Source organism: Dama dama, chromosome 19 (genome assembly GCF_033118175.1).
Source record: "Dama dama isolate Ldn47 chromosome 19, ASM3311817v1, whole genome shotgun sequence".
Classification (NCBI taxonomy): Eukaryota; Metazoa; Chordata; class Mammalia; order Artiodactyla; family Cervidae; genus Dama; species Dama dama.
In genome coordinates, this window is record NC_083699.1 from 55,990,639 (window position 1) to 56,134,817 (window position 144,179).

The following is a 144,179-nucleotide window of genomic DNA, read 5'->3' on the forward strand; positions in this document are numbered from 1 at the left end:
AAAAAAGTATAAGAAAACATATGCTTACCTTAGGGTATATTCTTATTCCAACTCTGCTATTATAATATTCAAGACATCTCCAGAAATCTTTGCAGAATCACTTCTAGACACACTTATTTTAAATGTGTTCAGCAGTGTTGAAGCTCTGTTTATGGGGGATAAAGTTAATATTTGAAAATGATTGTCAAAGTCGAAGACACTATTAACTGACAAAACAGGCATTTCCATCAGGGTGTTCTAAAAATGTGTTTGATCGTGGAAGATAATATTCAAAATAAAGATATACCTTCATAAACTATCTGTTTTGTCTGTCAGAAAAAAAGTCACAGTAGCTGTTGGTCATATGATACTTCAACCCTCCCAAATTGTTCCTAGCGAAGACTCTTCTTATCTCATGAACAGAGTCCCAGGTGACCTCAGAATGGTTAGGTTCTTCCTCGCTAGCAGGGCGTCAAGATAAGCAGGGTTAACATTCCTGCCTGCACTCTCAGGTGACCTCTCTACATTGATGGGAAATCTCAGTGGGTGCAAAATTCACTCCTATAAAGAAAGACTACACAGTAAGCACAATTTTCTTTAGTCTGTTTGCTAATGATGCATAAACCTGACCTGATGGAACCACTCATCTTGATTGCAGTAACTAGAGGTCTGGAGCAACTGCATCATTTAACATCTCCATTCCTTTTCTCTCAAACGTTGGATAAGAAATAAAGTTTTCCATGGTATTTTAGAGGGAATTGTAACAGTTGGTGTGAATTGTATATCCCCAAACATAAACTGTTCCCAGGTCATCACCAACACTATGAATATGAGTTTGAGCATACTCCAGGAGATAGTGAAGGACCGGGAAGCTTGGTGTGCCTCAATCAGTAAGTTGCAAAGAGCTGGATATGATGCGTGCATGCATGCTTGCTCAAACGTTTCAGTCATGTCTGGTTCTTTGCAACCCTATGGACTGTAGCCTGCCAGGCTCCTCTGTCCATGGCTTCTCTAGGCAAGAATGCTGGAGGGGGTTCCCATGCTCTTCTCCTGGGGATCTTCCCAATCCAGCGATTGAAGCTGTATCTCTTTACATCTGTCTCTTGCATTAGCAGATGTGTGCTTTATGACTAGCACCACCTGGGAAGCCCCAGACACAACTTGGCAACTAAATAACAACAGCAACAACAAACACAAACTCATAAACATCCCTATAAGGCAGATAAACAACCAGATCTTTCCATTCTGGTCACTGAGGCTCAGAGCGGTGAATTGACACTTTTAATAAAGACACACAGGAAGTAAATATCAGAACAGGAAACAGAAGTCAGCATTAAGTTGTTATTCAGGCAGTGGATATGATTGAACACCTTTTAAATCAAAAGGTGGAGTACAAATAGGATCACTAGACACTTTCGGTAGAACCTGTGTGAATCACCACATGCAAATATGGCCCCATCAGAAAACCTCCATCACTTGTTGCTTGGTGATGGAAGATGAAAATTAATCATGTGTTCTCAGAAGAGAGGACCCTGGGAATAAGGTCCCAACCAGTTATTTTCAGGCTGATTTGAAATTACTGATGGGGAGTCAGAGGACAGGGAAATCTTTAATTCAGAGAGAGTAGGGTCAACTTGTTTCTGGACTGAGATGAGGAATCATTTTTCACCCTCACCTGTGACACAGACCACTCATTTTTACTAGCTGCTGGTTTCCCCTCTCTGTATTCTGTCTGCATAGTAGCACTAGCTGACACATAGAAGAGAAAGGAAGAGAAAGAGAACAAGTTGGCAGGGAGTCGATATATTTCTGTGTTTTATTACTACGAGATTCTAGTAGCATTTAGTTGGTGAGTCTGAGCAGAGAATGAGTGTTTCTAAAGTGACTCAGTTATCAGTGGAATGATTGAAGGCATAACAACCAAATCTATGGATTAATTAGCAGGTTGGTGGTAGTTGAGTAACTATTATTAAATTGCATGGTTTGCATGCAAAAGAAAAGATTCAACTTTGATGTTTTCCAGTTTGGGTGACAGATGTGTTAGAATTCCAGGTCAGTGAGAAGAGATTCCCATTGATTGGAGGATGGGTGATGAGATCAGAGGAGATTATATTTGGATTTCCTTCAATTCTACACATTAAAGACTTAATCTTATTTTCGATCAGGAATACATCCTTCTTGCTACAGTTACTGACAGTGAGATTTGAAGACTTGATTAATAATAAAGTAGAGCCAATAATACTATATAAGAGAAAGAAAATTAAGGTCAGCAAAATAAGATAAGTGCTGGGTGCCAGCAGGGACAGCAAGTTCTAGGAGAGGGAAGGACAAGTGATAATCTATTCTTTGGAAGGCTTACAAGTTTCAAGAAGAAGGGGAACAATAGATTCACTAAGAGGCCCATGTTTCGTTGATTCACTTAACATATTTCTGGAGACATGCATATACACACACTATCTGCATATGTGTGTACTTTATATATAAATAATTTTTACAAATATACCTTTTATATGGATAAACATACCATGTACGGCCTTTCATATGTATTTATAAAGTTCTACTGGGAGAGGCAGAAACACATAAATAACTAACGGTTTAATAAGTGAAAAGTAGAATACAAGAAAAAGTGGCTGCCTGTGTGTTTGAGTAAACTCCGGGAGTTTGTGATGGACAGGGAGTCCTGGAGAGCTGCAATTCATGGGGTCGCAAAGAGTCGGACACGACTGAGCGACTGAACTGAACTGACTGAGGGACTGGGCATTTAAAACAGTGGCTGGGGCCAGGTGTCAGGATCAAATTGGGGTGGTCCGGGTATGCCTTTTTGGAAAGTTAATGTTTTAGCAGAGACTTGGAGGAGATGAAAGAGTTTACTTATGCAACTTCCTCAGGGAAGACTGGTCTATCCAATTAGAGTGAACAGCTAGTGTGAGTATCCTGTAGAGTTACATGGCCAGGGAGTCAGTGTGGAGTAAGGATGCTGGTGTGGTTGACAGGTGTGGTAGTGGAAATAGTAGAAAATAAGGTCAGAAAGAAAACAGGGATTAGGTAGTATATGTGTTGACAGGACTCAATTTGGAGGACTGAGCCATAGATCTGAGTCTCCCTATCTCCAACTGAGGTACAAAGAAAAAGCAAGACATCCATGATTGTGCTAACGAGAGACAGTGCTGCAGTAACATGATGAGTGGGATTAATCAGAGGGAAAGAATAACCCTTACAGCTTTCCCCATAAATGCAAAGAAAGGCAAACAATCAGGAGAGACATGTATGCAAATAGGGAACTCCACTCTAGAAATCAGAAGCAACTAGAGGGCACTAATGTGCAGAATAATCAGACTGTCAGCTTTTGCTTTTAGGGCCGCATCTAGGCAGGCAGCGCCTAGAACATTTTACTTCATTTCCAAGTGACTTTTGTGCCCATTAAAATGTTTTCATTTCAATTAATAATTCAGTCAGTAATACAATTATGATGTAGAACTTTTGCTATTACCTATTTCTAGAAGGCAGAGTGAAAGGACTTAGGAAGTGGAAAGGAAAAAGAGGAGGTTTTCCTGGCTAGAACTCTATATGGCATAAGCAGATATTTGAAGATATCAGTAATAAACCCTGTGACATAATCTCCTTCACTCCCATTTTGACTGAAAGGAAGTGTGATTAGAGTATGGGGGGGTTCCGACTGGAGCTGTCCCTTGAACCCCTCTAAGACTGCAGCACTTGGTTGAGGTAAGCTGCCTTCGGGGCTCCTTTGGATCACATTCGCATTCTTTCCTAGAACTTCTGTTCAGAGAGAGTGTGAGAGAGCAGCCAGAGCCTCTTTTGACTATGAAGACCACATATACTGGCGGTTTTATTTCATTTAAGCATAAATACTATTCTAGTGAATGTTTCCGGGCTGTATATGTCCATTCCAAAGATAGATACGCTGCTTGATTATAGTCAGTTTTACCAAGAATGACTTCTCATCTTGAATAGCTGTAGTTCCAGAAATAACTTGGACCCTCTACCATAGCTGTAACTTTAGGTCAGTGCTTCCCATTTCATATTTCTGACACTGTTGATTTTTTTTTTTTGGATGGAACTTAGAGGTTTATAAACTTTCTCTTTGAACCTCTTTGAACTCAGGTAGGATCTTTAATGTACCATTCTAGATAAGAGAAATGGTGATGTTTCCCACTGAAACTCTTCAGATTGACTAATCAGCAACCATCAGTCAGATGACCCTAAAAGCTACTTCCTTCAGTCAGCTGACTTTTTTGATGCTACAGCCAATAATTGCTTACACTCTATGACCCATCCAGTGGGGTACCGCTGAAAAGAAAAGAGTAAACACTACATAAGGATACTTGATTTTTCCTTTCCTGTTATAACCGGATTCTTCTCCCTTTAGGATATGAGGCCACTTAATAAAAGTTCCAGACTAATTTTAGGAAAAGGATTCTCTTTCTTACTATCAGACAGCTGTACCTAATAATGACAGAGATTGCATACATGTGTTGTTCCATTTGTGTCTGAATCTTTGTGACCCTGTGGACTGTAACCCGCCAGGCTTCTCTGTCCATGGGATTCTCTAGGCAAGAATACTGGAGTGGGTTGCATGGCAATCCCCAATCCCTAGATGGGGATCTTCCCCATCTGGGGATCAAACCCACATCTCTTACATCTCCTGCATTTGCAGGTGGGTTCTTTACCACTAGCTCCAGCACTGACAGAGAGATTATTGCACTACAGATATCTTCTTGACATTTCCTAAGGTTGAAAACTAGCTCCGTCTTTCAGCCTTGAAATCTTATTCTCTTATTTGGTTGCTCAAATGAAAAATATTAAAGGTGTCAAATGAAATAGATAAGACAAAAGTGGTTTCTTTTAGTGCGCTGAGTCTTGGGAGCTTCTCTGCAGAGCCATTTTTAAAAACTTGTTTTGAAGTATAGCGGATGTACAGTGTTGTGTTAATTTCAGGTGTACAGGAAAGTGATTCAGTTATATATATATACATACATACATACATACATATTTGTGGGTATATATGTTCTTCTACAGTTTCTTTTTCCTTACAGATTATTATGAAATATTGAGTAGAATTTCCCGTGCTATATAGTAGGCTCTTGTTAGTTATCTATTTTGTTAATAAATATAGCAGTGTGTATATATTAATCTCAAACTCCTAATTTATTCCTCCCCACTTTCCCCTTTGGTAGCCCTAAGTTTGTTTTCTATGTCTGTGGGTCTGTTTCTGTTTTGTACACAAGTTCATTTTTATCAGTTTTTAGATTCCACCTATAAATGATATCCTGTATTGTTTGTTGTTGTCTGGCTGACTTACTTCAGTTAGTATGATGATCTCTAACTCTGTCCATGTTACTCTGCAGGGCCATGTTGAATCATGTAGGCATGAGTTATTCCTAGAACTGGGATATTACCCTCATCCCTAAATGCTATTGACTCCCTAAAGCAACCAGGTTAATCAAGTGAGGCAGTGATCTCATAAACTTGCCAGACTTGCTTGTGAAATGCGGGGAACTGGGTGGGAGGTGTCCCTGTAGTACCTGTCAGTACCTGGAGAGAAAACTGCTCAGTAACAATCCAAACTCAATGAGTTTTCTGCAGAAGTTTGTATAAGCTTAGCCTTCTTCACATGGTGATATTGTTGCAGGAAGGGGGACCTCTTCCAGGGCCCGAAACTGGGCTCTTGTCCAACACTCAGAAATGAATTGTCCGAGGAGACACATGTGCTGACAAAGCAAGATATTTTATTGGGAAAGGGCACCTCAGTGGCGAGCAGTAGGATAAGGGAACCGAGGAGAACTGCTCTGCGCCTGGCTCACAGTCTCGGGTTTTATGGTGATGGGATTAGTTTCCTGGTTGTCCTTAGCCAATCATTCTGACTCAGAGTCCTTCCTGGTGGTGCACGCCTTGTTTAGCCAAGATGGATGCCAGAGAGAAGGATTCTGGGAGGTGGTCAGACAGGTGGTGTCTCCTTTTGACCTTTCCCGAACTCTTCTGGTTGGTGGAGGCTTATTAGTTCCCTGTTCCTTACCAGGACCTCCTGTCTTAAAACAACTCATGCAGATGGTTACTATGGTGCCTGGCCAGCGTGGGCGGTTTCAATCAGCGTGCTTCCCCTAACAATATCTTGGCAGTTCCTCATAATTTTTCCCTTCCTATCACCATAAAAGACCTCTATAGAGTGTGAAGCAGCTGGAGTAGGGTTATTCTCTGAAGACATGAGAGAGATTAACCTGATTTAATTACAATTTCCCCTACTCCACTGTCCCCAGCGACTCAGTTGGTAAAATATCTGCCTGCATGTGTTCCCCATCTTGAACTCCAACTAATAAAAATAAATGGAAAAAAAAAAAAAATCTGCCTGCAATACAGGAGACCTGGGATTGATCCCTGGGTCAGGAAGATCCCCTGGCGAAGGAAATGGCAACTCACTCCAGTATTCTTGCCTGGGAAACCCCAGGGAGAGAGGAGCCTGGTGGGCTATAGTCCGTGGGGTCCCGAAGAGTTGGACACAACTGAGCAACTAAACCATTAACCCACTACTCCAGTTGCATTTGTTTCCAGGTTTTTATTTTAATCAGACAGTATGTGAACTTGTAATGAACTTAGCTAAGATGCACTTACCAATCCACATCTGAGCGACTTTTTCTGGGTCAGAGCCTCCTGACTTCCTGGTGTGAAAAATATTGGTGGGCACCTCAGGTGTTCTCTCCCACCCAAAAAAGCAAGGAATTGTAATGCTGAATAATTAGCTGGGTCCTGTTCATACAAACAGATTGTAATTTGTTCAAAGATCAGGGGATTTGTAGGATGTCATCAGGATATACAACACATTTTGCAAAACAACACAAAATGCAGACCATGTGGGTTTATAAGAGACAGTGCCCCTGCCACTTCTGCTGTTTCCTTCAAAGCTTTTTCAGCACCAACAGGTCAGCAGCATGTCTGTATTAATTGCAGGGCTGTGATCCTCTGCCTTGCTCTTCCAGCTGTTAGGTTTTGGGAATGTCATCTCAGAAAACCAGTGAGCTGTAAAGTGGAGGTGAAAGCAAAACAGTCATATCGACTCCTCAGTCTCTACTGATAAGAAATTGTTTAAAATGCTATGCACTTGAGAGAGGGCGAGACTTTCATCTCAAGGTCCTTTGAAATCTCGCTGGACTAAAATGGAGGAAGCATGAAAATCATTTGCTAGTTAGGTCAAGTGAGGAGTAGAGGGTTTACCCATGGAGAATGATGGAAGTTAATAATAATAATGTGGTATTGCTAGCTGTGATTTCCTCCACACATTTTCCTCCCCCAAATTTGTCTCATTAACAATTTGCTGTGAGTTAAAAAGGGGATTGGCAATCAAAAATAACACAGTGGTGTGAATGTTTCTGAGATTTTGTTAGGCATATTATATGAATTAGTAATATAATAAGCCTATTACTTCAAAGAAATTCATTTCTTGGAATTTATTCAAAGCGACCCCTTTCTCTCCTTACTTCCCTCTGATAAATTAATTACCTTTTGTTGACTTAAGAGAAAGGGGTTTTACTGAAAAGTTGACAAAGTACCTTACCAATACTAGCACTCTCTTAAAGTAATCGCCAACAGTACTATTAGGTTGAAAATAAATGATTTTGTGTAACTGGGCACATTTCATTTCTGATGAAGTTCCAAAATTGCAGCAATATTCCTGAGTGCCTATTTCATGCAAGGCATTCTGCTATGCCTTCTGGGGAATTCAAAGGTAAGCAAGATATGTCCCCTTATCTCAAACAATGCATCAGGCAGTAGTGGGGATCAGACAGTACACAAATCACAAATCATCTTAATGAAAAATAATAGGCTAGTTGATCTCTGGCACCTTCAGACTGACATATCACTAATTTCATTTAAGTCACAAAACAATGGCAGAGTGGAGGGTCTGTTGGTTGATATTTATTTAGATGATATGCTGAGAAGTAATAAGTGTTATGGCCTATTTAATTACCAATCTCCTGAGCAATTTTTCCTTTTCATTTTGTATTACTTTCCATTCTTGAATGAAAAATGCCTCTCTACTACAGTTTTCTTGAATGTATTCTTCAGATGCTTCAGCAAGTTTAATTCTGCCCTAGTTTGGGGGTGTGTGTGTGTGTGTGTGTGTGTGTGTGTGTTTATTAGAGCATGCTCTAATGTAATGGAAACACCTGCTTGTTTTTGATTCTCTTAATGAATTGTCTTGGCATTACTAAATGGCACCACAAACCAATTATGAAATGCTGTGTAGGAGCCATGCACTGACATTGCTTTCTAAAAGTAGGCCACTTCTTTTCTAATCATTTTGAGACTTATGTATGCATATATTATGCATACTCTGGATATAGGTAAATACAGTGAGCCCTCCAGATCCAACAGTTCCAGATGTACAGATTCAACCAACTGCAAATTGAAAATACTTGGAAAAAAATTCAGGAAAATTCCAAAAAGCAAAATTTGAACCTGTCATGCAGTGGCAATTATTTACATAGCACTTGCATCATATTTACAACTCTATGTAGCATTTTCATTGCATTAGTATTATAAATAATCTAGAGATAATTTAAAGAATGTGCAAAGGTAATATGCAAATACTCTCCCGTCCTAAACAGGGAGCTCAAGCATCCATGAACCTTGGTATCCACAGATGTCCTGGAACCAACCCCATAGAAACATAGGAAAAGCTGTATTTACATTTTAATAGCACTTTACACTTTACAAAGTACTTTCACTATCCTGCCTCACCTAAAGCTGTCCTCCCACTTGAATTGATCAGTGCTATCATGTGTTAATCAAGCTAGAAACATGGGCATCTCCTTTATTATCACCTTCCTTTTACACCTAAATCCAGCTTATCTCCAAATGAAGTCAGTTCTGTCATGAAGCAATTCTCCCTCTTCTATCTCTCCCCTTGTCCACTGTCTTGGCTAAATGAGCTGTAATGTCTTGCCCTCCTTAATGCTACGACTTCTAATTGCTCTCCCTGCCTCCACCTCTACACGTGCCCATCATATCCATTTCTCTCTAAGCATTCAGGGTATGCCAATTTGATTGTAATGCTTCACTGTTTAAAACACATCCCTGGATCCCAATTGCTCTTAAAATATATTCCTAAATCCTTATCCCAGCCTTCCAAACCCTGTTTTATCTACCTTCCTTTTTTCTAGGTTTATCTCTTCACTGTGACATTTGTACAGTCATGCAGATTTATGATTTTGAATCATAACACTGCCATACTACAAGTATGATAGTTGTTCAAACTAAAATATGCCAGATGTTTTCCCTTCTTTTTGCCTTTCATATACTCTTCCTTCCACCTGTTTATACTTCCTCTGCTTCATTTCAACTCATCATTCAGAGTCTAGACTGGAAAATTTACCTTGGGAAGCCTTATCTGAATATAACATTCTTCTTTCTAGTCTGAATTAGATATCCTGCTTTTAGATACTTATGCAAATTAAACTTCACAGGCTTTTAATCATCTAATCTTTCTGTTTTCTCCCATTCTATATAAACTCCATTAAGACATGGAACAAGCGTCTTTTGATCACAAATGTATCTCAAGTGTACAGTGCAGTACGTAGCATATAGTAAGACTTTAATAATAACAGTTGAATAAGGAATGTTTTCGTTGTGTTGCTAAGTCCTGTCTGACTCTTTTGTGACCCCATGGACTATAACCCTCCAGGCTCCTCTGTCTGTGGGGTTTCCCAGGCAAGTATACGGAAGTGGGTTGCCATTTCCTTCTCCCAGGGGTCTTCCCGAACCAGGGATCCAACTCACAACTCCTGCACTGGCAGCTGGATTTTTTATCACTGACCCACCAGTAAGACCTGAATAAGGAATAGTTAACCTTTGAAAAGAATACAATGAATTAAATGTTTATTTCCATCATCTCATTTGGTTCTCTCAACAAATGGTGACCTTCCCCTGTTTTTGATATCTACTATATATATGATGTCATTCTTGAAGGAGCTTGGAAGAAGGATTCACAAGGCTCTGTGTGTACTCATTTGTAATTTTCTGTGTGCCTACAGTTATTTCAAAATAAAAAGTTTTAAAAGGTAATGTCGATAGGCCAAAATGGCAATTTCCATTTCCATTTGAGAAAAGTAAGGGTTGGAGACTAAGGTCATTTGTGTAAGGTCATAAACACAAGAGACAGGCAGTTTCAAGTACAGTCACTCAGAGATTTTGTGTCCTCTGGATCCTCAAGTGGGCCTAGCACCAAGTACCTACCGTGTTTAGTCCTTGACATACGTATATTCTAGCCCAGAGCTTCTGTGTTTATTTGTGATTGTTTTCGTAACCTCAAGTTGAGCAGTAGGAAACAGGGTAACATTCTTAGGTCTCTCCCATAAAACCTAGATTTTCGAGTCGCATTCCCTAGGCACTCAACTCCCTCTGTCTTTCTTTTATTCTTACTTGGTTTCCTTTTACTTATTAATTAGTTAATTGTTTTATTCTCCAATGTTTATTGAAATTGGCCACAACCTAGTTTATGCTTTGTTAACAATGGTAAAAACAAGGAGTCCATTGCAGACTCTACTCTCTGGAGCTCATGTAGTAGGTGCATACAAGTGAAGGATTAACTATAGGACGATGCTGTAACTTCTGTTTTGTCAGTAAGCACAGGGAGCTGGGCACATAGAAGAAGCACTTCACGTGGGCTTGAAAGATGTATCAGTGCTTCTTAAAGGAGGTGGTTCCTAAACAGAACACTCAAGATTGAACATCCAGAGAGAACTGTGTCCATAGCAGGACTGGACTGATAAGATTGAGTGGGGTGGGGTGAGAGCAGTTGAAAGAAGGGGGATCGTGTGCAACATCCTGAGACAAGGGAGAGCAGGATTGGGAAGAAACACCCAAGGAGTAGGATACCTGTAATCAAAGGTCACTGACCCATGCCTTTCAGCTTTGTAAACAAGATAGTCTCTCATTCTCCCACCTGAGACACCTGCAGAGCAAGACACGCAGAGAGGGTGGACCTCGCTGTTGTCCATTGCCAAAGATCAGCATCCTCTTCACTGTGTCTATGCGGTCTTTGACACCAGTTCTGAGGCACTGATAAGGAAATGTCTTCACTTTTCTTTCCTGGAAAGTGAAGAGACTATGAAAATTTGAGAGGAGGAGGGTGGCAAGGAACAAACACAATCTTTCAATTTCAAAGAAATCTATTAAACTTTTTCTCTTATTTTCTGTTTTTATTATGTTTAGGTAAGTGAAACCGATTTTTGCAACACAACTGTGATTACCAGACTGCCTCGTGTATGGTGACTGTCTCTGTTGAACATTCCACAGAGTGATATCTTCCATCACCTCTGATTCGTGAGTCTTAACTCTGAAGACTTAACTTATAAATAATCTAGGATTGAGTAATATTTAAATGGCTGTATCTATATCACCATATAATGCTTAATTGTACCCTTCTTTCAGGTAAGTGAACCTAATTCAGATCTCGATTTTATGCAGAGAAGCACTGAGGGAAATATTATTTTCTTTCTAGCCATCTTTAGTGGCTTTATTAAAGAACATTCTTCTCTCAAGAATTTTTCTTCGTTTGATTCACATTAAAAATTTGGGGGTGTCTCTCTTATCATTTGAGGCATAGCTCTCCGTATTGTTGATACTTCTGTTTTGTCACTTTCCTCCATAAAAGATAGTCTCAAAAGTATGGAATTGGTATGATTTTTGGTATACTCTGGTGTCTAAAGTATTAAAATTCATGGCTTCTTTTCCATTGCATTATCCAAATCTGCTTGGAGGTTAGGGGTTTTAGGCTGGAAGAAAATGAGTTCTTAGCAGTGCAGTGTAGAGTAGGATTTAGTTGGCAAGATGGGAGATAAATAGTAAAAAGAGAGAAAAGAATAGTTGGGATTTATTAAATATTTGAACAGTGACTGCTCCTGGAAAATTGGCTGTGACTTCTCTTGGCCTCTGGCCTGGGCTTGTCCATTTTCTTGACTTTTTATACTTAGCGGTTCTTCAATTTCTTATTCTGCTTTCCAATTCAGTTTTCATTTTCTGCATTAGTCATGTTGTGTTTGACTATTTGCATTTACTGAGGATATCTCCAATGTACCAATGGACTGAATTGTGTGTATCTGGTGTGTAATTCGGTACAGGCACCCCTACCTCTGCAGAGAGGCAACACACCTCCTTATTCATAACAATTATCCTAGCTGATGGAGCTTGGCAAGCCAGCCCCTCTGCTCACTTGATGGGGACAGATTTTCTGAGGGGCTGCTGATTGCCTGTTTGAGTCCTGTCATCAATATCCAGGTGTGAAATTATTAATTACAAAGCACAATGGAATGGTCTTACAGGAAAAGACTGAACAGCTTTCCTTGAAGGTCACTGTTGGAATTGGCCCTCTGTGATACATTATTATGAACTAAACATTTCATTTTGTTCCATTGTTAGCTGAGTGCTTCATTCAGTGTTTTATTATTGTGTGTCAAAATGGGCCTTGCTATATATGGAAAATGTAGGATGGTAGTATTGCTGTGCTTTATGTAGCTTTTAATTTCAGAAGTGGAAAGGACCAACGCACCTCTGTCATAAGAGTGAAAAAAAAAGATAGATTAAATGAGCATAGTGGTAGTTACTTTCTGAAGTCAAAGTGAGTATGTTAAGAAAAAATTTCATAGATAATAAGTGGTAGCGGATATAAAGAAATGATGATGATGCTGATAACAATACTGGCGGCAGTGGTGATGTTAATGATGTTCTGAACCTGGAAATATCAATGCCAGAGCTTCTTTTAGGTACTTTTGTGTGTGTGTCTGTACCATTTCCTAGTACGTGTAGACGACCACCTAACAGATAGTTTTCACTTCCAAACTTGGTTTTGTTTTTGAAAGTATTATGCATAGTAATGATGGTTATATTATTAGGTTATTAGTCATAGGTTCTCAGTGGAAAAGATTCAGTTGTGATTTTATAATGATCAGACCTGCCATGTCCTAATGAAACAACTTCTGAAGTATGACTACTGGGATCTCAGCTGGGCTCCTGTGGTTGCCACCTGGGCAGGTGAACCAATGAATGGGAAAAGGACATGTCCAGAATGAAAATGATGAGGCCCTTCTAGCATTTCCTTCTCCCCATTCTTCTAGAAAACAGTGACTTTCATGTCAAGATTTATCTCCATGTCTTTGCCATATTCTTACCTCCTCTGTTGGCAAGGATACTAATAAATAATAGCTAACATGTATCTTGTGCTTCTTCTGTGTCAAGCGCCATTCTAAGTTTTTTACATATGTTACTTCATTTCATCTTTACAACTAGTATATCATTAAGGTACTGTTATCAATCTCATTTTTTAGATGAGAAACTTAATCATGGGAAATTTTTCATTTGTTCAAAATACTTGGTTTCCAGGTCTGTGTTCTGAAACACTATAAATGTTGATCACAAGACTGAGTGACTTAGAATTTCCTTACTTCTCAACTCGCTTACTTTGCTGATACCAGTGTTATTATCAGCATAATCATTTCACTATCATTTTAAACCTCCTCCTAAGCTTTATATCCCAGGTAATATAAACACCTTATCTCATTCAACTTTAACAAAAAAATAAAGACTCTATTGTTTTTTCCATTTTATAGTTGAAGAAACCAGCGTGACACAAGTCTGTATGTACAGCTGGAGAGTGGCAGTACCGTTTGAAGGCAGGAAGGCCACACCCTTACCCTCTGTGGCACGCTAGTCCTGAAACAACATTGCGTAGAATATCCTTCGTATGCTGTGACTACCGTGGTGGCGTAGGAGGATGCAGTGGGGATTTCTGTATTTCAGGGATGTGTTCTCTTTGTGGTCTCCCAGCTTGGTATGATATGTATCCCTTTGTCGAATAGCTCTGTGAGAGAGCCTTGGTCCATGTATAGAGGACCATAATGACAATAGGCAGTCAGTAGATTTTATGTAATTGCTGATCGTTCGATTATGCTGAAGAAGCTTCTTTTGAGTGACTGGATAGTGCTATTCATTTCATTATGTAATTCAGCATTGTGTAGGTCTGTGCTAGGATGTATCTGTCATTTGGGTGCATCTCCAGCATCTTCTGGTTTCACTTCAGTTGTCTCTCCTCTGACAATCCAGAATGGGAGAGAAGCAAAGACCGCGTGAAAAAAGATTCCCTTTTTCAGTATCACCCAAGAGAACTTATAAATCCTCGTTACTTCCTTTCTTTTGATTATTTTTTTCTATGTGGAAACTTTCAAAGTGACTGAATTTGGATTCAGAAGATACACTTCCACAAGATACTATTCTTTAGTTAATGTCTGCACACCTCTGAACTGAGTCCTTTGAGTAGAAGGCTTTGATACTTCCTAAAAACAAAAACAAAACAAAACAAAAAAAACCTCTGCTGGTTAATTTACACATTTGTTGGAATGAATTTATAAAATCATTTCTCAAAGTGGTTTATGTCAGGTCATAGAGAGTAAGATCATGAAGGTCTGGTTTCTGGGGAAGTTTGGGAGGCAGGGCTCCTTCTGTTGGAAAGGAAAGGAGGAAAGAGGACTAAATGGTGAGATAAGAGGCATTTGCCTACTACACCATTTCCCTGGGGTCAAGTCTGTGTGTATTGTTTTTGTCATGCTTTCTGTCTTTTTGAGTAAGGGAAAAGGTTTCTGGTAATAATGATCTGCTCTCAGAAAGTGTATGTATGATGAAATTGCCTGCCTCAGGCTACCTGTATTGATTGTTTTCGGGAAAATGTGTGATGAGCTGGGAATGCATCTTGGCATTACATTATGCTGTTTTTTCCAAACTCAGTTTATTTTTCTCAGTTCTCCTGGCTTTCTAGAGGTCAGGGTGGAGGTGGAAGTATAGTAGAACTGATAGTAAGATAGATGGATGTATGTGTTTTCACAGTTTTAAGACTGAAAATAAAATCCTCCAACCAATAATGTAAAAGTACTTTTAAAACTTCATAGTAGTACACACATATTGGTTACTTCTATGGGTTTTATCATTTCCTCTCACACTAGAGACTGAAGGAAGTCTGTAGAAACCATACTTATAGTCATGTGTAGAAATGTTCCACCTATGTCTGGAGATGTTTGATATGTAACAGTTTTAAGGACTGGAAGAGAAAGGGATTCTTATTTGTCTTGTATTTTTATGAAGTGGAATAATGATAAAGTGATGACACATAGATACATCTTTTGGAAAACTAACGCACTGATCTAAACATAGTCACTGATTTTTTTTTTGAAGGACTCATTACGCACAAGCACTTGAATTTTCCCCTAATACCAAAGTGATTAATATCTGATATTCTGTTAAGGGATTATAAATTTTCTTTAATCTTCACTTATAAAATGTGTTGTGTGTTCTCCAGTTAGTCAGTATCCTTCAAGTTGAGATGGAGAATTGAACCTAGAGTTTCAGATGTTGTCTGGCCAGGGCAACTCAAATTTACACAATGAAAAACTGTCTGCTCCAGAAACAAATAACAGGTATTGTGTCTGATCCCTAGAGGAAGATACTTTTATAACCATACCTCAAGTTAGGCTGTAGAAGATAGTCGTCACGGTTGATGTGTACTTGTACACTGCGGTCAGATGGTCTCTATGAGTATACTGCTCCTCCACTTACCAACTCAGTGACTTGGGGGAAAAAACACTTTATCTCTTTACTGTGGAGATTAAGAAAATATTTCATAGAAATCACTCAGAATAGTCTCTGGTCAGTAGTAAGTGCTCAAGAAATACTCTTGTAATTAAGATCCAAGCAGGATTCTAGAAGAGATTCTCACATCCCTTTTAGGGTCTTTTTCATCATCACTGTTAGCACCAATGCCATCATCATTCTATAAGAAAAGTAGCTCCTCCGGGGCCTTTCTGCTTCTGACAGTGGAGATGGCTCTACAGATTAATTATGGAGCTCTGCTTCTGCCAGGCGCCACATTTTTAACATTCATATTTCTTCCTGAAGGAAAAAGAAATATTTTTGACTTGAGTTTTTAAACTATAATATTTAACTGCTGGTTGGCACAATTAATCAAGTGTTTTCATAATCTGGTTACTCTCTTGGACTTGTAGAATTTCAAATTAGGGAGGCTAGAATTGTAAATTACTTTTGCCTATCCAAGCTGGTCCATATGTGTTAAGGGAAGTAGAAAAAAAGTAGAGGAATAACTTAGACTGTGAAAGGGAAAAAATACCACAGTTCAGAATTTCTTCAGTTATTTGGTTACTTTGAATTTAAGACTGAACGTGAGTGATTTACCTTCACAAACGCATATCGCACAATACAGAATCGAATTTATGAGGATCACAGGTCACTTGAACTCAAATTTAAGTCTTGTTGAGCCCTGTGTGGAATCTTCATCTAGTGATCATCTAACCTGTGTTGGGATACCTCCCTCCTTCCCAAGAGAATCTTCATTCTTTCTTTGGATGAGTCCATTAGAAAGCACTTCTTCTTGAGACCCATGTTCTCTCTTCTGGTAGTGTTCATCTTTAGTTCTTCTCTTCCTTCACAGGGCCATCAACTCAGGCTTTAAAGTTATATTTTAAAACATCAAATGTATGTATCTCTGTCATTCTTACTATGATGTATTTCATATTCACCAAATGATTTAACTAATTTCACCAGTTCTTAATGTATCATGTGATTAACCCCTTGGAGTTTTACCTGTTAATCCTAAACAGCTAAAGAGCTGAGGGACCCTACTCCTCAGAGAACGCAGTCTTAGCATTTTCATGGGGGGCATAGGGCAGACGTGTTGCTTCAAGTCCCCAGTAGCTTTCTGATTCAATTTTGATAGGACAAAGTTATCACAGGACAAATAACTACAGATGTTGCCTTTTTCAGAAAAGTATCACAGGACTGTACTTCTTTGGAAATCAGTTTTATTTCTTGACTTAAAGTAGTTATCCTTTATTTTCTTGAGAAAGCTTTTCCCTGAAGAGCCTCTGGTTTGAACATTGACTTCAGATTACAAAAACAAAAAACTAAGGAGAAAAAGAGAGAGGCAAGTGAATAAGGGAGCAGAGGGGAAGAAGTAATTCAAACTTCTGTGGTGGAGAACTGACCTAAATCTGTAACTCAGAGAGTAAAACGATTTAAGCAAAAGGACCTCCTTGATGTTCAGTAGTAACTTGGGCACTTTATGCATGGTGAATATTTTCTAAGGGCTTTATATAAATTCACTTTCCTAGTCCTCCCTAAAACCATTTGAAGTAGGTTAATCATCGTCATTGCTGTAACTGAGGCAACTGAGATACACATAAGTCAAATAAGTCACTTTAAAATCTCTCAGCTACAAAATGATGGAGTTGGGAGTTCATCCCAGGGAGTGTTGTTCCAAAGACTATAGTTTTTAACATCACCCCCACCAACAAGAATGACTAATATTTTTTGATCACTACCTACATATCAGCCACTCTTCTAAATATTTTGCCTCACAAAAGCTCCCCGAAGCTGAGCATTATTATTATTGCCTACAGATAAAGAAACAGAGAAACACGTATGTTAACTCATTTCCCACACTGACACATCTAGTTATTGGTGGACCTAGGATTTGAATCCAGCCTTGGCACACTATGTTGGAGAGAGAAATCTGAGCCAAGACCCTCAGGATGAGTGTGTTCTATGGATCAAAAGACTCACACATAAGCAGTCAGCATATACAGTACTCAGAAATGGTTTAAGAATACCCAGTGATATAGTCATGAGTAGAACTTATTGTAGTGCAATCTGGTTACATAAGTGCAGACAGGATGCTGAGTAGCATGTCTGATAAAGGAGGGGGTGAGTGTTCTCTTAGTTAAGTTTACATGGAAGACACATGTAGCAAGCAATTGAACAAAATTAAGGAAGGTAGAGAAGGTTTGAAGAGCGATCACTTACCTAGTCAAGCTGCCTTAAGAAGATGATGATAGTAATGGAACTGGGGCAGTGCAGAAGTATCTAATTCAACTTGAACTTGAATCAGTACAGGATCAGAAATCCTGAGAAACTGTCTGCCCAGACATTCTCAGAGTGTTCATTCTTCCCCTTACATCTTTCTTTACTCTGACAATTTTTGGTGTTATTTTTATCCCACGTTGATCTTGGGAATTTTAGTCAGACACTCAGCAACAGTGTAGAAGGAAGTCTTTTCTTTTCTCCATCTCCCTCAATCCTAGTCTTTTTTTTTTTTTACTGACATGACTCCATGGTTACCCAAATACTCAGTCTCTCAGATTTCCCCAAAGAAAGAGGGGATTTACTATGTCCAAGTCTTTGCTTAGTCAATTTTGCATTGGACCTGTTGTTTATAATGTAACTTCTGCATCAGTTGCCCTTCCACTTTCTTTTAACCACTTCTGTCCTTCATCTTTGAACACGCTCCCCCTGTGAAACTCAAGCCAAACTTCTCCTTCTTTAGGTCCCCTCTTCATTTAATTAGCTGTGCCTTAAGTTCTCATACCTTTTTAAGAATGGATTTCACAAAAATAAAATTGATGTAATAATCTCAAAGGGAAGCCCTTTACATTGAAAGAAAATTACCTTTGTGAAAATATGTCAAAGTTGTTCTTTGTCATGCTAGAATTTGGGAAATGCTGAATTGATATCCCTATAGGTGTGCTGAAATGCCTGTAAACTTTTACAATCATTATAAAATAACCTGTTAGCAAAAACAGTTTCTTAAGGATTTGTGGTTGTACCTGTCCTAGTCATATCATTGTTTCTACAGCTTAAAGCAAAGAGGTCATAGTCTCATAGATTATGAGTGTTTGGGAGCTGTTGAGATCATTAAGTCTTCATTTTCTTTTCACATGACTTGAGGGCCATGTGCTATCTGACATAGATTACTTAAAGCTAGTTAGTTCTCATTTTTATTTAACAACTGTTTATCCATACTATATGTCAGCTCCTGTATTAGGTCTAGGGTTTACAAAGAAGATTAAAGTGGCATCTTTGCCCTTAGGTATTTGCTAGCTCAACTTGACTCCTACTGCCTGCCTGCCTCTTGGATATTATTGTTCACTGCATCTCATTGCCTCTCATACCTGATCCAAGACTTACTAACAAGGTGAGGCCCAGAGAACCCACGCATCAGAGGAAAGGGTAATGAAAAATTACTGAGTGCCTATTATATGCAGGCTTTTTACATACTGTATCAGTTTTTATTATCAGGGAAACCTTTTGAGTAGATATGGTTTTCAATAATTTACAGTGAGACAGCTACCCAAGAGAGGTTTGTCTGAGGTTTCTCCTAGGCAGCCTTAGGACTGTTCCCAAGATTTGTTTGTCCTGATATTTTGTTACATCTAGATGCCTTGAAAAGAGGATAATACAAAGATCCAATTTATAAACCTCGTAGAGGCTGAGCCAACTTGGTTCACATTATGTATAATCTTTATATTTACGTAATTATCCTTTGCCTTAACCTCCTTATCTTTCACTTGTTGCTCTACCTAAGTCTTTACAAAGGTTTTTTTTTTTGTTTTACATCAGTAGATAGGCAGATGGGTTTCAGTTCACATTTTACTCTTTAGCAAAAAACAATGTGAACCATTCTCCCTGCATAGTTAGCTCCTTCCTTATCACTCTGTCTTATTTCCATGTTGTAATGTTTAGCGCACTCACTGCAATCTGAAATTATCTCATATAATTGTTTGTCTATTTTCCCCCCAAAAATGTAAGTTCTTGAAAGCAGAGTACTTGACTGATATGAACAGATGCATTCCCAACACGACGCGTAATATCTCACAGAGACTGCCCTCAGTGAAATTGTTGGAGAAATAAATGTATTTTCAGATAAAATTAACATTATTACTCATTCTTTATTAGAATATCACATTATCTTTGAAAATTCTTGACATTCTTGTTCTCATATTATTAGGGGTATGTTTCTCAAGAGTTGTACAGTGTTTGATAGTTTTTAGAAATAAACCAAAATAGTAGTTTTATATTGTGAAGACATAGTTATTTAGGAGACATATAAGCCTGAAGCAGAATAAAAATTCCTGTGTGTAGCAGATTGCCACCTTATAAGAATTCACCTTTATACATTTATCTTATGATGATGAATCTTCCATGTTTGAGAAATGGCATTTACTTAAGGTGACCAGACTAATCAGAAATATTATGTATTCAGTTTCTGGTAAGTAAATGGTAACCTGGGTGCAATTCTCCTTTGTGGTCAGTAGGGGTCTCAAAAACCTTTTTACCCACCAAATGTCTTTTAGAAGATATTTATGGATAGATACTTTGTTATTGTTAACAAAATGGCACACACATACTCTAAAATATATTAAATAAGTGTAATTGGAAAAGTCTCTATTTTAAAATGATACATTGTGGGCTTTTTTCTTATTGGCATCAATAACTTATGTTGTGTTTCCCTAGCTCTAAGTTGGTAAGTCTATCTTAACAAACATCATCAGAAATCATCATGTGGGAATAGTGCTGATTTATTTGTGTTTCTAATTAGATTCACAATTTCTAAGTTCTTAATATATTTCCTGTCTTTAAACATGTCCGAGGAATTGCGTGAAATGACTAGGATTGGTATAAAAAGAGCCTGCAACTATACAGTCAATTCACTGACTGTATGAGTCAATTCAGTGACGTGTTTGGGAGCAGCTATTGTGCTTTTCTTTTAGAAAATGTCCTCTGCTTAGCTGAGCTAAGATTTGTCAGGCACAGTACCAGCGTCCCTGCCACCCATAATTGCAGTCCTGATTTCAGCAAGGGTAGCAGAGGCTCCAGAAGCATATGAACCTCTCCTCCACTGTATCCTGCTAGTTTGTGCATTTCCAATCTTTTCTCCATTCCATAGCAAGTAAGAAAGAAAAATCTGCCCTACAGACCATTCCTTTCTAAGATTTATTTCTCCTAAAGCATCCATATATGTTTGCTTGTCATTCACAGTGCTTGACACCCTTTCTTCAAGTCGCTTGACTTTCACCCCTATAACCAATAGGCATCCAATGATCATTATAAACATTAGCATCTCCAACGCACATTTATACATTTACTTCCACAAGTTTTGTGATAATACATTGTCCCAAATGAAGTGTTGATTGTTGATGTATCCCTATTGCACTACACTTATCTCTGTATTGTTGGGTGGAAAGATGGATAGACGTTTGCATTGATGTAGGTAGAAACCAGCATAAAATTATAAAGCAACTTTCCTCTAATTAAATAATAAATTTAAAAAATTAATAAAACCAATTAGATTTAAGATGAAAAAAGATGGATAGATGAATAGATGGATAAGTGGATGTATGGATAAATATATATATATATATAATATGTTTATAATGTATGAGAGACATATATGCATACTATATATATAGTATATATTATATACACACATATACTACATGTAACTATATATACACACACATATATATTAATACAAATGCATGCTATATATACTCTATATTTCTATATTTATCAATTTGTCTACTGATACGATAAAATCTAGGGATACTATGAATTGATTATTAACCAGGGAGACAGTGTCTCCCTCTATGTTGACCACTAAACTAAATGAGGAAGGTTAAAAAAAACCTACCTTTAACCCTTATCATTTAAGGAAGTTTATAGATGAGAATCAAGTAAGCACTTAAAAATGACATAATAAATTCGGACACTGTATAAAGCACATATGGGCTAAGAGAAAAGAAATGACAGCTCCATAGTACTAAGGTGGGATTGCTAATGGAAGATACCCCAATAAAAGAGTGCTATGAGCCTTAGAAGGAGAATGTTCCTGTTGAGGAAGAAAGAAAATGTAGCAGGATCTGCAGAGGAAGAGGTTGGAAGCAAGCCCGAAGGATGTGAGAGAGCCTTGGCTTGCATTCTTATCTTCGGTCTCCTAACCTTTCTCATCCTTGACAGGATATGGGTTCAGACTGTGACTTAGACTCTCCTGAAGAATGAATGAGTCAAGAAGCACTGATTGAAAAATCATTGTCAATTCATTCATTCGTTTCTGCGTTTACCCAGCTGCTCTCTCCCTTGCCCACTACACTTTAGGTATACCTCAGACTCTTTTCCTCCCTCAGGCTCTTACACATGCTCTTCTTTTCATGTAAATATTTCTGCATGTTTCTTCACATGATGGATGCACTTTTCTTTCTCAGGTCTTAATTGTTTTAATTCCTCAAAGTGACTTTTTGTCACCACATTTTATCACTACACCCTAAATATTTCTCAGAACACTCATAATTTACAATTATTTTATGCATTTGTCCACCTACTTATTGTTTATCTTTTCTAGGAGTTTGCAAATCTATGAAAGCTGGAATAACATCTGTTCCCCTCACCAATGTGTGCTCATGGCCCAAGACGGTGCCTGGCACATACTATGTACTCAATAAATATTGCTGTGGATGAGTATGTGTCTGGATGGGAAAAAACATTGAGAGTAAATATGAAGAAATACAGATTAGAAAAGTATTTTTGCAAGAGTCCAAAATGAAAATTGAATCTAGATTTACTGTAACTATGACTTGAAAAATAACAGTTTCAAGTGCTTATATATTTAGAAACTTGGTTCTATATTGAAGATATATATGGTTTGTAGATAAATATTTTAAGTATAAACTTATACAGGTATTTACTGGGGCATGACTCCATATTTCCCAGAAGTGTAACCACCAAAAACAAAAAAAGATATATGCTATGGTATTTAAAGGCTCTTGGGGATATTGGAACCAATGTTAGAATGCCTTTGTCTTACAAGATTAATATCCTCATCTTTATAATGCTCTTTCTAACGTACAAGATTTGTCATCATTGGCAGCAATATCAGCATCATGAATATTTATTAATTACTCTACAAGGAGTTGTATAGTATGGTTTAGAAGTAATCCCTGCCTGTGTGGAACCTTGCAAGCTATAACAAATGACGTTTGTATGGGTGACAAGGTGAATTTCTATGAACCAGCAAATGTCCATCAACAACTAACGTACTAGTAGATTATGCCTGTGTTGACACTTCCAGTCTCAATAGATGTTTTCCCTCATTATCCAATGGTTGTTATTGAGTGATTAGTGCTATCCTGTGCATCAGAGTAGTTTGTTGAGGCAAGTAAAGTTGTAAATTAAGTATGTGCTTCCTTCCTTCTTTGTTCCCAAGAATAATTTCTGTTTTTTATTCCTGTGCTGAAGAGAATGTGAGTCCCATTAGGACAGGGAATTGGTTTATTGGGTTTATAGCTCCATCTCCATCTTGCAGCACTGTTCTCATAACAAGTTAGGGTTCAAAATGTATGTGTTAAATGATGAAAAACATTCATATTTTTCCACTAAATAAGAGTGCCTACCATGTGCAGACTAGCATGCTAGACATTTTACATATATAGTTGACTCTTGAACAACATGGATTTGAAGTGTGTAGATCCACTAAAATGTGATTTTTTTTTCCCATGAATACTACTATACTACTACATGATCTGAGGTTGGTTGAATTCATGGATAAGAACTGTAGATATGGAAGGACCATGGATAAAGTTAAAAGTGGATTTTCAATGCCCTTAACACGTTATTCAAGGGTTCATCATATTGTCTTATTTAATCCTCACCTCACATCTACAGTTTTGTGATGTTACTGTCCCATCTTACAAATAAGTAGACTGAGTTTTAGGAAGTTCATCTTGCCTGTGAGTAAACACCTAGTCAATGATGGAGAGAATGTTAAGCCTCAGGATACTTTTTACCATCCTACTGACAGTATTAGAACAAGAGACATTTAGAAGTTGATACAATACAGATTCAATACAATACATGATAGAGGCTTACTTTGTTGATATTCTATAGTAAGTAAGAGAAAGATAAAGTTCAATAATATCTCCTAAAACTGTCCAGAAAGGCAAAATGAACCATTTTATAAGTCAAATCCTAGACCTTGTGGATTACAAATAAACTGCATCATGTAATTCCAAATGAACTTGTATTGGAGAAGAGCAGCATGGTGCTTGACAGAGCATTAGCTCTGAAGATACAAGACTAAATGGATTCCCAGTTCTGTTTCTTCAAAAATGTATAGCTTGGTTTCTCTGTGTCTTGGTTTCCTCACCTATAAAATGGAGATTAACTGTGACTGATAAACACTTCATATTCAGTGTATTATTTATCACAGAGGCTGGCATACATTAAATGCTAAGTATATGTTAAATACTATCTTGATTCATTCTATTTCCAAAATAAGGAAGACATGACAAATGTCCTCCAATTTCCATGAATAAAAATCTATTTCAAACCTCACAGGATGTTTTTTGAAGATGCTGTGTCTCTCTCTATGTCTCTGTCTATGACGATGTGGATAGCCTGGAGTTATAACAGACTTTCAGTGATGAATACTTTAGTTAGACCAATAAAATTGCCTTTCCCTTCTTATGTTGAAAGTACTTGATTGTGTGCCTTTTGCAGAGAATGTGTTATACATTCCGTTCACAATAAATTAGTCAGGAGGTTTAGAGCTGCCAGTTGGTCCAGCAAAGAACAGTTTATTACTTCAGGAAAAAAAGCCCACAAAAATATTTCAATCACTGTCTATAAACAGCCTAGAACTCTGCCCTCCTTTGTCACAAGTGATACCAGCACACCAGGGGCATTTCCAGCAAAGTTTTAATTACAATAAAATCTCCTTTAATGAAAACCCAGTATGCATATTTCACTCATATAAAATTGTCACAGCATCATGCATTTTAAGATGGAGAACAGAATCCTACCATTTTAATAAATGGAATCTTCTCTATCTATATGTTCTTCCAAGATTGATCATATTTATTCTTCTACTCTGCCTTTTTGACTAACATTAAATCATAAGCATTTTTTTCATGTAGTTACTTCTTCATAAAGACTCTTGCAGTTGGTTATGTGTTGATAATTTGCTTATTTAATCAATCCCCTTTGAAAGACAGACATATTACTTCTCTTTTTTATTAATTCTATTATTAAAAATTTCCCTTGTAAGCATATTTATATTTACTTATATATGTATATATATGTGTATATATGCATATATATATGTGTATATATATGTATATTCTTCACACACACACACACACACACACATATATCCTTCTTATAGGATGAATTTCTGAATGTGGTCTAACTTGATGAAAGTTTGAAAACTTTTATAACACCTGAACTATGAAGCCAAACCTTCTAAAGAGTTGTCCCAGTTTGTCTGCTACAGTTTATGAATATACCATATTTAAAATTGTTTTCTGTAATTGAGTTATTATCCTCTCATAAATATCAGCTGATATCAGTGTGGTTTGGGCTCTATAATACACATGCACTGAGATGTCGGGTTCATCATGTTCAATAATTCAACTGTAACTCTTCTTGTATGAAAGAATTTTTCCAATTAGCCTTTGCTCCTTTAGCTATTGATATCTTTTTTATTTATATGAATGGAACATTTACATAATATAAACCTTAAAAATTTAATATTTTATGTTAATTTTCCTATCTTCCATTTTATATAGCAATTTTCCTTTATTGGAAGTTATTTTTTATGAATAAAAATAGATTGACTTCTTCCTTTTTGATTTCTTTTAAAATCTTACAAATTTCAATTTCTCTACAAACCTGCTAAGTACTATATGTATATTCTGCTACATTTTTTTACCTAAAGAAATTATTGGGGTATATGGTATAAAATGAGTATCTTACTTTTCAAATGAAGTGCTAAACCCTTTTTGTAGCATCATTTATTTAATTACATTTCCCTAAACATTGTTTCATGATGCTTACTTTGTCATATATCATATGCTTGTATATAATTGGATCTCTTTACAGGCCTTCTAAAAACAGGATTTGACCTATATAAAATTATGATGACCAGACATAGCTCTGAGATGTTGATTGAATGCTTCTATATTGTATCTTCTCTATGGCAGGTTGTTAACATTTGAATGCTTTATAGAAGTGAATTCTTAAAAAAGATGTTGGTGAGTGCATTGGAAACCTTTTAAAATGGCTGTAATTAGCTACTCTGGGAGAATATTATAGGTTTTGATGGGCCCCTCAGTGGCAGTTCCACTGGCCTATCCTATTGACTGACAAAAGATTGTAGGGGAATATTTAATGTTGTTTTAATTAACAACTCCTAAAAGAAAATGTCAATTATCTTTCATTAGCCTGAGGCCTTATCTTTCCAAAATTTTCCCTCACCCCCTTTCAGATGGTACATAGAAAATTATTTCTTTTATTCCCCCACACATATCCATCATCTTTTGGAAGTGAAATGAATGTTTAGTTTTTGCATCGTCAGTTAATGATGATTTTGATTCTAGGCAAAAAGAAAAAAAAAAAAAAAGAAAGAAATTATACTGCCCTCAAAATACCTACCTGGCAGTGATAGGAATTTAATTTTGGATATCTGTTCTCAGAAGATGAAACAGAATAGTATGATAATCACAGAACATTATTAAATGTGTATAAATTTGTTTGCCTTGGAAAGGAATTATGACTAAAGTTATCCACAGGAGAAACCAACAGGAAGTGATCTTTTAGATGCAGGATGTCATACCTGAGATTGGAGAAAGGTAGGGTTCTAGATGCTATTTCCTGAATACCTGGAAACTTGGAGAGAAACAGACTTTGGCTCTTATTCTTATTTCTGGACTTACTATGAGTGGCTTTGGGCAAATAATCTAACTTCTCTTAGCCTCATTTCATGTAACAACAGTAGGACTCACCTCATAGAATTATCATGATTAAAATCAGAGCTTTTGACTAATTATCTGTCACATAACTCAGTGAATGGTGATTTTAGTCATCGCTGGCCACATCATTTTAAGGTCTAAATGCAGAGAAAATCAGGATATTTCAAATAGAGACATCATTATCTCTGGACTTTTGCTCTTGCTGATATCCCTGCTTATAATGGGGAAATTATTTAGGCATTGCAGAGTTTTTAAAAAAAAAGTTCTTAAGTTGAGGAACTTTAAAATTTAATGCAGCATTTATAAACACATTTTTCTGTTTTCTTATTATCAGAGAGTATGTCACTTGTTAAGAGGAAAATGCCAGCCTACAAGTTATCAGACTCATTTATGTAACAAGGCCATTCAGATACTATAGTTGCCTGGGTTGGCCCATGGCTTGTCTTTGAGAGCTGTCACCTTCCTACTTTTCTTAAACTTCTGGAACTTCAAATGCTTATCAGCTGACAAAGGATTCCTCAGTATGGAAAACAAATAATTTTTTATTTAAAAGTCAGAAAGAGGTTAGATGCTTAGGAACCTCAAACAGTCACTTTAAGAGGTCTGTTTTAAGAAGGCTTTTTAGCAAGAGGAAAAGCAAAAATTTTAATTGGGCAAATGAGCAACTAGAGAATGTGAGGGAAATTATTTAGTCCATTTTAGAAATGCAAATAAATTGCATCCCTCTAATAACAGTTAACACTGTATTACGGTGTTATAATAATAACAATAAGCATTTACTGTACCTCAGTACTGATGGAAGAACTTTATATATTAACACCTTATATATCGAAACTGGGAGGTAGACACTATCTTTAACTCTTCCTTACTGACAAGGTGTTTGCCAAGGGGAAACCTGAATTTGATCTCAGCAATCTGGCCTCAGAATAACTGCTCTTAACCCATAAACTTCCTGTCTCTCTACATTAATGTAGGCTCCACTCTTAGTAAACAAGGCCCTTGGGTCTAAACAAACTTGAGGCAGTTAGGCTGCTGTCTTGCCCAGATTTCTCCACATCTTTTACTGGGATTATTCTGCCCCTTCTGACGGGCAGAACAGGTTTGTTCATTTCCAGATTTATAAAGTAGACACCGTTGTCTGTTCTTGAATTTCACATGTGTCTTTACACCATTCCATGTTACCCAATGGCTCAGTGGTAAAAAATCTGCCTGCAATGCAGGAGATGCAGGTTCAATACCTGGGTTGAGGAGATCCCCTGGAGGAGAAAATGGCAACCCACTCCAGTATTCTTGCCTGAAAAATCCCATAGACATAGAAGCCTGGCAGGCTACAGTCCATGGGGTCACAAACAGTCAGACTTGACTCAGTGATTGAACACATTATCCTGGCCTTCCTGAACATTTCCCAGCATGTCCTCAAAAAACTTGCAGGAACTATTCTGTTTGGTTACGGATTTTTTGAATGTCACTCTTCTTTATTCTTAAGACTTTGGAGTGGGCCACCCCCGCCATGGGAGCTGGGGGTGCTGATAGGATCTCGGCTGCCCTTCCGCTCCTTTTGTTGTTTGCTTGTCTGTTTGGTGTCTCAGCTGGTTTACTGTGACCAGTGTTTTGTGAGAGCAATGCCTTCCACGTATCACAACTGCTCTTGAGGTCATCTTTAGAAGTTGTTTGGCACAGGCTGTGAAAGAGAAAAGAGAGGCCTGAAGGGCGAACCAAAAGGAGAAAGGAGGTAAGGGACATGGAGGAGAGAAGGCAGGTGAGGAGGGAGGAACCAGCAAAGGCACAGGGTGGCATCCAGTCTGCTCTGCAGATCACGTGTCCCAGGGAGTTTTCTCTGGAACACATAGCTTGGCTGACTTTTGAAGAGAGAAATGATAGGAAGTGAAAGGGAGAAATGTAGATGGGAAAGTGAGTGTGATGAGCTGAAAGTGACTGTGTTGAATAAATAGCTTTTTTAAAAATTGACTTGATTTCACACGAGGATCTGAAGTTGAAAGCTCCTTTTGCTTTCTCCTTCCCTGCACCAGGCCGATTTTGTAACAAGACCAGATAAAAAGTTGCTATTTGCAAAGTGTCTTTGAGCCTCTCCCCCTCTGATAGGGACTTAATGAGGTGTTGGGTTTAAGGGACTGACCCCAAAGCATCAGTCTCATTATGCCCTGCTTTGTTCAGATCCCGGGCAGCTCACCTCTCTCCTCGAGCCTCGGTGAGGTGAGTGATGCCAAGCTTTTTGTATAACTCCATGCTCAGAATCTTGTTAGGTTAAAGAACTAACTTCTAAGAATTTTTGGTAAATGCTTAAGGAAAAAAAAAAAAAAAAAAGCTGTGCTTACAGTACCATAGTACAGATTGTTTTTCTCCAGACCACTTTCATTATAACTGGTAAAGAATCTTTGAGTGATAGAGAAATTGCTCTCTAACCATTTTTAAGCAGTTGCTAGGACACTCAGAGACTAGTGACACTATAATTAGGTCCATGGGTGATATAGTCTCAGACTGGATTGTAAATGATAACCAAATGCCTGCCTATGCTATGATAAAGGAAAAGTATTGTAAAGAGAGGAAGGGGTGTATATAGTCATCAGTACAATCATGTTAGTAATAAAAACATATTACAAAAGAATAGAAGGAGCATAGTAGTAGTCATACTAGTAGCAGCACCATTTTTTGAGAGCTTACCAGAAGCCAGACACAAGAGTAGGCTTTTAACTGTCACTTTAATTAAAACAAGAAAATTGAGAATCAGAAATTTGAGTAACTTGCCTTAGTTCATTCTATCTTTTAATTAGCAAGCAAAGATTTTACACTATTTATGCCTGACACCAAAATCCATTTACACCCTGCCTCTTCCTCAGAAAGTCTACGTGGTTCACATAAAAGGTTCAGTAGCATAGTAAAGAAGGAAGGAAGGGATGACCTGACTGATATTTGGAGAGTGTGTGTCCTCAAAGGCCTTAGCTGCTTCCCTGTTGGCTCAGACAGTGAAGAATCTGCCTACAATGCGGGAAACCCAGGTTCAATCCCTGGATCTGGAAGATATACTGGAGAAGGGAATGGCTACCCACTCCAGTATTCTTGCCTGGGAAATCCAATAAACAGAGGAGCCCAGTGGGCTACAGTCATGGGGTAACAAAAAGTCGGACATGACAGAACGACTAACACTTTCACTTTTCACTGTCTATGTAAATTGTAGTCATTCTTGTCCAAAGGTGTACAGACCTCAGAGAGCCCATCTTATCCTTCTGACTCTGGATGCAGCTGTAGTGTTTGCAAAGAAGCCTGAGTAGGCATGGTACATAGGTACATCTAAGAAATAGTGTGGCCAACCAAGGCATCCCTTGACAAAAAGAAAAAAGTAATTCTTTCATGCGAAAAAAAAAAAAAATCTAAACATGCCTCAGTTCTTTCTGAAGCCTTTCCAGCCCTCGAGGGGAAACAGTGTTTAGTCTTGTATTGAAATAAGGAAATATTCGGCCTTCAGTGGTTTATATTTCTCATTATCTGCTATAATGTAGAGTGTAAGGGACAAAGGCAGGAGGATCCCCAGCAGACAGTAACTAAGCTCACCCCTCTGCTAATATTTCCTGAATTATAATAACGAACCAATTGTTATGTAATTTTAGAGATACCCTAGGGCCGATATTTTAACTAAGAACATTTTAAATATTTTATATACTTTTAGTATAAAGCTTTGGAGTGACTGCTTTACTTCCAGCAGTTTCTCAGTAGTAATCAAGTAGCACACCAGATAATAAAAGTGTACTCTCTGCAATTTTCTATACATACATGTGCCCACACACACACTCACACTCTTTCCTCCCGAATCTCATGTATAACTATATTAAAAATTAGGTTCAGTTGATTTTTGTAACTTTATATTGCCACCTTCAGTCATGCAAGCTTTCAGTGTTCATCAGCGCTCAGAGTGTACTTTTGAAAGGAAGGGATGAGAGAAAAGCCTAGTCATACTCATGGCATGTTAGATCACCTTTAAAAGTACTTGTAGGTAAGAAAGGTCATTTATGAGAAGGATCTTAATGCTTAGCAAAGTAGACACGTCCCCTGTGTTTATTTCTTAAGGGAGAATGAGAATGTGACTGCCTTTCCCCAGTCCTTCTGGCAAGAAGGCATGGATGTGGGGTGCCAGGTTTCTTTGTGGCTGTAGTCCCCTAAAGGAACTGTAAAATCAGAAACTTGGGGGAATATTCATGAATAAATCCCCTAACTAAAATCAGGAAGCCACTTGATTGTGAGTTAAGATATAAAAGATTGTAGGATTTGGGGTAATTTAAGTGCCCCTCGGTCACCACCCACACAGTTACTTGGACTGGTATCAGTAATTCCTCTGGATTGAAAAATAGGAGTAAGTAATAAAGGAAAGCATAAAATATTCAAATTGTCTTAATACATGAATCTGGGGGTACCATATTGTTATAGTGATCAGATATAAAGTGGTACAAAAATTCAGGTGACACAATTAGTGATTTCTCTCCTGCCCAATGGAAGAAGGCACTCACCAAGACAAATATGAAAAAGAGTCTGTCTAGATTCATTCATTCTTTCACCAATTTAATCATGATGGTTGATTTTTGCCAATTTTCAGTTATCAAATATATACTGAACTGTGTTGTTAATGCCTTCTTTCCCCAAAATAAAGAGAAAATGAGCTACAAAATGTAATCTGGTACCTAATGGACTTGGAGGGATTCTAGGAGCTTAGTCTTGTCAATCAGCATTTGAAAATAAGGCAATTTATGGTCAAGACAGGAAGCCATGTATTTTCAATTTCTGTAAGCTCAGAGCCCAAATTATAGAAAGATTTATTTTTTTCCCCAAAGGTTGGAAGTGATCATTAACTCAGGATGTTTGAATGAATACAGAAAAACAAAGCCTTGATTTAACAATTTTCTAAATGGTTGACTTAAGAAGAAAACATTGTAAGCCCTAGATTTTCCAATAGAAATGTAATTTTGTAGGAAGGCTAGGTCACAGGTCAATGGCAGTGAGTTTTGCAGCTCCTTGCTGGCGGGCCCTGCACCTATACAGTGTAGAGGGAGAAATCATGCAAACTCGTGTGGAATGCTCAGGGGACACCTAAATTCATGGTGCCTATGAAGAATTACCCAGCAGTGAGTGAGAGGATTTTGTTTGAGAAAGTTGTGCTAAGATAAAGCACTTAAAACAGACTTTTGAACAGCAGTATTCATAGAATACTTTGTAGTCAATCCAAGTCTTATAACTAAATGTTTTCACATTTTTCTTTACAATACATTTACGATATACATACTAGTTTTTATCTCTTGTAGCAGTTTAGGAATGAGAGTTTTTAGAGACTAAGTAATTCAATAGAGGGAACTGAGACTCAAGCCTGGCTGTTGGTCTCCAGGCCTCAAGCTTTTTCTAGGACATCACACTGACTCTTGGAACATCTGGTTTCAGTTATCTCAGCCCACGAGAACTCAGCTGACAATTCACTGTGTTTCCAGTTGGGTCTAGAGTTGCTGATTCACCTGAGTATGATCCCAGTGGTTCATTGCCAACCTGTTAGCCCCACTCAGCACATTAGTGTGTTTAGAATGATGTCATGGAGGCAAAGGTGAATAATGATTAAGAAAAAAACATGGACTTAGGAGGCAGACTCCCAGGGTCTAACAGCCCCAGCCCTGACACCTTTTGGCTGTGTGGCCAAGGGTATTTTTCCTTAACCTTTCAATTTCTCACTTTCTATATAATAACAGTAGTACAGCAGTATCCCACAATGCTTGTTGTAAGGATGAAATGAGTTAATTGCCATAAAGTTTTAATATAGCACCTGACAAATGGTAACCACTAAGGCTTGGCTATTATTTTTATACCCTCCCTGTGCTTCTTGGAAACATGCAATGGAAAACATTTGGTTTCATCCCCCTCAAGTGTCTCTTCCTTTATGTATAACTTTTAAATTTATCTTTAATAAAATTAAGAGAATATAGTTTATAAAAATGCAACTTTCTTATAATGACATATTCTTTTCTGAGTATTAAAATACAAATGATCCCAACATTCTGACCTTGGTTCATCTTAGGAAAGAAATGATTTTCTGGTAGTTCATTTTATCTATTGGATTCTATTTGTAATTTTGTAGGGACTTTTTAAAGGTGTTGTGGAATGGGAACACATTTTCCATAACTGCACTTAGTAGCCTATGCCCTTTGCAATGAAGATGTTAATTCAGATGAACACACCGGCGTGAAGAGACCCTTCCACGCTTCCATTGAAGAGACCTGTCCATGTACCTCATGTGCAGTGGATGAGGGCCTCACCAGCTTCCTGTCAGCCTCCCAACTGAATCCTTCAATCTCTTCTAATTCTGTGTTCCCAGCTGAACAGTAGTCTTCATTTACTGAACCCAAGGCTCAGAAAAGACAGTTTTAATTTTGGCCCTGGATAACGATGTGTTCTCAGCTGCTCATTCGTTGATGTCTAGCCAAATAAAGAGTAAAATTTTCCTCTCTGTCTACATATTGTCACCCTCTATGCAGCACAGAAAGCACAGATTGTATTTCTTTAACCTCTTTCATTATGTCACTCCCTAGCTTACAAACTTTCCATGATAGCTTACTATATATGGGATAAAGTATGAACTCTTTAGTTCAGGGTCACCTCCAGACTCTACTTAGATGCACTTAGTTTGTTCTAAGCAAACCAGTGTTCTAACTCTCATTTGCACCTTGAGCTTTTCCGTCTCAAACTTTGAATGGTCCTCTTCCTTTATCTATGTCTATCTTCATAAATTTTCACCATCATTAAAAAGCACCCTTATCCATGAAGCTTCCTGTATCCATCTTTACTATGGGTCAGTAGGTTGGAAGACTTTTCTGCTGTACCACTTCCATTTAGTGTAGCTGTGGTCACATTGTTTAAAACATCTCTAGGTCTCACTTCTTCTGAAAGTTAGAGTGAATCTTATGCAGTGTTCATTGTCATCACAAGGACTTAATGAGATAATACAGGTAAAAATTATAGATACAGTGCTAAAAACATGGTAGTTGGTTAATAACTATTCCTTCCCATTTCCACATCATGAGTTATTAATGCTACTGATTTGATACATGCATTTCTGGCCAATTATAGCATCTATGTGTTATGTTCTATCTTTCCAAAGACATCCAAGTTCTTTAATAGCTAGAATTATGTCTCATGCAGCTTGGCACTCTCCACACATCCTAGCAAAGGGCTATACACATTAGAGGCTGAGTTCAGTAGTTGCAAGATTAACCATAGAAACAGTTTTCCCTCAGCTCCTATGACCATAAAATCAACGGAGCAGATAATGTGTTGTTGTCCCTGAGAGGGAAGAAAGTTCAGGAACCTGAAACAGTGGTCTTGCATGAGCCTGTGTTTGGAGGAGAGAGGGCACATGTTAAGTCTTAGAAGTGTTGGTGCCCCCCCAGGACAGGAGCTTCTTGTCCAGTGGCCACCTTTGTATAAGTTTGATTGGCATTGCAAACAGTAACAGATTCCTACCTCAAGAATAAAATATCTAAATTACTCATAAACATGTCTTCCTATTTGATCATATCTCTATTCATGTATTCAAGATATTTTCCTCAATACCTCGTATATTCCAAATTGTGGGCTGGGTGTTGTAAATGCCTGCATGAAAACTAGCTTTAAGGAACTGAGAGTCAATAAAAAAATATATCTTATATACTGTATGATGATCATATTCAGAAGAAATTATTAAAATTATAAATTTCTATAAGGGAAGCATGGGTTTCCCTTGTGGTTCAGCTGGTAAAAGAATCTGCCTGCAGTGCAGGAGACCTGGGTTCAATCCCTGGGTTGGGAAGATCCCCTGAAGAAGGAAACAACAGCCCACTCCATTACTCTTGCCTGGAAAATCCCATGGACAGAGGAGCCAGGTTAGGCTGCAGTCCATGTGGTCATAAAGAGTCAGACACAACTGAGTGACTTGACTTTCACTTTCATAAGGGAAGCATAAGGGAAGTTCTAAAGCATTAGTTAACAACCCCTTGCTGATCTTTTTGCAAAATTTCAGTAAATAACCGATTTGCTTTTTCTGTTTTACAGCTTGAAATTATGCACGTGCAGGTGCGTGCGGGTGCGCGCACACTACACACACACACACACACACACACACACACACACACACACAGAGTTTCTCTTCTGAGGGACCTTGAGAGTAAGTGATCTTAATGCTTCCCCTTGCAGACAGGAAAATTCTGAGGGGGTTGGGGGGGGGTGTTGTCCATGGTGCTGAAGTTGTCAGGGGCAGAACTAGAAATAATCTCTTGACTGCTGCTGCTATATCACTTCAGTCGTGTCCGACTCCATGCAACCCCATAGATGGCAGCCCACCAGGCTCCCCCATCCCTGGGATTTTCCAGGCAAGAGTACTGGAGTGGGGTGCCATTGCCTTCTCCGCTCTTTTGACTGCAGTTCATTTCTTTTCCATATGATTATGTTGCCTCATCCTGTATATTGGGGGTCAGACTCAATCTGTTGTCCCTTTTGCTCTGAAATTCTATTAGGGTGCATCTTCATGCTAACCAGCAGCTGCTTTCTGGAAGGAGCATTTGAATGCAACTGTGAATCTTGAGGAGGAAATGGTTTTCACTGTGGTTTGAAATCTTTTCTATACTCTCTCCACCCACATATATTTACATCTCCTGCATTCTTAACTGAATTACAGTCAAATGCTTCATTACAGAGGCTCAGCCAAGAGGACAAGCCCTGGGGAATTTATTCACAGACAAATGTATTATTCACAAGCTTGATCTGATCATACAGAATTTGCACCATAACCACACGCCCTGAGGAAATTCCTTTCATAAACCTAAATGATTAGACTTAAAAGAATGGTGTGGAAGAAAAGAAAGGAAAGTATAGAGAGAGCTGGAAGGGGGTGGAGTTCTTGCCAGTTTGCATTTAGGAAGCTCATAGAGGAACTTGTTCTGAGTCTCCTCCCCCACTCACTGCCTCTGCTAAGACACGATTTCCTTCTCTTTACAGACCCCCTTTTGACAGTTTTGAAGGGAGGAGGGGATGATGAATTAAGTAGAGTTGGTGAATTATTTTAATGATGGTTTCTATGACAACGAGACAAATACTTTCCACATACTTTTGTGTTTCAAGCAAAGAGACATTAGGCAAATAATTTTACTGAATCGTGAATGTGGTAAAAAAAATAAAATAAAATAAACCCAATAGTCAGTTGCTTACCATCAAGTGTGAAAGATTTGTACAGTATTATTCCACCTACAGATAATAGTAGTTCTACTTAGAATCAAAGTCAGTGTCTTAATAGCATGAAAGTCTCTAGCATCCTTGATCCAGAGAATTTCACCTTAACTTGTACATTTAATTTCTTCAGACTTAGGCCTCCCTAGTTTCCTCCTGAGGTAGGTTATAACCTTGCCCATAGTAGCTAAGAAGAAGGTTTGATTTCTGTTTTTCCTTACAGTTCTTATCTATGCAGGGTTTCCTATGGTCATTCTGAAAGTCCAGCTCTGTCTCTCAATGGCCGGCTTTGACTGACAGACCAACTGCATTCATGTCACATTTTTGCTTTGAGTGTTGGTCAGCAGAATGCTGTGCAATTGATACTTCTGCTACTTCCAACTCCAACTCTGCAGAGACAAACCCATCTATTATTTAAAACGCTATTAGTACTGGTAAGATCGCACTGTTCTCTCTGACGGTAGCTGCTGAGTGTTATCTAATTGGCTTTTATTACTTCAAAAACCTTGGGAGCGTGGCACTCACATGCACATTTGCTAACAATTGTATTCTTTCCTCTTGTACTCATTGGAGATGCTTTTAGATCATTTAGATTTTGTCAGTAGTCAAGGGGGAATGTTTAAGAGAGAATTTTGGAGAATACCTGGCAAATGACTGCAGAGCCCAGGATAACTTTGGCTGTGGCTACTCTCAGATTCAAGGACACAAATGCGTGTCACATATATGGCTTTTCCCGTTATCATCTGCATTGCAGAGAGTATGTTTGATTCCATCTTGGTGGCATTATAAATTTTTCATGTGAATGCTATGGTCCATTTTGATAGATTTGATCTTATTTGCATTTTTAGACTGGTAACTCATAAACTCTGTTTTCTATTCCTATAGATGTATTCACTTAAATGGAACAGTTTATTGTGTTGTAGCCACGGGTTCTGGGAAACAAACTCATTCAGAAGGACAATGCAGATAGTGGAGTGCAGTTTATTACACAGGTGGGCCCAAGGCAGAGTCTCCTCTTAGCCAAGGACTCTGACCAGTTTTTCTGAAAACCTTATATACCCTAAGTGTACGTGCCCAAACCCACCTCCCCAAATTCCCTAAAACTAGTCTGAACAAAGGGAAAGAAAGATACAATCAAAGTTAACCTGTGATTCATATGCCTTAAACCTAGGTAGTTAACAGTGGACAATTATCAATAGGCCCCCAATAAGCATGATAGAATGCATGATTCTATTTGGATACACAGATAATTAGGGTATTCTTTTAGGCAACAGAGAGTCTAGGTACGAGCCCTGGGGCTCTTCCATCCATGGGGCCTGGTTTTCCAGTTGGTATGTCATTTCCATAGATACTGGGCATATAGCTCAAAGTCCACAGTCAGGCCCTAGATGGAGTCCTGCTTTCAAGATGGAGCCTGTTCTGTCTGTTTCCTCCCTCAATTGATGCTCTTATATCCTTATACTTGCCATGTATAGGATGTCTTCTTCAGAATCATGTGATATCAGAAAAGATGCATCCTTTGCCCACTTCAGTGATGACTGTCTTCTTCACATTTATTTTTGCTTGAGCAGTACTGTGGTTTTGCTTGAAATAATAATTACTAGTAATAGTGATAATAATATTAACAACAGTAGTGTTAGTACTTTCTCTGTTGATTGTTTTGTTTTGTTTTTAAAGAACTTTGCTGCTTTTCTTTATATATTAATACTTTGAGCTATTGTAAGCATTCCCAACCTGTCTGTTGTAAATCCTGTCCTGTGCTTCAAGGCCTTAATTGTGACTGTTCTCTTTAATGTTCGATTTAGTTTACTGTCTCCTTCCCTCTGAACTCCAGGAAATAGGCTTCCATTTTCCCTGCTCATAGAAATGGTTTTCTCTAAAATGGTATTCAGAGCTTGTACTCAGCATGCATTTTCCCCGGTCTCTACCTTGCCTTAAACAACATGCTTCTCAGTGAGTGATAATAACAGGGGAACATTGTGAACACTTCCTATGTACCACCAGCTCTTCTAATCACTTTATGTATAGTCAAGTCACTGATGTATTTCATTAGTTCACTGAATACTCCCAGTATTGCATACAGTGAAGAGTGCTATGCTTTCCACTTAACAGGCAAGGATATTGAGAGCGAACGAGGTGGTCATTTATCCTAAATGTCCTACTTCCTAGGGGAGCTCAGACTCCACCCAAGACAGTCTCACAGGTCCACAGCTCTGTGTTTGGCCACATTGCCAAGCTGCTCTCAGAGTGCCCTCTGGCTTGTCCTCTGGGATGTCTTTGCTCTCACACCTCTCAGACCACATTTTCCTGCACACACATGGATTGAGTGCCCGACAGGGGCCAGCTCCCGTTCTCCTTTTGTCTCCTCTTGTCCCCTTGCCCATCAATTGTATTCAGGAGGGATAGATTAAGGCCAGAATTACACTGCAGCTTTTAAGGTCTAGGGGCCCTTTTCCAGACGGGGCGAAGGGCCATCCACCAAGAAGCAGCACTGACAGTCCTTCCCCATCTCCTAATTAGTAATGATTCACTGTGATCCTCTCAATGCCCCCGCCTCGTCATCATAAATTTATGCAATGGCTTCCTTTTCTTTGACCTCCAAATCTAATCAGTTACTAAATGTTACTGATCTCCCCCTTTACAATTCATTTCCACAGCCATAACTCTACCCTAGGCTCTAATCACTTCATTTCTGAATTACAGTAATGGGTTTAAGTGGCCTTCGTTCCCCCAGGCTCTGTCCATTCCCAGCCAGTTACCCACGGTCCCACACACTGGCCCCCAGAGCACTTCCAGTCATCTTCTGTGACCTGAATCAAATGCAGCCTCCTCTCTGAAGTCTTCACAGATCCCTCCAAGTTGCTCACTCCTCACTCCTGCATTTTGGTGCCAGTCAGATCATATCCTATAAAGGTCTGCACTCCACTCCACCGTAAACTCCTATGGTCTGGTCTGTCTGTTACTTCTCTTTGTAGACACACCATCCAACAGTGTTCTGGTACATAATAATGGCTATTTCACCTAAGAATGAGTTTACAGTTGAGTGTGGAAGTGAACAAATGGGTGAATAGATAAATGAAGGACAAGTGAATGAGTCTGCAGGGGCTTTCATTTGCCTAACTTACCAAGTCCAAAGGTCTGAGTCCAAACAAGGAGACCCAGTGCCCTGCCCCTCCTTCCACTAAACTTAGCTCTAAGAACTACTGATTTGGTCCAGTTTGCTTAAGGAAGTGTGTTCACTGTTTTCTTCACATAACATTTTTTTTTTTCTTCTTGTATTACTAAGTCAAGGCTTTTCCTTCTCTACAAAGTCTGTACCAGTCATCTCCACTTTGACCACTCATCATTTCTTTGCTCTCATAACTAATGATCCCTGGAGCTATCCACCAAAGAGTTGGTGTGATTTCATTTAACGTATTTAGCATCAGGTATCCAATGAAAAGGATTGCAGTCTCAAATCTAAAATGTGACCTTGGTGTGTGTATTACCTACTCTTGTTGTTGTTTATCCCCTGCAGAGTCATGTCCAACTCTTGCAAGCCCATGGACTGTAGCCTGTCAGGCTCCTCTGTCCATGTAATTTCCTAGGCAAGAAAACTGGAGTGGGTAGCCATTCTCTTCTCCAGGGCTCTTCTTAACCCACGGATCAAACCCTCATCTCCTTCATCTCCTGCATTGCCAAACAGATTCTTTACCACTGAGCCAGCAGGGAAACCCCCAGCCTTAGTTTACTGATTGGATGAATGGAGATAACAGCTATTGGCTACTTCACAAATTTGTTGTCATGTGGATGTTCTCCAACACCAACAACCAATTCTCTGATTCTCCAGACAGTCATTCAGTGTCCCAAAATTCAATCACATTCAAACACTATTTGCCTGTGAGTTAGATTTACTATTTACTTGTGAATTAGATCTCACAAGTTAAAGGGTTCAGTCTGATAAGACTGTCCTGCCCTCTTCAGACACCAGTCACAAGTCCTGGACCTCTCATACTTCTCACTGGATAGCTATCAGTTAGAGTTCCCATGGCTACCTTCTAGGGTTAAAAGTTGGCTAATGGCTCACAGAACTCAGGAAGTCCTTTTACTTAGGTTTACTTGTTTATCTTGAAAGATACAATGAACAGTCAGATGATGAAGTCCATAGGGTGAGATCCAGAAGGGTCCCAAGTGTAAGAGCTTATGTCTCCACGGAGTTTGGGTACTCCACCCTCTGGACACATGGCTATGTTCACCAATTCAGAAGCCTTTAGCTTTCCTTATGCAAGAGATTTAACTCTGCATACCCCGCCCCCAGCACTCCCCAGAGGTCAGTGGGAGGGTCTGAAAGTTCCAATCCTCTAATCACTTGGTGTTTTCAGTGATAAGCCTCATCATGAAGCCAGCTGGGGTTCTACCCTAGGTCAGCTCATTAGAATAAACTAAAATGTAATTGAAAGGGGTTCATTATGAATTAAAAAAGACAACGCTCTTATCATTCAGAAAATTCTGAGGGTTTTAGGATCTCTGTGCCAGGAACCACCACCAGGGACAAAAACTGAATATGTTTCTTATAATACCACATGATGATTAAATGAAACTCTCTGTGTAAACTGTAATTTAGTAAAATATATAGAAAATAATTTCATCTACTATAAAGTATAACATAAATGTGGTTTTAAAAAGTGCTCATAACTGCCCTTCTTCTCAAGACTCAAAACAAAGGACAAAACACCCTTCACATCATCATGTATCACTTAACTCTATATTTTCCATGTCTCTGAAAAGCTTTCTTTTAAAATATCTCAACTAAGTTAACCTTCCCAACAAATAGCCCTTAGTTTGTTAACAAATATGCCATTTATGGAGAAACATCCTGATCTGTAGACCTTACAGCAATCCTAGCTGGTCAACACATTCCACCCCCAGAGAGGAATAAACTGAGGTTCAGGCTAGTACCCTGAACTTGAACATGGCAACAGGGCTAGTAAGTTTGGGGCCAGGATTCAAATCCAAGGTCATCTCCCAAACAAGTCCCCATCCTACGCATGGCACCATGACACCTCTGTGACAGAGGGTCAGGATTTCACATTATTATTTCACCAGTAGCCCCATTTTCCAGTAAAGGCAGCATTCCTGCAGTTGGCTCATGGGATTTGAAAGGGGACAAAAGAATCACATGCCGACGTGGCTGTGTGTGTGGAGCACTGTCCTGTTGGGGTCAGCAAGTTGGCTTCTTGCCATCCAGGGATGATGCCTTTTATAATGAGGAAGTTAAAAAGATAATTATGGAAATTAATTCCTGATCTGCTATGGCCTGTGAACTCTCCCAAGCAGAACTTTGAATGTGAAGGGCAGAGCTGCAATGCAGAGCTGAACAGGAAAACCTTATCTTCACAGTCTCTTGGGGATGAGCTGAACAATATTCAGATAACCCACAGTTGTCCTTAACAAGAGTTTTGTGTGTGTGGCGGGGGGGAGCAGGTGTGTGTGTGTGTATGCTGGGGTCTGATTACATGCCTGTGAGCATTCCTGTCACCTGACGCATACAGATGTTCTATTAACCAATTAATTGATTGAGCTAAATAGGCTAAATCAAACTAAATGACATCAACTTGCTCTACAAGGATAGAAATAAATTAGGGTAAGTGTGTTGTAAATGTCAGAATGAACGGGTGAAAAAAGGAAAGAAGGAAAGAAAAGAGAAAATAGAATCTAATCCCTAATTTACTCATTTCTTCCCTTTCCCAGAAACTGCCTAATATACTTTCGCAGATAATTAGAAAATACCCCAGCTTGCAAAAGCTTGTCAGCACCCCACCACATTTGTGTGTTAAAGCCAATGCCAAGCTCAAGGCATGAAGAAATTCAAGATCAATGCTGAGAAATACATTTCCTAGGTTTTTAAATAGTCTTTGGTTATAATCTGATTTCTTTTCAACCAATGCAAACTCTTTCCAGCTCCGTGCTTCAGCTACTGTGAAGGGCAATAGGCATGCGCCAAATGTGGGTTCTGAGAAGTCACTGCAGAAACATTCTTCCTGGAATTCTATGCAGCTTACACGGGAACGTGCACCAGTAATATCCACGTATTACTAAAAATGGAAGGAGGAAGGACCACAGATTTCTATTTCCTGATACTGCCAAGGTGCACACCTCCTATAATTTTCAGAGACCCACACTGTAATTCACTCTATCCTATGATCTGCCTCTTTTCTCTCTCTCATTAGATTTAATTCTGTAATCACACCCTACAGGTCATTCAGGCAGAAATACCCTTGCTGATTGCAACTTTCACCAACTAGTCTGTGAATATTGCTGTAATCTGTGTATCTGTGTGTATGTTTCTGCATGTGAGAGAAAGAGTATTGTCTTCAGCAGCGTCTGCCTTCTCTGTTTTAGTCTGGTCTACTTTACCCCTTCCCGCACTTTGTGTCCATGGAAGTCAGCATTCCATCCACCCCACAGTGGCAGGGGACAAATCCTCCATCCTCCCCAGTCACCACTGAGCATGAAAGTCCTGATCTTCTCTCATTTTTTTTCCTGTGTTTTTAATGACCTCATCCTTGTGGTGATCACAAGCCATCTTTCTTCTGAAAGATGACTATTTCGGTGACCCTGTTATGCTTTTTACAACTAAGGTTTCTCTCGAGGCCTTTTCCTCTTACACTCTGATGTCAAGTGATGCCTGTTTTTTGTCTGTCTTGCTTTTTGCATCTTACTCACCCCTCAATTTGTTTCCTGTGTGTGATGATCTCTTGCTTATCCCCAAGTGAACTTGTGAACATGGTTTCTTTTTGCTCCCCTTACATCTTGTGTGGCATGTATATGTCAATTGCCTTTTCTTCTGGGAGAGGTGTAAGGAGTGGTAGTTGCTGGATGCTGTGTGCATTTCAGTTCAGAAGATGTATCTATGTCTCTCCACTGCCTTGTTTCATGTCTTTATGCATGAGCAGCATCACTCAAGCCGAACTAAAGCTTAACAGCCTGGAACTGCACAATGCATATTCCATAAAAAAATGTTTCAGGTTCCCAGATGAATATGAAGCATTGATTTGCATGGTAGGGAAGTTAGAGGGTCTAAGGAGGCCAAGATTTTGGATTTCTAATAGTTTTATGTTATGCAGGGACCTGAAGAGTTGCTGATTTACACTTTAAGGGATCAAATAGAAGCCATAGTATTTTGTCCCTTCATATTGAGTGATAAGACCGATCATTTGAAATGCATGTTCTAAGACAGGAGTAGAATAAGGCACTGCATCTCAAAGGTGGTGATGATGGCATGAGGGGCAAGGGCAGGGCCACCTATATGACACCAATTTGCCTCATCTGTCCCCCTGTGACTCTGTGTATGGTCTCCAGTCATGGTCATATTTCCCATTTTCTCTTGCCCAGCATTAAGTGCATTTGTTCTCTTTTTGTGGTTAGAATGATAACAACATGGTAAGAGAGGAGAGAGAGAAACAGAAAAGACAAAACTGTATAGGAAACCATGCTGGGATGTTCTAGTCTCAGTGTACAATACGTAATTTTTAATTTGGACAAATTTGTCAGTGTGTACCTTTATCTTCCATTTACATTTCTATATATTTAAGTAAGGGAGAGCTAGACAAAAGGAGACAAGAATAAGTATATGGCAATAAACACAGAAAATTATTTTTCCTTAATGGAAAAATTAATTACATAGATACAAAATGTGTTCTGTCAGCCCTCAAGAATCTTAGGAAGAAAAAAATATATTTTTATCACTTAATTAGGACTTTCTAGGAAATGTAACTTAAGAAAATATAGTGAGGGGAGGGAAGGGGAACTGAATATTTCTTAAGCATCTACTATGTATTCAAGCACAGGAGTAGCTGTGTTTGTACAGAATAGCTAATCTAATCCTCCCAACAGACAGAAATAAATAGTGTCAGCCCTCATTTTTATAGCTATGGAAACTGGAACTCCAATAAATTAAGTTGTTTACCTAAAACCATACAAGAAAATAGTGAACAGCAGATTTGATGTCAGGGTACTCTATTTAAAAAAATATATATTTTCCTAGATTTTTTTGGGGGGAAATTCTATTCATGATTACATGTCTCCTCTGTTAAGTTATTATCTGTGGCTAAGAAGAATAGGATCCATGATATGTGGCGCTCTGTCTTATCAACCTAGGACATAAATGTAAAGTTCTGTTTCATGTTTATACAAGTTCAGGAATTTCTTAGCTGAGCAGTTTTCTGATTGTGGGCCTAAACTGGTTGCCTGAGGTAGGGTAGCAATCTTATTAATTCTTTCCTAGACCTAGGGAAGAGGAACCCTATGCTGGGTTCCACACTCTGCCTGGTCCTTCCAAGGTCACATGTCTCCTTAGAGGGTGAAGAATACCCTCTATGACCCAAAGGCATCTGGTATCCTAGAACTCCCTGCCCAGAGAATCTTAGACCCATTCCCTAGGTCTGCACTGGTCTCTCTTCTGGGCCATTAAAGAGCGTGAATGTGAGGATAAGGGGCCCTCCCAAATGCACACTAGAGCTGAAGCCAGGACAGGATGAGAAGCAGAGAAATCAGTAGTCAGAGCAGCTCTTCCATCCCCGCCTGCCTCGGACACACAGCTTCAAGGAGCTGAGGATTCTGTGTAGACCTGGGCTTCTGGGGGCATATGATGGTATTATTCTTTTGATATTTAGCACAGAAGTCTCTTTATTGTATCATCCTGTGCTGCGCTAAGTCATTTCAGTCGTGTCTGACTCTGTGCAGCGTTATGGACTACAGCCCGCCAGGCTCCTTTGTCCATGGGATTCTCCAGGCAAGAATACTGGAGTGGGTTGCCATTTCCTTCTCCATGTATTGCCCTAGACCTAATATATAATAGACACAGGCCTGAATATCAGCACACTCTGATTATATTTTACTAAGGAAAAGAGGATCCACTCTGATACTTTCTTAAAAAAAAAAAAAAAAAAAAAAAAGATTATTTGTTTTTTTTTGACTGTGCTGGGTCTTTGTTGCTGTGCAGGCTTTTCTGCCGTTGCGGGGAGCAGGAGTTTCTCTCAGTTGTGGTGGGCATGCTTCTCTGCTATGGCGTCTATTTGTGTGGAGCACAGGCTCTAGGGTGCTCAGGCTTCAGTAGCTGTGGCTCCCAGGCTTTAGAGCACAGGTTTGGTAGTTTGGAGAAGGAAATGGCAACCCACTCCAGTACTCTTGCCTGGAAAATCCCATGGATGGAGGAGCCTGGTAGGCTACAGTCCTTGGGGTCGCAAAGAGTCGGACACGACTGAACGACTTCACTTCACTTCACTTGGTAGTTTTGGCACACGGGTTAGTTGTTCCACCGCATGTAGGATCAGGGACCAAACCTGTGTCTCCTGCATTGGCAGGGGGATTGTTAGCCACTGGACCACAAGGAAGCCCCACTCTGGTAGTTTCAACTGCAATTATAATTTTAAACAAATTTCACATAACACTTGTTTCTCCAGCTTCCTGTATCCTTGGGGAATGGGGAAACACAAGTAGCTCTTTGATCCTGACCTCCTAGAAGCAGTCTTCCTTGAACACCAGCATCCCCACACATGTTTCCTTCCCTCAGCAGCCATACAGGCACCTCTTTGCTTCTCCTTGGATCCCATAAAAGTGTGACTGCTTATGATGGTGGATCTCAGGGGCTTCTCTTAATGCTGACCTATTAGAGTTGTGGTAAAAGTTAACTAAAATAAATGTAAAATGGCAGAAAGTGCAGGGTATGACAGAAGAACACACAGTTTCACAGATAAACAAGAAATTGTAGTTTCCTTCTTGTCTCTTCCCTTCTGTAGTCCTTTTATATTAGCTGGAGACATGAGGATTCCATGACTGCTGAAGTCCCTCCATCACATACTTTTACCACCCTCCATTGATTCATAAATGAAAGAGGCTAATGAAGCCTTAGGTGCTCTTTTATCAGGTCCCTCACCATCAAATGCCAGTTCAACTCAACAGCTACCTGCCATGCCCCCTCCTGCTTTTTGTTGTCCTTACCCTTGGTTTTACTCTTAGATTCACCCCCACTCCAATGCACTCATTTCCCCGAAGTACAGCCACTTCATCTCTGTCATTGGGCTTTTAGTCAGATGAACATAAAGCATTTATCCAGGAGAACTGGCCTGAGTTGGTACAAAATGTCACAACCCATTTGCTTAAAAAAGTAAAAATAAAGTCATCTGTGCTGTTTATCTTCAGCTTTCCACAGAGAAACAGCAGTTGCTGATTCTAATCTCTTGTGATATAGTGTCACTTATCCTAAAACCCACTGCTTTTCTCACACATGGATGCAGAACTGAAAACCACCACAGCAGCCTGGCTGATGGCTTGAACTTGAGGTGCATGAGCTTGTCTTCCCATAGCGAGTTTCCCATTTCTCATTTTCTGCTTCTTATGCTCTTAGCATATTGAGAAGGACTGAGAGTCAGAATTGCAGCTCTTCCTTTTCCTGCATTAAATCAGCATGCAGTGTATGGTACATTTCAGATTTAAATATGCAGCGGCTTTGTATGAGGCAAAATGGGAAGAAAAGTATGCCCTGTGGTCCTGACTGTGTTTTGAAACTAAAGTGATGAGAGGAGAGTATTACCAGAGGCAAGTCTTCTGAAGATACTATTTTTAGGGGCATTTCTCTGTTGATTTCTTAAGCAGCCTCTGCATTAACAAGAGTTTTAGTATTAGGATAGCTTAATGAGGTGCTAATTAGTGAAGAAGAACTGAGCCCTCTGTTAAGTCCCCCCAAACTGCATTGTTTACAAGGGGTCAGATGCTCTCTGCATATTTCTACATGAGCAAAATAATTACAGTGCTTTCTAATCTCATTTCAAATAACATTCAGCCAACTTCTTCTTAGACTACAAATGTGTGCGCACACACACACACACACACACACACATATATACATACACCTCAATTTAAGTCAATACAAGCAAAGTAGACTCAAAGTGGATTATAGAAAATGGAAGGAAGTTGATGCCCTCATCTCTATTCATTTCTCCTGGAGTTAACTGCTAACTTATTGACAATGAATTTGGGCTCAGCTTGAGCCAATCACATATTTCATTTGGAACTGACACGTTACAGTCTACCTACTGGCATCCTGCTGGTATTACACGTGACAGACTTGTGATGACTGCTGCATGCAGACATGTTTAAGATGAGCATGCTCAGAAGAGCTTTGCCCAAAAACTATTAAACTAGAAACAGCACTTCCCTTAAGCCCAAGAGAAAGAAACTAGGGTGAATTTAGCAACATGGAAGAAGCCCCTTTGCAGACTAAAAACAGCTAGGCAGTAACAGAGAATAACTTTGCAACCCACTTCATAAAGTCCCACTTATTTAATAAAGGACTGCTGGCCCTTTGCCTGATTAGAATGCAGGCTTCAGCGTAAATATCACTGAAAGATATGTTCAACCCAGTCATGGAGATTTATTTCTGGAGAAAATTAATTAAATACAATTCAACAAAATATTCAGTGTTTTTTGAGAACCCATTTATTTGTCACATGCTATGAAATGTACAAAAGTCATACTTTATAAGCTGTTTTTTTTTTTTTTAAGCAAAACTATGACAATTCCTCATGTGAGTATGGTTATATTTTTTCACTTTCATGTCTGTCAATTCAAAGTCATGAGGAACCACACAAATATTTCAGTAGTTCAGAAGAGGAATCCTATTGAATTTTGAAGTTATAGAAACACTATGATGACAAAACTGGTATGTAGCTTGGCCCAGAATGATGAAAATCAGTTTGTTAAGTGGACTTGGGAGCAGTTTCTTAGGTATTCATAATAACAAGAAAGCCACTGAGATTAAGAAAATGTTAGGTTTTTCTTTTTTTTTTTTTCTCTTTTTTGGAAAGAGTCTATCGTTTTATTTAGCTGGAATTTTTGGCCATACTGCTTCAGTTCTATGTCATGTGGGTCTCAAGTGTCAGGTAAAGTAATTAGGTTATAATTGAAAGTAGTGAGTGGCTAATGATGGTTTTTAAGCATAAGATAATAAGATGATAGCTGTACTCTAAGAAGATTAATCTGTCAGCAGTGTGTAGAAATAAGAAGACCAAGTATTTCAGGTAAGAGACAAAATGTGCCTCAATTACAGTGATTCTAATGTGGGAAGAAACCTGTTTTACAGATCTCTGCTGAGACTGTGGTGGGATGTGGAATGTGGCGACATAGGGGGGAAAGGAAGCATCTGAGATTAAAAGCTGTGTAGTTTAGAACTGATGTCTGAAATGGTGATGGGAAAATGAATAGCAGGAGACAATAAGAGAAGAAGTAATAAAGTTTAGCTTAGAGTGTTTGGTGAATGGATTGGGTACCAAGGTAATTTTTTTTTTTTTTTTTTTGCAAAAGATATTACAAACCATGGATAGACGTGTGCAGATGAGTTAGGGTAGATATACAGATTTCATGCCCATATTCAAAAAGATAATACTTAAGTAGGGGAATTGATAAATCATTAGGGGAAAAAATGTATATAATGAAGAGTGGGACACATGACATGCTTTACGGGGTGCATTTAGGAAGTAAAGAGAAATGCAGTTTGGTGAGCCGGTGACAGAGGAAGCGAGTCTCAGGGGCAAAAACAAGAGCACTAAAGACAAAGCAAGTAATGAATGCTCAAGAGAGGTTAGAGGCAGCCTCCCAAAGGGAACTGTTGGAGGCCTCTCAGAGTCTTTCAAGAGCACAGCTTTGAAAAGAAGTAGACTTCAGCAGGGAAAGTGTTAAGGAATAAACAGTAGGAGGAAGGAAAGGCAGTGTTGGCAGAATATGGTTTCCAGAGCTTGCACAGGGGGGTTGAATAAAAGAGTGGTCATTTCTGGGTTGAGGAAATCAGGGGCCCTATGCTTGTGTTCGTGTTATATTGTTTGGTTGCTCATAGGTTTGACCGGGGATTTCCCTGGTGGCTCAATGGTAAAGAATCCACCTACCAATGCAGGAGATAGAGCTTGGATCCCTGGGTTGAGAAGATCTCCTGGAGAAGGACATGTCAACCCACTCTAGTATTATTACTTGGGAAATCTCATGGACAGAGGAGCCTGGTGGGCTACAGTTCAAGGGATCACAAAAGAGTCAGACACTACTGATGACTAAACAACAGCAGGATCGATAGGATAAGGAACATGTCTCTGAAAAGTGAACAAAGCAAATGGAGGAGGTGGGTATTGAAGATTGAGAGGGGGAGGGGGAGTAGAGGGAGGGAGGGAGAGACGCTCATGGATGGAGATTTCTTAAAAAAAAAAAAAATTCAAGATTCCAAGTGAAGGTCTTAATTAGCTCTGAAAAGAAAATCAGCTGTTATTTTTCATGCATGAGTGAAGAGACTAAGGATTGTTGTAGGAGAGGAAACCTACTGGTTCTCTCTTCGATGAGTTTTTGGTTTAGGAGAAGAGATCATCACCAGGATCACAGTTCCTAAGAAGGAAGTGGGGGGTGGGGCAGGGGGAGACCCGGAAGAAAAACGGAAAAAGAGGTCTCCTCTTACTGAGCACCAAACAAACCTTTCCTGTTTTTTGATTTTGCCTCAGGCTAGCTATACTCAGAAATCTTTCAGACCTAGTGTTCTTATTAACTCAGCTGGCAAAATCAATGGACTGTATCATATTGACAGCCCTGTATATAGCAGATTGCTCCTGCCCACTTCAGCTGCCATAGCCTTAGGCCCACCCAGGGACCGTCTTCTCACTCCAACCATGAAAAATATAATTACAAGTAAAACTGAACAAAACTTAGTAGTATTTTATTTTTTCAGAGGAACAAATGTACCTGCTCTATACAAATAAGGACAAGGGACATAAACTCTCATTCAGAAAAGAAAAAAAAAAAAAAAAAAAGATTAAAAGGTGAGATTGACCTAGGAAGAGAATCTGAGGCAGAAAGGAGATAGAGTGAAGATGATTCCTTCAAACTTTAAGAAAATTATACACACACACACACACACACACACACACATGCACACACACATATATGTTGCCTATATGCCTATATATATATAGGCAAAGAGGCTAAAGCATTACTACCATTGAGTTTTAAGCTAATTAATTTAGAGAGTTGTCCACTTCCATCTGATGTAGAAATGGAAGTTGTCGATGGCAAGAATGTCTGTGCTTTAATCTGGAAATTTTATTCACAAATATACTGGGATGAAGCTGGTTTTGATGTTCCTAATGGATACTGGAGGTGGTAAAATAGATTTATCATAGCCGGAATGATCTGAACAAGTGTGACCAACTTTGAGGTTAGTATAGAACTCTTTACAAATATTAGCTGTCTTAAAGGTGCCTGACTTAGGGCTGTGTGCTCAGTAGCCTGTCCTTGAGTGCTTATGTCAAAGGCAGCCTTCTCCAAGATGTGAAAATACCATTTAGTCCATAGGTTAAATGGACAGAATCCAGTAAACATTAGAGAAGTAAATCTAAAGAGTGAAAACACTTCATCTTTTGAAAGCAGATCATAATCAGTCAATTCACCAGAAGTACAGGGAAATGTTTGTATGTTATTACCCCAGAGGGGATTTGATTCCCTTCACCTAGTAAATAGGAAAGTGATAATGCTTAATCAACAGAGTGGTGAGAAATAAGACAGTTGTGCTCTGATTTAGAACTTCAAAAATTGTGAGTACCCATTCTTCCCTTCTGTAATCTTGTCTTCAAAACAAGGAGTTTAAAAAGAAAAGAAATTGGACCCACTTATCTATATTATCATAGCACTAATTGCTATGTCCCAGTAATGTAGCAGCTGAATCTATTGCCCCCATCAATAAGTTCACATACCCCCATCAGGGTATGTGGAGCTAGCTGGAGAGATCCACTGAAGTAGGTCTCTGTGGAGAGTCCCCTTTCCTCTATCTTCTGTTCTAGCCAGTTCTCAGGAATGGAGACTTGGATGTTGCATGTATTAGATACATTTGCTGACATTGTCTAACTCCAAAGGGTTGACAGAGTGGTCTCATTTGGCATCACCTCTTTCCAATCTCTTGCTGATCACTTAAAAAAAAAAAAAATCAATGTGCTTAGATTAGACTAGAAATTTCATGTATTGGCTTCTTATTGACAGTATTACCCTAGGAATCCTGATTTGGCTCAAGTAACTACCTGTTAGACAAGAGCAAAAGAGTCCTTGAAGTTGACTTGGGAATCTCGAAATAGATAAATGAATGAAATGTGAGGCCAAGAGAGTGCATCAACTCAACTAAGGTTGCGTTATGATCAGCCTTGCTGTACCTCTCTGACTGGTCAAGCTGTGAAAGGAAAGGTCAAGCAACCCCGAAGGATCATACAGCATCATTTTTTAGGTCCAAGATAATACACACATCCGGCAAAGGGAAGATACCAGGCCGAAAATGATAATGACAGCATTCTATTCTCTTTAGCGGCTACCTGGTTGCTCGGATGGTAAAGAATCTGCCTGCAATGCAGGAGACCTGGATTGGGAAGATCCCCTGGAGGAGGGCATGGCAACCTCCTCTCGTATTCTTGCCTGGAGAACCTCATATAATACAGAGGAGTCTGGCGGACTACAGTCCATGCAGTTTCAAACAGTCAGACATGACTGAACGACTAGTGCTTTCACTTTCACATTCTCTTTAGAATCTTGGAAGATTCAAAGTGGTTTTTTTTTTCCCCCCCCTTTTTCTGATTTTAGTCAAGCAGAAACAGTTTGTGAGCCAGTCTGGTTAGGGATGGCTGCCTACGTACAGTGATTTGAGAGAGCGCTGGCCCAGGACTCTGCCTCCAAAGTAGCAGTGTCTGCATTCTTCCCATGGCAACAGCAACATCTTTCTATTGGTTTTTGGCTCGTCTGCTTAAATTGAGAGCACAGTATCACAGAGAGAACACAACCCATGGATTCAAAGTCCCCTGATGGCAGAAAACCTTATAATGTAAGATATGTGTTTGACAGAAAGATTGTTGGTGGATTTCTAAGTCCCTAATGCCATGCATTGTATTTTATGAGTATAATATCACATATTGTATTTGGGTTTTGGGTTGTATAAAGCCCTGAAACTTCAGTGAGTCCAGCATATTATAGTTCAATATAGTAAGCGCAAAGTAAAGATAGATTATGATAAAAGGATTCTACCTCTTTAAACATTAGTTTAATTAACTAGGAAACAGTGTGGCAGGATATTGACAAGGCATGGTGAGGAAGCATATATTGATTCAAATGATACGAGGATGGAAGTATTATCTATTTAAAGTTGGTTGGTAAATAAAGCATATTCAAATACCCTGGCAGGACTGAAAAATGTTTTTTTTATTAAGGTTAGTGAAAATTAGGATTTCTTTTTTTAAAAGCATATTAACGAGAGAGAGGAGCCAAGATGGCGGAGGAGTAGGACGGGGAGATCACTTTCTCTCCTACAAATTCATCAAAAGAATAACTGAACGCAGAGCAAACTTCGCAAAACAACTTCTGATCGCTAGCTGAGGTCATCAGGCGCCCAGAAAAGCAGCCCATTGTCTTCGAAAGGAGGTAGGACAAAATATAAAAGATAAAAAGTGAGACAAAAGAGCTAAGGACGGAGATCCATCCCGGGAAGGGAGTCTTAGGCGGCATTGCTTGGGGTGCGGTCCGGGCCGGAGTGCCCTGAGGACAATCGGAGGGAGCTTCTGTGAGTTGCCAACATGAACTGTGGGAGACCAAAAGAGAGAGAGTAAATTAACCGGCCCGAACACACTGCCGGCCGTTCGCAGAACAAAGAGACCGAGAGGGTCCAGAGAGGAGCTCGCAGGCTGCGGACCGGCCCAGCCCCGCCGGAGGCAGGAGGCAGGGGGGAGGGGAAGGTCGCGGCGAGACACAGGGCGCAGGCACCCGACCGGCGCGGGCGGGGACTGGGGCTGGGGACGCGGAGGGCGGAAGGCGCGCGCACCCGACTGGCGCCAGCAGAAACTGAGACTGGGTCCGCGGAAGGGAGGGGCGCGCCACACCTGGGGAGAGTGCGCCCACCAAGCCCCTGGCTGCCTGGACCGCTCTGACGGGGAAGGCACAGAGAGCAGGCGCAGCTTTTCCTTTCGCGCTTTTGTGGAACACCCGAGGGCTGGAACCTCGCGCAGCGCCGGGCGCGCTCCATATAGAACAGCCAGGAGCCTGAGCAGCGCAGACGGAGAGGGCAGCGTCGGCCCCTCCCGGCAGCGCCAGCCTGTCCCCGCAGCGCAAGCCCGTCACCACAGCGACAACCCCTCCCGGCAGCGCAAGCCCCTCCCCGTGGAGCGACGGAACTAGCTACCTGAATAAGAGTCCACCTCCGCCCGCCTGTGTCAGGGCGGAAATGAGGCTCTGAAGAGACCGGCAAACAGAAGCCAAATAAACAAAGGGAACCGCTTCAGAAGGGACTGGTGCAACAGATTAAAATCCCTCTAGGAAACATTGACTACACCGGAGGAGCCTGTAGATATCGAGAAGCGTAAGCTGGAACGAGGAGCTATCTGAAACTGAGCCGAACCCACACTGACCGCAACAGCTCCAGAGAAACTCCTAGATATAATTTTACTTTTTTCTCTTTTTTTATTTTTTTTTAATTTTTTTCTTTTTTTTTTTCTTTTTTCTTTTTTAGTTTTTCTCTTTTATTTTCCTTTAAAATCCCCTATTACTCCCCCATTACTCCTTAACTTTCATTTCCATAGACTTTTACGATTTTTTAATTAGGGGGGAAAAAAAATTTTTTTTTTCTTTTTTCTTTTCTTTTTTTTCTTTTTCTTTCTTTTTTTTTCTCTTCTATTTTCTATTTTTCTTTTTCTCTTATTTCTTTTAAAGTCCTCTAGTACTCCTCTACTACTCCTTAATTTTCATTTTCAATACACTATAACCTTACAAAAAAAAAAAAAAAAGAAGAGAAGCCCTATTTTTAAACCGAAGATTATTCTCTCCCAATCTTGACTCTCTGTTTTCTACCTCAGAACACCTCTATTTCCTCCTTTCCCCTTCTCTTCCCAATCCAATTCTGTGAATCTTTGTAGGTGACTGGGCTACGGAGAACATTCTGGGAACAGACAGCTGCGTAGATCTGTCTCTCTCCTCTTGAGTCCCCCTTTTTTTCTCCTCCTGTTCATCTCTATCTCCCTCCTCCCTCTCCTCTTCTTCATGTGACTCTGTGAACCTCTCTGGGTGTCCCTAATGGGGGAGAATCTTTTAGCCACTAACCTAGAAGTTTTCTTATCAGGCCTGTATAGTTGGAGAAGTCCTGAGACTACAGGAAGAATAAAACTGAAATCCAGAGGCAGGAGACTTAAGCCCAAAACCTGAGAACACCAGAAAACTCCTGACTACAAGGAACTTTAAGTAATAAGTGACTGTCCAAAAGCCTCCATACCTACACTGAAACCAACCACCACACAAGAGCCAATAAGTTTTAGAGCAAGACATACCACGCAAATTCTCCAGCAACGCAGGAACATAGCCCTGAACATCAATATACAGGCTGCTCAAGGTCACACCTAACACACAGACCCATCTCAAAACTCATTACTGGGCACTCCATTGCTCTCCAAAGAGAAGACATCAAGTTCCACGCACCAGAACACTGACGCAAGCTTCCCTAACCAGGAAATCTCGACAAGCCAATCGTCAAACCCCACCCACTGGGTTAATCTTCCACAACAAAAAGGAACCACAGACCTCCAGAATACAGAAAGCCCACTCCAGATACAGCAATCTAAACAAGATGAAAAGGCAAAGAAATACCCAACAGGTAAAGGAACATGAAAAATGCCCACCAAGTCAAACAAAAGAGGAGGAGATAGGGAATCTACCTGAAAAAGAATTTAGAATAATGATAATAAAAATGATCCAAAATCTTGAAAACAAAATGGAGTTACAGATAAATAGCCTGGAAACAAAGATTGAAAAGATTCAAGAACTGTTTAATAAAGACCTAGAAGAAATAAAAAAGAGTCAATTACAAATGAATAATGCAATGAATGAGATCAAAAACACTTTGGAGGGAACCAAGAGTAGAATAACGGAGGCAGAAGATAGGATAAGTGAGGTAGAAGATAAAATGGTGGAAATAAATGAAGCAGAGAGGAAAAAAGAAAAAAGGATCAAAAGAAATGAGGACAACCTCAGGGACCTCTGGGACACTGTGAAACGCCCCAACATTCGAATCATAGGAGTTCCAGAAGAAGAAGACAAAAAGAAAGGCCATGAGAAAATACTGGAGGAGATAATAGCTGAAAAGTTCCCTAAAATGGGGAAGGAAATAGCCACCCAAGTCCAAGAAACCCAGAGAGTCCCAAACAGGATAAACCCAAGGCGAAACACCCCAAGACACATATTAATCAAATTAACAAAGATCAAACACAAAGAACAAATATTAAAAGCAGCAAGGGAAAAACAACAAATAACACACAAAGGGATTCCCATAAGGATAACAGCTGATCTATCAATAGAAACCCTCCAGCCCAGAAGGGAATGGCAGGACGTACTGAAAGTAATGAAAGAGAATGACCTACAACCTAGATTACTGTATCCAGCAAGGATCTCATTCAGATATGAAGGAGAATTCAAAAGCTTTACAGATAAGCAAAAGCTGAGAGAATTCAGCACCACCAAACCAGCTCTTCAACAAATGCTAAAGGATCTTCTCTAGACAGGAAATGCAGAAAGGTTGTACAAACGTGAACCCAAAACAACAAAGTAAATGGCAACGGGACCACACTTATCAATAATTACCCTAAATGTAAATGGGTTGAATGCCCCAACCAAAAGACAAAGATTGGCTGAATGGATACAAAAACAAGACCCCTATATATGCTGTCTACAAGAGACCCACCTCAAAACAAGAGACACATACAGACTAAAAGTGAAGGGCTGGAAAAAAATATTTCATGCAAACGGAGACCAAAAGAAAGCAGGAGTCGCAATACTCATATCAGATAAAATAGACTTTCAAATAAAGGAAGTGAAAAGAGACAAAGAAGGACACTACATAATGATCAAAGGATCAATCAAAAAAGAAGATATAACAATTATAAATATATATGCACCCAGCATAGGAGCACCGCAATATGTACGGCAAACGCTAACGAGTATGAAAGAGGAAATTAATAGTAACACAATAATAGTGGGAGACTTTAATACCCCACTCACAACTATGGATAGATCAACTAAACAGAAAATTAACAAGGAAACACAAACCTTAAATGACACAATGGACCAGCTAGACCTAATTGATATCTATAAGACATTTCACCCCAAAACAATCAACTTCACCTTTTTCTCAAGTGCACACGGAACATTCTCCAGAATAGATCACATCCTGGGCCATAAATCTGGTCTTGGAAAATTCAAAAAAATTGAAATCATTCCAGTCATCTTTTCTGACCACAGTGCAGTAAGATTAGATCTCAATTACAGGGAAAAAATTGTTAAAACTTCAAACATATGGAGGCTAAATAACACGCTTCTGAATAACCAACAAATCATAGAAGAAATCAAAAAAGAAATCAAAATATGTATAGAAATGAATGAAAATGAAAACACAACAACCCAAAACCTATGGGACACTGTAAAAGCAGTGCTAAGGGGAAGGTTCATAGCATTACAGGCTTACATCAAGAAACAGGAAAAAAACCAATTAAATAACCTAACTCTACACCTAAAGCAATTAGAGAAGGAAGAAATGAAGAACCCCAGAGTTAGCAGAAGGAAAGAAATCTTAAAAATCAGGGCAGAAATAAATGCAAAAGAAACTAAAGAGACCATAGCAAAAATCAACAAAGCTAAAAGCTGGTTTTTTGAAAAAATAAACAAAATTGACAAACCATTAGCAAGACTTATTAAGAAACAAAGAGAGAAAAACCAAATTAACAAAATTAGAAATGAAAATGGAGAGATCACAACAGACAACACTGAAATACAAAGGATCATAAGAGACTACTACCAGCAGCTCTATGCCAATAAAATGGACAACTTGGATGAAATGGACAAATTCTTAGAAAAGTATAACTTTCCAAAACTGAACCAGGAAGAAATAGAAGATCTTAACAGACCCATCACAAGCAAGGAAATCGAAACTGTCATCAAAAATCTTCCAGCAAACAAAAGCCCAGGACCAGATGGCTTCACAGCTGAATTCTACCAAAAATTTAGAGAAGAGCTAACACCTATCTTACTCAAACTCTTCCAGAAAATTGCAGAAGAAGGTAAGCTTCCAAACTCATTCTATGAGGCCACCATCACCCTAATTCCAAAACCAGACAAAGATGCCACAAAAAAAGAAAACTACAGGCCAATATCACTGATGAACATAGATGCAAAAATCCTTAACAAAATTCTAGCAAACAGAATCCAACAACATATTAAAAAAATCATACACCATGACCAAGTGGGCTTTATCCCAGGAATGCAAGGATTCTTTAATATCCGCAAATCAATCAATGTAATACACCACATTAACAAATTGAAAGATAAAAACCATATGATTATCTCAATAGATGCAGAGAAAGCCTTTGACAAAATTCAACACTCATTTATGATTAAAACTCTCCAAAAAGCAGGAATAGAAGGAACATACCTCAACATAATAAAAGCTATATATGACAAACCCACAGCAAGCATCACCCTCAATGGTGAAAAATTGAAGGCATTTCCCCTGAAATCAGGAACAAGACAAGGGTGCCCACTCTCACCACTACTATTCAACATAGTGTTGGAAGTTCTGGCCACAGCAATCAGAGCAGAAAAAGAAGTAAAAGGAATCCAGATAGGAAAAGAAGAAGTAAAACTCTCACTGTTTGCAGATGACATGATCCTCTACATAGAAAACCCTAAAGACTCTACCAGAAAATTACTAGAGCTAATCAATGAATATAGTAAAGTTGCAGGATATAAAATTAACACACAGAAATCCCTTGCATTCCTATATACTAACAATGAAAAAACAGACAGAGAAATTAAGGAAACAATACCATTCACCATTGCAACAAAAAGAATAAAATACTTAGGAGTATATCTACTTAAAGAAACAAAGGACCTATACATAGAAAACTATAAAACACTGATGAAAGAAATCAAAGAGGACACAAACAGATGGAGAAACATACCGTGTTCATGGATTGGAAGAATTAATATTGTCAAAATGGCTATTCTACCCAAAGCAGTCTATAGATTCAATGCAATCCCTATCAAGCTACCAACGGTATTTTTCACAGAACTAGACCAAAGAATTTCACAATTTGTATGGAAATACAAAAAACCTCGAATAGCCAAAGTAATCTTGAGAAAGAAGAATGGAGCTGGAGGAATCAACCTGCCTGACTTCAGACTCTACTACAAAGCCACAGTCATCAAGACAGTATGGTACTGGCACAAAGACAGAAATATAGATCAATGGAACAGAATAGAAAGCCCAGAGATAAATCCACGAACCTATGGACACCTTGTCTTTGACAAAGGAGGCAAGGATATACAATGGAAAAAAGACAACCTCTTTAACAAGTGGTGCTGGGAAAACTGGTCAACCACTTGTAAAAGAATGAAACTAGAACACTTTCTAACACCATACACCAAAATAAACTCAAAATGGATTAAAGATCTAAATGTAAGACCAGAAACTATAAAACTCCTAGAGGAGAACATAGGCAAAACACTCTCCGACATAAATCAAAGCAAGATCCTCTATGACCCACCTCCCAGAATATTGGAAATAAAAGCAAAACTAAACAAATGGGACCTAATGAAACTTAAAAGCTTTTGCACTACAAAGGAAACTATAAGTAAGGTGAAAAGACAGCCCTCAGATTGGGAGAAAATAATAGCAAATGAAGAAACAGACAAAGGATTAATCTCAAAAATATACAAGCAACTCCTGAAGCTCAATTCCAGAAAAATAAATGACCCAATCAAAAAATGGGCCAAAGAACTAAACAGACATTTCTCCAAAGAAGACATACGGATGGCTAACAAACACATGAAAAGATGCTCAACATCACTCATTATTAGAGAAATGCAAATCAAAACCACAATGAGGTACCATTACACGCCAGTCAGGATGGCTGCTATCCAAAAGTCTACAAGCAATAAATGCTGGAGAGGGTGTGGAAAAAAGGGAACCCTCTTACACTGTTGGTGGGAATGCAAACTAGTACAGCCACTATGGAGAACAGTGTGGAGATTTCTTAAAAACTGGACATAGAACTGCCATATGACCCAGCAATCCCACTTCTGGGCATACACACTGAGGAAACCAGATCTGAAAGAGACACGTGCACCCCAATGTTCATCGCAGCACTGTTTATAATAGCCAGGACATGGAAGCAACCTAGATGCCCATCAGCAGATGAATGGATAAGGAAGCTGTGGTACATATACACCATGGAATATTACTCAGCCATTAAAAAGAATTCATTTGAACCAGTCCTAATGAGATGGATGAAGCTGGAGCCCATTATACAGAGTGAAGTAAGCCAGAAAGATAAAGAACATTACAGCATACTGACACATGTATATGGAATTTAGAAAGGTGATAACGATAACCCTATATGCAGAACAGAAAAAGAGACACAGAAATACAGAACAGACTTTTGAACTCTGTGGGAGAATGTGAGGGTGGGATATTTCAAAAGAACAGCATGTATGCTATCTATGGTGAAACAGATCACCAGCCCAGGTGGGATGCACGAGACAAGTGCTCCGGCCTGGTGCACTGGGAAGACCCAGAGGAATCGGGTGGAGAGGGAGGTGGGAGGGGGGATCGGGATTGGGAATACATGTAAATCCATGGCTGATTCATATCAATGTATGACAAAACCCACTGGGAAAAAAAAAAAAAAAGCATATTAACATAAACCTCATTTTAAAAAGAAAAAAAAATCTTTACTAAAGTAACATTCAAATTTTAGTTGTGAAGTTAAAGAATGGAGTTTAGACTTCAGTTAACCAAAATAGAGTATATGACTCTACTATGTTGAGTTTTGTCTTCCTAATAAGGAAGAACTATCTCTTGAACAAGAAATTTATTCATTTTTGGCCTCCATGTAAGCTGTTATTAAAGCCATAACATTATTAAACATATAGATTATTTTCTATCCTGTGCTGTGACAAATTTTGTGAAAATTAGTTAATTTAACAAAATTTAATAGAGTACTAAAACATATGCAGAATTAACCTTATATACTTTTATTTCATCCTGACACTTTGAATCAAATTATGATTAACTTTTTTTCCTCCAATGGAATAATCTCTTGCTTAGTTAAGTAATGTCACAAAACTTGGACTACAGATATACTATCATATTTATGAAAACATAAATGCTTTTTAGAATAGACCATTTAATAGTTTTGTGAGACATCTCATTGAATAGTTGAGATCAGAAGTTTTTGCAAGTATAAAGACATTTATTAACATTCTTGCAAGTCAACTGTGATGAGAATTCATAAACTTAATCTCAGTATGCTTTTAAAAGAAGAGTAAGTGCAACTCATTCTATTTTTTAGCTCCAGAGCCACTGATCCTCAGTTATACAAACACTGTGTGGTTCAAGGCAAAAATTCAGAGACCTGTTGCAGGAGTGAAAATTGCATAATTGGCTTATATGATCCTATCTTTCATTTTTTTAAAATAAAAATGCTGCTCTACCTAGGCCAGGGCCTTTGACACCATAGCATTGTAGGAGGCAGGCATTAAACTGCAAAATTCCAGCACCATCCTTATGATTTAAATCCTAAGAGATATATTGACTGTGCTGCCAAGGCCAGAGTCAAGCTCAGCAACCAAATGCTAGACTGAAGGAGGAATGTAAACAGCTTGATGGAGGGGTGGTTTCTGGTGCACCTGTGGTTTTGACAGCTTTTGCTGCTGCTCAAGGAGGAAACAGGTTGCCTGTTTGTTCTTCAAGAGCACTTCTGGCATCCAGGCATTACGCAGGCATGCATTGCCAGCTGTGAGAGATGCTGCTTCCTTGTCACTTCAGAGAAAGATGCTTCTTACAGGAAGATCCCTCTTGCTATTTCATTCAGGGAGCATGAGAAAGGAAGACTGAAAGGATCAAATGCGAAGCACAGATCACTAGAGGGGCAGGGTTTTGAAATAAGCTGGGTCAAATTTTGCTTTCAAGCTAGAAATAAGTCTAATAGATAAGAAAACCTTAATTGTAACTTTTAAAAGCTGTGAGTTCACTAGTGGATGAGTTAAAGAAGGGAATGGCAAGTAAGTGTGTATCTACCTGCACAGTCTTTGTCTTTATACATTGTGCTCCATCATGATGAAGAGGAGTGAGTGGAATAACCTATGTCAAGATATCATAAGTGCAGAAAGATAAACTATTAAATCATTAGTTCAGCTTCTTAATTGAATGTGTTTAACCGAAATGATTCACAAATAATCTAGCACAGTTGCATATATTATCTCAGGATTAAATCAAGCACACATGCCTTAAGACAGATTTTAAAAATTAAAGGAAAATTAAAGCGTGTATTTTTATTATCAATTTTAAAATCTATTATAAAATTTCAATACTTAAAGCAATGTGGTTTAATTGATGTGATGAGTCTGTAGAACAGAGAATCTAAGACAAACTCAGAAGTAAAAGAGTGTCATGTATGACAAAAAGGGCTTTTCAAATGAGTCTGGAAAAGGTATGTCATTCAGTAAATTGTGTGACACATCTGGCTAGCTATTAGGAAGACAGGAAAGCTAGATTCCCTTTCTTATTTTAGACTAAAGGCCTTGTATTAGACTGAAGATAAAGATGAATAAAAGACTGAAATGTAAAAATTAAATATATTCAGGAAAAAAATCAAGACAAAATACAAAGAAAGCCCATTTTAATAACATCTTAAGAATCAGAGGTAATAAAAAAGATGTATAAATGTAACTGTATACCCTATAAAACTTTTTAATGAATAATGACAAAAGAGCAACATATGGTAATTTTTAAATTAAAAAAATAATGAAGAATATTTGTGACAATATTATGAATAAAACATATGTATCCTTAATTTATAAAAGCTCTTACCAATGTGTAATGTGTAATCTCTGGTGTCTCAGATATTTAAAAAATCAGTCTGGCTTTGGTTCCTGGAATGGGCAGATCACCTGGAGAAGGGAATGGCTATCCACTTCAGCATTCTTGCCTGGAGAATTCTATGGACAGAGGAGCCTGGTGGGCTACATACAGTCCGTGGGGTCACAAAGAGTTGGATACCACTGAACAACTGTTTTCTTTTTCTTTTTTACCCTTAATATATAAAAGCTCTTACCAGTGTGTAAGGGTAAAAATCATAATCTCATTAGAAAAATTGGCAAAGACTCTGAATAGGCTACAGACATAAGATAAAATGTGAATGACTAATACAGATAGATAGGAAGGGAGGGAAGAGGGTGGAGTGGGAGATGAGGGGTGGAGAGGGGAGAGCAGATTAGAGAAGGCAAAGGAAGACCAGTTGTCTTAACCAGTTGGACAAAGATTTGGAGAATGGACTGTTCTTGTGCACTAATTACAATATATTCCAATGCTAATTGTGTATAGATTTGATCCAGCAGTCTCAGTTCTGGAAAGTTACTGTAGCTAATATTATAGCTATAAAGATATTCATAGCAGAATGCTTTATACTAGGAATTATAATAAAGAAAACAACCTAAATATTCATCAAGTATTATTTAATTGAATGATAGCTCATTTTATAATTGGATTTTGTAGTTCCATTGAAATAATGATGTAGAATTAATTTGCTTGAAAAGATGCCCAGAACATATTGTTGAATGAGAGGGAAGAAAAAGGATTACAGAACAGTATATAAGACATTTCCCTAGTTAGGTATCCTTGTGTATTTATATTAGTATGTATATATGGATAAATACCTAAAAGAGATACTATGAAACAGCATCAATAGTGGTAATTTCTAGGTGGTGGCAGTTGAAGTAATACATCATTTTACATTTCTTTATATTATGTGACCTTTTTCTATGAAAGTATATCATTGTTACAAAATGAATAATATTTTCAAAAGTTGAAAAGTGCTTTAGTAATTTTACTAATCTGACTTTTTACTATTGTTTTAATAACCTCTCCTTTTTACCTGGAGTAAAGCAAGATGAGTATCTATGCATTTCTATCCAAATAGTATTTTATCTGGAATCATGTTGCCCAAAGAATTAATCAGGAAAAGCTTCCTGCTGATATCTTTCTGTATTTACAGGTTGTTCTCTCTTGGTGTATTTGGCATTTTGTTTAATCTGTGATTCAGATATACTCAGCATATCTCATAAGATTTGATCATCTAGTTTATAATTACTTCCATTATTGTAAAATCTTGAAATTTGCTAGGTCAATAAATAGGGTTATAAATAAATGATTTTCAACCTCTTCCTTACAACAACTCAAAATGCTTCCATTTAGTTTTGAACATGTCTCAATATATCCACAAAAAGCCTCTAAACAAAATTAAGTTTAATTCACTCTAAAGGAAAGCACTTCTACAGACCATTTTATGGAAGGGGGGAGCCAATTTAAATAAATTATCAGATACTCATTTTATACAGATGAGTGCTGCTAATTACAATCAGTCTCATCTATTCATTAAAACTAGTCCAGCAGGCTTGGATAAACTTTGTCAGCAGTTAGTCACTGTGTTTCTTTGAAAGCCTTAAAACAAGATTTCTTTAAATATATTATGTATTTTAGACTTTTTACTTATTTAGATAATTTTTCAGGCATTCCCAAATAGCAGAGTTTTACAGATTCTGATTTGTTCATGTTCCTTCTTATTTGGTGCATTTCGTCTTTAAGTATTTTTGGTACTCTCCTGTTAGTATTCTTTGTTTTCTCTCTCAGTACTCTACATGAAGTCCTCAGTTGTTTCAGGTTATCAGGTAGGTATATAGAGCAAGCCACATGTATCAGGTGAATCTTCTTATTGCAGCAGATCAATTTGGTGTAATTCATTTCTTTTTTGACCTACGCAGGGTGGTATTATCTGTTACCACATTCTCTCTTCCATTCCTTACTAGACCTGTAATGAGAAAGTCAAATGGAACTGTGCTTAACACTTATAAAACTGCAACAGCATGTCACTTGTTTTTCTTTCTTAGGTTGAGAGTAAAACATCATGTACTGATCGAGTTTTGTTTTACTGTTATTGTCAAATCCCTCCTAAAATCTTAGGATGTAAACTATTGCAAGCAGAGCCAATGGTCTCTTTGTTTGAGCATGCTTCATTCAAGCACACTTTTGATACATCAAGTAGCTTGCTGGGCTGATACTTTCTTTATATAACCTGCTTATTATAACAAGCCCACCAAGCCAGAACTCTTTGAGAGATTTCCAGACAGAGGGCTTATGTCTCTGCCACCTTAGACAGTAGCCTGATTTACAACCCCCAACTTTATAAGTCTTCTACAGCTATGTCTTTGTTAGTAGACTTAATGTACATGATTGTATGATACTTTCATCAGCTAAACACTTTTGTTTATACATCTGTCTCCAAAATCCAGCATACTGTCTGGCACATTATGGATACTTTCTAAATGTTCACTGAATAGATGTGTTTTAGTGATTCATTTTGGGGCTGCCCTGGTGGCTCAGTGGTAAAGAATCTGCATGCCAATGCAGAAGACACAGGTTTGATCCCTGGGTCAGGAAGATCCCCTGGTGAGGAAGATGGCAACCCACTCTAGTATTCTTGCCTAGGAGATCCCAAGGGCATGAGTCTGGTGGGCTGCAGTCCATGGCGTTGAAAAGAGTTGGACAGCATTTAGTGACTAAACAACAACAAATTTATCTATGCCATTCATTATTTTGTAACACTAGCTCTAGTAAACACTTCATATTCAGTATTCCTCAGTTGTTCTAGACATGTCTTTTATAGCTATTCTGGAACTAGGATCTGCAACCTCAAATAGCTTTTTGTCAAAAACTTCAATCACTTATTTGAAGGAATGAGTGCTTGTTAAGCAATTCACTTTTCTGCATGTTGGAGTAGAGTACTTGCAGTGAGACACAGAGAGAAGACTTGGCTGGCTGTGATTTGTGCTAGAAACCATTTTGTGGCAGGCACAGGAGTTTGATGTTGGGAGGTAGGTTAAGGACAGGGACTTATCCTGACTCCTAGCAAAGATAGGCCTGTTGGCTAACAAACTAACATTGGGCTTCCAGGTGGCTGAGTGGTAAAGAATCTGCCTGCCAGTGTGGGAGACACAGATATGTGGGCTCGACCCCTGAGTCAGGATGAAATGACAGCCCACTCCAGTATTCTCACCTGGGAAACCCCATAGACAGAGGAGCCTGGCGGGCTACAGTCCATGGGGTCACAAAGAGTTAGATATGATATAGCAAATAAACAACAACAACAAATCTAATAATTTAATGTATATACCCTAAAAGTGTATGAATGTCCTTCTCAGTTATCGTTTAGGTAGTGAAGATAACAGCAAGGACACAGGACCTTGCTAGAGTCATGGTTATCTGACATTTACCAGCGACAACATTATACATTTTAAAGCTTAAGGGTGCCTTGGGAATTCCTTTATCAACTTCATAATTAATTTAAATCTACTGTAATTAATTTTGTTGAAACCTGCAAAAGCCTATTAGCTGGTATTTGTAAACCAGCTGATACTAACTTGAGAGAGTTGGTTGGAATAAATCTGCCTCTATCAGCTAGCTATGTTGCCCTGGCATCTGTCCAAATAGAAACAAACTATTTCCAAGTTTCAGAAAAGGTAATTAAATTCAGCTTAAAATGCATCTAAAAGTCATTGTCTGATGTACTGGCCCATGGAAATAAATAATTACATATTGTATTAATAGAGTATTTACCAGGAGTTCAAAGTACTGTTTTAATAAGGAGACTTCATAATAATCTTGTGAAATGGAAAGAAGGTACGTGTTCTCCATGTATATTATTTACTGAAAAATAATATTCATGGAAAGTCATTGGCAGATCATGAGGTACCCATTCTGCATTGTGGTTCAACATTCTCACCAATAGAACATGCCACTCAGCACCCTATCATCAGTAGGGCAGTGATTTTTAGCTTTCTTCTTAGAAAGCAAATTGTTCTTTGGAAACAGTACCACCCTCCTTTCCAGCACTTTCTGTAACACCCTTGTTATCAAAGACTTGGCCCCTGGTTGAGCTCTCACCACAATGTCATACAGCAAATGTCAAGGCTCCATTTCTTCTATGCTGAAAACATGGTGCAAACTTGCCTCCCTCCCTTCTTCTGCCCTACTCTCCGTCATCTCTGACTTACTCCATCATCACACACATGCACAGTAAGAAACCTGCTTCTGACCATTGAATTCTTACCTAGATCAGAGATTATAATTTTGTTCTCTTCCTCCTTTCATATTACCCTACTTATTACCTATTTGATTTTCTGTCGACCTTAAACTTGCAGTCAACTTGATTATGGACTCATAATTATTCTCCCTACCCTGGAAAATTGTAAGTTTCAAAGTACAGGCTTATTTGCTTTTTCTTTCCTAAATTAGATGATTCAATAGATAGACTACATCCATGGCCTCCATGCCAATACCTGCTAGAAAAAGAGCTCATTGAGGGATTTGCATCCTAAGTGTAGGGCATCTGGGTCATTCTCTTTGCCTGCAGATGATCTTACCCTGTTGTCTGTCTAACCAAGAATCATCATCTTAAATAGACTTTTATCTTCTTATTTGTGTTCAGTTAACTAGTTACCCAAACCCCAACACGACTCCTCAAAAGTGTAGGAACATTGCCTATATCCGAGGCTTCTCACTCCAGCTCTTAAGACTCATTCTGTAAGGAGACAGGAGACAGAATGTTTGTAGGAGTGTAGGAGTGTAGTGAGTGTAGATGTATGCTCAAGTATTACCTCTCCCCCAACCCCCACCTTACAGATCTCAGGTAAAGAGGATACAACATTAAATATTATTTTTATCCCTGATCTTTTGGTGTTTTTAAAACAGCGTATCTTCTATTCTAGGCAATATAATTGTAATTATGAATCACAGTTTAGAAAAAAAATCCATTAAATTTAACATTCACTTTTGTCTACATTTTGAATTGCAACCATGTGCATGTGTTAACTTTATAATATTGAACTTAATTTTTTTTTTAAAAATGCAGTTGAAAATAGAAAGATTTGAGTATTAGATAAACTTATTCTTCATCTGAGCACTTTCATTTAAACAAATCAGACTATGAAACCATTCTTAATGTATCTGCCTAATAACTTAACCGGGATGAACTTCTCAGATAATTTCATCAAGGCCATGGGAAACCAAGAAAGAAAGTGATGCTTTATTAATATAAGTATAATCTTCTGTTAATGTATGCGAGTGTTATGTATCTAAATGTTCATGCAAATTTTAGTAATTAGGTATTTTTCTTCCCCTTTCATTTTCAGAAGAGAAGAAAAGAAATTTGTTTGATTATAAATATAATATCAGTTTTGATTTGTGGAAACTCAAAAGATCCTGGATAAAGGATAAATCATAATGAATTTCAGGGGTTATAATCACTGCAGAAAATGGTGATTTGGTTCTATTAACTGACTAATTTAATTAAGAGGAGACTAGCCAGGATCATTTTAAGGGCTCTTTTGAGTTCTTTACTTAAAAACTATGGTATAACTTCAAGGTTTTGCAGAAATGGGCATTGTAGGTATAGAAGTCTCGGATAATTTTCTGCAATTATGCTTTGCTAAATGAGCAGAACTGTAGTTCAGGTAGAAAATGTCTCTGAATTCCTGGTGTCTCAGAAGATGCCTTTGGCCATTTGGGTGTTTTATGTAAATGTAATTCTTCTTGGAGTTTGAGGAACTGATCTAAGCTGAGAAGCAATTCTAAAAAGAGCAGAAAAAAATCCCAGAGGCCCCTTAAACAGTTCTGACTCATCTGCAGCCTAGTTCTAAGTGTCGTCACCATGTTTTCTCTGCTCAAGCACTTGATCCTAAAATAGTCCCTTTACAAACAATTATTGTGGTCATAACATGTGCCAGGCAGAGAGGGCAATGGCAACCCACTCCAGTACTCTTGCCTGGAAAATCCCATGGTTGGAGGAGCCTAGTGGGCTGCAGTCCATGGGGTCATGAAGAGTCGGACATGACTGAGTGACTTCACTTTCACTTTTCACTTTCATGCATTGGAGAAGGAAATGGCAACCCACTCCAGTGTTCTTGCCTGGAGAATTCCAGGGATGGTGGAGCCTAGTGGGCTGCTGTCTATGGGGTCGCATAGAGTTGGACACGACTGATGCAACTTAGCAGCAGCAGCAGCAGCAACATGTGCCAGGAACTACTCAAAAGGCTTCCACGTATTGACTCTTTTAATCTTCATAACAGCAAGACAAAAACATATTAATTGAGCCTACTACCCTCTACTACTTGTTTGTTTTAATCCAATCATAAAAACTGTAAACTTTATACTGAGGTCAGACAGCACATTGGATTAAATTAGCAACATCAACATCCATGGCATACTCTTTCAAAATTGATATTGTATAATTCACTTTGGATTTTGATTATCAAACCAAATTACAAAGCAATGCATTAGCTGGTAAAACTGCAAAATTCAGTTCTGCTGGAGATCAAATTTTGCCACTTATGAACTATGCCAGCCCATTGATAAGGATGAGAGTTGGCATTTCTGACCAATCTCAGTCTCTTTCATCTCTCTCAGCTTCTAAGTGGCAATTGAGTGTCTTGCCCAACTGGCAGTGTAAAGTATTGGTTCTAATTCAGAAGTTTGCCTGCCTGAATATAATTAAAATGCAAGGTCACATGTTCTCTTAGAAAGCCAGTTATGACTAATATTGGAAGTATCTTTGCTAAGAGATAAAGCGGGAGGTCTTGAGTTCTAGGCCTGCATCTACTCCCAGTTAGTTCTGTCACATTAGACTAGTTATTAGACTATGTGAGGGTCTCAGTTCCCTCACATAGAGAAAAAGAGGTTGGAATAAATGATCTTAAGATTTCATCTACCTCTAAGGGTCTAGGATCCACTGAGTTAAAGAAAGAAAACATACCTGTGGTAAAAGGATGATTTTCAAAACTTTCATATTTAGTTGAGTAGAAACAGGAGGGATAACTTAATTTCTGATGTTCTAAAACCTTTTCCAAGATTTCCACAATATTAATTTTCTTCTTTTACTACTTTTGACATTAAAAAAAAAATCTCTTGACAGAAAGAAAAGCAAAAGATTGGGGCCCTTATTTATCAAGGTTAAAGAAACCAGGTAACGCTGCTTTTGGACATTTGAATAACAATTTTTTTTGCAAGAAAGTAGAAACCCCTCAGCTTGGCTGTGGGCAAATACTGTAAACTCCCTATGTCTTATGAAAGACCTGGGCCATCACTGGTCATTGAAGATGTAAATATTCTAAGTCCTGTCTGAAAATGTGAATGGGCTCTCTGAGCCAATGAAAAACAGAACACAGATTTCTGGAGTGTAAATTTTATTTTCCAATTTCAAGGAAGTGGGTTGTTGTTTCTACATTAAAACAGACCTAGACCTATTATTTAAGAGGATGAAACCGTATATTAATGCTGAAGGGACACATGGATTCAAACTTCACTGTCTCTACAGCAGATGTTATCAGGTGACTGCAGCCAGTTCTAAAGATACACATTTCCTCTTCTGTCTCCAGAACATTTTGAAGGAAAAGTCTGAGAGACACTGTTCTTGAGTATGTAAAATATTTATTGACACGATTTGTGGTGTAAATAAAATGTAGAGCTTGTATTTTATCATCAGATGCTGTCTTGTGTAGTGAAAGAACGTTTTTTTAGAGTCAAACAGAACTAGATCAGACTGGCAAATCTATCATTAGCTCTGTAGGCTGGGCTTATTGCTTCATGTAGCATAACCTCAGTTTCTTCAGTTATAAAAGAGTGATGGTAACTTAATAAGGTTGTCATGGAGATTATATTATATAACTTAGGTGAGGCACTTTGCTCAGTGCCTTGCATAATATAAGTCTACAAAAAATGTCCTTCTCCCTCTTTTCCTCTTCTTGCTTGGGGTTTTAGTAGCCCCTTCTTAGAATGTCCAAATTCTGTCTAATAAATTAAGGATTTATCCATTTAGAAATTTTCAAAGGAAAAATCTGAAATGTTGACTAATTGCAAAAGTGCTCTCAAACCTATTGTTAAAGTCATCAATTTTTGTGGATGTGCTGCTTTTTACTTACACAGCAGTGCTATTCATATACACCATGCAAAATACATATATCCCCTCTCCCATTCACAGCCATAAAGAGATTGGGTTCACCAAAAATTTCGTCTAGGTTTTTCTTTAAGATGTTATGGAAAAAAATCAAATGAACTCTTTGGCTAATCCAATACAGTGCTAGAAGAAAGTTGGAGATAGTAAAATCCAGCGATTTCTGAGTAGTTACATTTAGGATCCATAAAGATTATCTGAGATGCCTAATTACTGACTCAGATCCCCTAACTCTTTATTACTATGAGATTACTTCCTTCCCTCACCTTTTCTCCTCTCCCCTCACAAATATTTTTAAGCACTTTTTATAAGCCAGCTTTAAGAGATACAAAAAGACTGGAGACCATTCTGATCCTTGACCTGAGATAATTGTTCTTTTTTTAATTAACAATCAACATTTGATAGTCAGACTACCTGCCCTTTGTTGCAAAATTTCAATGTAATGTGGCTCCTCCCCTGGCTTCCGCAGAGCAGCTCTCTCAGGGTTACTTGAGATATTGTTTGCTTCCTGGGCTTGAAGTCCTAAAAATTCCCACCTAATAAAACATAACTTTAGACTTTTAGGTTGTGATTATTTTTTAAGTCTACACTAGATATAGAGGTCATATGTTAAAATGAAGGCAAGGCACATGATCTGCTGCCTTCAGAAAGTTTATAAGTCTATGTTGAGTAGGGAAGGAAAGAAGGGGAACATATGTAACTAGCTGTAATATATGTTATAAGTGGTACTTCATAAATCCTAGGTGAAAATAAAGCAATGTAGGAGGAGCCACTGGGCTTCCCTGGTGGCGTGGATGATAAAGAATCTGCCTGCAGTGTGGGAGACTGCATGTAATGCAGGAGACCCAGGTTCAATCCCTGGGTCAGGATGATACTCTGGAGAAGGGAATGGCTACCAACTTGAGTATTCTAGCCTGGAGAATCCCATGGACAGGGGAGCCTGGTGGGTTACAGTCCATGGGGCCACAAAGAGTTGGACACAGCTAAACAACTAACACTGTCACTGTCTTTCAGGGGAAGCCATTGGTTATTTAAAGCATAATATTAATGGAAAAATACATTAACAAATGACTTAAAAATGAATTTTATAACATGTCAGGAAGTATTCACTTATTTAGGTTTAACCCTCCTGTAATGGTCGCTCATTTCAAACCTGGTTCATAAAATATATTGTTAAGCAGGATTTTATTAATATCTAAATTAATGCCAAGAATAAATATCTCAGTACAGCTACAGACCAAGATGATTATTATATCTAGCCTAACACTGAGACATACTATGATTTTAAAGTGTCTACTTATCTTTATAGAAAAAGTAAACTGTGTTCAATGTAGGGTTTAGGGGAAATTATTACCTGTAGGATTTTTTTTATATCTGTGTGAAAAGTTTGGTGGGCTTTGAAGCAATGTGGATTTGTGTTGGAACCCAGCCCTATTAGAGTTATTCTGGGGAAGTTTTAAATTTTTTTAGCTTTATTTTCCTCATCTAAATAGAAGTAAAGACTAATTTTGTAGGATTGCCATAAGATAGTATTTGGTATATGTAACAGTGTTTGGAACAATCTAGATGCTCAGTAAATACTAGCTTTTATTACAATGATGATCATGATTATTTTTAAGCACCTACTATTTGCAGCTAGCTCTGGTTTGGTCACTGGAGGTACGAGAAAATAGAATCTGGTTCTGCTTTTAAAAGAATTTGCAGTCTATTTTAAGGGAAGTTTTAGTGTAACCTGCAGAAAAGGAAGTGAGAGCAATAACAAAGATGACATGAATATCAGAGCAACTAAGTGAATATCAGAGCAAAGTATGTGACTGGAATACTTTAGGGATTATCATAATTATCGAGGTTTCCCCAAGGAAGCTGTTCACTGAACAGGCTTATCTGAGGGAATGAAGAAGCCATCCTGTTAGCTGGGAAGTGTCATGGACCATTAAGAGAAAGACCTAAAAGTTTAAGAGAAGGTTGAAACTGCTTCAGGTCTGGAGAATGAGCAGTGTTCTTTGCAGTGGATGTAGAGGTCATGATCTCTCTCGATGGCTTCTGGGAAACCACATATGGCTATTCTGTGTGTCTGATATGAATCCCACCTATTTTCCTTCCCTGCCACCTCCCTACCATCTTCCTCTTTTGATAACCTCCATCTCAGTTAAGAGTCACTGTGTTCTTTACCTTTGAACTTTAGATTTCTATTATATTCCCCTCTCTCTCTGCCTGTGTTCTCTTGTATAGCTCTTCTGTTCCACTCTGTTCTTTGCATCTCACATCCATTCTCTGCTTTTCTTCTTCACAGTCATCCTTGGGGAGGTTCTCAAAATCCTTACCAAGATCATTATAGCAGCCTCAAGTCACTGGTCCCTGCCACCCCCATACAGAAATGCTGCCCCAAATGCATGTTTTCACACCAACTCCCTATCCCATGGCAGCCCTATAAAATAAGTTTTAACTCCTATTTAGATGAGGAAAATGAAGCCAAAATAGATTAAAAACTTCCACAAGATCACTGTAATAGGACTGAGTTCTAGAGCAAATCTATTCTGTTTCAAAATCAACCAACCTTTTCACAAGGATACAAGGATTCTACAGGTAATAATTTTTGCTTAATCCTATTTACTAACCCAACACAGTTTAGTTTTTCAAACCAACTTTGAAGATTTCACATGGTCCATAGGAAAGAAAAACAGCCACATTTATGTGTTTGCGTACCAAAATTCTCTGAGGTCCTAATCTTTCCTTTCTCATTGCAAATATCTCTTCCCTTTACATCCTTGGATCTTAGTTATAAGGATACCAGTTTATTTCCTGAACATGATTTGCATTTTCTTTCTTTAGTTTTTTTGTTCATTTACCAAGACTCTCTGGCCAATAACTATTCTTCCCACATGTACTTGTAAGTATCTTTTAGCATTCATGACCTGGTTCAGAATCTGCCTCTTGGAAGAAATCTTTATAGATCACTCTTGTCAAATGAACTAACTTAACAGAGCTTTATTAGTTGATCATCTGCTGAATCTCTTAAGAAGTATGCTTAACTCTGAACTCCTCATAGGTAAGGGGCAATTCACTCTTATCTGTGAACCTTCTTCATAGCAGAGTCCAGCCAGCACATCTTTGTAGGAACATAATAAAAATAGAGTTGTCTAATCAAATACTGCAACTTTTAGTTCAACTAATGATTTATATGACTCCTTAGTTCATTATATACTTTCATACTTAGACCAGTCTTTCTTTTTTTCCCCTGAAGTATTTAAGTTTAGAAAATGCACTTAAAGCCCAGTTTGCTTTAAAGCCACTAAATCATAAGCTTCATATATTCTCCTGCCTTTCCTGCACGGTGCTCATGCCACTGCCTTGAGGGAACCTAGTAATAAGTTTTCATGATCACATGATTTTTGTAAAGTTACAAAAGCATAATCACTGAGCTGCAATAGGTTAAGGCTTCTGCATCCTTTAGCATGTAATTTTGTGTCCTTAAATGTAGTCTCTAAGATATGTAAAAGACTGTATCAGCTCCAGGCCTCACCAGAGCTGGATCCATCCCTGTGTGTGTGAGGGGAGGCTCCAAACACAGAGGCCACTGTAAGACTCTGCTCCATGACCAGCTACTTAGCTGGGATTGACTGTATCTGAGCTGAAATGACTTCAACTCAGTAGAAAGAAGGGTGCTTTAGACCTTCCATCCACATTGCTCACCCTGAGTGAACACTCCCTACCTCCATATGGGGCAGTGTTAGTAGGCCAGCAGGTTTCAGTGTGGCAGAATTGTTGAAATTTACATTGAATTTGTGGCTTTTCTATCTATGGGTAAGTCTGTAATTTTCAGTAACCTGGCAGGGATACACCCAGAGGTAGCAGCCTGTGAATTCACTGCTCCAGCTACCCTGTCAGCATCATCAGATACAAGGCACCAATTCTAGCCCCTGGACCTGGAGAGTATCAATGAAGAAGGTAGACACCATGAGGCCTAACCTAAAACTTGATCCTCCTTATTCTGAAGGGTCTTAAAATACTCAACATGAGAATTTTACTGAAAATGAGCTGGGCTTCACTGGCATCTATTTGATGAGCAAAGGCCACAATGTGGGCTTTAAGAGAAAGCTTGAGGGGAGGTATTGATCTCACAAACTCTGGCCTTCAGAGACAGCTGGATATTGAGACTGCAAAGAACCTTCTGGTGAGAGACAAGATCTGTAGAACCTAAGTGATCCTGCAGTGATGCCACAGTGAATGACCCCATTGGGGTGATGCAAGGAAACAGAATTTTTCCCTATGTATCTCTGGGCTAAGTAAAATTGAGCAGATTGCTCCTGACGAGCTGATATATTCTATAAAGTAATTCCCCAGTGATCCATCTCTTCCCACCATTGTTGGAATTCTTAAAATCTATTGGAGTAGATCTGGGACTAGTAAGGGTTTAACTAGTCCTGAAGACCAGCTACCAAATTGCCGGAGCCTGCCGGCAAACGAACTGGTCAAGAACGCAATTACCAGAGCACCTAGGAAAAATAAGACTCAGAAAGAGAAAGATGGGGTTGAGAGGGACGGAGTCCGCTTGCGTCTGACTCTGCCAACTTTATTGAAGAACACCACGCCTATATATACACTAACAGGAGTTACTAAGAATAGATCGAGGGTTTTTTGCATACGTGCAGAGCTACAGATATTTTAAATTCCCACACTTAAGATCAGTAAAGCATTAATTACCCTAGCGCCCAACATGATTAAGATCATTAGAACATTAGATAGAAAACAGGCTTCATCAATAGAACATTAGATGAAAACAGGCTTCAGGCATGATGAGCTTATCAGCACCAGAAAAACAGGCAAAAAGGTCACCGGTGTGTTTTTTCCCTGAAGGAGACAAATGCCAGTCTATACTTTAACAAGAAGGGGACCTTTTGATCTCTCTTAGAGCCGTAAGGGGCCTGTACATTCAGGCCGGCTCCCTGCACCAAATGACACATTTTCAGGACTGATCTTTGAGTCAAGGCCATAGTAGAGGAAATTTTAATGAAGGGTCTCACACACACAAGCAAATGAAAACCATACACAATGGCCTCCCCATAGTGACCAAAACCCTGTTCTAAGTTCTCTCTTGGCTTTAGGAAGTTCTCACCAAGGATTTAGAAAAGAGAGGTAAGTCCTAAACCATTTTTTCATTTGTTCAATTTTCGTATCTTAAAGGTGACCATCTAAATTGAATTGCATAAAAGACCTAGTCTTGTATGTAGCAAAAATGGGTAGTAAGCCACTGACTAAGTTTCCATATAAAATATGCCACCTTTTCAGAGTTCTTTTCCTCCTTTCCCCCACTTAAGATTTGAGTTAGGCAACAGGAGCAACTTGTGAAGCAGATTTTTACTCTAAACCTATTTGGAAAAATGACTTTTTGAGTGCAAGAGTCAAAGAAAGACATGAGTAACGTAAGATACCATGTCATGGTATTCTCATACTTAATATATTCAGAAGAGAGTGTACTTTCCCACCTGTTGGTGCAAGTAGTAAACATATCCAGTCTTAGGAGAGAGATAGCGACAGTTAAAGCATAGTGCTCCTAAGAGATCTGATACACATTCTGACAAGTGGCCATTTCACTGTTAAAGCCCACAGTGATAGGTTGTATGGGTGTGATGGATGTATGGGTATGAAGTCAGCATTTCTCCTGCTGTTGGAACAGAGAGGAAGCAAGATTAGCAGAATTCTTCTATTGTTACTGCTCTGGTTGGGGATTGTAAGACCCAACCACCTCTAATCTTATTACCCCAAAGAGAGTTTTGAAAGTAACAACCAACCATTCAATTTCTATGGTACCGTGGGGGTCTTTTAACTACTGACCATTCCACTGGGCATAAATCAAAGGTTCGTTAGTGAATCAAAATATGCAATAATGTATCCTCAAAGAAAGTTGTTTTCTTTGCAGAATTTGAGACCTATTATCATTGAGGGTTAGTACGTGTGGTTGACAAAGCTGAAGTCCTCACTAAAGCTTGATATATTATATTCATCTAATTAAAAAGTAAGCCATATTATCACACTTTTAGCCTTCATGAACACTGAAAATTACCTGTGTCAAGAAGTGGTAACTGCACTTTACAGACTGAAAAATCAAACCAAAACAAAACTGAAATTCAGAGAACTTTAGAAACTTGTCGATTAATGATCACACAGTAGTTCAGTTCAGTTCAGTCGCTCAGTCATGTCTGACTCTTTGCAACCCCATGGACTGCAGCACACCAGGCTTCCCTGTCCATCACCAGCTCCTAGAGCTTGCTCACACTCATGTCCTTAAAGTCAGTGATGCCATCCAGCCATCTCATCCTCTGTTGTCCCCTTCTCCTCCTGCCTTCAATCTTTCCCAGCCTCAGGGTCTTTTTCCAGTGAGTCAGTTCTTCACATCATGTGGCCAAACTATTGGAGCTTCAGCTTCAGCATCAGTCCTTCTAATGAATATTCAGGACTGATTTCCTTTAGGATGGACTGGTTTGATCTCCTTGCAGTCCAAGGGACTGTCAAGAGTCTTCTCCAATACCACAGTTCAAAAGCAGTAGTAGAGTGGAAATGAAATTAGGAACTCTGACTTTTAACTAATTATAAATTATTTTAAGACAGCCCATGTCTTATAAGGTAAATTCCCTTTGGAAAATGCTGTGTCAAGGCTGGTTGGGAATAAATCAAACAGTACTGAAAGATGAACAGTGAAGAATGTAGTCCACTGTAAGGATTTAAAGACATTTTTCTAAAACAGACTCAGGAAAGGTTACAAACCTAATGAACTATTTATTCTAATGGGCAATAGTCTCGGAATTAAAAATAAAAAAAAAAACCTGTAACCCTTTTAATGTGATGGTAATATTATCAGTTAAATATCAATGCATACTATGTTCGAATGTGGTTTTCTCTCATGACTATGTAGTATTTAACAGTTTTGCCCCAAATTCTGTCAACTTTTCTTGCAACTGCATTATGTTTTCAAGTCATAGATAACTAAAGGACAGGTGTCTTAAAGAACCCTCTATGGACTCTTTTCAGTTAATGGTTCCATATCAACTCACTTGTAAAACAAAAAGAATTATCCTTTTGTTAAATAAAAGTGTATAAAATCCAGGACCTATGGAGAACTACCATAGAAACACCAAATCAGTCATTTCTTATCCTTGACATCAAGAAGATATTATTTAGACACAACCCAATATTAGTATATTGTTTTAAAATCTTGCCTTGAAACAAATTATAAATACTTCAGTCCACACATATTCTATAAGAACTTAGGAAATTGCAGTTCACTGCAGTCTTAAGTTCTGAGAAAAATAGCTTGGTTGTAACCTAAATGATCAATGATTTTATTAATAAAAAGCATCACCTTAAAATAATATTCCTATTTTTACCATTATGGAAAATACTTTATTCTCCTCCCCTCCACAAGAAGGCATACATTCTATCCACAGAAGGCTTGGAGTGGGCTCAGAGTTTATATATGTTAAATAATGATTTGGAGTGAACAAGGGGGGCAGCTGTCAAGGGAACAGATCAGTCGGTCAATTGAAATGTCATTTTACCACTCGCCATAGGATGTTGCCATGTCTCTGCTGTCTCTCTTTCTCTTTTTCATTCTCTTGTATTTTGATTTAGATATAAAAGCTGCGACATAATTTAAACTGACAGCAGAATCAAACAGTATGACCTTGCCAGGATTGTTTCAGGCTTTCAACACAATCCACTGGGGGTAAAGTGTGGGCAGAGAGGGGTGGTGAGCGAGAGCAGTGAGAGGAGAGCCGGCCTGTCCAGATGGCCTTGCTGCTCACATGTTCCTGGAGGACTGGTCTCAGGTCTGGACGTCTCTAGACCTGTCTGATGGGAAGATAAGAGCTGGAATGAGAAGCACAATAGAGGAACTATGAGGACAAGAGCAAATGACAAAGACTGGAGCAATGGAGGGTCATGATAATATAAGGCTTGTGTGTGACTGTGTCAGAGGTTGAATGGCTGGTATTTAACGTTTCAGAGTTTAGTCTGCCATAGCAAGGAGAAATAGTCTTGCCCTTGATAACAGGGTAACCAGATAAACACTACCTTGCCAGATGACACGTACAATAAGCATGGCTGAGAGGAGGGCACTTAAGTCCTTGGCTTAATGGATTCCCCCTAAACTTTCTGAGCAACAGCTGTCATTTGTCTATCCAGAGGAGGGGTGGGTGGTTTGAGATGACTGCAGACAGCATAAGGCTGTTTCCAGCTTCTTTTTTTTAAATAACTCAAGTGTACTAATCTTTCAATTGGCATCAGTGTTAACCTTTTCCACCATGCGCCTTACACGTGTCTACAGGTTGAGTCTCTTCAGATATGATGATGCCTCGGGAAGTCAGAGCAGCAGGTAGTTGGGCTTCCTTGGGGAAGCCTGGATGCAACATCCCACCACCCATCAAAGAGCACCTTTCTGGTGCCAGTCTTTGCCTTGGATAATGATGGACAAGCCCAGAAAAGTTGTCTTTCAGAAGAAACCATTTTTCAAAGATAGAATGGAAAGAGGCAGGGCAGTATGGCAATGATGGTGAAATCTTTCAAAGCAGAAACAGCAGTGGAAAGGCATGGTGTGAGGCTCAGGAATGAACCTGTGATGGAAGAAAGGTCTTAAAACATGTGTGCCCTGACCAGACCTGCTACTGGACATGAGAGTGATGAGGATAAAAACAACACAAACCTCAAAAGCAGCTGCCTCCAAACCAATGCCTCCACTTGCCTGGTGCCTGGCACTATTTTAAACATCCCATGTGACATTTCATTTAATTCTGTGAGTGATAGGACAGGGTAGGTGCCTGCAGTGGTAGAACTGGTATTTAACCACGGGGGTTGATTCCAGAATTTTCTCCCTTACCCTGAACAATTCCATCCAATGTCAGCCAGTCATTCATTCCCTTCATGTGCCTTGACTATAGGCCTAGGACTTTGGAGGTGGCAATGAAGCTGAGACTTAGTCTGTGTCTTTCAAGCAACTTAACATTTTTAGCTGCTGCTGATAGACTAAAATGTGAAAATATATTAATTTTTCTTTAGAATGGGATGGGATATTACTAATCAAGATCCTTCATGAGATAATTGAAACTAGTAGAAGTGTGACCTAAATGACGCTTGGTGGACACCATACACAAAATGAGAATCAGGCTGAGATTCTGTAAGGAGCATGAAACTGAGCTGAGTCTGAAGAATTGTAGGACTTGGAGGGAGTGGAGGAGGAGAAGGGCATTCCTAGCAGCAGAGATCACATGCACACTGACATGGGGACAGGGGGTTGATTGGTGAGATGGGAAGGGAGGGCCTGGCCAGAGAGCGAGGAGCTGGGGGCCAGGTTAGGAAAGTTGTTGAAAGAAATCTGAGGAAGGAGAAGAGACTTGATGTGAGAGCAAAGCTGTGGCATGTTTCTGAGCAAATGAGATACACAGGAGGTAAATGCAGTCTCAGGCTACTATTGTGATAGTCACACTGATGGAATGGAGACGAGAGAGACAGAAAGTAAGGAGAGCCTCCTTGGACACCTCTTCCAATCACCTGGGTGTAAGGAGTGGCTGGAAGGCTGTCTGGCTCACAGGGCAGAAAAAGAGGTTGAATCCAACATGACTACCTAGATTCTTCTTTCATTTGTCCCCGTTCTTCTGTGACTCCATCATACTGTGGCTTTGCATGAAGGGGCATACATGTTGGAATCTGACAAGGCCACCATGGAGCTGTGGGAGTTCAACAAGTGGAAATACAGGAGGCCCCATAAGTTTTGTAAGCCCTGAGCTCATGGCTGGAGCATCACACACCTGGGTACCACTTAATTGACAGATGAGGCATTTTATCTCTAGACTCTGAAACTTCTAACTCCATGTCCAAATTTGCCATAATATGCTATTTAGATTGTGAATTCTCAGTCGTTTATGACACAGCTGTTGCTATTCCTTCCTCCATTTTACTGTCATCTCTTGCAAGTTAGGTCTCTTGATCTAGTACTTAATCCTTCTTATTACCAACTTTAGACATCTCTGTAATCATGTGACATTGAAGGTGGAGAAGCAATTGTTAGTGGAAAGTTGATACAGAAGATGGTTTCAGTAGTTGTGGAGTACACTACCTAGACTGTGTTTTTGGAAAAAAAAATCCCTAAGACATTAGCATAACTGCTTTGAGATACAGCTTTAACATCTGAGTGCTCAGCTTTTGCAATGAAAGACAGATGCCAATAGAGCTTGTGTTCCACACAACAGACATAAATCAGCCCTGCCTTTTTTACAGTCAGCGTGCATGCCTGAGATATAATATACGGGCTTTCCTTCCTCATAGCTCTAGAAATGGGAGTGGGAGAAGGCTGGGGTTGAAAGGTGCTAGTTTCAGGCTTGTAAACATACCTTTCAGTGGAAAGAGCTATCATGTGTACGGCACGCTCCTCCCCAACTCCGCGGGTTGAGCCTCATCCTTAAGCTCACTGGAATTACCACATCATTTCACTCCATGCATTTCCTTGACTTGGCAGTTTTTCTGATTGCCTCACGGTCATAGACCATCTGTCTTTTGCTGATACAGGGACCTGGGGAATGAGGACGTTGGAAATTCACTAGGCTGTTCTAGAGATAGGAGCACAGAGTTGTCCCTTGTGCTGAAATTGTTGTTGTTGTTGTTGTGGCTAAAGTAGAGAATCTGAGTTATTTTCCCTCCATTCTTCAGTGGACTCGCTTCCTTTATGCTTTCCCCGTCCCCCAACAGGCTCCTCTGTCCTCTCCCTTTCAACCTCACCCACCTCAGGCAAACCATTTGTATATTTGTGAGCAGTGGAAGTTGTCCACAGGTAGCCTGATTGTGGGCATGGTGTGTGGTGGGGCTCCTTCTGTTTGAAGGAAACAAAATAACATCTCTATGGTCCAATGCAGCAACCCACATCCGGAGCCCAGAGCCTTTAGAAATATGCATTGCCTCATTTCAGCTCTTCAGAACCTTTCCTAACCTCACTTTGTCATCATAGTCTTCCTAGGCTCAGGGTCAAAAAGACCCCTCTTTTAACTGAAGTGAGCTTGCCCAATTCTGTTAGATACTCTGGGAAGTCATGATAAGCCCCCTTTAAATACACAACTACCCTCTACTCTCCCTGCCTAAATCTAGCATCTCTGCTGTGCTTCTTTTGTATTAACAATTATCCATCAATTGTTATAAAAGAAGGCATTCAACATTTTAAAATAATTGTCACCTTGAGGTTTTATTTTAGAGCACTTATTAGATCTACCTAAAAAATGTAAAGATAGTATAGCAACTTCCCCAAATACCCCTTGCCTATTTTGTCTATTGTTAATATCTTTGGTTAACGTGATACATTTTTCACGATTAATGAACCCATGTTGGCACATTACTATTAACTAAAGTCTACACTTTATTCAAATTTCCTTGTTTTTTTTCTTTTTTTTAACCAAATATCCTTTTTGTGTTCTGAGGTTCCCATGAAGATAGGACATTGTGTTTAATCATGTCTCCTTGGGCTCCTCTAGACTGTAACCATTTCTCAAACTTCCTAGTTTCTTATGACCTTGACAGTTTTAAGGAATACTGTTCAGATTCTTTGTAGACTATCCTTCAACTGAAATTTGTTTGATATTTTTCTCAAAGATTGGGGTTATGGATTTTGGAGAGAAACCACAGAAGTAAAGTACCATTTTCAGCACATCATATCAAGGGCATGTACTATCAATGTGACTTATCGTTGTTGATGTTGATCTTGATCCCCTGGCTGAGGAAGTGTTTGGCAGGTTTCTCCACTGTAAAGTGACTGTTGTTTTCCCCTTTTCATACTCTCCTTTTTGGAAGAAAATCGCTGTACACAACTCCCACTTAAGAGGTGGGAAGTCTTACTCCATCTGCTTGAAGGTAAGAAATCTGAATAAATCATTTGCAGCTTTTCTGAACATGACATTTGTCTATTATCCTCAATTTATTAATAATTTAATCATTTATAAGAGTATGGACCTACAGATGTTTATACGTTTGGGGTATAATCTAATGCTGTTTTATTTTGTTGCTTAAGTTATGTGTGTTTGGCTATTGGGAGTTCATTCAGTTGTTTTCTGTGTCCTTTTGACTATCATCATGGGTTTTGGTTGGTTTTATTCCTTTCAGGTGCTGTAAGATAGTACAGATTCATTTTTAGTATTTCCTGCCCCAGTCCTAGAATTAACCATGTTTTCAAGGAACCCTGGCTTGTTTGATTGTAGAATGATATTAGAAATCAAGATCTGGGTGCTAGGTGGAAACCAAAAATTTTGAGCACCCAAATCTGACATTTTGTGTCAAGATCTGTGGGGTGATGAATATAAATGTCACAATAACCTTGTAAGATGATTGTTTTTATTTTATTTTATAAGGTGAAAATGGAATACTAGAGATAAAGAATTTTCCAAGTTTACATAAACAGTGAGGGTAAGAGCTAGAATTTGAAATTTGGTTGTCCAATTCTATAACTGTACTTTTCAAACACTTAACTTGCATCATACACTGGCCATATCAGAACCAAGTGAAATATTAAAAAAAAAATGTTTTTGCAGGATGCAAATAAACATGATTTTAAATCTCATCTTTGTGAATGTGAGTGTTTCTTTATTAAGGTTGTTAGAGCTATACAGGCAAAGCTTTTAGCACAAAGCCTGGCATGTGGTAAATATTTGAGAAAGTTTAGCTTCTGCCTTATCATCATCATCTTTATGGTCTTCATTAATTACTGCTATAAGTTTATGTTCTTCATTCTTCAACCACTGGTTGTGGGCATCCTACAATATCCCTATCTGGACCTTATAAGAAGGGATAAGTTAATGAGGCAAATAATTCACTTGTGGATGTCCAATATACAATATACAATATTTGATACACAAGTGAATTCCTTTTAACCATGAAGTTTCCTATTCTCTATTGTGGAGCAAAGGAAAGAAAATTTGGAAAAGGCATAGGGAAGGAATATTGGAGGAAAAGAGCTGGGCTTACCTTTGACAGAAGTGACCAGATTGGTTGGGAAGTTAGCCCAAAACTTCATTTCTGAGAGCCTCTTTAGACTTCTTTTCCAGGAGTCTATTTGCCACAGTCATCACAATCTTCAGGTCTCTACCTTGATATGGGTAGGTAGATGGGGGTCCGGAGGAAATAGATGTGTGTTTATGTGTGTGTGTGTCTGTGTGTGTGCATCCATTCATATCGTACTCCCTGCTCTGCACTGGAAAGAGAAAACTGCATGTTGGATGAGGGAGGTGTGCAAGGGTTCATGACAGAAATTGGGTCATAAGGATGACAGCCTTCATTAATTCTGGTGATAGCCTCATTTCCTAAATATTAACTGTAAGTTGTATGCAACCATCATTCACAAAGATACTTAAAATATAAGTCTTCTATCATTTCTAATTTAGCTTAACAGACTCCAGGAAGGCTATCACAAAGCACGTGCCTTTAAACAAGTAGATAGCAACTCTGGGTAAAATGTGAGTAGAAGAGAGGAAAGGCAATGTTTTGCTAATGAATTGAGTTTGGGATTTTCCTTCCTTTCCACTGTCGTTTAGGCTTAAACACCTCTGATCTAGAGAAAGAGATCAGAAGATACTTGACATGCAGGGGGTTTGCAAAGTCACATGACTACTTCTAAGGCAGGAGACATAATCAGGAGGCCCTGGGTGAGCAGTGCAGGCCTGCCTGACTGCTGCATCCTTTTCCACCCTTTATCGTGGCTCAGCCCCAGAATGGTAATGGCAGAATATGGCATGGGGTGGTGAAGGATGTGACAGGAGCTGGGTCAGGTTGAGGACTGATTCACTGCTCTCATCTCTTGTTAATACTCAGTCTGGCCAGTGCCAAGTTACTGGCTGCCCTTCAACACAAACTCTGTTCTGTCCTGACAAAAAGGAGAGGTGCCTCTGGGATTGGTTTCTGTAGAGCCCATTGAGCTTTTGATGGCAGCTTTTGATGGCTAGTATTGAAGTGAAACAGAACAAAAGAAGAAAGGAAGGAGGGGCAAAGAAAGAAAGAAGGAAAGGGAGTGGTAAACTTGTGTAGTTGTTCCCAATTAATGACAGAGATAGCATGTGTTGAAGATAGAAAATGGTAATCATGAATACATGGGCAAATCTATCTGGCTCCAGTCAAGAGCACATGCTCTCTCTCTCCTCCTCTTTTCTTTGATAACTTTCCTTCATAGAATTATAGAAAGATAAAGAGCTGAAAATATCCCAGAAGGTCATCTAAAGCAATCTTTTTAATGGGTGAAAACGTGATTCCTTGTGCAATTGGACTCAAGCCCGTAGTCTGGGTTTCCCAACATCAAGTGCAGGGGTTCCTCTCCCACGGGATCCTGTGTCCTTCTTTGTCTTTCTTTTTCTCCTCTCACCACCACTGTCAAGCCCATGCAGGGTTAGGTCTATATTTGTTTCTGTTTCTGCTATATTTGCAACGTAACTTACGGCTGGAAGCACAGAGCCTCGCTGGTTATTGGCAGAGCTCTGCCTCTGTGCTGATGAGCACTTCCTGGTACTGGGCTCCTGGCCAAGAGCAGGTGCCTTGCTCAGGAGCCGCATCTCAAAGGAAGCAGGTGGAAGTCCAACGCTGCCTTCCCTCTACTCCGAGGTTATGTTCTACCACCAGATGAAATGAAGTGAGAAGTGAGGTGTGGCTGCCAAGGTTAGCAACACTAGACGTGGGGGGTGGCCACAGGGAGCATCTGTGACAGCTTCAGGATTCTTAGCTTGATGGATGGGGGAGAGGATAAGATGAGACATCCGAGTTTGTTTACATAGAACTGTTGCTGGTGAATTTGAGTGCTTTGACCTTCAGGTCATGATGAAACATCTGTATGTTTTCTCAAGGTAAGAGTGAAGGACAAGGTGAGGTAGAGAAGATCTGAATTCATATCATGATAGGGTTCTTTGGGACAAATTATTCTTGTTTAATAATATGCATTTATCTTTTTACATTACACATAAATTCAGACACACATAGACCATGTGTGACAGTTCTAGAAGAGCAAATGAGAGGTAACGAACACAAGACTTAAAGTTTATATGAGGCATCATGCCTCAAAGTTAATAAAAGGTTATAGGCACAAAAAAGAAACGGTACCATGAGTTGAACAACACAAAGACAGAAAAGTACAAACCATGTGTATATAGGAAATGAAGAAAATGTTTTAAGAGAACATAAAGGTTTAGTAGGGGCATGATGAACAAAAACTTTGAAAGGAATGATGTGCCTGGGTTAGGTGTATCCCCTTAGATTGGTGACCCAGGAAAGGTGTTAGTTATTAAGGAAGTTATTTGATTAAAAAAACATTTAGGGATATTAATCTGGTAGCAATTAAATGTGGAGAAGGAAATGGCAACCCACTCCAGTATTCTTGCCTGGAGAATCCCATGGACAGAGGAGTCTGATGCCTATGGTCCATGGGGTAACAAGGAGTCAGACACAACTGAGCGACTGAGCAGCGTGTAAGTGATGCATTGGAAAGGCTAAATTAGGAAAGCCTGTGAACTGCCTCAAAATAAGTTATAAGTCCTAAACTAGGATGATGGCAATGAGAAAAGAGTGAGTAGATGGGTGGATGGGAGAAACACTGCCCAGAAATAATAGAGCAGCCCCGTTTACATGGTGGAGACACAGACAGGAGGGAAAGTATGATGCACAGGCTAGATGTCAGAGTCCTCTGTAGGCAACCTCTTTGTGTCAAAGAGGGAATTTTTTTTTATATGATCAATGCAGAGGTTTTGAACTTGGCTAATTAGAAAAATGGCAACATAATTGTATTTTGTCTTTTTTTTTTTTAAAGCAAAGGGCAGAAATAACATTATAGAACAAGAAAGAGGGTGGATCATAAGCTGTGGGTAGAAACAGAATATGAACTAGAAAGCTGTGGGGAAAACAGAACTGGTGCTCAGTAAAGGCGACAGGTTGGAGCTGAAGGCTGAGATTTATTTATATACAAGTGTAAGCTGTGACCTGAGACAACATATTGAAAGTTAAATGTGTACGGGGCAATAAGACTATGCTACAGTCTCTCTCAAAGGTCAGAAAGAACAAAAGTAGTTTTCAGAGATGGAACAGCCTGGGAAATGGGAAGAAATCAGAACCACACTCTGCTGGAGATAGAATCTGAGTTGCAAGGGGTTAGGCAGAAAATACCATCTGAGCCACCAGGGAAGCCCAAGGAGAGAATGGACATAAAAGCTATAAGCTCAAGACCAGAAAGTTAACTGCATCCACACTGGTGCACATAAAACCTTCTTATTTGGCACGAAGCTTGAGCTGGGCTATTTCAAATCCCATCCCATGTTTACTTCAGTTTTTCATTTGCATATACTTATTATTGTTTAAGATTTGGCAGACAATCAGATTTATACTTTTCTGTATCTTAGGAAATAGATTGACTCCAGAGGGTCTCAAATAATTTTCTGCCCCAGCAGATTTGAATCTCTGTCTGGCCTGGGAAGTCCAAATTCCTCTGGATCTCAGGAAATAGACTCTGCCTCCGGGCTTTGTTTGCTTTCTGTGAGCTCCCATCTGCCATGTGAAGCCCACCAAGCTTTCTCTTATTTTTCCCTCCAGTGGGTCTTGTTTCTCTCACTTTGCATTTTTTAACTCCTTTACTTCTTGTGTCTGCAAAACTTTTCTGCTTATACATTCACCCTCATTCACAATTTAAGAAACTAGGATATTAATATTCAGTTCAGGTCAGTCACTCAGTCATGTCCAACTCTTTGTGACTCCATGGACTGCAGCACGCCAGGCTTCCTAGTCCATTGCCAACTCCTGGAGTTTACTCAAACTCATGTTCATTGAGTTGGTGATGCCATCCAATCATCTCATCCACTGTCATCCTCTTTTTCACCTGCCCTCAATCTTTCCCAGCATCATGGTCTTTTCAAATGAGTCAGCTCTTCGAATCAGGTGGCCAAAGTATTGGAGTTTCAGCCTCAGCATCAGTCCTTCCAATGAATATTCAGGACAGTTTTCCTTTAGGATGGACTGGTTGGATACCCTTGCAGTCCAAGGGACTCTCAAGAGTCTTGTCCAACACCACAGTTCAAAAGCATCGATTCTTCAGTGCTCAGCTTTCTTCTTAGTCCAACTCTCACATCCATACATGACTACTGGAAAAGCCATAGCCTTTGACTAGATTAACCTTTGTTGGCAAAGTAACGTCTCTGCTTTTTAGTATGCTGTCTAGGTTGGTCATAACTTTTCTTCCAAGGAGCAACCGTCTTTTAATTTCATGGCTGCAGTCACCATCTGCAGGGATTTTGGAACCCCCCCAAAATAAAAAAGTCTGTCACTGTTTCCATTGTTTCCCCATCTATTTGCCTTGAAGTGATGGGACCAGATGATCTTAGTTTTCTGAATGTTGAGTTTTATACCAACTTTTTCACTCTCCTCTTTCACTTTCATGAAGAGGCTCTTTAGTTTTTTGCTTTCTGCCATAAGGGTGGTATCATCTGTATATCTGAGATTATTGATATTTCTCCCAGCAAATCTTGATTCTAGCTTGTGCTTCATCCGTTTCAGCATTTCTCATGATGTACTCTGCATTTAAGTTAAATAAGCAGGGTGACAATATACAGCCTTGACATACTCCTTTCCTGATTTGGAACCAGTCTGTTGTTCCATGTCCAGTTCTAACTGTTGTTTCTTGACCTGCATATGGATTTCTCAGCATGCAGATCAGGTGGTCTGGTATTCCCATCTCTTGAAGAATTTTCCAGTTTGTTGTGATCCACATAGTCAATAAAGCAGAAGTAGATGTTTTTCTGGAACTCTCTTGCTTTTTCAGTGATCCAACGGATGTTGGCAATTTGATCTCTGGTTCCTCTGGCTTTTCTAAATCCACCTTGAAGATCTGGAAGCACACGGTTCATGTACTGTTGAAGCTTGGCTTGGAGAATTTTGAGCGTTACTTTGCTAGCTTTTGAGATGAGTGCAATTGTGCGGTAGTTTGAGCATTCTTTGGCATTGCCTTTCTTTGGGATTGGAATGAAAACTGACCTTTTCCAGTCCTGTGACCACTGCTGAGTTTTCCAAATTTGCTGACATATTGAGTGTAGCACTTTGAAAACATCATCTTTTAATGTATCTCTTTATAATTTTGAAATAATAATATTTTATAGTTATTATGGTTTCTGAAGTGTTAGGCTGTTTATCTCATTGATCTTCAGGACAACCCAGTAATGGGGTCCACCAAGCAATTATGCCCACTTCACAGATAAAGAGACTCATGCCCTGATGAAGTTAGTATAATAAATACACATTGGCAAATACCGTACATGACTTACATGGGGAATCTAAAATATGACACAAATGGACTTATCAGACACCTGTGTCTGAAACAGAAACAGACTCACAGACATAGAGGAGAGACTTTTGGTTGCCATGGGGGAGGGGGAGAGGGAAGGGATGGACTGGGAGTTTGAGATTAGCAGATGCAAATTATTATATATGTCTGTAAGGGAATCACTTTGCCGTACACCAGAAACTAACACAACGTTCTAAATCAACCCTGTGTGTGTGTGTGTGTGTGTGTGTTTGTATGTGCCCTCAGTAGTTCCAACTCTTTCCAGCCCCATGGACTGCAGCCTGCCAGGCTCCTCTGTCTGTGGAATTTTCCAGGCAGGAGTACTGGAGTGAAAAGCTGTTATCTTCTCCATGGATCTTCCTGACTCAGATATTGAACCCAAGTCTCCTTCATTGCAGGCAGATTCTTTACTGTCTGAGTCACTAGGGAAATCCATGAAGTAAAAGTATCAGTCATTCACTTGTGTTCGACTCTTTGAAACCCCATAGACTGTTGCCCACCAGGCTTTTCTAACCATAGTATTCTCCAGGCAAGAATACTGGAGTGGGTTGCCATTCCCTTTTCTAGGGGATCTTCCCAACCCAGGAATTGAACCCTTTTCTCCTATGTCTCCTGCATTGGCAGGTGGATTCTTTTATCACTATGCCACCTGGAAAGCCCTAAATCAGTTATACTTTGATAAAATAAATTTTAAAAATTCAATTGTTATTGTTTAGTTGCTCAGTAGTGTTCAACTTTTCTGTGACCCCATGGACTGTAACCTGCCAGGCTCCTCTGTCCATGGAATTCTCCAGGCAAGAATGCTAGAGTGGGTTGCCATTTCCTTCTTCAGGGGATCTTCCTGACCCAGGGATGAAACCCAGGTCTCCTGTATTGCAGGCAGATTCTTTACCATTTGACCCACACAAAAACAAACAAAAATCACATATTGGAACCCAGGTTCACATATGTATTTTCTGACTTCTCACCAACTGCTTTCATCTTGCTCATAATCTTTCCCAGAGAAAACCCTCTGTCTCACAGGATGAAATGATCCTTAAAAGCACTGATTGCTGGGTCATGCAGACTTGGTAGTTCTAACTCTGCTGCATAACCTTGCAAAGGCTCCATAAACTCTTTGAACCTCAGTTTCATTACCTGTAGAAGGTTGGGAATAATAGTACCCCATTATACTGTTGCCATGCATATAAAATAAAATGATGCTGTGGAGACTTTTGCCACTCAACAAAGGTTAACAGAAATAAAATCATTTATTTAGGTTCTATATTGATATTTGATCGTGAGCTACTTATTACAAATGTTCCCCTAAAATTCACATTGCATGCCCTTGTGTGTCCCTGTATAGTAAGGGAAATTTGTAGTTGGGGGAAATAAAGCATGTTTTCAGAGACAAATAATTTATCATATATAATTGGAACTGAAATAGTAAATTCAGGTAAGTCAAGAGACAGTGGTCTTATTGATTACATAATCCTCAGTTATAACAAGCTTATTTCAGTCTAGAGGTTAGATTTCCATTGTTGCTTTGCCTTTTTTCCTGTCCTTATTTGTATTTTCTTTTCCTTCTAAGCCATGGCACCTTGTGGTGTACTTCCTGCCCCTTACAAATAGGAAAGGCTTGGTTCTCAAAGCGAACATTGACAATGGAGAGGGAGGGACAGAAATTTCACTAGAGCACAAGTACTTCCATTAATTACTGGCATTCACAATAAAAAAAAAAAGGAAAGTACAAAATTATACACAAGGAAAGCACCTTCTGGTTTTGAACATTTTGTTTATTTCTTCCTGATCATAGCTTGAAGTTTCTTTTCTTCCAGGAACAGAATGAATGGGATAGGAGACTTCATAGGGTTAGGCACCTTCCGGAAATATCAGACTCATAACATTTCACTGGTTACAGGGCATCACCAAGGGGGACATATACTCATCTGTGCTCCTTCCTCAGCCAGACACCCAGATGGAAGGTGGTAGAAGGTTCACTGGTAGGAAAATTCAGAGTCCTGAGTTGTAATCAGACAAGTGTTGTGGTGAGCTCTTTTTGCAATAAATGATTTTCTGAGACCAGCCAGTGAGACACTCATTCAAGAAGGGAAAACACCCTCAACCTATGTGAGCCACTGAATGTTTACAGGATTAATTAATAGATGCATGTATACTGAGGCTTCTAGGTTGTGCTAATGGTAAAGAATCTGCCTGAAAATGCTGGAGACACAAGAGACGTGGGTTCAGTCCTTGGGTAGGGAAGATCCCCTTGAGGAGGCAATGGCAATCCACTCCAGTATTCTTGCCTGGAAATTTCCATGAACAGAGGAGTCTGATGAGCTATAGTCCATGGGTTTGTGAAGAGTCAGACAGAACTGAGCATAAACAAACACACTCATACTGGCAATTTTAGGATTTTGTTTTTGGCCATATTTGGCAAAAGCCAAGTCATACCTACCTGATGAATAGTTTTGTCAGCCATAGCAGACAGGCACAAACCCCAGGGCACACTGGAATCAATTAACTAGACCATCTTCCATTTGCTCTTCTACTCATAAGCCATATCGGGTTTTGAGTATCTGCCCTTCTAAGGCACTAGCTTTTTATCTACAAAGTTAAGTGGTCCCAGGACCACTTGGGGATGCATTGAAAATATTTAAAACTCATATCTGGGAGTTTCTCAGAAGCTCTGGTCTTACTTAGGCGTTGGCATCTTTTTAATGGAAAGACAATCATCTCTTTATTTAGGGAAGTCATGTTTTTATACATGAGAAGCTGGGAGATAGGAAGCATATAGAGATGAGAGAATGAGGGGAAATGGCCTTCAAAGTTGGAAGGAGAGAGAGAAAAATAGATTGAGTCCCAAACATGGCCAGGTTGTGTGATGTTGCTTTGTCAGAGGTCTGAGCTTTGCTCCTCTGTTCACTGGTTTGACAGCTCTCAGTGAGAGCTGGGTCAAACTGGGCCCTGATGAGAAATAAAAGGAACAAAGATAAGAGCTGCCCTCCAAGACTTGCCCATGTACTTTTGTCTTAGAATCAAGGAACGGTAGCACCAAAGGCAACCTTAGATACCAGAGTTCAAACATCTACATTTCCCAAATGAGACAACTGAAGTATAGGAAGGTGATGTGATTTGCACATCTTTTAGCAAATCTGCCAGTTGCCAAATCAAAACTGAAAACCAGACAGTCTTTCTAACGCTGAGTCCATTGTGTTTTTTTTTTTTTTAACTCTCTTACTTACTGCATATGTTTGAGGCGTATATAGAATTTTGTTCTGAATTCCTTACAGAGATTTTTTTTTTTTTTTTTTTTTGTCTTCTCCTAAGGTAAGGAGCACAGTGAAGGTGAGCGAACTTCTTACCACAATCTTTGCTACGATTCATTCAGTGTCTTTCATCACCTCCATCCTCCACACACATTTTTACAATGCCAGTATGCTGTGTTCCCTTGAAATACTTCTCAAAATTGTACAGTCTGCTTGAAATGAAAACTTGATGTCTCGGCTTATTGAGAGTGAGATTTAAGGGCTATATATGTTCCAGGTGGAGCCCCTTCCTACACGCTTCAGAGGATCATTGTGTTAACCAGAGGGAGCCGAGAGCTGGTGAATCCCATGGGAGACAGTACATACTTGAAGTGTTCCCTCAGTGTATTTCTAGGTCATGTCCACCCAGAAGAACACTTCTCTGCTTGGGGACGCCAGAGGCCTGGTGTCCTTAATTTGACCTTAATTAGTAAACTTGGAAGCAGCCACATTTTTAAGTCAGATGTATCAGATGAAGTAAGTGATCGCCATTCTCCCTAGATATATCTTTGTGATATTTTAGACATTTAGTAGAATTTGAATCACTTTATTTTAACAAACATGTGTATTTTCTTTCATTGAATATCCAGAGACAAGTGTGTCATAAATATATATATACAAAGCACTGTTTTATGCTAGTTTGATATAAATCCCTTAGAACTCCCAAACCTGTGATTTAGTATTACATATCCTTTGATATTGGAGTGACACAAGCTTTTATTTTTCATGAGTGCACTGCAAGTTTATTTAGTAATGATATATTCAGTTAAGTAGTAATAGTTATGATAATAATACATTATGTAATTCTTTTTATGTATTATGAACTCTTTAGACCAGTTGGAATGAGTTACTCAAGTATACTGGTTTACCACTAAAATCAAAATATCCCTAATGAGCATATTCTCTAATATCCCAAAGTGTGATTGAGTCTCATTTCTGGGGTATGCTGGGCACTGAGTTATATAACCCTATTCATAGTATAATATACTTATTGCAGAATAATAAAACAGAATATCTTTTCATGCTTTCAATCATTTTGTGATGGCTGAGAGGATAACAACTGTGAGGCTGTGACACATATTCCCCTTTGCTGCTGGCAACGTACTGAGATAAATGGAATGCCAAGTCAATGTTTGTTTCTTTGTTTGTTTGATTATCTATGGCTTCTGGGTACCCGTACCAACCTCTGTTATGTTCTCTGATATCTCTGAGTTTGATGTTATTCCCTATAGTAGATATATCCAGGATTAAGTGGCTCAACCGCAATATTGCTATTGGGGAAAACCAGTAGAAGTGGGACATGGTCTTAAGTAAAGCTTGTGGAGATCATATAACACGTTGTATATAAGTAAATGGAAGAAACAAACTCACTTAAATCAGAATACTGAAAATTGATCTCCTAAAGATTGTTATATGTAACTGCCCAGGGAAGCGTTTGAGTAGTCTTAGACCTGGGCCATGCTTTAATTAGTGCTATACTATTGCACACCATTCATACAACTTAAGAATTTTAAAATAATGTCCTCATTCCCTTCATCTACCCATATTGTATTGCCTTGGCAACAGGTACTATATGATTTTAAGAATTTCGGGAATTATCATCACAGTCCTTTTCAAGAATGTGCTTCTTAGTGAATAAACTTTAGAAAACAAAAGTAAAACTGAAGATAACCTAAATACACATGAAACGGGACATGCCAGACCCAAGGTTCTCATTTAGATGGTCTTGTAAAAATAGCTCCAGAGCCCTGGTGGTGTCCTCCAAGTTTCAGACTCTTCATAAGTCATTTATATGAGGAAGAATCATTCCATTTCTTCTCCTACTTCAGTAGTGAGTTACTTGGAATGGGTCTCAGAAGGAAGAGGAGGTGGAGGAGACACATCAGCAGGAGTAGAAGCAGCAGGTCAGGATAGAGGTGAACATGTGGAAGGAAGTGGTGTTGAAGTGGTAATGATGGTTCAGATGCTGAGAAAGTGATGAAGTGGGAGGAGGAAGGAGAGTAGGAAGAAGAATCTTTTCTATGTCAAGCTGATTTAACCAGTAAAAAAGGGGAGAATTACTGATTACTATTGTTATGTAAGTTCGCTTGCTCAAGTTATATGAATGAATGCAAGCATGGAGTTATAGGAATCTAATCCATTCAGGGAACCTCTAGGTTTCTGAGCACATCCTTATTTTTGACATTCAGGAAGTGTCTTGAGCTCAGAATATGGCTCTGTTTACCAGAGTGAAAGCTAATATGAATTGTTGTAGTTTGAAATAATGAGTGCCCAAACTTCTAGAATATCTGGCAATTATTTATATCATCATTTTTTATATTTGAACAAATAATCTAAATGGATTTTTTGGTACCCAGTATGTGTTAATTATTCCCTTTGTTCCTATTTTCATTTTTTAAAAGTAAATATAACTGCCTAAGCTTAAGTAGATGTTTCAAGAGTTCTCAGTAAAAACGGTTTTCATCAGCAATTCCCTGTTGAACAATAACATAAAAATAAAAAATGTGAAGGATAACTGATATCATTGTGTTTGTATGTGCAATCTTATTTATATTGTTGGTACTGGAAAACAAGAATAAAATAAGTTCTGGGTATATTATATTTTCTAAATCCTAGTGCTTATTTTTTTGAGTTGTTACATTTGTGGCAACACATTTTGACCTAAAATAAAGCTAAATTTTGGACACAAATTTTGACCAAAGGTAAAGCTAAATTATGAAATTATGAGCCACATTGTAGCAGAGTTCTAAAATATATGCAAATACAAGGAGTTTAATTAGAACTGAAGGTAGAGTGAAGTCTATCTGTGCATCACCATCATATATTCACAATGCTATATTCACTGGGCTTGCGTGGCTCCTCTAGGCCAGTTATTATACAACCCTCTGCATCTTGCACCTGGCTTTAGACTAGAGTTTAAAATAAGAGATATCAAGAGGTAGTTGGAAAAATATTTGAGAAAAGTTGGGACTTTTCCCTTCAGTCTCTCCTTAGCCAATGCATGTTTCTATAAACTTGAGAATGCCAGCTAACCTTTCTGGACCTTGGTTCCTTATTTTGCATCATGAGGTAATTACAGTGAGTGATGTCTAAGAACCCTTCCTTTGCTGGACTGTAGGTGGTTTCACCAGTTAAAGTTACTGCTGCAAACCTTTCTTGACAGGATGCAAAATACTGTGCAACCTTTGTGAGCCTGAACTAGGATGGATACCTCTTCACCCTAAAATTGGTGGACCCCATGTCTCCTGTTCACCACCACTCTTAACTACTTTTACTCATTACTCTGCCTCACCAAGACTGTCTTAACTTAAGAAATCCCCTGACCTTATTTTGAAGAGGTTGCCATCTACGAATGTATGCTGCCCTTTATCTGCTAAGTCATGGGCAGCATTTATAAATAATTTTTATGTAGTTAAGTTACCCAATGTCTTCAATTGATCTCATACTCTGCCTTGCAGTTTCTACATTGCCTTTCAGTCATTAGTAATTTCTCTGCTGTCTAAAAGCAGCACTTAACACTTAGAAATTCTGCTTATAGCCAGCTGGGTCACACCCTGTTAGTCATTTTATTGCAGTGTTGATGGATGGGTTGAACCGATAGTAAACATAGAAAGATGTCAGATAGGTAAGTAGGTAGATAGATATGCTGTAAAGATTATTTTAGTTTTTAAAAAGAAAACCTAAAATTTCTCCTTCCCTTGAATGTCTGAGTGACATAGTGATTCACTCCCAAAGAATAGAATATAGAGAGGGGAAATAGTAACTGTTCAGTGGAGAAATCTTACAGACAGTGTCTTAACTAGGTTATCAAGGTTAATATCACTAGTGATAAGTCTTGTTGTTTTCAAGTAACCCTGATATAATGCGATGAGAAGGCCGTGCTACCAGTCTGATATTCTTTCCCCAAACCTATAACTTCAGCATAATCATGGGGGAAAAAAAGTCATGCTAACCTAGTTTGAGAGTATTATACACCTGACTAGTATTCTTGAAAACTGTCAAAGTCATGAGAAAGAAAAAAAAAAAAGGAAAGTTTCACAAACAGAGACTTAAAAAACACAGTGACTGAATGCAACATGGAATTCTGAGTTGGGTACTGGAGTGTGAAAAAAGACATTAGAGGAAGGATGGTGAAATTTGAATATAGCTTGCATTTTAGTTGATAATAATATGTTAATTTCTTAGTTTTTGACTTATGTGCCTTGGTTATACAAGATGCGGACATTAAGAGGAGTTGGCTAAAGGTACACTGGAACTGTTGTGACCTCCGGAGGTTGTGTCTCTGGTGGAAAGAATACCTCTTTTAGGATGTATGTGCCCGTATTATCTTGCTACAGCTGCCAGAACAAAGTTCTACAAACTGAGTGGCTTAAACAACAAAAGTGTATTGTCTTAGAGTTGTGGAGGTTTGAGGTCTGAAATCAAGGTGTAGGCACATCTTGTTCCTTCTGAGGCCTGTGAGGGAAGGATCTGTTCCAGGCTTCTCTCCTTGGCTGGCAGATGGCTGTCTTCTCCTTGTGTCTCTTCACCTTGTCTGTGCTTGTCTGTTTGTGTCCAGGCAAACATGGTGGATTAGGGCCTACTCTTAATGACCTTAACTTGATGACTTCTGTGTGTCTCCAAATAAGGTCACATTATGAGGTACCTTAGTAATCATGTACCTCTGGTGTCTCCCCCTGCATTCCCCACATCCAAATGTAAGACTCAACCTCATGTTTTTAGTCACTGGACATTGCCCGATTCTATGTACATCGCTTACCCTGTGCCATCACTGTTAAAGCTGCAGTCCAAAGTATGATTCCAGTTCACAGAAACCAGGCAAGAAGCCTCCCTACTTGTTTCCCCAATTCTAGTTCACACTCCGTGTTGCAAGCAGAGAAGACTTTGTCACAATGCCCATCACCTATGCTTCCAATCCCTTCAAGCCTCCCCACTGTTTTGAGAATAAAGACCGCCAACTCTGTCTTGGCCTCAGGGCCCTGTGTAGCCTGGCAGCTTCATAGTCACACCGTGACTGCTTTCGGCCTCATTCTCTCGGCTCAGGCTGCAACAGGCAGGTCCAGGTCATGGAAAGCATAGCTCCCTCCTGTCATGGGCCTTCGCTCTGCTGGTACTGTGCTCTTCTTACACTAACCACCTGGCCTACCTGACCTCTGTCCTTCCTCACCCTTCAGATCTCAGTTCAGGCATCAGTGCCTCAGGAAATTCACCCCTGTATCAACACAGACAGGGTCAGGTCCCCTGTTACGTGTTGTCTGAGCAAACTGACTTTTCATTCAGAACACTTATCACATTTTGAAGGTTTATATTTATGCAATGATTATATTAATGTCTGTCTCCCCCCAGTGGGTTATAAGATACTAAGTCAGGAGCCATAGTTCTTTTATTTTCTACCTTATGTGCGACACCAAGTGTTGGGCTCATAACAGGTTCTCAAATTCTTAAATTAATTAATACATCTATGGATTTGTTTCCAATTGATTTCACTCAATTTGACACTTTATCTTTTCTCCTAGACTCTTGCATTATTAGTTGATATATTTGCTGATAATATTTAGTTCATCTTATAGTTAATGTACTTCTGTCAAATCAGTCACACATACTAGGGGAAGAAAAGAATAATCATTTTTGTGATTTCCCAAGCTAATGATAGCAGGAGACCAACTTTGATCTATTAGCCTAATAGAAATTTAAACTTAAAAAATGTTATATTTTTAAATTAACTATTAATAACATTAATTACATTTGTTTTACTAGAATATAGAGAGATAGGCCTAAAGCTGTATATTTAAGCATACTGGATTATTTAAATGATAAGTATCTGGGTACACTGTTTATTACTGATTTTGAAATATGTTTGTTAAAGAGGTTCTTCCAGCTTTTCCTTCACATCCTGGAGAGAGCTTTAGACATCTTTAGAACATGCATTAGTATTAGGTTGATGCAAAAGTAATTGAGATTTTACATTGTTGAACTTTAACATTTGATGTTGGAATACATTCTTAAATAAATGTAGTTATATCATTTTAATGCACATTTCTTGCTTTGTTTTTTAGTTAATGATTTATTACCTGCTGTTTAATATGAATTTTAGACTATAGAAATTATGTTTAGACAAAAAGCAAATTTGAACAATTTTTTAATTTAAGTTCAAAATGGGTTGTAAAGCAGCAGAGACAACACGCAATAATAACAATGTATTTAGCCCAGGAACTGCTCACGAACGTAGAGTGCCATGGTGGTTCAAGAAGTTTTGCAAAAGGAGACAGGGACCTTCAAGATGAGGAGCACAGTGGCCAGCCATTGGAAGCTGACAATGACCAATTGAGAGCAATCTTCGAAGCTGATCCTCTTATAGTTACACAAGAAATTGCCAGAGAACTCAGTGTTGACCATTTTATGGTCATTTGGGATTTGAAGCAAATTGGAAAGGTTAAAAAACTCAACAAGTGGGTACCTCGTGAACTGAATGTAAGTCAAAAAAGATTGTCATTTTGAAGTGTCATCTTCTCTTATTCTATGCAACAACAACAAACTATTTCTTGATTGGATTATGACACGTGATGAAAAGTGAATTTTATATGACAAGTGGCAATGACCAGCTCAGTGGCTGGACCAATAAGAAGCTCCAAAGCTCTTTCCAAAGCTAAATTTGCACCAGAAAAAGGTCAGGGTCACTGTTTGGTGATCTGCTGCTTGTCTGATCTACTATAGCTTTCTGAATCTCAGTCAAACCATTACATCAGAAAAGTATGCAAATTGATGAAAAGCACCAAAAACTTCTATGCCTGTGGTCAACATTGGTCAACAAGATGGGCCCAGTTCTTCTCCACAACAATGACCAACTGCATGTTGCACAACCAGTGCTTCAAAAGTTGAATGAATTGGGCTACAAAGTTTTGCCTCATCTGCCATATTCACCTGACCTCTCATCACCTGCCTATCACTTCTTCAAGCCTCTGCACAACTTTCTGCAGGGTAAACACCTCCATAACCAGCAGGAGGGAGAAAATATTTTCCAAGAGTTAATCGAATCCTGAAGCACGGATTCACTACAGGAATAAGCTTATTTCTCATTGGAAAAAAAAAAAAAAGTGTTGATTATAATGGTCCCTATTTTGATTAATAAAGACATGTTTGAGCCTAGTTAGAATTATTTAAAATTCATGGTCTGAAACCACAATTATGTTTGCACCAACATAATATGTGTAGCATCAACAGGTCCCTTGTAGAAAATGTGTCCTAGAGAAGCTTCCAAGTCCAGGTGAACTGTAGGCAATATGGAGATGCTGTCCACTAAGTGGTGGACAAATTGTGTCCCTCTAAGGATGGTGAAGGCACCATCAGAAGGCAGAAATGTTCAGGAAATTTTCATTTCCACAAGAAACTCCAGGGTTCAATCACAGAAAGTGGTTGGATACAATAATGCTATTTTCTGCATGTGCAACATGAAGGAAGAGAGAAACCTGACTGCTCATGGAAGGAAAATATATTCCAATTAAAATTCCGTGTGCCAGAATGAGAATTTTAATGTGAATAAATATCCCTAACATTTAATGTATGAGTTGAATATATATGTAATGACCATAATATGCTGCCTCTGTGCTCAGTTGGACATAAATCAGTGGCTCAGTGGCAAGTCCTATGCTCTCATGGAAAGTCTATTCCAATGTGGCAACTCCTGCTGTATGTCACTGTAACTCACCAGGAGGTACTTTTCATTCAGTGATAAATTCAGAGATAAGGATACAATTATCTTCTCTTGATTGAAGCTCTGTCTCTAGCTGTGTGCCTGAAATCAACCCCCTCTTGCTAGGAACCTACTTGTCCAAGAGGAAGCAGACCCTGAAGACTAAAGGAAGGAGAGCCACACACAGGTCACCATAGTAACTTCTCTTTGGGAGCCTGGGACAAGAGAGAGTCCCAGCAGTTGTGCCTGTAAGCCCCTTAGTTGCTCCTGCACTGTTCAAGTGGAACTGCTCCCACTCTGGTGGGATGTGTGGCCTTCTTTTCATGGAATGATGGGACACTCCAGAGCCACCACTTTCAGTTCAATTCAGTTCAGTCGCTCAGTCTTATCCAACTCTTTGCGACCCACGGACTGCAGCATGCCAGGCTTCCCTGTCCATCACCAACTCAGCTTTCATTATATCTCTTTTTGAGAGACAGAAGAGGGTTAGAACGTAAGTCTTTTCCACGCCAAAATGCACCACCATAGTTTACTGGGTGAACTTTTGATCTGCTTTTTTTGTTGTTGTTTTTTACCTCTCTCCCCCATCTTTCAGCTGAGCTACCACTTTACTAATGACTTAATAAGAGTTTGTCCTAATTCTTACATTACCCATCTGAGGAGGAATCAGATGGAGAGAGGTAAAAAAAACAGCAAAAATGCAGATCAAATGTTCACCCAGTAGACTGTGATGGTGCATTTGTTGTTGAAAAGACTGTTCCCTCTTCTTTGTCTCTCAAATGAGTGCTCTCACATATGTGTGTGTGTATGTGTGTTTGTGTGTGTGCATTTGCTTTATCATATTTCACCTTCCAATATGAAATAGGTTAGATGAGTTTCCCAGATGAGTAATAACCAGTTTGTAGCAAAAATAGGATGAGATGCATAGCCCCTTATTCCTCTCTCAGTTCAGTCACTCAGTAGTGTCTGACACTTTGCAACCCCATGGACTGCAGCATGCCAGACCTATTTGTCCATCACCAACCCCCGGAGTTTACTCAAACTCATGCCACTGAGTCAGGGATGCCATCTCATCCTCTGTCGTCCCCTTCTCCTCCCACCTTCAATCTTTCTCAGCCTCAGTATCTTTTCTTTTTTTTCTTATTTTTATTAATTTTTCCATTTATTTTTATTCGTTGGAGGCTAATTACTTTACAGTATTGTAGTGGGTTTTGCCATACATTGACATGAATCAGCCATGGATTTACATGTGTTCCCCATCCTGATCCCCCCTCCCACCTCTCTCTCCATCCCATCCCTCTGGGTCTTCCCAGTGCACCAGCCCTGAGCACGCATCTCATGCATCCAACCTGGACTGGTGATCTGTTTCACCCTTGATAGTATACTTGTTTCATTGCTGTTCTCTCTGAATACCCCACCCTCACCTTCTCCCACAGAGTCTAAAAGTCTGTTCTGTACATTGGAGGAATCAACCTGCCTGACTTCAGACTCTACTACAAAGCCACAGTCATCAAGACAGTATGATATTGGCACAAAGACAGAAATATAGATCAATGGAACAAAATAGAAAGCCCAGAGATAAATCCATGTACCTATGGACATCTTATCTTCAACAAAGGATGCAAGAATATACAATGGAAAAAAGACAACCTCTTTAGGAAGTGGTGCTGGGAAAACTGGTCAACCACTTGTAAAAGAATGAAACTAGAACACTTTCTAACACCATACACAAAAATAAACTCAAAATGGATTAAAGATCTAAATGTAAGACCAGAAACTATAAAACTCCTAGAGGAGAACATAGGCAAAACACTCTCCGACATGAATCACAGCAGGATCCTCTATTACCCACCTCCCAGAATATTGGAAATAAAAGCAAAAATAAACAAATAGGACCTAATGAAACTTAAAAGCTTTTGCACAACAAAGGAAACTATAAGCAAGATGAAAAGACAGCCTTCAGAATGGGAGAAAATAATAGCAAATGAAAAAACAGACAGAGGATTAATCTCAAAAATATACAAGCAACTCCTGAAGCTCAATTCCAGAAAAATAAATGACCCAGTCAAAAAATGGGCCAAAGAACTAAACAGACATTTCTCCAAAGAAGACATACAGATGGCTAACAAACACATGAAAAGATGCTCAACATCACTCATTATCAGAGAAATGCAAATCAAAACCTCAATGAGGTACCATTACATGCCAGTCAGGATGGCTGCTATCCAAAAGTCTACAAGCAATAAATGCTGGAGAGGATGTGGAAAAAAGGGAACCCTCTTACACTGTTGGTGGGATTGCAAACTAGTACAGCCACTATGGAGAACAGTGTGGAGATTCCTTAAAAAACTAGAAATAGAACTGCCATATGACACAGCAATCCCACTTCTGGGCATACACACTGAGGAAACCAGATCTGAAAGAGACACGTGTACCCCAGTGTTCATCGCAGCACTGTTTATAATAGCCAGGACATGGAAGCAACCTAGATGTCCATCAGCAGATGAATGGATAAGAAAGTTGTGGTACATATACACCATGGAATATTACTCAGCCATTAAAAAGAATTAATTTGAATCAGTTCTAATGAGATGGATGAAACTGGAGCCCATTATACAGAGTGAAGTAAGCTAGAAAGATAAAGACCAATACAGTATACTAACGCATATATATGGAATTTTAAAAGGTAGTAATGATAACCCTATATGCAAAACAGAAAAAGAGACACAGATGCTCACGATCTTTTCAAATGAGTCAGTTCTTTGCATCAGGTGGCCCAAGTATTGGAGTTTCAGCATCAGTCCTTCCAGTGAATATTCAGGACTAATTTCCTTTAGGATGGACTGGTTGAATCTCCTTTCAGTCCACAAGACTCTCAAGAGTCTTGTCCAACACCACAGTTCAAAAACATCAGTTCTTTGGCACTCAGCTTTCTTTATAGTCCAACTCTCACATCCATACATGACTACTGGAAAAACCATAGCCTTGACTAGACAGACCTTTGTTGACAAAGTAATGTCTGCTTTTTAATAAGCTGTCTAGGTTGGTCATAACTTTTCTTTCGAGGAACAAGTGTCTTTTAATTTCATGGCTGCTGTCACTATCTGCAGTGATTTTGGAGCCCCCCCAAAAAAGTCTGCTGGTTTCCACTGTTTCCCCATCTATGTGCCATGGAGTGATGGGACCAGATTCCATGATCTTAGTTTTCTGAATATTGAGTCTTAAGCCAGCTTTTTCACTCTTCTCTTTCATTTTCATCAAGAGGTTATTTAGTTCTTCTTCATTTTCTGCCATAAGTGTTGTGTTATCTGCATATCTGAGGTTATTGATATTTCTCCCAGCAATCTTGATTCTAGCTTGTGCTTCATCCAGTCCAGCATTTCTCATGATGTACTCTGCATTTAAGTTAAATAAGCAGGGTGACAGTATACAGCCTTGATGTACTCCTTTCCCAATTTTGAACCAGACTGTTGTTCCATGTCCAGTTCTAAGTGTTGCTTCTTGACCTGCATACAAATTTCTCAGGAGGCAGGTAAGGTGGTCTGGTATTCCCATCTCTTGAAGAATATTCCACAGTTTGTTGTGATCTACACAGTCAAAGGCTTTGGCATAGTCCATTAAGCAGAAGTAGATGTTTTTCTGGAACTCTCTTGCTTTCTCAATGATCCAGCAGATGTTGGCCATTTGATCTCTGGTTCCTCTGCGTTTTCTAAATCCATCTTGAACATCTGGAAGTTCACAGTTCACGTATTGCTGAAGCCTGGCTTGGAGAATTTTGAGCATTACTTTACTAGCGTGTGAGATGAGTGCAAAATGCGGTAGTCTGAGCATTCTTTGGCATTGCTTTTCTTTGGGATTGGAATGAAAACTGACCTTTTCCAGTCCTGTGGCCACTGCTGAGTTTTCCAAATTTGCTGGCATATTGAGTGCAGCACTTTCACAGCATCATCATTTAGGATTTAAAAGAGCTCCACTGGAATACCATCACCTCCACTAGCTTTGTTTGTAGTGGTGCTTCCTAAGGTCCACTTGACTTCGCATTGAGGAGGCTTATCATCTCTCCCACTTGGCCTCAGGGGAGGTCACAAGGCCAGCGCTGACATCTGCCTGCTCCACCCTGGCCAAAGACGGCCATCTGCATGGAATTCTGTCTTCAGTTTCTGAGTCTTCATCCCAGTTCGGGCATCTCAGGAACAGCCAGTCAAATGGATCATATTTGTAATGTCAAGTATGCAAGTATTTATACATCTTTTCTATCTTGTCAAAATACTCCCTTGGATGTTGTGCTTTATCTTTATATTTGAAAGTGGGGGCCTTTTAGCTTGCTTTTGTTTTCTTAGTACCTAGCATCACCTCAGGCACATCAATGCTTAAACTGTTCTTGGAGGACTCCAATTGAGTAAAACGTGTAACTTTTTCAACTAGTTAAAGGACAGTTGAACCCCTTTATCTTAGCACCACATCACATGAGAAGTCAGGGGAATAACTTAACAGGTATTTTTAAAACATATGACTCTCTTCATTTACCTGCTAAGCTTAGGCATAAATTACTGATTGATGTTATCCTAATAAGAACCACACGATACTCCATTCTGTCAGCCAGTGTGTTCTGTTTGCAAGACGAACTTGCTGCAGAACTCTGCTATCCACTTTGACAAGCTATAATACTGCTCAGTCAGTAAGAGATGACAAGGTTACTTCTACGGTAATGCTAAGTGGCAAGACACCCATTTACTTGGAAATGAGATCAAAAAAAGAAGCTTGGTTAATTTTTATGAGACACTATTTAGAGATTTCAGTGTTTGTCCAAGCTATTTCTCAGGAATTGTTTACTCTAACCCTAACCCTATTCTTAAGGACGGCGTGCTCATGCATAGCAGCTGCAGAATATAGGCTGTTGTTTTTTATTTCAATGACACTTAGCAGATTCCTTCCATCTGACATGTAGAACATTGCTTTTCTGCTTCCTTCCTTTGACAGAAATGAATGCCGGCCAAAAAGGGGAAACCAAAATAGCAAAATAAAAATATTTTTCAAGTAGAACAATTTCAAAACTGGGCACATGAATGAGAAAAGAAAACTTAATGCCATTCAAATATGTTCTGACCTAAAACCTTTAAAATAACTTGATGCTCTTTTGCGGGGGGTGGGGTGTGTGTGCATGATTTTTCTGGAATTCTGCACAGGAAAGGGAGTTGGCAGGGAGGAGTAAACTCATGCCCCTTGAAGCCTTGATGGATTAGTCCTCACCCAAGCAGAGTGGTGATGTCACAGCCATCAAGAGTAGACGGATAAGCAGGATATGGGAGAGGAGGGGACAGGGACTCATTTACAGTGTGGGCAGCACTGAGCTGCCCAGTACTATGTTAAGCTCAAATCAAGGAGCCAGTGTTCACAATGGATAGATTTCAAGCCTCCAGCCATTAAGGGAAAAAAAAAATTGGAACAGAGAAAAGTATTTCTCACCTTTATAATCTTCATGATGAAAATTGGTTGCTGAAGGATTAGACAAGTTGAAATTTAAGCTGCATGTGTCCACTTAGGAATCCACATGCACTGTTTATGTGTGGAATGCAGTTCTCTTTAACTGTACACTCTGGGAGCATAGGGTCGGTGGTTGTAAGTCAAATTTCTGTTTTGTTTGGTCCTTATTGCTTTATTTATTGAATTAAATGCCAAGTTAAGAAAAGTTAGGATATCTGTGTTTAGCTGTCCTTGACAAAATTGGTCACTGGTAATATCATTTTGGAATGGTTACTATATGCTTGGATCTGATGCAGATGTCCATTTTAGCCTTAGATCTGGACCATAGTCAACCCGTGCCAGCATCTTCCAATGGCCACTTAACCAACTTAGGTTATTGCCTTCTTTTCGTATGCCTTTGGGTTTTAACTATCTCTTATGATTACTAGTATCACTTCAAGCTATCACAGTTGTTATCATTTGATACTGAGATATTCTTCCTCCTGTATAGTTACTTATAATCCCGTTAACAGTCATCCTCGTATATGGTCTGTTCAGTTTGTGAACTTCTAGGGTATAAGGACAGTGCAGATTTAGTGTGTTTTGTGCAGTGTGTATCACAATACCTTGTATATTTGCTTATTCCATGATTTGTATATGGTTTCAATGGATATATTTGTTTTCTTCTTTTTTAAAACATTATCTTCATCAGCTTTTTTGGTTACCCCGTCAACGATGCATTTACCATTGCCCCTCACAGGCAATTCATCTGAAACCTTATGAAGTGAAGAGTTCTCAGAAATCACAATGAGAATTTAACCTAAATGAACACAAATGGTAGGATTTATTAGTATTTAAATTGACCAACTGATTTCATTTAGTTTTCAGCACCCTGATCCATTTTAATATATAGGGATATTTGCATGTGCTAATTTGCATGGCCAATACACAGGTGTACATCCATGCATATTTATTTTAAGTAATTTAGAATGTTAATTTTATAGATATGATAATGCAATTTTAAGTTTAGAAAAATCATGACATGGGCGTTTGGCAGCATTGGGAATCTGTAGAATTCAGTTATACTCTCATGCAATATAACTGTTACCAAAAATAAGTTCTCAGTTATACAAATACATTACTTATATTACTCTTACTAATTAAAACATACACATATATTATTTTTCACATTATGACATTTCAGTTAATCCTCCCCAGAAATTCAAAGAAGATAATATTTTCTAAAAATAGAAGTTGGTTTCAATTAGTTAGTTGGTGTCCGTTCACCTCTTTCTTGCTCATCCCAGAAGCTCAGCAGAGCTCCAGGGCTCTTAAAAGAAATCTGCTTAAAACCTCTGGATTATTTTCTGGGGTTATTTTAGACCAATAATCTGTAAACTTGTGTGTCTTTTGCATGTATCTTAGATTTCTTTTGAGATGTAATTTCATATCCACAAGTATCTTTAAGAATATTTTAGCTGCACTTTGTTTCTGACAACTAAAAAAGAAGTATGTTAAAATTGTCATGAACAGATAAATACTTTTAAATACTTGCTGCTAAAATGAAATTCACCATCAGTCTTTAGGGTAGGTTTTTTTTTTTCTCCACATCATTTTTGTGGTGGGTTAATGAAACACATACATATGATAAACGATTCTGAATGTGCACATTTTCCAGCTTAAACACTAGAGTTTGTGAAGACCAGCTTTCCAAATTTGATCTGAAGGACATTACGTCTTACTTACCAGCTCTACTATTGCTTTAATACTGTCATAAAGACTTAATGATGTCCCATCAAGACATATTAACGTTGCCCATGAGCTGGTATGATATGAAACCTACCTACATCCTTTAGCATTTTATAATGTCTCTTCAAAAACTAGTTTTATATTTTAAAGCAAGTGAAGAGCCTGTTTGAGGGGTGCAAATGAGCAATGAGAGGCCCATACTTTAACTATATACTAGAGCATGAAAAGATAAGGGGGAAAAAGTGCTGAGGAAGCTTTAAAAACACACTCAGAGGGCATCCAAACAGAACCACATGCCTTGCGTCCCTCTGAACCACCATTATGTTGTTTACTAGCCCAGGAGCCTATGGCTTCTCTCTCCTAAGTGAGGGATAGGCAGCCAGATCAGGGTGGGAGATGGGACAGAAACCACAGAATTCACTGAAGCACGTATGTGTGAATCAGAGCGTCAGTACTGGATGAAAAACATTCCAGTGTGCAGTCTTGCTTCCCTCTTAAAAATTGGGCGTATTAATATTTTATTTTCTGCAAGCTGTGGGGAAGGCATATATTATTGATGAAATCGTGTTTTGTAGAGTTTCAGAATCTGTTTTTTTCGCGTCTATTATCTTCCCAGCATTTTACAGTGAAGAGAGCCCTGGAAGGAGAATCTACCATGATTCCAGGGCATAATAATCAGAGGAGAATAGATGGAATACATGCTTTTTATTTCTGTTCTCCCTTACTCTGTCATCTTTTTGTCCTCTTCTTCTCTCTACCACCTTCTCCCTCCACTGTCTCCTGATTCTAGAATTCAGCGAAGGGAAAGGATGGTTGCCTTGCAGAAATATTTCCACATCTTTTAACAAAAGGAGGGGAGTAAACAATTTGCCTGCAATGCAGGAGACCTAGCCTCAATCCCTGGGTGGGGAAGATCCCCTGGAGAAGGAAATGGCAAGCCACTCCAATATTCTTGCTTGGAAAATGCCATGGACAGAGGAGCCTGGCAGGCTACAGTCCATGGTGTCTTAAAAAGTCAGAAAACACTGAGCATCTGAGCATATGTAATGGAGACAAACTCACTGAGATCACCCCTGTGGCCCTCTCAGTCTTCTTCTGGATCATCTGAACAGTGTGAAAATAAGAATGAAGAAATGGACAGTGCTCTAATGGAGGGGCATAGAACAGTATCCCCGTGTCAGGCCCTGTGTTCTGTCACTTCCGTTCTTTGCTGAAGGATATGACATAGTGATTTCCTATCATATATTGATCTAGTTTGGGAGATAATGGAAAACAAGCCTGAAGTAGTTATACTGTTTCTTAGATAGGTACTTGGTTCATCGTCCAGCCACTTAAATACTTCTGTCAGTCAAACACAGAGCAGGGGATAAACTCTATGGTTTCTCTTTCCTTTTTGATTTCTTTTTGATTGATTGATGCAATGTTCCAATACCATCCTGAGTATATATAATATGTTGTACAAAATAGTTTTCTCAGGTCATGTTTTTTAGCAGTCACTCCTGTCCTCAGTTTACTGTTTCCTAGTTGCTTGGAGTTGGGATAGGCACTAAGGTGGATAGAGAAATGAGAAAGGATGGACTTTACATTGCCTGGTAGAGCTGTGATGGACATGGGCTAGAGGGGGATGGACAGTTGCTGTTATCATACTCTCATCGCATACCAGCTCCTTCGCTCTCTGCCTGGTTACCTTCACTCTGCTGCCACTTTGACCTGAGGATGTTGTGGGAACCACTGCATTACTGTACCCATGGTTTGGAGTCCAGGTGTGCTCCTCTATTTAGGTGGTATCCAGATGCTACAGTAATACACAAAACCTCTTTTCTGGAAAATTAGTAAAAGGAGATTTGTCACATTCTCCTTTGGTTCAGCCTACCCTTAAATTTTAAGTTCCATTGTTACTTAAATCCATGGACTGCAGCTGTAGTCAGCATTGTAGCCATATTTTCTTCACATTCAAGGAAAGTGACAGATTGAGCCTTAAGTGTATCTCAAATGGCTCAATGTAAACAACTCCAGTGCCCAGGGTGGAGGAAGATTGAGCATATTTATACATCTGTCTAGTACTTTTCCACCTTCAGTATTCTTTTCCTTCCTTAGATAAGCTTTCATATTAACCACAGACTAACAGATTATTAAAAATCACACATAGTTGATGAGTGTTCATCCAGCCAATTTTTAGGCCCCACATATTTCCTAACTTAGTTACTCTTACTAATCTCACAGAGATGCATGGTTGTCCTTTTTATGACTCTGTCCTTGTAGTTAATTTACAAGGATCCAAATCAGCACTTATGTAAGTAAATAAATTAATTACTTAATATAATTTCTCAATCATAAATCTCACACCTTCTACATCTTCAGATCAATAAATATTTTCCTTGCATAATACCCTCATTTTCACAACTTGAGAATGCTACAGCTGCCAGCCGAGTCCCCTTATGGGCTTAAGAACATTACTCAGCCTGAGAGGCTTCATCCTGGCTGACAGAGGTTTCACCCTCTGCTTTAATCCATGTATTTTTTATGCTTTCTCTTTGTCTTTTTCTCCTCCTCGTCCCTTCTGACAAAACTGTGCTAATTGCCACTAAGAGGACTTATCCGTGAAGGGGCCTTTTTGAGGTCCTGACAAACTTATATCCCTGCAGAAAGGTACAAAGGAATTAGCTAGATAGGCAACAGCTGACTGGTCCTACGTTAAAAGCAACTCTTTATTTACCACCGATTTTTAAGTTTAATTATGTTGTTTTATTTGTAAATAGATGTTTCAAAAGAAATGAATGAATCTTTTTTCCCCTAGTACCTTAACAATGATAATTATAGTTTTAAAAACACTATATTTGGTTGCATAAAGGATTTTAGTTTAGTTTTTTTTTCCTCCTTCAAAAGATGTAATGTTGACTTCAGTAAGATCTTGGGTGGGGAAGCTGACCTTGAGTCCATTTTATGGCTTACAACATAGATGGTGCTTGAAGATGAGCAGTATGCATGCATGTGGGAAGCATAATTATTACCCATAGTCAGGCAGGATATAGATCAGTACAGGACCTGGCTTAACAGTAGGAAAGTGCCTGAGAAATCAAGAATTGTGGTAGACATTTGATATCATGTTGGCTCATAGGGAAAATATAATGGGTGGACTTAATACCAATAAATACAGCTGGATAGTTGGTCATCTTCAGGGACAGAAGGAAAGGCAGGGTGGTTGTGGGCTGCTCACTCTAAGAAAAAGGCCTGTTAAAGGGATTGTCCCCCCTTATGCACCATAACTTCCTTGGCAGTTTGTTAAAGCCAATGGACCCATTCCCAATATAATACTTTATTACATAAACAAAAAATACAGAAGTTGAGTCTTTGACTTCTTGGAAGATGGAATAGATGTGTTTTACCCCTCCCACACTAAGTACAGCTGAACACTGAACATTATATATAAAAGAAATGTAAGAAGACTCAAGGGTAGAGAGAAGGTAGACCAGTTAGATTCCTTGAGACTAGAAGATCAACATTGTGGTAAATTCCTTGAGGCATAAAACAAACCTCAAGAAATTTAACAGGATTGAAAGCATACGGAGTATGTTCACTGACCACAGCAGGTTCAGATTAGAGAAGGAAAAAAAAAGGGGGTGGGGGGAGAAGAAATCAGTAACAGCAAGATCACATGAAAAAGTCTAAGTAATTGGAAACTGAGCAACACACTTAAACAATCTGTAGGTCCAAAATGAAGTCCCAAGAGAAATTTTTAAATGCACTGAACTGAAGGGAAATGAGTCGGCAGCATATCAAAAAATGGGAAACATGGTTAAGTGATGAGAAGGAAATTTATAGCTCTTTAGAAAAGGGGGAAATCTCAAAGCAATCATCTAAGCTCTTACTTGAAGACCCTAGAAAATGCAGAGCAAAATAAACCTAAAAGAAATAGAAGGAAATAATAAAGAACAGAAAACAATGAAATTGAAAGCAGAAAAAAAAATTAAAAATTATAAACTAAAAAGCTTGTTCTTTCACAAATATTTGTAAAACTGACCACCCCCTCTCCAAAGGAGTAACAGAGAGAAGAAACAAATTACCAATATCAGAAGTGAAGTAAAGGATATCACTTCAGATGCTGTAGACTCGAAAGGATGGTAAGGGAATATTATGAACAACTCTACAAACATCAATTTGACAGCTTAGATGAAATGGACCAATTTCTCTAAAAGCACAAACTACTGCAATTCACCCAATATGGAATAGAAACTTTGGTAATCCTATAACTATTAAATTTTAATTTGTAGTTTAAAAACTGTCATACAAATCTCCAGGATAAGATCATGAGATAATTCTTCAAACCATTTTGGGAAAAATTAGCACTGATACTACAAAATTTCTTCTGGAAAACAGACGAGGAAAGAAGATATGCTGATTAACACTCACATTTTCCATATACCAAGTCCAAACAAAAAATAAACCAAAGTTTTTTATTCTACAAAAATTTTAAAAAAGTCCTTATGAATATAGATGCAAAATTCCTTAGGAAAATATTACCAATGGAATTTAGCAGTTTATGAAAGGAGTATTATACCATGATCAACTGGAGTTTATTCCAGGAATAGAATATTGGTTCAATATTTGAAAATTAATCAATATAATCCATCCTATTAACAAGCTAAAGAAGAAAAATTATGTGATCTAATTATTTGATGCAGAAAGATCATTTGGCAGGATAATACCCATTCATGATAAGAACTCTCAGAAAGTTAGAAATAGAGGTAAACTTCCTCAAGTTGATAAAGAACATCTACAAAAACCCTACAGCGTTATACTTAATGATGTAAGATGGAGTAATTTCCCCCTAGTATTGTCAATAAGCAACTGTATTTGTTCTTACCAACCTTATTCAACATAATACTGGAAGCTCTAACCAATGAAATAGTGAGAAAGGGTAATCAAAGGCAGAGAGATTAGGAAAGAGAAATAAGACTGGCAGATAGCAAAATTTTGTAGGTGGAAAATCACAAGGGTCCAATAGGAAAGCTCCTATAGTTAATAAGTAAGTTAAGAAAGGACATATGACATAAGATAAATATTTTAAAAGTCATGTGGACTCTAAAATTAAAAATGCAGTGTTATTTGCTCTTACTTAAAAATAAAATTCTTAGATGTAGATCTATCTAAAAATATTTGAATTTGTATGGTGAAAACTACAAAACTGGGAAAAAAGAGATTAAAGAATATGTAAATAAGAGTCAGACATGATTTAGTCACTGAGCAACAACATACTATGTTCATGAATTAGAAAACTCAACATACTATGTATGTCAATTCCCCCAAAGTGATAAGCAGATTTAATATAATTCTTACCAAAATCCCAGAAAGATTTTTATAATTATAGATAAGATTATTCTACAGTTCATACTCAAAAACTAGAAAAGCTAAAATGATTTTGAAAAATAAAAATAAATAGGAGAAACCAGTCTACCTGTTTTTATGATTTATTATATAGCTACAGTGATTAAGAATGATGCTATTGAGGGGCAGACTCATAGAGCAGTGGAGTAGAATAGGTAACCCAAAAACATGCACACAAGTATGCTCTAGAAAAGAAAAAGAATCTCAATCTAAGTTTCACACCATATATAGAAGTTAACAAAAAATAACCATGGACTTAATTATTAAGCAAAAATTATAAAACTTTTAGCGAAAAACAAACAAAAAAACCTTTAGAAAATCTGTAGAATTTGGGGCTAAGCAAATAATTTTGTGCCTGACACCAAAAGCATAGTCAACCAATAAAACTTGGTAAATTGGAATCCATCAATATTATTCTGTTTCCTCTGCAAAGGACCCTGTAAGAAGATGAAGGTATGCGACACAGACTAATGGAAAAATCTCAAGCCAAATATTCCATGAAGAACTGTGATACAGAGTATATAAAGAACTCCTAAATTTCAAAAGTTAAAAGCCAAATAGTTATACTATACTAGTTAAAAGACCATAAGCAGGAATTTTACTGAGGATATACAGATGGAAAATAAGCACATGAAAAGATGTTCAGTATCAGTAGTCAGTAGGGAAATGAAAATTAAAACCACAATGAAATAGCATAACATACCTATCAGAATGGCTAAAAAAAGTTTTTAAAAATTGAATACCAAATAATGATGAGAATGCAAAGGAATTGATGACTCATACGTTGCTGCTGGGAATGTGAAATTCTCTACGTTTTTTAAAACCACTGAGTTCTTCAAACAAACAAACAAAAAAACCCTAAATTAAACATGAATATAACATGACCCAGTAAATGTACTCTTAGGCATTTGTCCCAGGGAAATGAAAATTATGTTCACACAAAAACCTGGACATGAATGCTCAAAGCAGCTTTCTTTGAAATATCTCCACAGAGTGAGCAAGCCACATGTCTTTCAATGAGTGAATGGTCAAAGCAGACTGTGGTATATACATACAAAGGAATGTGAGTGAATGTGAGTGAATCTCCAAAGAATTATACTGCGGAAGAAAAAAAAAAGTCAATTCCCAAATATTACGTATTATATTATTCCACTTACATTGCATTCTTGAAGTGATAAAATTATAAAAATAAAGAACAGATTAGTGGTTGCTCAGAGATAAGGACAGTGTAAAGATGCAAAGAAGGGAATTAGACTCATTTCACTACACAAAAATCAACTTCAAATGGATTAAAGACTTAAATATAAAAGAGGAAACCATAAAACTCCTAGAAGAAAACAATGAAAACAGCTTCTTGACAAATGGCCATGGCAGTGATTTCTTGGATATGACACCAAAAGCACAGATGACAAGAGAAAAAAATAGACAAATGGAATGACATCAAACTGAAAAACTTCTACACAGCAAATGAAACAATCAACAAAATAAAAAGATGACCAGTACAATGGGAGAAAATATTTACAATCTATATATCTAACGAAGGTCAATATCCAAAATATTAATATATAAGCAACTCCTGTAACTCAATAGTCTCCTCCACCCAGAAAGGTAGCCTGATTAAAAAGTGAGCAAAAGAGCTGAATAGACATTTCTGCAAAGACATACAAATGACCAACAGGTATATGAGAAGTGTTCAACATCACTGATTACCAGGAAATGCAAATCAAAACCACAAAGAGATATCACCTCATACCTGTTAAAATGATTATTTTTAAACATATGTATGCACTCACATATACACAAACACAAGGTAAGTGTTGGTGAGGATGTGACTAAAAAGGAATCCTTACAGTGTTGATAGGAATGTAAATTGGTATGGTCACTACAGAAAACAATGTGGAGATTACTCAAAAAGTTAAAAATAAAGCTACAAGTGATCCAGGCATCCCACTTCTGAATATGTAGTCAAAATCATTGATATCACCATATCAGAGAGGTATCTACACTCCTGTTTACTGAAACATTATTCATAATAGCCAAGACATGGAAGTAACCTACGTGTCATTGATGGATGAATAAGAAAAAAAAAAAGATATATACATACATTGGAATATTATTCAACCCGAAGAAAAAGAAATCTTACTCTTTGTTACAATATGGATATATCTGAAGCTAAGTGAAATAAGAGTGCTAAATACTAAATGATTCCACTTATATTATGAATCTAAATAAAAGCATGGAGTAAAATGGTAGTTGCCAGGAACTTGGCATAGGGTGGGGAGTAACAAGGAGATGTTAGTTGAAGGACACAACATGTCAGTTACACAGGATGAATGAATCCTAGACCTAATGTACAGCAAAAAGCCTATAGTTAATAATACTCCATTGTATACTCAAAATTGTACTAAGACGGTAGATCTTTTGTTGAGTGTCCTTGTTACATAGCAACTAAATAAACAGAATGATAGGAAACTTTTGGAAGTGATGGATATATTTATGGCATAGATCATGGTGATGGTTTCAAGGGTGTATAAAGTGGTAGTTGCTCAGTGGTGTCTAACTCTTTGAGACCCGATGGACCCTGCCAGGCTCCTCTGTCCTTGGAATTCTCCAGGCAAGAACACTGGAGCGAACAGCTATTCCCTAGTGTTCTTGCCTGAAAAATCCCATGGACAGAGGAGCCTGGTAGGCTACAGTCCATAGGGTCGCAAAGAGTCGGACATGACTGAGCAACTAAACTTTCTAAACTTTCTCCAGGGGAGCTTCCCGACCCAAGGATTAAACCCAGGTCTCCTACATTGCAGGCAAATTCTTTACCATCTGAGCCACCAGGGAAGTTATCTCCAAACTCATCAAATTGTATACATTAAAGAGGCATGGCTCTTTTTCAATCATACTTCATTAAGTGGTTTAAAAATAATAATGTTAGTAATTCAAAATCAATGAACTATTTAAAAATATCAATATTAAATTATGGTATAAATTTGCTTTTATTAATATACTAAATAACAAGATCTAGAAGTAGGTTAAATTACAATTTAACTAAAATAGGGAAAAATGTAAATTATATTTTGAAAATTTACAGCATCTGAAGTAATGTAACATGAAAAGATCTGTCATTCTGTTAAAAACAACAGCATGGGTACCTTAAATACTACCGTAGTTTATTGTTGTTTAGTCGCACAGTTGTGACTGACTCTTTGTGACCCCATGGACTATTATAGATCGCCAGGCTCCTCTGTTTATGGGATTTCCCAGGCAAGAATGCTGGATTGGGTTGCCATTCCCTTCCCCAGGGTATCTTCCTGACCCAGGGATGGAACCCGTGTCTCCTGCATTGGCAGGCAGATTCTTTATCACTGAGCCACCAGGGAAGCCCGACCCTACATTGTTATAATTGAAAGAAAGCTAAATTCAGTCAGCATTTATTGAAAGCAATGACGCAATATATTTTTCCTATCCAACTTCGCAGGTCATTTGGGTTTTTTTTATTTTGTTTTGTTTTTTATTTCAATCCTTATGTGAAAGGAATATTCAGTTGGCTGTGAAATTGTCTAGAATATATATGTTGCTCCATATAAGTTCTTATCTTCACAGATCTGTTGGGTTGGCCCAGAAGTTCGTTCAGATTTTTCCATAGGCTGTCACAGAAAAACCCAAACAATCTTTTTGGTCAACTCAGTAATTCAGTCATCTCTGTCCCTCTGTTTTGGTTGGTAGAGGGTTCTTCTTTCTTTGCTACCATGGATCTATTGAATTAGCTTTACCCTAATGGAAGAGGAACTAAAAAGCCTCTTGATAAAAGTGAAAGAGGAGAGTGAAAAAGTTGGCTTAAAGCTGAACATTCAGAAAACTAAGATCATGGCATCTGGTCCCATCACTTCCTGAGAAATAGATGGGGAAACAGTGGAAACAGTGTCAGACTTTATTTTGGGGGCCTCTAAAATCACTGCAGATAGTGACTGCAGCCATGAAATAAAAAGACACTTACTCCTTGGAAGGAAAGTTATGATCAACCTAGACAGCATATTAAAAAGCAGAGACATTACTTTGCCAACAAAGGTCTGTCTAGTCAAGGCTATGGTTTTTCCAATAGTCATGTATGGATGTGAGAGTTGGACTGTGAAGAAAGCTGAGCGCTGAAGAATTGATGCTTTTGAACTGTGGTGTTGGAGAAGACTCTTGAGAGTCCCTTGGATTGCAAGGAGATCCAACCAGTCCATCCGAAAGGAGATCAGTCCTGGGTGTTCATTGGAAGGACTGACGCTGAAGCTGAAACTCCAATACTTTGGCCACCTCATGCAAAGAGTTGACTCATTGAAAAAGAAGACCCTGATGCTAGGAGGGATTGGGGGCAGGAGGAGAAGGGGACGACAGAGGATGAGATGGCTGGATGGCATCACCGACTCTATGGACATGAGTTTGAGTAATCTCCGGTAGTTGGTGATGGACAGGGAGGCCTGGCATGCTGCGATTCATGTGGTCACAAAGAGTCGGACACGACTGAGCAACTGAACTGACTGAACTGAATGGCCTTCTCTCTTTCAAAGACCTCTGATTCTACATCAAAATTTAGGGGACATTTTCTAGAATGATGGTGAATGCCCATGTGTTAGATAGTCATCTTCCAGGCAAGGGCAGAAGCCTGTTTTAGTTAGGCTTTCCTAGAGACATAATTGTGTTAGTAGATTCTAAAAGTAAAAGAAGAAAAATTGGTAATAGTGTGGCTGCAGGAGGATATTTTTTAATTTGTGTTTTTTTGTTGTTGTTGCTATTGCTGTTATAATTAATGAGGGAAGACTTAAGCACTTTTAAAAGATGTTGGAAAATCTGGGTAAAAAAAGAGGTGGATTATACATTCATGATATAGAAGAAAGATCACTGGACTTAGAAATCAGGAAATGGGTTCAAACCCCAGCCTGTCCCCCACTAACATGAAGTCTGACTTTGGGGAAATTCACTAACCCTGCTGTGCCTGGGTTTTCTCACAGGTAAAATGAAGTGATTAAGAATCCTCTGATCTCTCCAGATCAAAATTCCTGTAATTTTACAATTTAAATTTTAGTTCTGAAAACCCTGCAATAACATTTTTTAATGCTTCCCATCTGTAGCTACTTCTTATCCTTTTGAGCACACACACATTATGTCCAAACATTCAATTTTCTTTCAGGGTTTGGAGCTGGCTAATTTCCCTCTTAACACTTCAAGACTTTGGACTGTCCCCTATCTAAATGTCACTCTACCTGTCACAGATTATACTGATTTTATGAGAAATCATAGCATCAGTACCTTCTTTCAACCCCATTATAATTGACTTTCCCCCCATTATTTTTTGTCCTTCCCTGATTATCAGATGGTGTTTAATCTGCCTCTGACTTGCCTACAAAAGGAGTCTAAGATAAAGATAAATTCCGTAGTGTGCACATGTGTGTGTGTGCCTTTAAAGTTTTCTTATTGATCCAGGGAGGTAGAATGCGGCAGTGTTTGTATGTGGAGATCCTCTTGCATCGTTAAAAGGAGATGTGTTTTGCAGTTATACCAGGTGTATCTCTTAGTACACCATTTCCAAATCATTTCTAAGTAGGTAAGGATTCAAACAGGAGTTGTCAAATTTCAGAAGCAGTGACAGACGGGGAAACCAAATCACAGAAATTCAGAAGCTAGAGGTGTCATTGCTGCCACAGACATTTTCAGCTGGATTAGCTCTTTAGTCTCATTTTCAGTCTGCGTATTTCACACCATGTGAGGTGCTCCGTTTTGAGGAAATTCAGAGCAGTGGGAAATCCTCTTCTTAGTCAGAACCTCACCTGACCTAGACCTACTTGTTTGTTCTCCTCCTATCTTATTAATGCAGCTGTGAGTACATTTCCAGCACTCTTTACCTGCCACAGTGACGAGGGATCAGGTGCCAGGTAGGGTAATCAATCTGGAGGGCTTTTAGCAGCGCATCCTGCCACTGTTTGACAGCATGTCTCCGTCAAGGAGACTGTCTTCCCTAGATCGATAAATCAATCAGTTCTTTTTACATCTTATGAAACCCTCCTCACACCCCGTGTCACTCATGCTGCACCACACACAAATAGAGAATCGGGGATGGGTTGGCCCAAAGCTTCCTATTTCACATTCTATCCCATAATCGCGTATCCTTCCCCAAAATCAATCCCTGGCACAGTGGTAACGGATCAAAGTCCAGTTCTTCATTCCTTTGAACTGACGAGTGAATCTGTCTTGAGTGTTAGATGTTGTAGTGTGTTTAAAACTAAATCACAACTGAAATTCAGAGGAGACTAATTGTTCCTTTTACGATTAGAACTCTTCAAAGGAGACAACAGTTATTTCACTAACACATAGTAGATTCCCTGATTCTACTCAAAGAGATCGTAGGCTTTTAGAGGCTATGAAAGTTGGGAAGGGACTCAGAGACTAGCTAAGGAATCTAACCCAGGTGTTTGCTCCTGGTTATTGAGAAGTTTCCAGCTGCTTTGGTGACATTGTGTTGGATGAGGGCAGGTAATAGATTCTGTCATCCAGAGAAAGCCACTTGCCCTTGTGTATATGTTGGGTTTGGGTCTGAGATATCACTTATATAATGGTTTCTACTGCTTTGGTGGAAAAGTGAAAACCAGTGATCTATATCAGGTCTTGTGTCTTCATATTATTAATATAAATAGAGAATCTGAAACTCATCTTTGTTGTGTAACTTAGTCAAGGTCCCACAGCCAGTCCATGGAAAAGCTGTAAGAGACATCCTCTACCCTGACATCGTGTGTGCATCATTGTGTCTGACTCTGCGGCCCTATGGACTGTAGCCCATCAGGCTCCTGTGTCCGTGGAATTTTCCAGGCAAGAATACTGGAGTAGGTTGCCATTTCCTCTTCCAGGGGATCTTCCCAACACAGAGATCAAACCCATGTCTCCTGAGTCTCTTGCATTGGCAGGCAGATTCTTTACCACTGAGCCACATAGGAAGCCCACCTTGACATCTGTCCATACCAAATCCCTTCCAGAAAGTGACTTTGGCTGTTTGGAGTTTTCCTAAGTGGAAATATTTTTCCTTTCAGAGTATACCTAGGGACCTTAGATGCAGCAATTCTCAGCATTCTTAGGTACAGGATAGGTTGTGTTGCAGAGGGAGATTGGCTCATGTTTGTTGACATTCCATGCCCAGTCGCTTCATTACTGGAAGGAAGCTTGACCTAATGATAAAGGCATGAGTTTCGAAGCTAAACAAATATAAAAATAAAATCAGCTGCATCCTCCACCCCCTGCACAGAGCATCACGAGTCAGCTTAGTGGTTCATAGAGTCAGCTACAGTGTTGGGTTGTTGAGGCACAGATCTGGCCCCACCTTTATCGCTGTGCAAACTTGGGCAGGTGACTTGAGCTTTGTGGCTCTGTTTCTCTATGTCACAGGAGATGAGAAGTAAACAGGGCTCCTGTGCGTGAAGATGGAGAGCCGTCCCTCTGGGTAGGAGGGATACATGTTTGTTCTGAATACATGTTTGTTCCCATCCCCTCATTCCTGGCCAGTGTGGCGTCACAATGCCGGTTTAGAGCAGAAACTTTCAAATCAGCGTCACTTTGCTTAAACTCCAAATCTCTAAGTGTCAAATTAGAAAATGAGGAAGAAATGTCTTCTTTTCAGTAATCTGACTTCATGTTGCTCTTTCTCATAAAGAAACATAAGCTTGTCAAGGAAACAGCAAGAAATAGACAGCAAAGGGAAGAACAACCGGCAGGTAGTGATGAGGCTGCATGTGTGCGCGCTGAGTTGTCTCAGTCGTGTCCAACTCTTTGTGACGCTATGCATGGTACCCACCAGGCTCCTCTGTCCATGGGATTCTCCAGGCAAGAATACTGGAGTGGGTTGCTGTGCCCTTCTCCAGGGGATCTTTCCGACCCAAGAATTGAACCCATATCTCTTGCATTACAGGCAGGTTCTTTACCCACTGAGCCACCAGGGAAGCCCTGTGGTTAGGCTACTGAGGCACAGTTCTGTCCTGGTTGCTGTTTTGATCTGTTTTTAATAGCATGAGTCTCTCCGATTGCTGAGGGCAACTCAGTGTTATAGGAACCCAAGAATCATCACATTCCATTCCCTTTTTAAAAAATGATAGAAATATTACATTAAAATCAGCATTATTTATTTACAATTTTATTTGAAACTAATTTGCTTTGGACCATTTCCTTATAGCTTTTGTAATAGATCACGATATGTTATGAAGATTACAGACAAAGATGGAGACAGGCCTTATAACTAGGCCTAAGAATCTGTCCTGGATTAAGGGATAATTTGTAGATTGAACGTTTAAAGGGAAAAAGGAGACGATAGCATCTTATTCCTTTTATCTACAGGGGAAAGGAGTAATATCTGAACTGAAATCCAAGAACAAGGCCAAATATGATTTAGGTCATAACTTGGGGGAGATAGGGACAAAGTTTCCATTGGGAAGAGCCAGAAGGAGCTTACCTGTGCAAGATAGTCTCCAACTTTAAGACCATAAGGTATCTGGGAGGTCAACTAATTTCTTCCCTCACTCCCTGCCCACCTTTCCCAGAGAGGAGACACCCATGTTACTTAAATATTAGAGGCAGAATTGCAACAAGGCCTGATTCCCCTGGTTCTCACCAAGAGCTCTTTTCAGTGTAGTGTATTATCTCCCCTAGCAGATGCTTGTCCCCATATCCATTAGGGTTATCCAACCCACATTATGGTGACAGCCTGCTGAAACAAGCATCTAAATTGATAATGATAGTTCATTTCATATGGGCCACAAAGTAGCAATAACTGTCTTTAGCTTCTTGGTTGAAACCAGACCTATAATCTCAAGATAAATAGCTTTGTGTGCTTTTACCAATCTCCAGAGCAAATCCATCTCCCTTGTTCCTCCGCTCAGGAACAACATATGCTTAATTTTCAGACTAATGAAATGATTTCAAGGAGCTAAATACATATGATGCATTTAGCAGATTGTTATTAAGTGGATTCTTACAATGCTGATATTGTTATGTATCTGCCTGCTTGTGTTCCCATTTCCTAATTATACATCCTGTCTGAAACACACATGGCCAGTGTGTTTATCTCAGGTTCCATTGCATTCCCCCTTGAATACTGCAACTGCCAAACAAATTATTTTATCAATCTCTGAAACACTTTTAAAAAGTAATTGATATAGAGTTGTACACACCCAATGTTCCTATAGTCACAGGCAGGAAAACCCCAGGAATACTCAGAGTGTTTAAGTAAATCTAATTTTGGATCTAATGTGAAGTACATGTTCATGGGACAGTTTTTCTCCAATTATTTTTAGATGTAGATTAAATTTATTTGGTTATGGTTTCTTCAGACATTGTAATCTTCAACCTCATTATTTTCTCAGTCATCGTTTAGGTAGCTTTGTATTTTTACAAACCCTATGTTGTCTTGAAAATTTCTATGTTTGTCCTAATACTTAATTTTTCTACATCATGTTAAACATATTTTTGATCTTTGATGTGAGTTTTGTGATAATATTATATTTAACATGGCTTTCCTGTGTGTGATAAAAGTAAGCTTTAAAGTATGTACAGAGTTTTAAAGTATGTACAGAGGGCAAGGTACTGTTTTCGCTTACTTTGATCAAAATCCAGCACATGCATAGAATTACTTATTTTTGAAGCCAATCAACATGAAATACTTAAGAGTAGTAGAACTTCTACAGTTTTCAACTCTGAGTTCTGTGAACTATATGTTTAAGGAAGAAATTTGAAACATAGTTCCTGCTTCAAGAGAATTGACTGTTGAGTAAAAAGACAAGAGTGACCAAAAATGAAGTTGTTTTTAAAAATATTGCAAGATAATATATTACAGATGCATGCTTATGTGTGTAGTATATATAGATCCTTCTGAAGAACATTAGAAGTGTTGGTGAGAATTAAAATGGGAAAATTTGATAGCGGGCCTTGAGCTGAGAGTTTCTGGATGAGTAAGATTGGTACAGAGTAGGAGATTGTATTCTGGCTCTCAAATAGTCTCTGCTTGTCCCAAGAGGAAGATTGTCTTTTGCTGGGCTGTTTGTGTAGGACTTGAGCATGTGACTTTCTCTGGTCAGTGAAATGGCTGTCATTTACAAAAAGACACTTTAAGGATCAGTGTATGCATTGATATGATGTCTTATCTTTGCTTGCTACACAAGTGGCAATGGTTCTAAAAGCTTCTTAGTGGAATAGAACCACAGCCAACCTATAATGGGCTCATCACAAAAACAGAAATCACCTTTGTTATTGTAAGACATTGAGATCATGCAGGCATTGTTTACTACAATACAAACTAGTCTATCCTGAATGATGCAAACCAGTTGAAGTAGGCTTTCAAAATAACAGGGAAAATGAGACTTAAGCAGTTAGCATTGTGGGTTTTTTTCTTTTTCTTTTTTAGGATATGCCAATTGGTTGTTTTCTTCAAATGTATTTATTTATATTGATTTCTTTGGCTGTGTCAGGTCTTAGTTGCAGCACGCAGAATCTTCATTGCATCATGTGAGACCTTTCATTGTTGCTCTGCAGCATGTGGTATCTTAGTTCACTGACCAGAGATTAAACCAGCATCCCCTGTATGCAAGGCAGATTGTTAACCACTGGACCACCAGGGAAGTCCCAGCCTTGTGTTCTTTGAGTGAAATGAAGAGTCCAGGCTAACTATAGAGAATTTGTTTCTGCCACACAAAAAAATGGTTAATAAAATGTAATTCCTAGAGTAGGATTAGAGATAGACTAACTTTGATCTTAAAACTAAGAGTTTAAGTTGCTTAAAGATCGAGTGTACCTTTTTGTTTTCTTTATATTCTCATTTCCTATATATGGTAGCTATTTCTTGTTGAATATACAGACACAACTAAGTTGAAACAGTAAACTGCAATGAAAATTTAGTTTGTAAAGGACCATGAGGGGGGAAAAAAAGACAAAGCTGTGATCTCTAACTGTGTCCTAAGGAGAAAAGTGGTAACTCTTTGTAGAAAGGCAATCATAGGTTATAAATGGCAAAATTTTGTAAGTGAATATGCTGTTCCCATCTGGAAGACAGCATTTACGTCTTATGGTACTTTGACCATAAACGGTAAAATGTCTAGTGGCAATAAATAAAATAAAATGCTTCTATTTCTGTTAAGTGATTTATTCTGTTATTAATGGAAAAATGGCAAATGTTTAAGTATAATATAAAGATTTGTCTCTGTTATAGAATTTAAATATTATCAAGGGTATTAAGAGATAATCCTAATCAAAATATGACATGAATTTGAATGACGGTCCCCATCTGGCCAATCTGTCAGTTTCAGTGCCAAGCCTGTTGCCTCTCAGCTGCCATTCCTACTTCCTGTGGTTTATAGGGCTTCCCAGGTGGCGCTAGTGGTAAAGAACCTGCCTGCCAATGCAGGAGACAAGAGATCTGGATTCGACCCCTGGGTTGGGCATATCCCCTGGAGGAGGGCATGGTAACCTGCTCCAGCATTCATGCCTGGAGAATCTCGTGGACAGAGGTTCCTGGCAGGCTGTTGTCCATAGGATCGCACAGAGCTGGGCATGACTGAAGTGATTTGGCATGCACACACATGGTCACCTCTGCTAGTTGTGAGCATGTGTAGGAGTGAGGCAGCCCTTCTTCTAATCTTTTCAGATCTGTAGTCATTTGAACTTACAGATGTGATAAAAAAAAAAAAAAATTCCTGCCTAATATTTGTATAACCCTAACTCTGTCTCCCTTCAGTCCATCATTGGACTTAATAAACTCTGAAGCTCTAGTTCTGGCCTGCATAAGTTCCAAGCACATGCAGATATAATTTTGTTTATGTCCACAGCAACATTCCTGATTATGAAGATATTAGACCCAGGGACTCATAATGTTACACCTAAATTAGCATCTGCTTCATCTTACACTGTGCTGTATTGGCTGTGTCAAGAGTAAATTAATTCAATTCTGAATACAATTTGGTAGCCAAGAGCTAAGTTACACTGAATTCCATAAGGAGCAGGAGGAAATGCCCTTTCTAGCTTGCACACTGCTTTGCCACAGGGCCTAATATCATACAGTAGAGCAGATTTCTACTTTTGTGCATCTATGTGCTATTTCTGCACTTGATCCCTTTCTTCCCTGCATCAGTTTTCCTTTCAAAAACAAAGGGGAAACAAATGCACTGAGTTCTTCAGAGAAGGGTCCTTTCTTATTAACACTGGATGCTGTACAGATTCGGGATTCTATGTGTACCTACGAGGATGGGGATGGGGAACACAGACTAGGGTACACAGTGGCCTCAAACACCAGAAGTGAAATGTAAGCCACTGCTTTCAGCCTGCACCATGAACATCTGCAGGTTGACTGCTGAGTGTCCCAGTAAAAAAGTCACGTGTCTGAGAGTGGAGACCCTGATACTGATTGGCTGGAGAGTGGAGATGCAGAAATCTTGACTCAGAATTCTCTCTTTAGACTTGAGATGTTATGTGGCCACGTGCTTTCTCAGATTTCTGGCAGCTTGCCTTTTAATAGCAGCTTTTTAGCTCTATATGCTTTTCTTTGTGATGACCAGCCCCATGAATGAAATGAGTATAGTATTCATGATTTTCAGGAATGTGCATCTGCGATACCAAAAAGCCCTCCCAAGGCCGGGGTGGTGTGCATTAGCCAGCCTTGGGCTGTGTGCAGGGCTGTGATGGGGGCACCTAAAGAGCCCCACCTTCTCCCCTCCTGAATTCACATCCTGTCCCTCTCCTGCCTCTATTCCAGCAGTAAAATCTTAGCCCCATGTGAAAGACTGAGGGGCTGTGACAAGAGAGAGGAGTGGGAGGCATATATTTCTGAGCTGTGCATCCTAGACCTGATACTTGATCCTTCTGTGTTCTGCAGTCATGGATTTATTTGTTTATATGTAGAGACTTAGGTGTAATGTCCAATAGGAAAGGAAAACAAAAAAGCATACTCTTTAGTGGCCTTAATCCTTTGGGAAAAAGCAGGAGACCTAGACTCAGACAAACCTAAGTGTTATAGTCTCAACATTACCACTCAATAGTAACATGACCTGGGGTTAGTGGTCTCTGTTGGATTGCTTATTTACTATTAAATAAAAGATTATTGTAAAGAGTTACTGGCATGCTGTGCAGGTCAGATGTGTTGCATGGGTACAGTTCATACACATGGGAATTTATACCTGTGTGGGAAGATTGTGATGGAAACTCTCTTTTAGCACTAAATGGGACCATTGGTACACTGTTGGTGGAAATGTAAACTGGTGTAGCCACTATGAGGAATAGTATGAAATTCCCTCAAAAAATTGAAGCTAAAAATAGAACTACCAGATAATCCAGCAGTTCCTCTTTGGGGATATGCCTTCAGGCATATGAAAAATGAAAATGAAAACACTAATTTGAAAAGATGTTGCTGTTGTTTAGTCACTAAGTCGTGTCCTACTCTTTTGTGACCCCATGGATTGTAGCCTGCCAGGCTTCTCTGTCCATGGGATTTCCCAGGTAAGAATACTGGAGTGGGTTGCCATTTCCTTCTCCAGGGGGTCTGTCTGAACCAGGCGTGGAATCTGCATCTCTTGCACTGCAGGCGGATTCTTTACCACTGAGCCACCTGGGAAGCCCCAGTTTGAAAAGATACATGCCCTTAATATTCATAGCAGCATTGTTTGCAATGGCCAAGCCATGGAAGCAACCTGTGTCCATCAACAGGTGAATGGATAAAGAAGAGGTGTTAAACATACATATGCACAGGAATATTATTTAGCCATAAAATATTGAAATTTTGCCATTTGCAACAACATGGATGAACCTGGAAAGTATTATGTTTAGGGAGAAAGTCAGAGAAAGGCAATATTGCATATTGTCACTTATATGTGGAATGGCATATTGTCTTTTATATGTGGAATCTAAAAAATAAAAGAATGAATATAGCAAAAAAAAAGAAACAAAGATAAAAATGAAAGAAAAATGCAGACAGCTGCACCCACAATATAGCAGACTGGATATTCATGTGAAACCATTTGAAAGTGACTCTTTGCTGTTGGGCACATGATAGCTGTTCAAAAATGTTATTTTTTTTCCCTTTCTTTTTCTTTGATTTTTTTGTAATCTCTCACTACAGCCTTTTTACTTCTTAAAAGCCACTTTGTTTAATCAACATTTTCCTTTCATTCACCCTAAGGAAAATATAGGGCAGTTCACAGTATGATTTTTAACCAAGCAGTATTGCCTTTTTGTATTAAAAAGCTTCTTCCTTTAAAGAGGCCAGTGATGACTTGTCCCTTTAATTTTATCTGTCACCAAGCATGATCTTGAAAATCCAATATGGAGCTAAGAACATGCTGGTAAATACATAAAAGATAGGATTTTATTATTAAGATCATGACAAGAGAGTAGGTGGAGAAAGGGGAGATGATAAAACAGTAGATAATTCACTTTTTCAAAAATCCTTCTCCTCTAAGAACTGGAAACTACAGTATTTGATATCAGTACTTTAAGTATTATCTAGTGAGCACTCCATAAAGTCTCTGCATGGTTGAGAGGCAGTATGAGTTTTCACAATGTGGTCCCCACGCTTGCAGCATCACCTGGGAAGTTGTAAATTCTCTGACATCTCTCCAGATCAACTGAATCAGAAACCTTGGGTGTAAGGTTCAGAATTCTGTGTTTTTAACGAGACAGTTTTTTCTTCATGTTTTGCTAGTGTGATCTAAACTTTGAGAATCTCTGATATAGAAAAATATGGATTTGGCCCTAACTTATCTTGGTTCAGTCATTTCAAAGGTTTCTTTCCTGAATGGAAAAATAAAAACTTTTGACTCGATAGCTAAGCCATTATCATGTCAGTCCTCTGTGATTCTTTGCATGTGATTGGTTCATAGGCAATGAAGAAGAGATTCTCCTGGGCTCTGGAACGGTTCTTTGAATCTGAAGCTCCACTCCTAGAAAATGTCTGGATTCTTAAAGATCGTTACAAGAATCTGTGTAATAGATTAAATTCTATAAATGCCAATGAAATAGATTCAAGTCTTTTCCCCAACTGTATGCTTGACCCCAACAGATGGTCTCTAAATAAAAACCAGTTCAATTATGAATGATTTAGGAACTTTTTGTTTGTTTACAAGCAAGGACATGCATGCATGATTCTAGCTACCAGGAGTGCTAGAGATAGATCAGGCAGGGAATTGATCCAGACTCATCACTGTGAGTCAAAAGTCTTTATCAGTTCTTCCAGGGAAGCTCTTTCCATGACCTCTGGAGAGCTGAGAATGGAAATAAAGCTCTATATGTCCTGGGGTTTATGGAACGTTTATGAAGCTGCAACTCGGGAGTATTTTCTCCTCTTTTCAGGAGGAAGAATATTTTTCTGAGTAGGTTGGGTTAAAAGGACGAGTGATGAGGAGAACTCATATGCTTGTAATTTAAAGAAGAGTTAAGTTTAGAAGGGAAGGAATAGAAGGGAAGAACAGCAGAGAACAGCCAGAAAACTGGATGGTTAAATGTACATAGAACCGCAGGATAGGACCTAACCTGAGAATAAGAGGAGTCAAGGAGAGGGGGCCTGGGGTTCACACCTCCTCCATGTCTGAGTTTGCACATCGGTGTGGCACTGGTCAGTGAGTGCCCTTCCATGTTTGCAGAGCACTTTCACGTTTGTTCAGCTGAAATGAAGCACTTGCCTTCTCTTATTTGCTTTTGTTTCCTTAATTAGAAAGGCCTCTGGACTTCCCTGGTGGCTCAGACGGTAAAGCCTCTGCCTACAACACGGGAGACCCAGATTCAATCCCTGGGTCGGGAAGATCCTCTGGAGAAGGAAATGGCAACCCATTCCAGTGTTCTTGCCTGGAGAATCCCATGGAGGGAGGAGCCTGGTGGGCTACAGTCCATGGGGTCGCAAAGAGTCGGACACGACCGAGCGACTTCACTTTCACTTTCTGGCTTAAATATAGAATCACTATGAAGAAGCTTGGTTTGGTGTAAAAGCAGAACCATATTCTTTTTTTAAATTAATTTTTATTGGAGTATAATTGATTTACATTGTTGTGTTAGTTTCGGGTGTATGGCATAGTGAATTAGTTATATATATGTATATTCACTATTTTTTAGACTCTTTTCCCAAATAGATCATTACACAGTATTGAAAAGAGTTCCATGTGCTCTACAGTATATTCTTATTAGTTGTCTATTTTGTGTATAGTAGTTATTTATGTCAGTCCCAAACTCCTGGTTTATTCCTTTCCTCCTTTTCCTCTTGAGATAAGTTTCATTTCTACATCTGTGAGTCTGTTTCTGTTTTGTAAATAAGTTTATTTGTACCATTTTTTAGGATTTCACATATAAGCAAGTCATATGATACCTGTTTTTCTGTGTCTGACATACTTCACACAGTATAAGCATCTCTAGGTCCATCCATGTTGCCACAAATGGCATTATTTCATTCTTTTTTATGGCTGAGTAATATTTCATTGTATATTGTACCATATCTTCTTTATCTGCTCATCTGTCGATGGACACTGAGGTTGCTTCCATGTCCTGGCTATTGTAAATAGTGCTTCAGTGAACAGTGGGGTGCATGTATCTTTTTAAATTATGATTTCCTCTGGATATATGCCCAAGAGTGGGATTGCTGGATCATAACCTTAAGAAGGATAAGGTAATATGTCTGCCTTTGGTTTGATCCTGTCATCAAGTTGATGATGTTGAGGAGGAGGAAGGAAAGAAGGAGTATGATGATGTGTGTGGTGGTAATCAAGATGTAAATAACACTTATTTGGGGCCCCGATTATGTGGCAGGCCTTGTGCCAACAGTTTTGTGAAGTGGATCATAGTTGCTTCTGTCCTTAGATATATAAACTAAGGGTCAAGGAAGTGAAGCCACTGGCCAGTGTCACACAGTGCTAGTGTCTGGACAGGATGTGCCATGGCTAGGTTTCAAACCTGTGTGGCTCCACGGCTAAAGATCTGGCTGCTCTAGCAGGCTGCTTCCCTTCAAAAAAAGGTACTTACTGGATTAAAGTGTCCTAGTGTATACTTACTTGTGTTGTTTTGGTTACAACAGCACATGGGAATAAAAGCAAAGGTAACAAGCACATGGGTTTCAGCAGAATGAAAGGAACAAAAGTGCAGTAGTGCCATTTAGTAACATTTCTAGAAACTTTGTTTCAATGCAAGAGCTCCTTAATTTGGGCAAATTCAAATCAGCATAGTCATTGTGATACAGTGGTTTAACTATATTAGTCTCTTACATGTAATTATTGCTTTCAGTACTTTTGCCTATCTTTTGCTAAGCAGATACTATTGAAGGAATCTGATCCCACACCAAGGATGTTTATAGCCTCTCCCCTCCCAGCTTTTCCCCTGCAATTCACTCTGCCCTCCATGGAGCCAGAGAAATCCCTCCTGAACATACAATTTAAATAACTAAGTTTCACCAATGCTTAGCATTTATTATGTGCAGGAGACTTGGGTCTACTCCTGTGACTTCTTAGTCTACATTGTTCAGAGATGGCGTGTATTCCCTCGCAAATGAAAAGTCAACTCTGCTTGGCTAGTAAAACTGCACCCCAACACCCTCCGCCACCCACTTTCCATTGAGTCTGATTTTCTACAATCCCCAGCGTGTATCCTTCACTCTAGTGACACAGGATATTTTTTCTCTTTATATTTAAGATGACTAGTGTCTATAGTTCTGTCCTATTTTTGCATAAAAATCATCCTTACACTCCAAAGTGGGAGCATGCTTCTCTCCTTCATCTCTTCTGGATGGAGTTTTAGACACAGTTCCGGTCCTACTTCCTCCCTGATTGTTGGAGGTCATTCTCTTGCCTAAACTCATATCACACTGTTTATACTAATGATACCCCCTTGTTGTCAACTTCATGATTTCAGTGTCAGTGTTAATGCCAAACTGGGCTGTTGTTCGAAGAGTCTCTGTCTCTTTTACAATGGAGCTTCCCAGTCTTTCGTGTGTGTATGAATCACCTTCAAAAATGCAGACTCTCATTCACTCAGTCTGGATTGGAGCCTGAGATTATACATTCTAAAGAGCTCCCGGGTAGTACCAGGGCGGCTCGCCTACAAGCCACACTTTGGGTATCAGCACACGGCTTTGTATCCTTAACACAGCTAACACAAATGGTGTTGAGAATAGTGTTAGTGAAAGTAAAAGTGCCAGTCACTCAGTCATGTCCGACTCTTTGTGATTCCATGGACTGTAACCTGTCCCACCAGGCTCCTCATCCATGGAATTTTCCAGGCAAGAGTACGGGAGCAGGTTGCCATTTCCTTCTCCAGGGGATCTTCCTGACCCAGGGATTTAACCCTGGTCTTCCACTTTGCAGACAGATTCGTTACCATCTGAGTCACCAGGGAAGCCCCTGGTTGAGAATAATAGGTGCTCAATAAATGTTATCAATTAAACAAATGTGAGAGATTTCATCTTAAAAAGTTAAATTGTCAGTAGATGAAAACTAGTATTTTGAATTCTTATTATTATGGTAATTAATGATAAAGAGCTCCATAAAGTTTACTTCTTAGAGTAAATTTGATCACATATGTCAAAAAATGGCAAGGTGATACAGAGATGAAACATCCTAAGTCGATCTTGTGTTTCCTTTCCCCTCCTAATGGTAGCAAGAAGACATTTAAAAACTGACCTTTGGGAACAGCTTGTGACAAACTGGGCTTCCCTGGTATATCAGATGGTAAAGAATCTGCCTACATTGCAGGAGACCAGAGTTTGATCCCTGGGTTGGGAAAATCTCCTGGAGAAAGGAATGGCAACCCCTTCCAGTATTCTCGCCTGGAGAATTCCAAGGACAGAGGAGCCTGGTGGACTACTGTCCATGGGGTCGCAAAAAGTCAGACACAACTGAACACTAGCACTTTCAATTCCCTACTTTTCTTGTGGCAAACTCAAGGCTGCTCACCATATTGAAATCAGCCGATGAGAATGGATGAGGGATGCTTTACCTTCTTCATTCCACTCCTTATTCATTCTCTGGTATCACTACTTTTCTGCTGGTCTTTTCCTGCCACTTGCCCTGTGCTTCCCTGGGGTCATTTTCAGCCCTCTGGAGTCATTATGTGTAAAGGATTAAACATTTCCTCTCTCATCTTTCCACTGGCAGTTTCTATGAAACAATGTTTCCTATGATCATATCACCAGTGTAGTGTTTGATGTAGAAATGGAACCCACTATGTGTACAGAGAGCTAACAGCTAGGGAGCAATGTCTTTTTTTCCTTTTCACACTCTCACAGCAACAGAAATGTGTCAAATCAGCGCTACTCTTTTATGGTATCTGCTGTATTCACCTGCTTATTGTAAGGTCAAGTTTTTCTTTAAAGATTACCTTTTACTTAATGTATTTTTAATACACATTTTATTACTACCATGAATAGAAAAACCAGTATAATGTGCTGTAAATAAGAGCAAAATGTTAAAAATAATAAACTTGATGAAAACAAATATTACTGACATTTGGCTAGACAAAATTTGTCTCAGAAGACTCAGAGCATGAGGGCTGATTTATTTGTCAAAATTGGAGATTGGTGAGTGGAAGTAGTATTAAATACATAAGGGACTAGAAGGGACTTTCTCTTTGATCAAAACACTGCAAGAAAATATGGTACCCATTATAAGATTCAATGATATACAAGGCTGTGATACTGTACCATCACCAGTATCTCTCTTACATGTAGGAATGTATGGTAGGAAACATACTTCTGGATCACAGGGATTGAGGTAATCTGTGAAAATGTTGACTTCACAAGAAAAGAAGGAAATGTGTTTTTGTTTAAGCTTGACATTAATCATTTAAATCCAGAATGTGCTTTATGTCTTTCTTTGTGTCTTGCAGACAAGCACAGGAAACAGTCTGAATGAATTTTCTTTCTTTCCTTTCTCTTTCTTTTCTTGGGCCTCAAAATTACAAGCATCATGATGAAAAATTTAGTATAAAGTAGAATAAGCAATACTTATTCAGAATGTATGATCTAGGAGAAAGCTCTCTGGTCAACTCAGGTTAAGCCAGGCTGGTGGCTTACCTGGTCCAATAACACAGTAGGTTCAACTACAGTCTATAATTCTATAATTTGAGGCAAAATATACATTAAAAGTAACATGGTCTAAGTACTACTGTAATGTGGAAAGGTGATCCACCTCAGTTACTTTGGGGAATACAAATTCAGTCAAAGCAAATAAAGAAGAAAGGTAGCTAGGAGATCAGATCCGTCAGTCCTAATGAAAATAACCATGAATATTCATTGGAAAGACTGATGCTGAAGCTGAAGCTCCAGCACTTTGGCCACATGATGCAAAGAGCTAACTCATTGGAAAACACCCTGATGCTGGGAAAGATTGAGGGCAGAAGGAGAAGGGGGTGACAGAGCAGAGGCTGAGATGTTTGGATGGCATCATCGACTCAATGAACATAAGTTTGGGCAAACTCTGGGAGATGGTGAAGGACAGGGAAGCCTGGCATGATGCAGTCTACTGGGTCGCAAAGAGTCAGACATGACTGAGTGACTGAACAACAACAAATAAAGGAGAAAAATAGAAAACTAGTTCTGTAGCAAGTTTGTTTTACAATCAGAGTCATAAACTAATATTTTCACAGGGAAAGGAAATCAGAGGAGAGGGGATGAATGGGATTCCAGGCTTCCTTTCCTCATATTCTTGAGGACGATTTCTGTATTTTATTATTGCCCAGTAGAGATAGATAGATTTAGATGTAGGGCATAGGTGGCTCAGTGATAAAGAATCTGCCTGCCAGTACAGGGGATGTGGGTTCAATCCCTGGGTTGGGAAGATCCCCTGGAGGAGGGAACAGCAGCCTACGCCAGAGTTGTTGCCTGAAAAATCCCGTAGATAAAGGAGCCTGGCAGACTATAGTCCATGGGGTTGCAGACAGTAGGACATGACTGAGCACTGAGCAAGTACATAGTTATAGATGTGTATTTAGATCTATCAATGTAGATATATTGAATATATGTCTATAGATAGACTTTCAAGGCCCCCCTTCTGCCTCTCTAGCTCTTATCTGTGTCCATGACTTGATGATTGAGTAAAACAGGTAGGACTGTGTTTCTGTTTGTTTGACCAACTACTTGTGGATGACGTTTTTAATGAGTCGGGCTTGTTTCATCTTTCTTCTCTTCTCTTCCTTCTCTTTCCCCCTTATAGGCATAGCCAGACAGGTTTTTAAGTACTAATGATGATTAGTTCATTTAAACCAGGACAGACCAACCATGGGTTTGAAATGTTAATCAGATGAAGGCCTTATTGCTGAACAGCCCACAGAATAGCAAATGAACCAGGAAAGGAGAGCAAGGAGAAAAAGAGGCTGAGTGGAGATTTGACACAAGCATTTTCAGCTGCTGGGCCTCTTTGATGTGTGAGGGGGACAGATGCGCTGCTCTTCTCCTGAGAGAACCCTCCTTGTACACAATAGTGTGCTGATTAACATCACTTCACTCTTCCCCTGAGAGGAGCAAGGCTGGCTCTTCGTCATTCTCTCATTTTGCATCATGGGGCCCCCTTCTCTTTCCTGCTGGTAGGAAAGACACTGTCATTCAGTGTCTCTCCCCTTCATCTGAAAGCTCAGGTTCACAGAAAACCCATCTTCTTTCTGTCATCACAGCCCTAAGTGTATGTCTTAGGATGAGGTCATTTACATCCTTTTATGTAAAGGATAGAGTAGACTAAACCATGAATGCCAAGTATATACATGAGGATGCTACTTTAGAGGCAGTGGACAAACTGGTTAAGTCAAGGAAACCGCCCCCCCCCCGCACCCTCCCACCAGCCTGCCAACCCAACACACACAGTATTGGAGCTATGTTCTAGAGCAGACCTGTCCAGCAGAACTTCCTGCAATGATGGAAATGTTCTGTTTGTGCTGTCCAGTGTAGTAGCCACTAGCCACATGCTGATGAACACCCGAAATGTGACTAGTGCTACAGAAAAAAAAAAAAGAATTTTAATTAATTTCAATGTAAATCACTCCATATATGTGACATTGGCTGTCATATTGGAGAATGTGTCCCTGTGAGGGCCCAGAGCCTTGTGCCTAAAGAGTGGCCTGAAGACCAGCTGCATTAACACCACCTAGGGACTGGTTAGTAATGAAATATCTCAGACTCTACCCTAGACTTTCTGTATTGAGTTAGGATATTCCTCTCAGGTAATTTGTGAGCATATTCAATTTTGAGAAGGCTTGTTCTGGAACATGTGTTGAACCCTCGATGTACTAGATCTGACAGTTTTCATCAAATGATAAAATAATGATTCTTAACCATCTAGTTGTTTCCCTTTCAAAAGTACTTTGTGTTTTGGGGAACCTCTTAGATGGAATTGGGATCTGATGTCTGATGAAGCAATGGTGTTGGCCTTTCAAAGAAAATGGAAATCTGTGGGAAAATATTAGGCATTTATTAGGTTTTCAAGTTACAAGGTTGACTAACTAGCATTTGTACAGTCCTTCACCATTTACAGAGCACTTTTATTTATGTTATGTTAAATGGGTATTTTATCCCAATTTGAAGTGTGAGGAAATGGTCTTGGAGGGTTTATCCCTTGGGCATAGTGACTGAATGTAGTTATACAACCAGTGAGTGACATATTTATGGTCCAATTCCAGACCTTCTGCTTCTTGGGGCTTTCTGTTCTATAGCAAAATGGAAGGAGATCACATCTCTTTGAGAATCTCACAGTGATAGAATTTGGGAACTAGTTGGATGAGACAATTTTAAGCCTATGTCCAAGCCATAAAAAGAAAATAAGACTATTGGTCCTTCTTTCTTCTTTCTCTTAATATAAAATGTCTTCGATGTTATAGCTACTATAGACATTTGGGGTTTATAGCTCATTTACATATAATCAATTACATGTCACTTTTCTTACTCTTATGAAGAGTCATATATTGTGATTTTTTTAAACAATGTTGAGAGTTATTTCAAAAGTCAATTGCATTTTATTCAACAGGTATTTCAAGTACTTTCCAGATGAGAAAAACTCAGAAAGCTGTAACTCTAGTTTACCAACTTACTAAAGGTCATTGTTGTCACATTCAATTTCAGGAAAATGAGAGCTGGGCAAGTTTTTTAAGTCTGAAAGAGGAAATTTATGGGTCTATAAATAAAAGAAGTACCCATGCCAAAGTCAATAAACTTACAGAATTTGTTACCTCAAGAGTTGTATAGGCAGGTATGATAGTAACAGTTAAACATGTGTATATAAATTCATTGATGACAAATCAAGATTGGACTATTAGATAAGTATAGCACTATTTGGATATGTGCCTTATATATAAATGCTGATGTGACAGGACAAGGATTTTTTTCCCCTATAAATCATCCTGAATTGCCTCTGTCAAATTTAATTACTTGGATAAATATACCATGAATCTGACTTTGTGGTACTTCTTATGGTCCCAGTAAAGGTTCTAATACGAATTAAATATTTTGTTATTTTAATATATGCCAGAGAATTATACTTATTAAGCTTGCAGAAAGGTTTCTGATTTTGATTCCCACCATCAAAACTTAAATTGGCAGATTCCTCAGTATTTGTTCATATCCTTCTCACATCACACATAGAAATTGATCAGAATTATTTCTGTATTATTTATAGTAGTAGAGTTAGTCGCTCAGTTGTATCTGACTCTTTGTGACTCCATGGACTGTAACCCACCAAGTTCTTCTGTCCATGGGATTCTCCAGGCAAGAATACTGGAGTGGGTTGCCATTCCCTTCTCCAGAGAGTCTTCCGAATCTATGGATCTAACCCAGGTCTCCTGCATTGCAGGCAGATTCTCTACCACCTGAGCTACAGGAAAGTCCCTTATTATTTGTGGTTCTTCCTAAGTCTCTTACCAACCTTGCTTTATCACCACACAATCCTTTGATTAACACATCACTCTGACATTTGTAGGGTTCCCTCACTCGAGTATAGAGAGGGTATCCCCCACCAACACAGCAGGACTTCAGTGAAACAAGATGAGACCTTAATGACAGGTTTAATGAGGAGAAAGCCCAGTCTTCATTTCTTGCTGATTCTCCAGCTGTAGGATGATGTCTGGTGGTTTGCAATACACCAATGCTTTACTTTCCATCTGCTGCTGTCACCAGCACTACTTTTGTTAGGCAGCTCTCTGCCGGTTGCCTTGTTCTTCTGTGACATCCTGGCTTTGAGAAAATGCAGATGTCAAACTCAGGTATCCCCTCTGCTTCTGCTAGAGAGAAATATCTTAAGAAGGATATGGTACTAGCTTTACTGAATAATTGGGGTTAAAAAGGTAATGTATTTCTGATTTTCTAAAATAACGCACTGTACATATTACTCATTTCTCTTAAAATGTTGGCAAAGATTACATTCTGCTTTTCATTATATCCCTCTGTGTTCATCTATAAATTTTGTAAAGGTGTCCAGGGGATGAAAATTAGCATTCCTTCTTTCTTTCCCTAGAATATAAAATTTGCAGCCAAGCACTTATTTTTTAAGGTTTGATATTGGGTAGAAAGAAGCAGTATAGTTGTGTAGCCTCATCATCTACTTAACCTCTCTGTGCCTCAGTTTCTTAATCTGTAAAATGGAGATAATATTTACCTCATCAGATTTGTGGCAAAAATAAAGGACATTATTACATGAAAATAATTAAGACACTCTTTCTATCATATAGCAAGTAAAAATAAATTTTATTTATCACTTTTAAGAGTATTTACAAATATTCTCTAATGATCAAATGTTTGTTCAGTTTTAGAGAAGATGAATTTTATGGCTAAGACCTCTTCAGCCATGTTTTATTACAAAATTATAATTCCTCAGTGATTGGAAAGAAACTCATAACTCAGCAAATTCAACTGGCATATTATGAAACCTTGAAAACCTTAGGGAAACCATTTCTCACCAATAAGCTGGTTAAATAGCAGAAACAGGAGCTGCTATTTCAGGCTATACATGGAAGATACACCGACCTTCAAGTCAACAAATGATGTTTTCCTGAGACAATCATTTTACACTAGTTATCTTATGTTAGTAAATATCCATTATAGATTAATGAGAAATAAAATCTTATCTTGAGTAGGGTTATCATTTCATGGCATAAAACTCTTAAATGGATTCTTTGAAAAGTCAATATGCTCTGTTATTCTTTGGCTTATTTAGTAAAGTGATAAATATTGAATAGTCATGGATTGTATGGGTTTTCAAATGACATATATATGAACTATTATTATTCTTGATTTCTAGACACTTGAAGTCCAAGCCTGAAGTCTTGATGATCTTCATAGCCAAGTCTCAGCAAACACACACAGAGACACACATATACAATATAACTCTACATATTAGATTCTGAATATTTATTGAATGTCAGGATAATCCTTTAAATTTTGAATGTGTTTCTTAATCACCTTTTTCCTTTCTGTGTCATTGTTCATTTAGTAAATATTCACACAGCACCTACCATGCAATACAGATGGTTAAACCTTTTTTTCTTGTTCTTCTTTCTTTCTTCTTCTTAATGAATGATTAAACTGGAGCCTATTATACAGAGTGAAGTAAATCAGAAAGAAAAACACCAATACAGAATATTAATGCATATATATGGAATTTAGAAAGATGGTAACGATGACCCTATATGCAAGACAGCAAAAGAGACACAGATGTAAAGAACAGACTTTTGGATTTGGTGGGAGAAGGCGAGGCTGGGATGGTTTGAGAGAATAGCATTGAAACATGTGTATTATCATATGTAAAATAGATCGCCAGTCCAGGGTCGATGCATGAAACAGGGTGCTCAGGGCTGGTGCACTGGGATGACCCAGAGGGATGGGATGGGGAGGGAGGTGGGAGGGGTCTTCAGGATGGGGGACACATGTACACTCATGACTGATTCATGTCAATGTATGGCAAAAACCACCACAATATTGTAAAGTAATTAGCCATCAATTAAAATAAATTAATTTTCAAAAAAGGAGTATTAGTAGAATAGACCATACTTCACTTCTGCCTTTAGTCATGACCCTTTTTGATTCTGCTACACTTTCTACTTCTCTCGCTTTGTCACCACCATCTAGCCACAAGCTCATGGTGCTGGTAATAATGAAATCTGCCTGCACATGACTTTTATGTCCTCTCCTTTTCTCACTTCCAGCACTGTCTCCTGCTATCCAAGAGTTTTAAAACTCATTTCCACTATCTTACTATGTTAGAATCACATCTTCAGTGAGGCCTTTCCTGGATCCATAATGTACTTTCTGGGGGCCCAGGTACTCTCTACTTCTGCTTTTTCTTCTTTCTAAACAGAGTCTAATGCATCATAGGCACCCAACTGTTATTAACAGCAATGATAATGAAATTGCCAAAACAAACAAAAATTCATCCCTTCACTCTGTGTAGTTCATCTTTTCCACTTTATTTGATCAAATAATCTTACTAGTCTGTTTCACTTTATTTTCAAAGAAACTTTCTATTTGGTTTTTGGTTCCCAAGTGCCATGTAGTATTGTTTGGATTCCCAAAGCTGACAAGAAAGTATAAGTAGGACCAGTTATTATTTGATTTAAAGATATAAAAATAAAAGAAATTTATTGTTGATACATATAAAATACTTCAAGTTCTTGTGCTTTTTTTATAAACTAGATACTTTTTGTTGTTGTCGTGTAGTCTCTCAATCGTGTCCTACTCTTTGCGACCCCACGCACTATAGCCCACCAGGCTTCTCTGTCCCTGGAATTTTCCAGGCAAGAATACTGGAATGTGTTGCCATTTCCTTCTCTGGGAAGTCTTCCCAATCCAGGGATCAAACTGAGTTTTGTGCCACCTGGGAAGCCACAGGTACTTTTAGGAAGGTTCAGTTCAGTACAGTTCAGTCACTCAGTCATGTCCGACTCTTTGCGACCCCATGAATCGCAGCACGCCAGGCCTCCCTAACCATCACCAACTCCCCGAGTTTACTCAGACTCATGCCCATCGAGTCGGTGATGCCATCTAGACATCTCATCCTCTGTCATCCCCTTCTCCTCCTGCCCCCAATCCCTCCCAGCATCAGGGTCTTTTTCAATGAGTCAACTCTCCGCATGAGGTGGCCAAAGTATTGGAGTTTCAGCTTCAGCATTTAGGAAGGTACATTATCTCCTTTAGGCCTAATTATTAAACCTACCTTACAAATAAGGAAACCAAAGTTCACTGAAGGGAATTGTGTAGACCTGGCAGCTTAACCAAGGTCTTCTGACTTCAAAGCTTGCCCCAGTGATTCTCAAAGTGTAGTCCCTGAATCTCCTAAAGTATGTTTAAATATTCCAACTCTCAAATACTACCTGCAGGAGACTCTTATTCAAATAAGCTTGACATACAATCTCAGGACTTCAGTTTGAGAAATTAACTCTCCTGTTTATATTTTGAGTTTGAAGTTAAAACCAACGAATTTTACTGTAAAACAATTTGAGAATGTTCAGCCCCTAACCTGATGAGCCCTGTAACATTTTGGTTAAATATTAACTTCAAAGACATCATGCTATTGGAGGAGAATGTGTTATTGCCACTTTCCAAGCCTGAGACAGTCATAGTGCCTGCAGTCATTATAGCTCTATTGTATTTTAAAAATAATATAGTATAATTACAAAATATATGCCTGTTTTTTCTACTGACATTTTAATATGCACTAATAATGAAGGGCCTAGAATAACCCAAATATATAATATGATACTTTCATCTGTGGACTTAGGTAAGTCAAGAGTAGCTACTGTTAAGATTAGGGTTATTGCATAAGAGGAGAGCTGAAAGAACATGGGAGGTTGTAAAACCACTCCTAAAGAAGCATTTTGCCCTTAGAGAAAGAGGGACCAAGAAAGTAATTACATGGGAGGCCAATGATGAATGAATGAGCCTGAGGACAGGAGAGTCAGAAAAGAACATGCCATGTTAATCTGTGTCTTCTGGCTCATATTAAAGGCTCAATAATTGGAAGTTGAATGAATAAATGAACAAATGAATCATGGCAAATTTTAAAATGAAAAGTCAAAGAAAATGAAAGAAAGCAAAAAGATTGAGTAACTAAAAGGATGAGAAGTAGGAATCATGGAGACGGTGAAGAAAATTGATGATCATGGACAAAGGAGTTAACCCTGAATAGACACAAAGAAGGAAGAAGAAGAAAAGTCCTGGCAGGAATGCTTCCGTTTGGGTTCTCTGTGGACAGAAGGTATTTCTGTTCTCTAGCAGTTCTTTGTAATAGTGTTTTGCATATGAAAATCTAGTTAAGCTAACGAGGTCCTTAATTAGGGCTTTTATTATCCTTTAATTCCTTGCTTAAAGAAAAATGATTGCAAAACTCATCTTTATGATTTGGGAAACTAATCTTTCATTTTTGAGGTGTTTCTTTCCCTTTTCACTGATATTACAAGAAGAGAAACAAAACCCACAGAATGATGCAAAACTTTTCAGTAGTAATGAACCCACATATTAGAATTGTCATGAACTACAGAAGTGTTCTGTATTGGTTTTGACCTCTTCTGTGGTTCTTAATTCAACAAGGACCTATGGGGGGCCAAGTATAAGATTCTACTATCTCCTGCAAGCCTAGATTCTTAGGCATGTGTCCTTAAAATTTTAATTGCAGGGATGTGTGTGCACCGGGCTCTCATTCTAGTAAGAAGAGCCTTGTTCTTCTATACCCACACTAGAGCATCTACTTTCCTCTGATGGAGGATCATTTTCCACTCGTCCTTTGGGGTCATAAATCAGAACATATTACCCTTTGGCCTCCCTGTAATCTAGCAGTATTTTCTAGATAAAATCAAGTTGAAATAAAAATTAAAGGGTAGTCTGTCAAAAAGGAAAATAATCCAAAGCACAATCTTTACTTAATTAGTGAAAAAATATAACAATGTTTTGAGTATTGCCAACTTGCCTTTGGTTCAGTAAAAACATAATTATCATCTACAAGATGTCAGCTGGGCTGGGAGGGGGGATCAGGATTGGGAATACATGTAAATCCATGGCTGATTCAAATCAATGTATGACAAAACCCACTGGAAAAAAATAATAATAATAAAAAAAAAAAAAAAAAGATGTCAGCTGGGCTTCTGTGGCGGCTCAGTTAGTAAAGAATCTGCCCGCAATGCAGGAGACCTGGGTTTGATCCCTGGGTTGGGAAGATCCCCTGAAGGAGGGCATGGCACCCACTCCAGTATTCTTGGAGAATTCCCCAAGGACAGAGGAGCCAGGTGGGCTGCAGTCAATGGAGTCTCAAAGAGTCAGCCATGACTGAAGCAACCAAGCACAGATGTCAGCTATTCTTCTAAACTTGGTGGTCACAACGATGGGCAAAAATTATTTGAGAAAACAGACATTTAACAAAAGAAATTCCCAAACAACATGGAAATTTAGCAATGGGGATATGATAGTTTGAAGACAGCAGAGTTCAACCTGAGGGTTCAAAGAAGGCTTCTTGGATATGACATACAAGTAGATAATAATGCACATGATAATTTTGAGAGGAGCAAGACCAGAGAACAGGAGCATCCTCAGGAAGAAGAGAGCTGTTCCCTAGTTTGTTTGTGAACAAAGAATTGAAATTTGAAAGGAGCATGCCAGAGACTAGAACATATGCTTTAATTTTCTCCATCAGGTTCCTGACAATGCTCTCTAGGTAAGAGATGACCTAGACAATGGAATTAATGAAAATGAGCTCAAGGTCTCACCACTTACAATGTTTCCCCCCTCCCCCAAAAAAGATAGTTTTACCTTAAAGTAATAGACATTAGATTTGATGTCAAATGAGATGAATAACAAGTCAAAATGTGCTGCAACTTGCAGTTTATGAGGCATTGTTGGTGCACATTATTTCTTTTAAGTTACACTTAGACAGTTTTGATTTCTCCTCAGTAATTATCAGTTCTTTCTCAACTTAATCTAAACCTCATATTCCTTCCTAGGACTAAATTACAATTACTTTTCTCTTTTTGTGAAAGCCAGGAGCCCCTGGACGATGCCATTGACAGTGGGACATCTAAGCTAGTTCAGATTTTGCTTAGAAAATCCCCACCAGCTGCTCTGCCTGATGCTGAGTTAATTGCCTTCATTAGCTTTCTTACAATACCCTTCTTAATCAGTCCTTGTGAAGAGATCTGAAACTCACATCGTGGTTCCTTTCTGACCTTAAAAAAAAAATCCATTCATTCTTTTTGCACGATGGCTCTTGAAGTCTAAAATGAAAGATATAAAAAGTAAGGGGGGAAAACTGGTTTTTTTTTTCTGTATTCCTCCCCAAACTGTGACCCTTAACTTCTAATCAGGATAGGTTATTCTGACTTCCTAAATTACAAACAGCTAGAGCTTACTTTCTCTTTCTTTTCCCATGGCTCCCTTAGCCTTCTTTTCTAATGAATAGTTAATTAACATCAATACATATCCTTTCTGATGAAGCTTGCAGTTTTCACAGTTTGCAACCTGCTGCAATCTTCCTCATAAAGAGGCTAAAAGCTAAAAGTTTTTAGTTATGAAACTTTAAAACTTGTAGACTGGTGAAAGCATAAAGACAGTGTTATTTCAGTTTATTTTGTAGTATTTCATGTAGATCAAACTCTTGATGATATCTGGCAAGGCCATCTCTCTCATTCCCTTACAACCTGTGACAATAACCTGTCCTTCATGAAAAGTGATTAAATTGATTCAGAAGACTTGATTTTCATAAACCTGTCATCTTTGGTATTGACCAATAATGCTTTTTTTGTTCTGTGAGATTTATGTTAGTTGATTAAAAAAAACTATGTATTTATGATTGTTCTGGGTCTTTGTTGTGCAGGCTGTTTTCTAGTTGCGGCAATCAGGGACTACTTTCTGGTTGTGGTGCGCACATGGGCTTCTCATTGGGGTGGCTTCTCGGTATGAGGCAAGGACAGAGCACACGGGCTTCAGAGGTTGCATCTCCTAGGCTTGAGCAGAGGCTCAGTTGTGGCACATGGCAAGCTTAGTTGCTCAGGGGCATGTGGAATCTTCCCAGATCAAGGATGGAACCTGTGCCGCCTGCATTGGCAGGGGGATTCCTTACTGCTGAGCCTCCAGGGAAGCCTGTTAGTTGGTATTTTTAAATTTATTTAAAAATTTCCATACTCTGCTTCAACAATATTTAAATAATTATGTATAGATATTAATGTGTGTATGTTCTGAGTATGTATGTGTATACACAGTTTTCTAAATTTATTTTAGGTTGTACTGAAGTCATCAACTTCTGCTACCATCAAATGAGTATAAGGGGAAAAAAAAAACAGCAACTACAACTATATGATGCTGTTTCCAACTAATAGAGGGAGAAAGAGAGGAAGAGTGAAATGAAGGAGAGATACCTGGAATCATGCACTATTATTTTACCCATGAATAATTGTACTAGTGTTAATTTCATGTGATGGTTTGGCTTTATTGAAATATATCACCTTTTATTCCTCATTTTGTCACTTTCTAGACATGATGGAACTATTCACCAATATAGCTCGTTAGAATCAGGTCTTCTTCCCCCTACTCCCAACCTGTCCCAGTGATCTTTAAAGAAAAAGTGTTATTTGTTACAAATGCATTAGCCTTCTGAAAGTTCTCTAGGGCAGAGGAGCTGAGGCTATAACAGAGGTATAGGAAAGATAAGGTGCAGGATATCTCTTGTGGATAAGGTGGTGATGAATAAGTGTAGCATTCTGTGGGAAAGAAAAAGATATGAATTGTTATAAACATATAATGAAAAATAAAGAGAGTAGCAGTCTGGGTTGTATGGCTCTGCTGTTTCACTATATACTGAGCCTCCAACAAGTGCTAAATTCTCTGTACAGTTAAAAGCCACGATATTTATTCAGAGAGCTGATATATTTAAATAAAAAGTGATTATTTAAACTTTCAAAATTAAATCAGTATGCACCATTCACATATTTCTAACAACATTTGCTTGGCATTCTGAAAGGACAAGTCAACTTAATTATGGACCCATGTAAGTAGGGGAAGAAGCAAAGCAACAAAGAAGTCAAAGTCGTTGAGGAAACAGCAGCTTCTGAGAGTTTGCATCATTATTATTATGGCATGTTATTCATCATTTATTGTGCATCAGGTTGGCCTACTCTGAATTGCAAATTAAATTTTCAAAACTAAGGACATGTACTTGGGAGCAGAGGGTTTTTTTGGTAAAATAACATTGCTGTCATCCAAAAAATCACTTGTCCCTAAAGGAAACAAAAGTACAATCTCTCTAAGAAAAATAATTAATTGTATTACTTAGCAGACTGAAA

At 38.8% G+C, this 144,179-nt stretch overlaps 1 pseudogene; it reads left to right on the forward strand.

The window, feature by feature from the left end:
* The first annotated feature begins 28,784 nt into the window (after window positions 1–28,784).
* On the forward strand, window positions 28,785–98,753 carry LOC133074086 (histone-lysine N-methyltransferase SETMAR-like; annotated as a pseudogene).
* Window positions 98,754–144,179: the final 45,426 nt, after the last annotated feature.